General features: G+C 33.4%; 7 protein-coding genes, 1 long non-coding RNA gene and 2 pseudogenes across 19 annotated transcripts; 6 read left to right on the top strand and 4 right to left on the bottom strand.

The window, feature by feature from the left end:
* Positions 1 to 10,788: 10,788 nt before the first annotated feature.
* On the top strand, positions 10,789 to 14,260 carry LOC145961765 (uncharacterized). 2 transcript variants are annotated; one of them, XM_083082228.1, is made up of 3 exons: positions 10,789 to 11,116; positions 11,522 to 12,416; positions 14,234 to 14,260. In XM_083082228.1, exons 1-2 carry the CDS (start codon positions 10,942 to 10,944, stop codon positions 12,409 to 12,411), a joined length of 1,065 nt encoding a protein of 354 aa, XP_082938354.1. In that variant the 5' UTR covers positions 10,789 to 10,941; the 3' UTR covers positions 12,412 to 12,416; positions 14,234 to 14,260. The 2 variants fall into 2 exon arrangements, with proteins under 2 accessions (XP_082938354.1, XP_082938352.1); XM_083082226.1 differs by lacking the exon at positions 14,234 to 14,260 and having other exon boundaries at positions 10,790 to 11,116; positions 11,522 to 12,463.
* Positions 14,261 to 17,187: 2,927 nt separating this feature from the next.
* LOC145962225 (uncharacterized) lies at positions 17,188 to 19,060 on the bottom strand. The gene is made up of 2 exons (XM_083083192.1): positions 18,370 to 19,060; positions 17,188 to 18,263 (listed from the first exon to the last, which is right to left on the bottom strand). Exons 1-2 carry the CDS (start codon positions 19,058 to 19,060, stop codon positions 17,332 to 17,334), a joined length of 1,623 nt encoding a protein of 540 aa, XP_082939318.1. The 3' UTR covers positions 17,188 to 17,331.
* A 1,388-nt stretch (positions 19,061 to 20,448) lies between these two features.
* LOC145961452 (uncharacterized) lies at positions 20,449 to 28,918 on the top strand. 10 transcript variants are annotated; one of them, XM_083081646.1, is made up of 9 exons: positions 20,478 to 20,782; positions 21,970 to 22,043; positions 24,542 to 24,746; positions 24,834 to 25,055; positions 25,193 to 25,306; positions 25,380 to 25,469; positions 26,301 to 26,460; positions 27,797 to 27,914; positions 28,251 to 28,918. In XM_083081646.1, the coding sequence occupies exons 4-7, from the start codon at positions 25,040 to 25,042 to the stop codon at positions 26,306 to 26,308; spliced, it is 228 nt and encodes a 75-aa protein (XP_082937772.1). In that variant the 5' UTR covers positions 20,478 to 20,782; positions 21,970 to 22,043; positions 24,542 to 24,746; positions 24,834 to 25,039; the 3' UTR covers positions 26,309 to 26,460; positions 27,797 to 27,914; positions 28,251 to 28,918. The 10 variants fall into 10 exon arrangements, with proteins under 10 accessions (XP_082937764.1, XP_082937762.1, XP_082937763.1 ...); XM_083081645.1 differs by having other exon boundaries at positions 20,479 to 20,782; positions 24,533 to 24,746; XM_083081644.1 differs by having other exon boundaries at positions 20,481 to 20,782.
* Positions 28,919 to 34,992: 6,074 nt separating this feature from the next.
* LOC145962224 (testisin-like) lies at positions 34,993 to 57,767 on the bottom strand (annotated as a pseudogene).
* LOC145961338 (uncharacterized) lies at positions 45,505 to 49,385 on the bottom strand. Its single transcript, XR_014435619.1, has 4 exons — positions 49,244 to 49,385; positions 46,919 to 47,049; positions 46,264 to 46,398; positions 45,505 to 45,896 (listed from the first exon to the last, which is right to left on the bottom strand). It is a non-coding gene; the product is annotated as an uncharacterized LOC145961338 (long non-coding RNA).
* Positions 57,768 to 61,338: 3,571 nt separating the features above from the next.
* Positions 61,339 to 66,409, top strand: LOC145962223 (aminopeptidase N-like). Its single transcript, XM_083083190.1, has 7 exons — positions 61,339 to 61,393; positions 61,796 to 62,076; positions 63,393 to 63,583; positions 63,789 to 64,127; positions 64,214 to 64,283; positions 64,385 to 64,489; positions 66,266 to 66,409. The coding sequence occupies exons 1-7, from the start codon at positions 61,339 to 61,341 to the stop codon at positions 66,407 to 66,409; spliced, it is 1,185 nt and encodes a 394-aa protein (XP_082939316.1).
* A 6,427-nt stretch (positions 66,410 to 72,836) lies between these two features.
* On the top strand, positions 72,837 to 94,644 carry LOC145961439 (aminopeptidase N-like). 2 transcript variants are annotated; one of them, XM_083081601.1, is made up of 13 exons: positions 72,837 to 72,977; positions 73,109 to 73,589; positions 75,003 to 75,449; positions 76,021 to 76,201; positions 77,391 to 77,532; positions 85,046 to 85,127; positions 85,591 to 85,949; positions 87,735 to 88,015; positions 88,790 to 88,980; positions 89,186 to 89,524; positions 90,552 to 90,621; positions 90,728 to 90,796; positions 94,472 to 94,644. In XM_083081601.1, the coding sequence occupies exons 2-13, from the start codon at positions 73,129 to 73,131 to the stop codon at positions 94,616 to 94,618; spliced, it is 2,769 nt and encodes a 922-aa protein (XP_082937727.1). In that variant the 5' UTR covers positions 72,837 to 72,977; positions 73,109 to 73,128; the 3' UTR covers positions 94,619 to 94,644. The 2 variants fall into 2 exon arrangements, with proteins under 2 accessions (XP_082937727.1, XP_082937729.1); XM_083081603.1 differs by lacking the exon at positions 89,186 to 89,524.
* Positions 94,645 to 104,654: 10,010 nt separating this feature from the next.
* LOC145962160 (uncharacterized) lies at positions 104,655 to 105,961 on the bottom strand. The gene is made up of 3 exons (XM_083083077.1): positions 105,792 to 105,961; positions 105,556 to 105,710; positions 104,655 to 105,213 (listed from the first exon to the last, which is right to left on the bottom strand). The coding sequence occupies exons 1-3, from the start codon at positions 105,935 to 105,937 to the stop codon at positions 104,699 to 104,701; spliced, it is 816 nt and encodes a 271-aa protein (XP_082939203.1). The 5' UTR covers positions 105,938 to 105,961; the 3' UTR covers positions 104,655 to 104,698.
* A 1,016-nt stretch (positions 105,962 to 106,977) lies between these two features.
* Positions 106,978 to 119,140, top strand: LOC145962222 (uncharacterized; annotated as a pseudogene).
* Positions 119,141 to 138,384: 19,244 nt separating this feature from the next.
* LOC145962221 (uncharacterized) lies at positions 138,385 to 138,792 on the top strand. The gene has a single exon (XM_083083189.1). It carries the CDS (start codon positions 138,385 to 138,387, stop codon positions 138,790 to 138,792), a length of 408 nt encoding a protein of 135 aa, XP_082939315.1.
* Positions 138,793 to 144,179: the final 5,387 nt, after the last annotated feature.

The following is a 144,179-nucleotide window of genomic DNA, read 5'->3' as shown; positions in this document are numbered from 1 at the left end:
TGTGTGCTATGGTATTAGAAGTATATGTATGTATATACTAATGAATATATATATACATATATATACATATATGTAACTGAGTAGTCTTAATATACGTAATAATAACATGAGTATATAATATATCTAAAATAAGTATATTAGTATGTAAAATATAATATATATAGTAGTAAAAAAGTATATGTCAATATATATATATATATATATATAGTGGAGATATACTAATGATATAAATGTAGTTGGGTTTTCTAAAACCCCTTTTTTTGTTATTATACAGGGTGACCCATTTTAACTTAGGCAGCCAAATAACTCGAAAAATAAGCAAGATAGAGAAAAATGTTTTAGACAAAAGTTGTATGGTTTCGAGGGGGCCATAAGATGGTATCATTGGTTTGACCTTGAAGAGTCATTTGAAGGTCACGTGAAGGTCACTTCAATTTTTTTAAATGGAATACCCTATATATTTTCATACATTCTTGTAGCTTATTTCGAGAGCTTTCCAAAACACTATAATTAAGTACCTTTCCGTTAAGTACTTTTTGAGTTATGATGCTTGAAATAATTTCTTAATTTTACATAAACCGTAAAATATCTTGTAAAATATTCATTTTTCGATTATCTTACCTTAATACTTTTACGTACAAAATAATGAGAGGAATCAATTGGTGTAAAGAAAACACATAGTTGTTTTGAAGAAAAAATATGTAATTTGCAATTAACAATTCCATATTTTTTCTTAAAAACAACTATGTGTTTTCTTTACACCAATTGATTCCTCTCATTATTTTGTACATAAAACTATTAAGGTAAGGTAATCGAAAAATGAATATTTTACAAGATATTTTACGGTTTATGTAAAATTAAGAAATTATTTCAAGCCTCATAACTCAAAAAGTACTTAACGAAAATGTACTTAATTATAGTGTTTTGGAAAGCTCTCAAGATGAGCTACAAGAATGTACAAAAATATATAGGATGTTCCATTTAAAAAAATTGAAGTGACCTTCACGTGACCTTCAAATGACTCTTCAAGGTCAAACCAATGATACCATCTTATGGCCCCCTCGAAACCATACAACTTTTGTCTAAAACATTTTTCTCTATCTTGCTTATTTTTCGAGTTATTTGGCTGCCTAAGTTAAAATGGGTCACCCTGTATATCTATTTTATTTTTTTTGTTTTTTTGTTTTTTTTATTATATATATATATTTTTTTTTTTTATTGCGAGGAATACATCTCTTGTTATTTTAGTACTTAATTCTACGTGTCCTAGCTTAATTAACATATCTCTAAAGTTGTAGTTTCCTCCGTTATGTTCGCCCTGTATCGTCAGCTTGACGAGGGCCGCTCCCCTTCCTAAAGGAAGTATAATGTTGATCCAGCCGGTGTAACCTTCGGCTAGGAGCCGGCAAAGTTCTCGGGTTTTCTCTGGCCATATTGTCGAATTATCGGGTGATCCTGTGTAGGCGAGCCCACACGCAAAGGCTTGCTAAAGCAGGTCTCGAAATCTATCTTCCAGGTGATAGGTTTCGTGCATTGGTCGCCAGGTTGACCAACCGTGGTCGCCTAGACGTACTCTGACCATCCCCGACGCCTGGCTGATTTTCTCTATCCATCCTCGCCGCCAGCCGTTACCCTCTTTGACTACGACGTCCATTTCCAATTTTATGTCTTCCGGGAAGCATATCAGGAACTTGCTCCGTCTTGACATACGGAGGGCAAGTTCCTCTTCCAACTCCTGAAGGTCCTGGTCACCGTTTTTCAACCGGACCCAAAATAATAAGGGAGACACGACCCGGAGGATAAAAACCTCCAGTCGAGATCGTGTAAGGCTTCCCGTGTCAATGGCTGCTGGTTCCATTTTTCTATAAAAGAGGTTAATTTCTCTTATCATTTGTGACTTTTCCGCCGATTATCTATTTGAGTTTTACGGAAGATAACGTTGACAGAAGGCTGTAGAGAGGGGATAGAGGTTTGTAGCGGAATGCTTAAACCTTCATTCCCTGAGTTGTAGAGTATAGGTAGTGTTCTCTTTATCAGAAAGAGATGGATAGATACGGTCTGAGGATCCTTCAGTGTCAGCGGGGTGTTTATTCTTTTGTGGATTCTCGAGTGGAGCGGATAGTTTGTTTGTTGACGGTGGTTGCTTTAGTTTTAAGTGTAATAAGAGCTGAGTGAGAGAATCCCAGATGGCTCCAAGCAAATATATGGACCAACCATATACTGTATGCAAAGCGTAGCCATGAACTAGAGTATCTAATATCAATTTAAAAATTCTAACGGATAGATATATTCCCATTATTCCAGCGCTGATGTTTCCGAAAATTAAAAATCTATTCCAAAATTTTTCCCAGTAGAGACGGCGATTTTTTCTATTGCGTCTTTGTCTAAAAGATTGGTAATTGAACCTCCCTGTAAGGATGTAGGTCTTCCCATTATTCCCCTGGCGATGGTGTTAAGTACCGCGGGCCTCTCGGCAGGGAACATAATATGGTCTTTTAGATCTTCCAGATCGTTTTCGCTATATATGCCACTAGTGGCTAGCGAACCAGGGCTAACGTACTTCCAAGTAGGCTTGGTTAGAGGTTTCATAATGGCAGGGGGTACTGTATCTACTGGTTTAGGCATAAGTTTATACCATGAATCTCCCAGCAGGTACATTGCAGGTGCAAATGCGTTGCATGCAGTTTGTATCCCCTGACGCATGTATTACATGTGTCTGCGGTGTCAAAAAGAATGTTCGATTTCCCCTTAATACAGGAAGTTGATTGTAACAATATTCCGTTTGAGCAAGTCTCACCTCGACAGATACGCATTTTACTATGTGGATTACCTCACCGGCTAACAGTGCCATATATCCTGGTCCTTTCATTAAATAATATGCAAATATATCAGGCGATTGAGTTGCTATGGCTAAGGCGTTTTGCAATAATTGTTGCTCCAGATTACATTGTTGTAAAAGTATATTTCTATATAATTCACTTATTTGTGTACGTATATGTCTTTCTACATACACGAATTTGGAATTCATGTATGTAAAAATGTCAAGATTTGATACTTTTGATTGCTTTTTAAAGATTTCAATGCCAGGTGATGCTTCGAAAATTATTAATTTTGGATGTTCAGTACGAATTAGAGTATATCCACAAGTAATACAGGGCGATCCTGAAAAACGTTATGTCTTTAAAATGACGTATTCCTGACACCATTCTAAGACAATTTTTCCTTTACCAAAATTTGATTTGAAGCGTAGTTTTTGAATTATGAGCAAAAATAGTTAGTAAATCACGCGTCGGGTACAGAAGGCAGGCAGGAGCGGCGCGGCGTGCCGCGAGCGCGGGCGCAGCTGACCGCCCGACGGGTGATTATCACCGCATGAGTCGCTAACTATTTTATCTTATAACATAAAATTATGCTTTAAATAAAATTTTGGTAAAGAAGAAAATGTCTTAGAATTAGGTCAGAAATACGTGTTCCTTAAAATAACGTTATTATAATAATGAAAAGTTGTTCCGGATCGCCAGCCGTCCGACGTTGCAATCAGCTGATTGCTACACGCGATGTGTGTATGGCGGAGTGTGTGCGTAAGAGAGAGAGAGAGAGAGAGAGAGAGAGAGAGAGAGAAAGAGAGAGAGAGGGAGGGTAGGAGGGACAGACATTCATACACACGCACGCACTTTTTTTCTCGCTCTCTTTCTCTCTTTTACGCAACACTCATACACTCTCTCATTCAGTCTCTCACTCACACTCTCTCGGTCACTCACTCACTCACTCACCTGCTTACTCACTTGCTCACTCACCTTGTAGCAGCGTAGCGAATCTTCATGCTATGTATTGTTGTTATCTGCTGCACGATTATGATTGCTAGAGATGCGCGACACATCGAAATTTTTTCGATTATTAGTCTCACACTCGATTGACACAATACAGATTACACGATAACGAGTTTACTGTTTATTCACTCACTATTGATTTATCGATACCAAAAATTACTTTCAAAGAAACGCGAATGCAAACAGCACATGACTCGACGCGAAGCGACGGACCGCGGAGACTGCGCGACCACAAGAGTTATGTTGCGTTGATGAGAAACGCGACACGCGACATCTAACAAACGACTTGCGCGTGGCGCGTGATTGACGCGAGATAAGACGAACGATCGGCTAAAACCTTCGCATTGCGAATGCGGTAGAAAACATGAAACGTATAATAACATACTTAAAAAATTAATTATTTATTATAAATAATAACTATTTCTAATTATAATAAATAATTATTATTTTAAAAAGCATGTGTTGTACGTTATTACGTTTTCGAAATTATTGCATTCACGATGCGAAGATTTAAGTCAATCGCAAGAATAATGTAATTTTAATTACATTCGTCTTATCTCGCGTCAATCACGCGCCACGCGCAAGTCGTTTGTTAGATGTCGCGTTTCTGGCAACATAATTCTTGTGGTCGCGCAGTCTCCGCGGTCCGTCGCTTCGCGTCGAGTCATGTGCTGTTTGCATTCGCGTTTCTTTGAAAGTAATTTTTGGTATCGATAAATCAATAGTGAGTGAATAAACAGTAAACTCGTTATCGTGTAATCTGTATTGTGTCAATCGAGTGTGAGACTAATAATCGAAAAAATTTCGATGTGTCGCGCATCTCTAGCAATCATAACCGTGCAGCAGATAACAATACATAGCATGAAGATTCGCTACGCTGCTACAAGGTGAGTGAGCAAGTGAGTAAGCAGGTGAGTGAGTGAGTGAGTGACCGAGAGAGTGTGAGTGAGAGACTGAATAAGAGAGTGTATGAGTGTTGCGTAAAAGAGAGAAAGAGAGCGAGAAAAAAAGTGCATGCGTGTGTATGAATGTCTGTCCCTCCTACCCTCCCTCTCTCTCTCTTTCTCTCTCTCTCTCTCTCTCTCTCTCTCTCTCTCTCTCTCTTACGCACACACTCCGCCATACACACATCGCGTGTAGCAATCAGCTGATTGCAACGTCGGACGGCCGGCGATCCGGAACAACTTTTCATTATTAAAATAACGTTATTTTAAGGAACACGTATTTCTGACGTAATTCTAAGACATTTTCTTCTTTACCAAAATTTTATTTAAAGCATAATTTTATGTTATAAGATAAAATAGTTAGCGACTCATGCGGTGATAATCACCCGTCGGGCGGTCAGCTGCGCCCGCGCTCGCGGCACGCCGCGCCGCTCCTGCCTGCCTTCTGTACCCGACGCATGATTTACTAACTATTTTTGCTCATAATTCAAAAACTACGCTTCAAATCAAATTTTGGTAAAGGAAAAATTGTCTTAGAATGGTGTCAGGAATACGTCATTTTAAAGACATAACGTTTTTCAGGATCGCCCTGTATATTTCCCACGGCTGGTTAATGCGAATATAGTGTTTTGTGCTGTTAACGAATAAGCTACTTGTGATTGCTGATTCATGCTGTCAATTATCTTGTCAGCATATCCTTCATATAATACGCCATAGCTAGAAAATTTGCAAGTATCAGCAGGTACGGGATCCCAGAAGGTATCTCCTCCTTCTACAGGGTGACCCATTTTAACTTAGGCAGCCAAATAACTCGAAAAATAAGCAAGATAGAGAAAAATGTTTTAGACAAAAGTTGTATGGTTTCGAGGGGGCCATAAGATGGTATCATTGGTTTGACCTTGAAGAGTCATTTGAAGGTCACGTGAAGGTCACTTCAATTTTTTTAAATGGAACATCCTATATATTTTTGTACATTCTTGTAGCTCATCTCGAGAGCTTTCCAAAACACTATAATTAAGTACATTTTCGTTAAGTACTTTTTGAGTTATGAGGCTTGAAATAATTTCTTAATTTTACATAAACCGTAAAATATCTTGTAAAATATTCATTTTTCGATTACCTTACCTTAATAGTTTTATGTACAAAATAATGAGAGGAATCAATTGGTGTAAAGAAAACACATAGTTGTTTCGAAGAAAAAATATGTAATTTGCAATTAACAATTCCATATTTTTTCTTAAAAACAACTATGTGTTTTCTTTACACCAATTGATTCCTCTCATTATTTTGTACATAAAACTATTAAGGTAAGATAATCGAAAAATGAATATTTTACAAGATATTTTACGGTTTATGTAAAATTAAGAAATTATTTCAAGCATCATAACTCAAAAAGTACTTAACGGAAAGGTACTTAATTATAGTGTTTTGGAAAGCTCTCGAAATAAGCTACAAGAATGTACAAAAATATATAGGGTATTCCATTTAAAAAAATTGAAGTGACCTTCACGTGACCTTCAAATGACTCTTCAAGGTCAAACCAATGATACCATCTTATGGCCCCCTCGAAACCATACAACTTTTGTCTAAAACATTTTTCTCTATCTTGCTTATTTTTCGAGTTATTTGGCTGCCTAAGTTAAAATGGGTCACCCTGTATATCTAAACAACTTGTAGCGCTGAGTTCACACTCTACTCCAGATCTGAGGTGTACTTTATTAGTATTTATTTTTACGTCGACTATGTAATCTTGGAGAGTAATTTTAATACTGCCCAGTACAATGACGTCCGCCCATGTTCCATATGGGTCGGAATAAGCGCTTCCGGAGCACGATCCTTCCGAGTCGACATGACCGGCTAATATTATAGGACGTGTCAGGGTTTGATTTGATTTTAACCCAGTTATGTATGTTCCTGCCAATTCATAAGTTCCATAAGTGTGCATACGGCGGCATGCTTCACGAGTGGTTTCTTGTATGAACGAATATTTGCCGTTAAAGACATCCATGGTGTGAGAAAACATCCCGCATTTCTTAATTAATCGGTCGATTTCAATTTTACATTGTATTACTTTCACAGAGTCAAATTCGTTAATTTGAAGTAGTTGAATATAAATTCGGCTTGAATTGACGCTTTGCTGGGGAATATCACATTCTTCGATGTTTAGTAATGATAAGGTGGTGAGATTAGCAGACGCTGAACCACAATCGTAGCCTATTATTCCATGAGTGAATTGTAAGTTCACGAGTAAGAATGTTAACGTAGCTATTCCCCTGGGATCCATCTGCAAATTTTTCTTATATATATATATATATATATATATATATATATATATATATATATAACATAATTAACCTATCTATTTATCATTCATTTACGTAGATTAATTATTATATTTATTATTTAGTTACTACCTAACAAAAGGATATTACATGTATACGTATATGAGGTTTTATTATTACTATTATTATTAATATTATTATTATCACTATTGTTTATCCTCTTGATGGTTTGATGATTTATTAATAGGTTCAATATAAGAAATTCGCAACCGATTTGGATGTACTATTCGGCTGTTCTTTTTTATTTTTATCCTTACATTATTTTTATTTAAAATTTCTAAAACTTCATGAGGACCTGTGTAATGATCGCCGAATTTTCCCGGTTTCGGGCCCTTTAGTAAAAATACCTGATCTCCAGGTTTAAAGGTTTGAGGATTGATTTTTCTGTCATAATATTTCTTTGATCTATGCTTGGCGCTGATTACATTTTCTCTTGCATTCCCTTGAATGTTGTGTAGCTGTGTTACAAGGTTTATCAGTTATTCATCGTAATTCGCTAATCTATCTTCGGGTGCTGGAAGTTCACTTGAAGGAACTCTTGCTATTTTTCCAAATACTAACTCGTATGGAGTGTGTTTCGTAGCTTCGTGGACGTTTGTGTTATAATTAAACATTGCAAGTCCTATCCATCGGTCCCATTGCTTTTGTTCATTAGCATATTGTTTAAGATATTCTCCTAGTGCGTGATGTGACCTTTCCAAAGATCCGTTTGATTGTGGATGAAGGCGGTAGTACGGAATTTACGAATTTTAAATAATTTAGCTATTTTCTTCATTAAGTCGCTAATAAAATTTCTGCCTTGATCTGTTAATATAGCCTTGGGGGATCCAAGTACGCAAATAAAACGGTCTACGAATGCTTCTGCAATTGTTTCGGATGTCTGGTTTGGCAATGGTATTCCCATGCAAAATTTTGTTAATTGATTTTGCAATGTTAATATATATTCGTTGCCTCTCTCGGTCTTTGGTAAAGGACCAACGATATCCATTGCTACTTTATCGAAGGCAGATCCTGGAGTGTCAGTGATTATCATGGGCTGTTTAGTTTTTACTCGGACTAATTTCTTTAACTGACATTGTAAACATTGTTGTATATATTTTTGGACGTCTGATTTTAAATTTTCCCAATAATAATTATGTTTTATTCTATGGTATGTTTTAGTAACGCCACGATGTCCTCCTGCTGGTGGACAGTGCGTCTCGCCGATTATAACAGGGCGTAAATCTTTAGGAGGATATTTAATTAATCCATTACATATTATTATTTTAGTGGGTGTGTCGAGAAGTATTAATCGAAGCTGTATCTTAATATTATCCCACGGGACATTGTTAACATAATCAGTCTTTGCTATGCTGAGTGTTTCTAATTTCAATGTTTCAAGTAGATTTCATAAATCGTTTAATACTGTAACGATTTGGTTGAGAGTTACTGTAGGACCTTCTCGTTGTCCTTCGCTGACAGGCAGTGCCACGTGGTAATAGTTCTTATATTTTATGGCGTTAGCTTTACCCAAGGCAAGAGAATTTAGATGTGGTAATTCATTTCGCTCAAATAATTTTTTAGATCCAGAATCCAGAGGATTTCTCTCAGTATCAACAAAATATGCAATGTTGTCTTTTCGTAAAAATAGTAATTCACGTGAGTCGACAATATTACTCTTTAAGAATTTATCTCCGATTATAAAGGGTTTTATTTTCTTGGATTTTAGATTCTATTAATGTCATCTTCTTCCGTATCTTCTTCTTCCTTCCTTTCTTCTTTTGTGCTTAATTCATTTATTGTTTTATAATTTTTATCAGGAGGATCATTTCGTTCATTAATTTTTTCGGTATCAATTTTGAATTTAGCTGTCTGACTTCTTGTTAATATTCTGTTCTGTTTAGGAGGATCATGTATCAATGCTTTCTCTGTTAGCTGTGCCTCGACTGGTTCATTTAATTCTTCTAAAGTAAATGGAAGTAAGTCAGGATTATATTCCGTTATTATTTCTTCATTATCTTCGCTATCGGAGAGATGTAAATGAAAATAGTCGCTTTCTTCTTCTTCTTCGTCTTCTTCAAGTTCTTCTAACATTTCAGATATTACTTGAGCATCTTCGGGGTTGTCAGGGTTTAAGAGTTCTTTATTTCTTATAATTTTGCAATCAAATTCTTCAATATTTGCTGGATTCCTGGATAATGCATCTGCATTTACATTAGTTTTTCCTGCCTTGTATACTACTTCATAATCATATTCGGCCAATTTCAATCTCCATCTTAATATCCGCATATTTGGATCTTGAGCGTTTTTAAACTACATTAGTGGTTTATGATCTGTAACTAAAGTGAATTTTCTTCCGTACAAGTATGGTCGGAAATGCTTAACGCAATATACTATTGCAAGTGCTTCTTTTTCGTAGGTATCGTACTTTAATTCATTGTCCGTCAAAGTTCGTGAGGCATAAGCTATCGGTCTATCTTTGTTTACTTGTCCTTGTGATAGGATTCCTCCTACAGCTATGCCAGAAACATCAGTGGTTAAAATAAATGGTTTAGAAAAATCTGGGTATTGTAATACTGGTTCTTCGCACAATTTTTGTTTTAAAGTTTCGAATGACTCCTCTTGAGTGGCCGTCCACTCAAATCGTACATCATTCTTTAATAATAATGTTAATGGTTTCGCTAATTTAGAAAAGTTTGGTATAAATCTTCTATAATATCCGGCAAGTCCCAAAAATTGTTTAATATTTCTTGGCGTTTTCGGTCTTGGAAAGTGTTGTACTGCTTCTAATTTTTTCGGATCCGGTTTTACTCCATCTCTGCCGATTACATGTCCCAGATATGTTACTTCAGATTTCAGAAACTCACATTTATCAGGTTGTAATTTCAGGTTAACCTCACGAAGACGTTCAATTAATGCATTGTATTTCCTTTCATGTTCTTCCAATGAAGATGCGTAAATGACGATATCATCCATATAAACAAATAATTCTTCACCTTGTAATCCGGTCAACACTAAATCCATTAGGCGTTGAAAGGTCGCTGGAGCGTTTTTAAGACCGAAAGGCATTCGCTCGAATTCATAATGTCCAAAAGGCGTTGTAAATGCAGTTTTATGACTATCTACAAAATCCATTTTTATTTGGTGAAAACCGGATGCTAAGTCACATACTGAAAAATAACGAGCTCCTCCTAATTGATCCAATATATCGACGATATTCGGAAGAGGATATGCATCTCCTATAGTTTTTTCATTTAAAGCGCGAAAGTCTAAGACCATTCTCCACCGTTTATTACCCTTTGAATCTTCCTTTTTTGGCACAATCCATATAAGCGTATTGTAAGGTGATTGTGAGTGTTTCACAATGCCTCCTTCTAGTAATTCTTCTACCTGTCTATTTATTTCTTCTTTGTGTATTTGTGGGAAACGATACTGTCGGGTATTTATTGAATGGTCGTCTGTGGTCGGAATTTGATGTAGTAATACGTTTGTCGCAGTCAATTTTTCTCCAGGAATGTGAAATCGATCTTGACTATTCGTTATTAACTTTATTACGTTGTCTCTCTCTGTTCCATTTAGATGTTCTAATCGTAGAGATTCTATTATATTTACCGTCTCGTTCTCGATGATAGAGAAATAATAATGTAGTAGTACTGCTCCGCAGTGCTCAACTTCACAACATATTCAGAGTGTAATTTATTTAAATTTGGGCGTCGTTCCGCCCGTCCAGTCTAGGTGTCACTAGGCACCGTCTCGCCCTCTATATCCTCATATTGTTTTGTTGTGCGACGATTTCACGACGTATTATAGAGTGTTACAGTAAATAGTCAACGAAAACAGGCAATTATGTCAAATACAAGGAAGAGAAAACGCTCAAGATCTCATTCTCGAGATAAATATAAAAGAGAGCGAAGAACGGAAAGACAATTACAAGAAATGCAAGACCAGATCTCTAACCTAACCAATACGGTTAGACAGTTGGCGGAATCACAGTCTAAGAATGGAAAAGAAAATCCAGAGGGTATGTAAAATTGAAACAAACTCTTCTGTTCCACACGAACGTTGAGTTATCAAAAAACCATGCGGTTTTTTTTTTTGTAAAAGTGAAACAAACTCTTCTGTTCCATACGAACGTTGAGTTATCAAAGAATCACACGTTTTTTGATACTGAGCATTTGGTAAATAAGTTCAATAAGAACAAGAATTTACAAAAAACACACATTAAAGTGTTACTCAGTTTGGTATTTTATTTCACTTACTCCCTCATAAGATGGCAAAAATCCACACGATTTAGTCAGCAAGTAAAAAAAAAAAAAAAAAACACAAATAGTGCATAGTAGGATGCAAAATATGCACAAATAGTGCATAGTACAATACAGATGCTACTCCTTATCATTCTCCCATTAAAAGATGTTCGTTTTTTCAGATATGACAATAGAGACAAATACTAAAAAAGTTATTGTGCCTCCTAAAGATACATCTGTTCCCCTCGAAATAGTTGAGCCTGCAGTCGAAGTAGTCGAGGCTGCAGTTGACGCAGATCAAAAGGACATCAACAGAAATGAGATCCAAAAATTTCTGGGAATAGATCCTAGCGAATCTAAACAATTAAAGATAAATTTTAATGAGGAATTAAAAATCACATGGACAAGATGGATGAGAGATGGTCTTCCAGTGGAAAAGAAAAATCGTATTTTAGAAACGTACTCACGCAAAGAAGATTTTTATACAGAGGCTCCGAAGATAAATACAGATATTATACCAATTCTAACAGATATTGCCAAGAAAAGAGATCAACATTTTGCGGACACTCAAAATTGTGTCGGAACGGCAATATCAGCGTTGGGAGCGGCAATATCAATGATGTTGGATGAACCAGAAGATGATATAGATCAGGAAAAATTCTCCGATCACTTATGCCATGTAGGCCAACTCTTGGCAGAGATTTTCCACCAACACTCACTCGCGAGAAAATCCTTCATCACTTCCCTGTTAAATAAGTCACTCAAGCCAACACTGGATACAACAATCTCGGACGAGTGGTTGTATTCAGAAAAATTCAGGGATGTGGTTAAAGAAGCAAAAATTATTGAAAAAGCAGTAGTTGGCCTTAAACAATCGGAAAAAACTCATAAGACTCAATCAATCCCTCGTAACCAGGGAAACTGGAAATACCCACCTGCGAATTGGAAGCAGGTGGGAAATTACTACAGACGACCAATGTTCAAATTCAGACCGAGAAACCAGGGAACCAAACGGGAGTCTCAACGGAAACCGGCAGCGAAAACGACGAGCCGCTCATCGTCGAAGAAGTGATTAAAGTAAAAACTATAGCTGGTCATCTCCAATATTTTAGTAACGCGTGGAAAGAAATTATGGATGATAAATTTATTTTAAAGTGTATTAGAGGATACTCAATCAAGTTTAAGAATAATCCGACACAAGAGATAACTCCGAATGAACAGAAATGGTCAGCAAAACAGAGCGTAGAAATTAAAGTTGCACTGGCCCAACTAATAACAAAAAAGGTTATAGAAGTATGTGTAGAATCAGACGATCAATTCGTATCCCCTTTTTTCCTCGTTCCAAAACCAAATGGCGCTAATAGATTTATTATTAACTTAAAAGAACTGAATAAATTTATAGAGCCAATACATTTTAAGATGGAAGATATTCGTGTGGCTAGAGACTTAATTAGAAAGAATGATTTTATGTGCACTGTAGACTTGAAAGATGCGTATTATTTAATTCCGGTAAAAGAAAATAATAGAAAATTTCTGAGATTTCGTTTCGAAAAGAAATTGTACCAATTTAATTGCTTACCGTTTGGCTTATGTACAAGTCCATATATTTTCACAAAAATTATGAAACCTGTGATTAATTACCTGAGACGCGCAGGTATTTTATGTATTATTTACCTTGATGATTTTTTATTTATAGCGAATTCAATAGAGAAGTGTAGAAATAACGTTAAAAAAGCAGTGAAGCTGTTAGAACGACTAGGATTTATCATAAACTATAAAAAGAGTTCCTTAGTACCTAGTCAAAAAAGTAAATATCTAGGATTCATAATAAACTCAGTAGACTTTTGTCTAGAATTAGATAACAATAAAAAACAAAAAATTTTATCTCTGATAGAAAAATTCCAAGAAAATAAATGGTACAAAATTCGTGAAGTGGCACAATTGTTGGGCACATTAAATGCAGCCTGTCCGGCAATAGCGTATAGTGTCATGTATTGTAAAAGAATGGAAAGAGAAAAATTTCTAGCCTTGAAATTTAATGATAACAATTTTGAAAGAAAAATGCAAATAAAAAGTTCAATGGTTGAAGATCTCCAGTGGTGGAAAAGAAATATCCTAACGGGTTCTAACCCCATTAGAACCCAAAATTATTCGTTAGAAATTTTCTCAGACGCATCTCGGACTGGTTGGGGTTGTTATTGCAACAACATAAGCTCGCATGGTACATGGAACGAGGAAGAAAGAAAACATCATATCAATTTTTTGGAGCTATTGGCAGCATTTTTTGCACTAAAGTGTTTTGCTTCAGAAATTTCGAACAGAGAAATTTTGTTACGATTGGATAACACCACAGCGATCTGTTATATAAATAGAGCGGGCGGTATTCAGTTTCCACATCTAAGTAAGCTGGCGAGAAAAATCTGGCAATGGTGCGAGAACAAAAAATTGTGGGTTAAGGCCTCCTATATCGCATCCAAAGAAAACGTTGAAGCAGATGCAGCCTCTAGAGTCACAAATCTAGATACGGAATGGGAATTATCGGATAGATATTTCAAAAAAAAAGAAATTGTTAAAAACTTTGGAAGGCCTTCAGTCGACCTTTTCGCTTCCAGAATAAATAAAAAGTGTAAAAACTTTTACGCCAGATTCCCGGATCCAGATGCATCAGCAATAGATGCATTTACAGTTTGCTGGAAGAAAATAAATTTCTACGCGTTTCCCCCGTTTGCACTCATTTCACGTACTTTAAGGAAAATTATTCTCGATCAAGCTGAAGGGGTGGTTGTAGTACCATTGTGGCCAACACAACCGTGGTATCCTCTATACAAGTCCCTTCTTATTTCAAAATTGCTAGTATTTAAACCGAATAAACATCTTCTAATATCACCTTACAGGGACAAGACGCACCCCAGAGCTTCCCACCTTTCCCTGGTGGCAGGGAGATTATCACATATCAGCGTTATTAAGAAATGGCGTAAAAGAAGACTCTATAAATACCATGATTGCCTCAATCACTAACTCTACGTTGAAACAATACCAAAGTGCCTTAAAGATGTGGTGGGAGTTTGCCCATGTCAGAAAACTAGATATTTATAATGCCCCAACTCCGGATATATTAAGTTTTTTATCAAAAAGATTCAACGATGGGGCAAGTTATAGTGTAATAAATACAAGTAGATCGGCAATCTCACTTATCTCGTTAAGAGACATTTCTCAAGATGGTCTCATAACTCGTTTTTTGAAAGGAGTCTTTAAACAAAAGCCGACTAAACCAAGATACGCCAGCACTTGGGATACAGCCCCAGTATTAAACTACATTGAAAAATTTCCTCCAATGTCTAAATTAAAGATTAAAGATGCAGTTGAAAAACTAACAACCTTATTAGCATTATCAACGGCACACAGGCTTCAGACTCTAGCGTTAATCAATATTGAAAATATTTCAAAATCCTCTTCGGGAATTACAATAAAAATACCGGACCAAATTAAAACTTCAAGACCAGGGTCTTTTCAACCGGATTTATATCTACCTTTCTTTACGACAAAGCCTAGTTTATGCGTTGCATCTTGCGTGCTGGAGTATGTGGAAATCACAAAACACTTAAGAGATAGAAGTAACAAAAGGTTATTGATTTCGACAATTAAACCATATGGCCCAGCTAGTCCACAAACTATAGGACATTGGATAAAATCTTTGTTATCCAAAGCAGGTATTGATACGGAACAATTCTCAGCGTATAGCACCAGACATGCAGCGGTCTCGGCGGCATTTAATAAAGGAGTAGATATCGCAACTATTAGGCGAACAGCGGGCTGGTCAGCACAGTCTCAGACATTTATGAGATTTTACAATAGACCGATTCAATCATCCAATGATAGCTTTGCGCGCTCTGTATTATTATAAAAAAAAAAAAAAAAAAAAAAGGATCAGTAATAAAGATTGAGTTATTGAAGACGCTAAAAATCTACATTATTATTTCTCTATCATCGAGAACGAGACGGTAAATATAATGGAATGATCGAACGAGCCCGCCGAAGGCGGGTGAAGTTCGATCGAGATTATATTTACCGTCTCGTTCGAAGATGATCCAAGTCCCCCCCTCATGAACCCAGGTTATTAATACCCAGGATCATCATCAAAAAATATAACTCAAACTTTACTATAATGTATACAAAAAACAATATGAGGATATAGAGGGCGAGACGGTGCCTAGTGACACCTAGACTGGACGGGCGGAACGACGCCCAAATTTAAATAAATTACACTCTGAATATGTTGTGAAGTTGAGCACTGCGGAGCAGTACTACTACATTATTATTTCTCTATCATCTTCGAACGAGACGGTAAATATAATCTCGATCGAACTTCACCCGCCTTCGGCGGGCTCGTTCGATCATTCCATTATTTCAACGAATCGATCCTTCATTTTTCTTTCAGTGACCACCAAACACTTGGAACTTGCAGTATTAATTTGTTGATTTTCGTCATGTTTTGATTTACGTTTTCGCATAAATTTATCTATGATCTCTTGAGATTTGTTTAACAAAGACGTGGAAATTCTTGAAGACGGTCTGTGTCCTTTGAGACCTTTAATCTTTAATTTTTTATTTTTACGAGTCATCGTTTGAACTTTATTGAGGAGATTTTTTAGAGAAATTTCTAATTCATTATCATTATTTTTTGAAAACAATTCAAATTCCGGGAATTCGATATCAAAGGGGGATAAGGAATTGCTCCCCTTTTTAAAATAAGAAGGTGTCGAATTGTATAACGAGGTTTGGTAACTTCCCTCCTCACAATTGACGGAGCTAGGATTTTCTGTCGAGGTTTGGAAATTTCCCTCCGAAATCCTAGAGTTAATTTCCCCTGGAGAGGTCTGGTAATTTGCCTCTTCTAGGATTTTTGAATTTATTTCCCTGATTTTTTCTTCATGGTTATTTTTATTTTTGATTTTTTTTTTGTTTTCCTTTTGATTTAATATCTCTTCTTTATTTTCATTCAGTATTCCATCAATAGTAGGATTATGTTGATGGTTTTCATGTTCAAATTCCGCTCCATTTTTGCAATTTGCAGTTTCCTCTTCTTTCTTCTTTTTTATTTTTATTTTATTTTTATTCTTATTTTTGATTTTATTTTCTACTTGATTTTGTATTTCTTTATTAGTTTTGTTTTGAGATTCCTTGATGCTAACTTCATTTTTATTTTTATTTTTGACTTCAATTTCCATCTCGCCCTTGTAGTTGAGCTCCTCAGTCATTTTGTTAAATTCCTTATGTTTAATTTCTCCCTCTATACGGACTGATTTTTCTAAGTCGTTTCGGTCTTCCAATGTAGATTCATGGTCGTCAAGCACTTCATTTAACGGTCTCAAGCGCAAGATCGGAACTTGCACTTCCGTTTCTTCGTCTAGGGTGCTTACGATGTTTAAATACGCTTTTCCGGATGTATTTTCGACGATGGTGTCCCCTAGATAAATCCCGTGCGTTAATTCTAATCTGGGTATGTATCCTACCTTTATTTCTGGATTTTTTATCCTCACATAAAATAATGACTCAGATCGTGGAGCCACTACGATCATCTCCGGCGTAAAGAAAGGTATATTAATTTCAGATGCAATCAGGCATTCCTCCGCATAATCTATTTTCGAAAAAGTTTGTTTAAAAAATTCATTGCCTAATATTCCAGATTGCGGAATTGGGAAATCGTTAGATACAATATGAAAGATGACTGGTAGTTCAAAAAGAGTTAATACGATTTCACCGAGGGTGTAAACAGGATAATCGTTTATACCATTTAATTTTAATATATTTCTGTAATTAATATTAAGTCCCTCAGGTGCGAAATTTTCTTTGATAACATTAGGTCCAGATCCTGTATCTAACATAAGAGTTATGGAAGTCGGCATATCTTTAACGTTAACCCGGACAGTAGGCACTAGGCTTTGCTTGTTGAGATTTACTGTCACAGGCTATACATTTATGTTATTACTTCCTACTTGGCCACTTGAGATTGTGAAGGGTGTGAGGTCTGCCCGGCCCCCTGCTGCACACCCGACGTCGAGGGGCCCTTGTAGTTTCCCTGACTATTTTCCTTGCGACGGTTGTTACTCGCGATACGTAATTGACAATCATCGAGTAGATGACCTCTGTCTTTGCAATATCGACAGAATAAATCGTTCTTAGGCGCCGCTTGTTGATTAATTTTAGAACGACATTCTTTAGAGGTGTGTCCGAATTTGTCGCAAGTTTGACAAGTAATTCTCGGTTTATTTTCGAGGTTTCTCTCTTCATTTTGTTTTTTCCAGCAATTATTGGCGGAATGCCCTGGCTTATCACACCACTGGCAAATTACAGAGACTTTATTGGGTTGACTATTAGTATTTTGTCGACAGGTTTTTGCATTATGTCCTGGTTTTGAACATAATTGACAGGTGACAGCTTTTTCCTGTATTACGTTTATCGTTTGTCGAGCTTGAGGATCGCGAAACCGACATTTGTCAGCACTATGCCCTCGTTTTTTACAAATCTGACATATTAATATTTCCATGCCTAGATCAGATTTATGGTGATTTTGTAGTGAAAATTGAGAGAGTTTTCGACAATTGTTTGCTACATGCCCCTCTTTGAGGCAGATTTGGCACGTTTCCCGCAATCGATTAGTAGGTAATATTTTTGTTCTGTTTGAGTCATTGCTCTGTCCCTGTCGTAAATCTGTCATTACCCGCAGTTCTCTTTCTATCCTTAAGGCATCGGCGACCGTTTCTTGTACATCTAAATTCCTCGCTATTCTTTGTTCGATTTCGGGCTTAAGCCCCCTTATAAAACATTTACTCATGTCTTTTTCTAGCGATGACTTAGTAGCTTGGTCCGGCAATGTATTTCCAGAGAAAGATAGGGATGTATGTGGGAGGAGGTCGGACGTGTCTTTACGCCCATTTGATCAACGAGCGACAGAATCCATCCGTGGCAACGGCATTGACGCATATCCTGTGGAGAGAGCATTCACACATTTTTCAGCCTAAAAATAAACTATACGCCTCTAATATCTGTTTTCCTAAGATCTTGACGCGGTTAGCGTAAGTAACTACATCCTCGTCATTTTTCTGATAAATACATCCTAGTTCTCCTTGGAGTTGATAGACGGTTTTTACCGGCCCATAAATTCGTTTTAAATAGGCAGTTAGTTGCGATACTTTATCAAAATCTTGGTCTTGAATCGTTCTGCGTGCTTCACCTACTATTCGTGTTCTTAAAATTTTAGTAAACTGCGGTTCGGCTTCCTTAGGAAGCATTGATTTTGCTTCTTCGCAGCCTTCAATAAAATAGTTAAGCGGAATGTTGCTGTCATCGAAGAAGGGGACAGCGTCAACCGCATATTTCAGTGTGGCGAGAGGATTTTGTTGCGCCATGATTTTAGGGTTTTCAGGATAATTTTCAAAGTTATTACTATCAACTATTTTACTTATACTAGCGTTTGCGGCGGTAGATTCGGAATCGTTGGAAGACGGCTCAGGCAAATCGGCAATTAGGGTATTTTCAGTTAAATTGGAAGAATTTTCCTCAATAAATTGGACTTGTTTAGATGTCGCTTTAGGGGTAGATGTGTGTAAAGGAGTAGAAATAACTCGAGTGTTTTTTGATTTACTATATCGCTCTAATGCAGTTTTATAAAGATCTTCTATTTCGTCTTTATTGACTTTACTTCGAGTCCCGTCACTCATTCCGGTTTCCAAGATCGCACATTTCAATCCCGGACGAGCCTCCAAAATTTATCAGTATGTTACGTCCAGACCCTTAAAAGGTCGGGCCGTCTGGAAGGACGCAACCTACTTACCCGGTGACACACTTTTCGGGCGTGTGTATAGATCGGGTCCAGCGCACTGTCAGGGGCCTGGCACAGGTCAGTGACCAGAATGGTCCCTTTAACTCTGTGAGTGTCCTAGGCCGTTACGCTCGTCGGTTCCTTTTTGGTAAGAGAATCGAATCTCTTTTACTCGGGACGGGACCCTGTGCGATTTCGGACTTCAAGGAATGAGAACGGGTAGCAAAATTAAATGAAGATTTTATTATAAATTATCATTTATTCAATAATTAGTCGTTTGAGCGATATGAAATATGTTTACATAAAGATCCTTACTAAAAATACAAAATATAGTTGAAAATTTTATATGTGTGTTGTTTTGTATGTGTGAGGGAATTTCCGCGGGTGTTACATTGGTTCGGAGGACGTCAGCCAGGAATAAAAGTGGTAAATCTAATCTTAAGTATTAACCCTGGCTGGAGATTATTACAATTTTGTTTCTTTTAATTTAAAATTTGCTATCTAAACAGGTATATTATAGGTGGGGAAGAAAAAGGGGAGGGGGGAGCACAAAAGGTCAAGGATTTTCAAATTGGATAGTGGATGGAGGGAATTTCTTCCACAGGGCTTGTATAGGAACTCCTAATGGAAGGTGGGAGCCAGGGAGATGCCAAGCAATTATAGCATCGGGAGGGGCAATGGTAAGGTAGTGAAGGAACTCCTCGTGGTCAACAGGACTGGGGCCCACACGGAAAGTTCCTTCGGGAATGGGGAAATCGATGAGGGGAAACTGTGATAGGAAATAACTTAGAGGGTGAGGAGGGAGAGGTTCAGGAGTTTCAGGGGTGTCAGGATATTCCGACGGGGAATCGGGAGGGAAGTCGAAATCGGGGGAATCTTGTTCAAGGTCGGGAAGATCTCTCGCGAAATCTCCCAGAGCCTCGCTGAATTCAGAAAACTCCGAGGAGGTGGAAGGGGAAGGAGGGTCTCCAAATAGCACAGTACATCTTATGGACATTCATTTTACGTCCATTTTACGATCATATATCCATGGACATAAAACAGTTGTCCATTGTACGTCCATATAAGTACGTACATTGTCTAATAATAAATGTACATCCAGTGGACATCCATTTGAAATCCACTTTATATAATTAATTTATGGATATATACTATACGTCCAATGGATGTTCGTACATGGACTTGTTTTGGATTATTCATTTTTGTTCCAAAAAGGATGAAAATTTACAAATTCTTTATCGTAATTCATCTGTAATATTATAATAAATAATAAGTATTACATGATAATAAGTATTACATAAAATTCATTGTTTGCATTTGTGATCAAAAAATTAACACTAACAATTATTGTGTGTAATGCACGATTCATATTTAGTTCACGAGTTGCATAGCCAATGGTAAAAAAGAAAATAATATTACAAATGGCAGAGCCAATAATATCGATCGTCGTCACAGCGCGCGACACGCGCGACACGTTGATCGATGCTCGATTACCGCTATTTCCTGAAAGTGAACGTTTGGATTCCAATCGTGAGATTCAGTGAAGTATTATAATCAATCAGCCGTTTTAACGGCTACAAAATAGAGAGGATACGACTGTACGGATACAAGAATTAAAACTGTAAGTATATGTATAATTGTGTAGTACATGTGTTTTACACGTATTTGTAAAAATTATTTGGGCAATTTTATAACCTAAAAATTTGGTATTTTATTGATACATGTATTTCTTGTTATCAAACAAGAATAGAATACAATTAAGTGTACAGTACTATTTATTCATTTGCTTATCGTGATTATAATTTATTTTAAAACAAAGATGTAATTCTGCTTCGATAATATTGATTCTGTTTGAAATAAGTCATCATTGATGGAGAAATATTCACAATGTGCTGTTAGGGTAGATAATTTTATTGACATTTTTTGTTATAGTAATTATGACAAGCTAACAAAATGAATTATATATCTTATATATGTATGCATATTTTAGATTTCTGTGCTGAATCAAAATCATATACATATTCTCATCAGTAAAATATCATACTCTAACAACATATATAATATATTAATGTTATAATTTCCTACTCAACAAATGTAACTGTTATAAACAAGACACATTACATTGCAGTTACATATTATTGAATACGAAATTATAACATTATAATGTTATATGTTACTGTTATATTGTATTTTTATTGAGAATATGTAATTTTGATACAATATATGTAAAAATCTGAAAAATGCTTGATATATATCTAGTATATTATTGATTTTGTTAGCTTATAATTATTACTATTAACAAAAATGTCAATAAAAATGTTTAAAAATATAAATTAATTTCAAAAATGTGGCAGTGTTTAGCTTATGTGAATACATCTCAGCCAACGATGATTTTTGAATAGATTCAATATCAAAGCAGAACTATTTCATAATATATTTATAATATTTTTAAAAGAGATTATAATTACGATAAGCAAATAAATAAATACTGTACACTTAGGAATCTATTCTATATTTTAATGATATGTTGTTGTGTATCATTGCGCAGCTATTATATGATACACAAAATCTGTGCAATAATGCATAACAACATTGTTAAAAGTTACAGAATAGGCTCCTTAAACTCTATTCTTGCTTGATAAAAAATATGTATTGTCATATAAATAAAATATTAATTTAATTTATTGTTAGCACATAGACAAAATATGAAAGTTTAAAATACAAATGCATCATGAACACATTCTTATTTTCTATATTCTTTAGAATAAGTACTTTTAAATATAAATTAAGACATTTTTTATTTTATAGAGTTTTAATTCTGGAGCGCAAGACCACCAGGTTTTGGGAGATTGCACTAGAGACTGTTATACAGAAAATAAAAAGTAAGTATGCCTAAAATTTCTACTAAATATTACAGGCGCGCAAAAGCCTGTACAGATATTTCAATAAATTTAATTAAATCTGATGATTTTGCTCAATTTTTAAATAAAAATAATGATATTAATAAAGAATTTATTACAACACCATGCATTGATGGTCACATTGAATTGGATAATGATTTCACTATTGAGATTGATAACATAGATAATAATATAGATAACAATATAGGTAATATAGATAACAATATAGCAGATAATATAGATAACAATATAGATAACAATATAGATGATATAGAAAATTTTGACTCAGATAATGATGAATCTGATAACAACAATGATTCGAATAATGAAAATACTTTGAATAACGATGAATTAATTAGTAATAAAAATTTCAATAATACAGCTAATGAATCTTCGTTAGCATCTCAATTAGCTACTTGGGCTCTGAAAAATAAAATTACTCATATTGCTCTGAATGAATTATTAGGTATTTTAAAGTCAAAACATAATGATTTGCCTTCGGATGTTCGCGTATTAATGAAAACTCCTAGAAAAATAGCTTTAAAAATTGTTGAACCAGGACATTATTTTCATTTCGGTTTAAATAATTGCGTTCAGAAACTTTTTTCATTTATAACTTTAAAAAATTTACAACAAGTAGAAGTTTATATAAATATTGATGGCTTACCTCTTTTTAAAAGTTCAAATCAACAGTTGTGGCCAATATTATGCAGTTTAGTTGAAAATCGTTGTAAAGTAGGTATTGTAGGCATATATCACGGAGAAACAAAACCAAATGATGCAAATGTATTTCTAAAAGATTTTATCAATGAAGCTATCGATTTATCAACGCATGGTATAACAATAAATGAATCTAACTATCCTTTTAAAATTAAAGGTTTCATATGTGATACGCCTGCTAAGGCGTTTATTAAATTTACTAAAGGTCATACTGGTTATTATTCGTGTACAAAATGTCATATTGAGGGGGATTATATTAATGGTAGAGTTTGTTTTTCGAGTTTAAGAAAATTTCGTGATAGAACCGATTTTGAATTTAGATCAAAAACTCAAGAAGAACATCATGTAAATTTAAAAATTTCAGATCTTGAATTAATTAAAGATTTAAATATGATTAATGATTTTCCTGTAGAGCCAATGCATTTAATTGATCTGGGCGTTACAAGAACTTTAGTACATTTGTGGTGTTTTGGTAAACCACCAACAAAATTTTCTCATACACAAATTTCACAAATTTCTGATTTATTAATAAATCAAGTTAAAAATATTCCATTGGAATTCAATCGTAAACCGAGATCGTTACAAGAAAGTAGAAGGTGGAAGGCAACAGAATTCAGGCAATTTTTACTATACACAGGGCCTGTAGTTTTAAAATCTGTTCTCAGTCATGACATTTATCTCAATTTCATGTGTTTGAATGTTGCTGTAACTATTTTATCATCTCCTCATATTAAACATTTAGATTATGCTAATTCTCTTTTTAATTATTTTGTAAAATCTTTTATCATTTTGTATGGTAAAGACAATTGTACAATTAATATACATAATTTGTTACATGTATATGAGGATGTAAAAAAATTTGGTGTTTTACAAAATTACAGTGCCTACCCCTTCGAAAATCATATGCAAAAAATAAAAGGATATTTTCGTAAAAAAGATAAACCGTTACAACAAATAATAAATCGTATACATGAAGAAAACTTCGTGGAATTAAACAAAGAAAATAAATTGAATATCGAACCCGAATTATTAAATAAACATAATAATGGCCCTTTAGATCGAAATTTATATAGAAGTCAGTGGGAAAAAATAGTGTTTCCTAATTTTACTTTGAAAATAAAAGAACCAGATAATTGTTGTAGATTAAGCAATGGTGACATCATTTTAATTAAAAATATTGCTAGTATAGACAGTGAAAATGCAGTAATAATAGGAAATAAATATGAATCAATAACAGATTTTTATAATGAACTATGTAAATCTTCTGATTTAGGTATACATTTAGTGGAAAATATTAGTAAGAATCTCCAAAGGTGGAATATTAATGAAATATTGCATAAATGTGTCAGATTACAATTTAAAGATAAATTTGTTGCTTTTTCCTTTACTTCACTCTTTATGATCGGATTATGATTTTATTTTTACATATTAAAAAATTTTAATTTAATATTATTTAAGTAATGTCGATTGAATTTTATATTTTATATTTAAGTAATGTTAATTCTATTTATAATATTTTGTAATTAAAATTGACAAATTATTAATAAAAATATTAATATTAAATTATGAATATAAAATAATAAAAATATATTAATTATTCTTTTGTGAAATAAATTTTATTGATGGTATGATTCTACATTTATAATATTCGGAATTATTGTGATCTGGAATTATTGGGTCCATCCAGAAGTACGACCGCTCACTTCAAGGTCGTACTTCTGGATGCATCCAGTTATGTACAAATTGTTGAGAATGTGTAGAAAAATATGGCAAAAACGTGGACAATCGTCATTTTCACGGACGAGGATACCGTAGAAGCGGTTCCATCTAGTTGGTTAATTAACAATAAGTGTTATTGGCCATCGCTTCCATTTGATAAAATAACTGCAGCAATTAGAAATCACGAAGAACCAAAAACTTGTTGGCCCTCATATCCTGTTCGGATTCTAAGACATGGAACTTTCGGTAAATATATACTACTTATTATATTTTAATAAAAAAATTATTTATTGTATCTTGTTACGTTATATGTCACTTGTTATTTTGTTTCAGACAATTATTCAATAGCAAAAGAGAAATGTCGTAAAGCAGAATATTCTTCTGATATAAATTCTGATGTCAGCGGTAGATTAGCCGTGTCTAAAAGGTAAATCACAATAAAAACGTATGGCTCCTCATTTGAAGAGAGTAATTTATCGTCGTCAGACGATAATAACAATGACAACCAATTCGCCACTAAATTACCGACTCCTCCACGTATGAAACCAACAAACGGTTTGTATACATTTATCTATCTGATATATTAAAGAAATTTTATAAAAATTTTATAAATAAAATAAAACAGTAGCAATCAATTTATGAATTCAAAAATTTACATTTAAAGTTTGATCCTCAATTGTTTTTTTCTTCAGAAGACAATACTTTTATAAAAACCAAGCCGAAAAAAAAGAGCAATGATGAAGCTACTAATATTAGCACATTGTCAAATACTGAGAAATTTCGAAAGGGCACTTCAAAATCAAATGGTTTTCAAATTATTTTTATAATATATTTTCATAATAATTAACTGTGTCTAAAATATAAAATTATAATGTGTAGATTTTGATAATAACGAAGATTTGAATAGCAATGACCGGCTATTTATGAATGAATGCAAATGTTGTCCATTACATTTACAATACAATTGCGGTATGTATAGAGGATATCACTTAATTTGTACCCACTATTTACACAGTGATATTCCTCATGGAAAATCTTGTCAAAAATGTTCTGAACCATTTTTTTCTATAACATAATAAAGGAATAATTATTGAGTAAAATATAACCAAACAGCGCTGAGGTTTAGTTTAATGCGCGTCAATGAACCGCGGGTCTAATAGTGTGCGGCTCACTAACACACGCCAGGCTAAAGCTCGGCGCTATTTAACTATACTTTACTCAATAATTATTTCTTTATTGTTTTATAGAAAAAAAGGTTCAGAACTTTTTGACAAGGTTTTCCATGAGGAATATTACTATGTAAATAGTGGGCGCGAATTAAGTGACACCCGCCTGTATATTTAATCTACAGTTTATATATATTTTTTGTTAAACTTATTATCGAATTTACGTACTACGCGCGCGCATATGTTCAATAATTTATTAATAAATTCCATTTTTCTAAAGAAATATTTCAAAGAGATTATTCATCAACAAAATATACTAAAAGCAAATATGTGGCAATACACAGATGCACTCCAGGAATTAACTACATCTATTAATAATCTCGCTGCAAATAATAATGTGAATCAAGTACAAGAAGAAATCTCCTTTTTGCAAATGTTTGATTTTCCTGCACGAACTGAAGAAGATTTAGCTCGTGTTGAGGAATATCTAAATTTAGAAAAAAATTTTAACGTTGCGATAATTTTTTATAATATCTATTATTTTCAAATACATGCTATATTTTTTTACATTATATTACAATATTATTAGTTTAAAGTTTTAATTAATATATTATTCTTATTTTGAATTTTGCAGATGAATGAACTTTCAAAGATTGGTGGATATTCCATATATAATTTTATACAAAGAGCTTTACAGTTGGTAATAACAAATGATCTTGCAGCTACTTACAGCTGGTTAGGAAGGCGGGCAAAGAAAACATTTAATAAACTAAAAATAGCCGATTTAATAATTGGTAAATAGTTTATTAGATTATCTTTAACTTAACTTATTTAAAATCACTGTTTTAGATTGAAGATTATTGTTGAATCAATTGTAACTGACTTTTTTGTTAGTTATTTTCATTGTTGGTATTATAACTAAATATATTGTGTATTATTTGATATATACACTATAGCAGCGGTTCTTAACCTGGGGTTCGCGAACCTCTGGCGGTCCGCGATGTCCTCACAGGGGATCCGCAAAAGCTCGAAGAAATAGCGGAAAAAACACAAAGTTTACGAACTTATGTGTAATCCTCGTTGGAAAAGTAATGCAAAAACAATTACATGAAGTATATGAACCGTTTATCTCAGGCGTATATGTGCGTTTGGTCGAGCGGCACTTGGTTGCGCGCACACGGACGCATGACATAAGCCGTCCTTGATTGTGTGAGTCTGTGAGTCGCGTGTCATTTTTTTCTTGCATTACTCTTTCTGTATATGAGTAAATTTTAGCAGTAAAGACTAAAAGAAATACATGTAATAAAAATATTTTAATTCGGACAATTACAAAATAGAAAATAGGTAACATTTTTAAATGTCCTAATAATTTTAATTATTGCGTTTAGACAAATAATTGGTTTATGCTGTTTTTCAACTTTAAATTAAGGTAAATGCGGATTCTTCCAGATTTTTTTTTCTAAAATGAAAATTTCTGAAAATTTATTTTCAAGAAACTTAATTTTACATTACTTAATACTTGGGAGGCTGCATGAAAATAATGTGATAAGAAGGGGTCCGCATCGTAAAAAAGGTTAAGAACCGCTGTACTATAATATATATATATATCAAATTATACTTTGTATATTTAATTATATTTAGTTATAATATTTATAATTATATATGTAGTTATAACACTATTAAATTCCATTAGAGAGTTAATAATATATACAGAGTATATCATTTTTTTAATATACACAGCAAAATATCTCTTAAACAATATATTTTAGAGAAAAATATTTCAGACAAAAGTTGTAGGATTTCGAAGGAGAAAGAAGTTGTTAAGAAGGCGTTAATAATCTATTTACATAAAAAAACAAGATAATTTTATTAAAATAAAGACTTTCAAATAACTTAGAAACTCACCCTTTAGGAAAAAATTAATAGCACTAACTTTCTTCTTCGAAATTTTACAACTTTTGTCTGAAATATTTTTATACATTGTTCAAGAGATATTTGCTGTGTAAGTTAAAATGGAACATCTTGTATATCAAATTATACTTTGTATATTTAGATATATTTTGAACTTAGTGCAGAATTTTCTGCGCTTTTATAATTATTAAATATTTTTAATTTAAATTATTATATAAGTCCGTAGTGAACCGCGTGATTTCGATGATTCATTACTGAACAATTTCATCGACTCACTTCCTTTTTTTGACTTGCTGCTCATCAATGTCAAATAACCAAAACGAAATTTCATCAGTTGGTAAGAAATTAAAGAGTTTCTATGTATCATTAAAAGAAAAAGATTTTGTTTAATCTTTAAACACTGTTAGAAATATCACGTTTCTTACTAATGACTTATTTAAAAATTAAATTTGCATTAATTATAATAATATCAAGGAATAAAAATCATACTATGAGAGACTAGACTGATCAAAACGTCAAGATAATTATCAAATAAAATAAAAAAATAAATATTAAAAAATATATAATAAATAAATATAAATAAAAATATATAACAAATAAAACAAATAATTTAGATAAATATATTATCTATGTACAATTTTCTAATTGTTAATTTGTTTTTAACATATTACAGGTTCTACTAAAAAGAGTATTCCAAACTCCACCAATAAAGATTGCGAAGAAGCGATTCAAAAATGGTTAAGAAGAGCAAAGGAACGCAGCAATAATAAGAATAAAAACCAAGGAGAAAATAACAACAATTAATTTTTTAATTTAATTATTATTGTAATATTATTATTCTTTTCAATTTTTATATATTGCTGTTCTTTCCAATTTAATATTTTTTTCTTTTAGTTTATATACTTTATAGTTTACACACACACATACACGTATATATATTAGTTTATGCATTTAGTTTATAAATTTGTTTAGTTTATGAGTTTTAGTTTATAGATATTTTGATAATAAAATATTGTGATATGCAATATGTAAAACAATGTGATATATGATACTTGTAAAGTTGAAAGTATATATAAGTACCATTGTGATAAAATGTTGATATGCAAAATATATATGAATTAATACATGTGATAGTGTAAAACATATAAAGTGTAATAATGTTTATTGGCGGATATTGATTCGTTTTTTGAGGTAAAAGGGGAGAATAAATTATTGCATATAATAAAATGTAATAATAATTTTCACCTTTTTATCTCAGGAAACAGAGATCAGTGTTTGCCAGTGTACATACAGAATAACAATATAAATCAAAAATAAATATTCTTCCAGTTTTCTATACAATTATTATTAATTATTACCAATTATTTAATTATTTATGAATTATACATGCGTAATAATTGTCCGAAGTATGTCCAATTAAGATTCGAATTTCGTCCATAAAAGATCCAAAATTCATCCATTTGGTCCATAATTCGTTCATTTAAGATCCAAAATTTGTTCATTAGATCCATAGTTCGTCCATTTCAGGTCCATAGTTTGTCCATAGTTTGTCCAGTAAAGACGTCTTATGGATGTCCATTGGAGTTGCAAACGGACATACAATGGACGTCCTATAGACATCTACTGTATTCGATATGGACATCCAATGGATGTACACTATGTCCAGCATGTACGTTCGTCGTACGTACATAGGACGTACTTGTGCTTATTGGGTCTGAGTCGAGGGTGATGACAGGTATGGGAGGGGTACGCTCCCGGACAGGAGGTGAGGGGGAACGAGGGGGTTCGGGAGAAGGCAAAGGAGAGGGTTCGAATACAAGGGTTGATGAAGTAGCTGGAGAAGGAGAAAATTCTGGTGGGGTCGGGGTAGGAGATCTGGGGGGTGAACCAGACGACGGCGCGGGGCCTGGAACAGGTGTACCGAGGGAGGTCGAGGAATGCCCTGGGGACGAGATTGGAGAATAATTCGGAATACGGGTGAGGAAGAGGGGTTAGGTGTGTGTGTGTTAGTGTCGAGTTTATTACTTCTAACGGGCGCGTCAATATTATCTAAGGTATCGCCATTAATAGGTTTAGGTAAAGATTGAGCCTGTATCCGTCTGTTCAGCCGATTCCGCCACCGCAACGCTGCCCGCCGTTTACCGGTGGGAGGCACTAATAATAATTTTGACGCTGAATATCTTACTGATTTGATGTTAGATTAGCTATTATAAAATATATCACTGTTGTCATTGGGAAAAGATGGATAAGCCTTAGGCAAAATGATAATTCGTTCCGAAAGATTTTACTCTTAAGTTTAAATTGGTCATACAAATAAAGAGATAGTTAAGCAATAAATAGAAGGGAAATGAAATGAATTAACGTGACTCGAAAATGGTTTCAAATAAAGGTTTGAAATTTAGGAGAAATTCGGATTAGGATTTGTTAGCGAATCGCCTTGCGGAGATTCCCGGCGAACGGGGAATTGTTCGCGAATCGCCTTGCGGAGATTCCCGGCGAACGAGGAATTGTTCGCGAATCGCCTTGCGGAGATTCCCGGCGAACGAGGAATTGTTCGCGAATCGCCTTGCGGAGATTCCCGGCGAACGAGGAATGGTTCGCGAATCGCCTTGCGGAGATTCCCGGCGAACGAGGAATTGTTCGCGAATCGCCTTGCGGAGATTCCCGGCGAACGAGGGATTGTTCACGAATAGCCTTGCGGAGATTCCCGGCGAACGAGGAATTGTTCGCGAACCGCGTTGCGGAGATTCCCGGCGAACGGGTAATTGTTCGCGAATCGCCTTGCGGAGATTCCCGGCGAACGGGGAATTGTTCGCGAATCGCCTTGCGGAGATTCCCGGCGAACGAGAAATTATGATGGGTGGATTAAAAAGGGGAGTGGGACAAAGAAAAGTAAAAATGATTATTGACTAAAAATAAACTTATTTCTCAAAGCTGGATGTAGAATATTTCTTTCGTTTACCTATCGGTCTAGGATCATTCCCAACGACAACCAGTTACAAAGTTAACACGAGAGGGGGGGGACAATAAAATTAAATTAGACTTACTAATTATAGCGAGCGTTGAAATATGTAAACAAAATTCAGCTCGGCCGGACTTGGAGGCGCAAGTGTCCAATTGCTGGCAGCTGATGAGGAAGGGCTCGGTTGATCCGCAGTGTACCTCACTCACTTCACTTAATTTATTGTGAGATTTAGCCGCACGTGAACAGTTTGTTTAGAGATCGCACTTTTAGAATATATATATATTCTTTGTTTTTATTGTATGTGAACTGGAGAAAAGTATAACCGGCGAGAGAATCTTTCTAGTAAGACTGTGAGTAAAGACTCTGAACTTGCACTGAAGAGCTGGCGTGATATTTTTTAAAGAATGAACTGTGTACTATGAACTGTGACCTGAAGTGTGTCCGCGTCTTCGGCTCGCGAGTTTTAAAGATTTTACTCCTCCTCCCTTCTGGATGGTGGGGAATCTTTTTAGGCGAATGAAATGATTTTCTATTACTCCCTTCCTAAGGTCAAGGAGCTTGATTTTTTAAAAGGAGAGGGGTCTCTTAAGATTTTAATTGGTTAAGCCCTTTGGCTCGAGACTTAGCTCCATCCAGTAGAGAGTGGGAGTGAGCTGATTATCTTATCGCTTGATGATTTGGCGATTCGAAGAACGCTTGAGGGTGGCCTGTCGAACGAGCGCACGTGCACTATCAATTTCGAAAGGTTTTGTCTTACGTTTATTATTTGTCACTCTTCCGAGGACCAGATCTTTATTTTGAAAATTCTTTAGATAGAGAGGCTTGGAACATAAAGCCGTACCAATAGATACGGGACAGTTAGAATTTCTCATAACAACTTTTCATCATATAACTCGTAAATTTATTTAGAGTTTCGTTAACGCTATCTCGACTGGCCATTCTCAGTATTAGATTTGTTAAAGTTTAATGACGATACCCGCGGGTGAGGTTGCGTTCTTCTAAGTGCTATCTTTATTTTTAAGAAGAATCGCTTTGCATTCCGAATGCAAGTCGATCCTTGATTTCTTTCTTCCACGAAATCGTTTCGAGGAAAGAAAAAAATCGTGGAGTCCACCGGACGTAACACTGCACTAATGCAATAAGTTGGAAAGAGACAAACATACTTTCTTTCACTCTAACTAATTGCACTAGTGCAGCAGTGCAGCTAAAAAGAACAGGCCCATTATATCAAAGTATATTATCACATACATATGCTATACTAGGCATATATTATATAGGATATATAAATGACTAGATTAAATATAATCTTAAATAAGATTGAATTTTTTTATATCTCTCTTCTTATTAATTATTTTTTATCATATTTTATATAATTATTTCTTCTCACATTTCGTTTTTTTCAATCAATTGTGCAATATATCAATACAATTTTATGATTTTACCATATTATTAAGAATTTACAATATATACATACATATATATATATATATATATATATATATATATATATACAGGGTGAGCCATTTTAATTAACGCACGCAATTATTTCGGAAACAAAGCATTTTAAAGAAAAATGTTTCAGACAAAAGTTTTATGGTTTCGAGGGGGCCATAAGATGGTACCATTGGTTTGACCTTGAAGAGTCATTTGAAGGTCACGTGAAGGTCACTTCAATTTCTTTTAATGGAACACCCTATATATTTTTGCACATTCTAGTAGCTTATCTCGAGAGCTTTCCAAAACACTATAATTAAGTACCTTTTCGTTAAGTACTTTTTGAGTTATGAGGCTTGAAATAATTTTTTAATTTGCAATTAACAATTCCATATTTTTTTTTAAAAACAACTATGTGTTTTCTTTACACCAATTGATTCCTCTCATTATTTTGTACATAAAAGTATTAAGGTAAGATAATCGAAAAATGAATGTTTTACAAGATATTTTACGGTTTATGTAAAATTAAGAAATTATTTCAAGCCTCATAACTCAAAAAGTACTTAACGAAAAGGAACTTAATTATAGTGTTTTGGAAAGCTCTCGAGATAAGCTACTAGAATGTGCAAAAATATATTGGGTGTTCCATTAAAAAAAATTGAAGTGACCTTCACGTGACCTTCAAATGACTCTTCAAGGTCAAACCAATGATACCATCTTATGGCCCCCTCGAAACCATAAAACTTTTGTCTGAAACATTTTTCTCTAAAATGCTTTGTTTCCGAAATAATTGCGTGCGTTAATTAAAATGGCTCACCCTGTATACAGGGTGATTCTGAACAGACGTTTGTCTTTAAAAAGATAAATTGTCGAGTCTATTCTGAGACGATTTTCCCTTTACCAAAATTGTCTACGAGGCTTAGTTTTTAAATTATTAAATAAAATAGTTCGCGAATTACGGAACGAGTACAAGAGGTAGACAGGGACGGCGCAACTCACTGTCCGATACAGGCGATCATGTGGGGCGCGCGACGCGAACAGCTGATTGCTGCACACGATGAGTGTAACAATCAGTGTGTGTGTGTGTGTGTGTGTGTGTGTGGGGTGTATTTATGCACGCGTATCCACACATGCACCGTACTCTCTCTCTTTCTCTCTCTCTCTCTTTCTCCCTCTTTCTCTCTCACTCTCTCACTCACTCACTCACTCACTTATTCTTACCTTAATAATGAGATTCTTCATACTGCTGATAAATAGCAGTGCCCAGTGTGTTGCACGATAATAATCGTCGTCGACGAGACATCGTTTCTTCAACACGCAGTCTGACACAAATAAGCGAAGTTTTTTCTTTCATCACTTTCGACACTTTTACAAATTTATTCGCGCACTTAATCACTCACGATTGAACGATAAAAGGAGGAATTTACCAACGGTTACGGTACGAATTTAATAAACGGTTAACGCATTTAATTATTAATTACACACTCGATTAAAGAAACGCGTTAACAGAACGCGATACTCGATGCAAAGCGCGCGACGCGACGACCGACGACAAGCAGGTCAGGTTAGTACTAGCGCCTCTAGCGCTGCCAAACATAAACGTGTAGCATTACGCGCTAGTACTAACCTGACCTGCTTGTCGTCGGTCGTCGCGTCGCGCGCTTTGCATCAAGTATCGCGTTCTGTTAACGCGTTTCTTTAATCGAGTGTGTAATTAATAATTAAATGCGTTAACCGTTTATTAAATTCGTACCGTAACCGTTGGTAAATTCCTCCTTTTATCAATCGTGAGTGATTAAGTGCGCGAGTAAATTTGTAAAAGTGTCGAAAGTGATGAAAGAAAAAACTTCGCTTATTTGTGTCAGACTGCGTGTTGAAGAAACGACGTCTCGTCGACGACGATTATTATCGTGCAACACACTGGGCACTGCTATTTATCAGCAGTATGAAGAATCTCATTATTAAGGTAAGAATAAGTGAGTGAGTGAGTGAGTGAGAGAGTGAGAGAAAGAGGGAGAAAGAGAGAGAGAGAGAGAGAGAGAGTACGGTGCATGTGTGGATACGCGTGCATAAATACACCCCACACACACACACACACACACACACACTGATTGTTACACTCATCGTGTGCAGCAATCAGCTGATCGCGTCGCGCGCCCCACATGATCGCCTGTATCGGATGGTGAGTTGCGCCGTCCCTGTCTACCTCTTGTACTCGTTCCGTAATTCGCGAACTATTTTATTTAATAATTTAAAAACTAAGCCTCGTAGACAATTTTGGTAAAGGGAAAATCGTCTTAGAATAGACTCGACAATTTATCTTTTTAAAGACAAACGTCTGTTCAGAATCACCCTGTATATTCGATCAGAAGCAATTTATTTATTACTATATTAATTATGAAATACGTAAATAAATATTATATAAATAAAATATTTTCGTTCGCAATGATATTGTTACATAACAGGTCTTCAAAATAAACAGAGAGAGAGAGAGAGAGAGAGAGAGAGAGAGAGAGAGAGAATTATGATATATAAATACATCTCAGTTTCAGATAACTAATAACAATTATCATATTTGCTATCCAATTATACTAATAAATGTACAATAAATGTACAATATTTTATCAATATGACGGATTATTAATTACGTCATCACATATAACTACTCTTGAAATCAGGATTTCGTTTTTTATCACTAATAACAGATTAATTGTCTATCCTAATTGACTAGCACTATATAATTGTATACTTAATCGATTTGCTTCTATTTATATTACAATTATAACTAGACGCATATCTAAAAGATGTTTCGAAGACGTTTTAAAAACTTTCTTTTAAACATCTTTAAAATATCTTAATAGATTAATAGATAATATAAATTAAATAATTTAATATAAATTAAAATAGAGTTATAAGTTCTTAATAAAGTTATAAGTTTGGAATTATTAATTTTGTATTATGTGATATAAGGAAAAAATTATTAATTTGAGGTAATTATTTTAATCATCGACGCGAATCAAATTCGTTCTTATTAGACGAAATTGGGCATCGAGATGAAAGCTCATGTTTGTACTTTCCTCCATCATCGACCGGATTGTGTCTCTCGTGTAATCCAAGAAACATAGTCCGAAACTCTCGTATATATGCCAGGAAGTCGTGGTCTGCTGCAGCCTATACCGGTCGAGATCACCCCGATCACCATCAAGGGCCTGGCAGGACGACTTCCGACTATCAAGGGCCCGCCGCTGTCAGCCTGAAATAAAGTACAGGATGTGTGCAATGTCGTCTCCGCACATCCCGTAAGCTTCCGTGGTTAAACGACGCGATGCAAATTCCACTTGTTCTAATATGGACTCTAGGGTTACGAGAGTATCTATTACGTAACGTAAATTATCGTTGTACATATACGCGGATCATAAATTTCATCGCTGATGAAAATCATAAGATATTACAAGCATAATATTTATTGTTATATATTAAGTTTACTTCGTGTATTAATTCTTAGGCAATTAAGAAAGAAAAAAATTTTTGCTCAATAAATTAAGAATTTTTCTTCAATAATTAAGAAAGAAAACTATTTTTCCTCAATAAAAATTTTACGAGATATCAAGGGCAATTAATTTTTTTTAATTTTTAATTGTGAATTATTTTCCTTCTTTTTCACATAAAAAATTAAAATAGATTAATTGCTTTTGATGTTTCGCGAAACATTTTTATCGAGGAAAAATTGTTTTTAATCTTGACAGAAAATATGTCTTCTGCTCACTAAAATATTCCTTGTCGAGAATACGTTAGAATAATAGAATATGATTTTGTAATTCCATATTTTTTCTTTTATTTAAAAATGAAAATTTTGTAAAAATGAAAAATTAAGAAAAATGATTGTATATTATATAATCATATCTCGTTGCAAGTGTATTGAAATAATCTACATATAAATATTAGAGAAATATTTTTCGATGCATTCGGAAATATATTATAGGATCGTTATGATTCCGACCGCGCTATGTTCGATCTACTTCGAAATCAATTTTTATAATTGCCAGTCCTTTTCGCGCAAACGAGGTAAACAAGAAATCTAGCACATCTCAATTCCCATTGGAACCCTCAGCCATATTGTACTTTTCCCTCCTCGATATATTTCGAAGCAATATGTCCGTTCTCGATTGTTTTCCCGGGAATATCTTCGTCTGGGGGGAAATAGAAATTGCTGATAAGAATGTGACGGAGACACGGAGGAAACTTATCGGAGGAGACAAAAAGGGGGTTAATATTCTTATTTTTATCTTATTCTTATTTTTGCTCCGATTTGATAATGCTACGAATTCTCGTGGAAAGTGGTTTTCCTTCGTAGAAACTATTGTCTTAATTAATAACGTGAATTTAACATTCACAAGACAGGGGAAGTGTGTATTGTCCATTCCCCCGAGAGGAAATGTAACATAAAAAAAGGAAAAAAATAAAAATTGATTTTCAGATTATTATGATATGATTACATTGTAAATGACATTTCTTTCAATTCTTTCGAACATAAAGAAGAAAAGCATGATTTTTAGATAAGAGTTTGGTATGTGCATCTATATTTATCATTAATATTATTAAAATTTTTGTAATATTGAAACCATATAAGCGCAATTGACTCAAATTCAATTATAATATATAATTTATATATCGAGATTTACTAAACACTTTAGCTAAATATAAATATTATTAATTGTCTATAAAAAAGTTATTTTTCTCGCTACATGTGATAGGTAGGGGAGAGTGGGGCTTGTTGTTACACGGGTAGGTTGATACAGTGGCTTTTAAAAAAAAGTAATAGATGGCAGAGCAGTGAAGACTATTGGAGATCAACACGTTTGTTGTTATACAAGTTCTGACGGGTTTAGGTTAGTCTAGCTTAACGGACAAGTGCGTCACAAAGCTTTTTGTAAAATCAGCCTTGGCGATCTACAGGGTGGGCCATTTTAATCTATGCACTGAAATATCTCAAAATCCATAAGTTTAAGACAAAAATGTTTCAGACAAGAGTTGTATGGTTTTGAGGGGGACATAAAATGGTGCCATTAGTTTGACCTTGAAGAGTCACCTGAAGGTCACGTGAAGGTCACCTCCAACTTTTTAAATGGGACACCCTATATGCTTTTGCAGATTCTTGTAGCTTATCTCGAAAGCTTTTCAAAACACTATAATTAAGTTAGTTTCCATTAAGTACTTTTCGAGTTATGAGGCTTGAAATCATTTCTTAATTTTACATAAACCGTAAAATATCTTGTAAAATATTCATTTTTCGATTATCTTACCTTAATACTTTTATGCACAAAATAATGAGAGGAATCAATTGGTGTAAAGAAAACACATAGTTGTTTCGAAGAAAAAATATGTAATTGTTAATTGCAAATTACATATTTTTTCTTCGAAACAACTATGTGTTTTCTTTACATCAATTGATTCCTCTCATTATTTTGTGCATAAAAGTATTAAGGTAAGATAATCGAAAAATGAATATTTTACAAGATATTTTACGGTTTATGTAAAATTAAGAAATGATTTCAAGCCTCATAACTCGAAAAGTACTTAATGAAAACTAACTTAATTATAGTGTTTTGAAAAGCTTTCGAGATAAACTACAAGAATCTGCAAAAGCATATAGGGTGTCCCATTTAAAAAGTTGGAGGTGACCTTCACGTGACCTTCAGGTGACTCTTCAAGGTCAAACTAATGGCACCATTTTATGTCCCCCTCAAAACCATACAACTCTTGTCTGAAACATTTTTGTCTTAAACTTATGGATTTTGAGATATTTCAGTGCATAGATTAAAATGGCCCACCCTGTACATTTTCTCGGAAGATTTGATTGCTGTGCAACAAAATATATAAAAGGTTAGTGTTTAAAATGTATATGGTTACATTTTGTGATTATTATGAAGTAATTTGGTGATATATTTGATACAATAGAACTTTCTGTTTTTCTCAGATTCAATAACCTACTGAAGTGTCTAGAAGGGGCTAATTGTTACATTTTTGAAGGGGTAGATTGTTACACTGTAACAACTTACCCCATTAGAAAAACGCTGACGAAGCTATAATACAACGAGAATTAGGTAAATTTTAAAATAAACTATAGAGTAAAACTAAATTATCTGGGAATTATATATCCATTTCAGAGTTATCGGCTTGTGATTTGCGACAATGGACATATTATCAAATAAATTTTAAAATAATAATGATTAATATACATAAGAAAAGCTGATAAATTTAAAATATATAAAGCTGGCAAATCCGATTGTATCATTAAAAATAATAAGTAACTTAAAATTCTTCATTGTTTTAAGAAAAATAAAATCAATTGCATTTACTTTACATAAAATTTCTGAAATTTTGATTTGTACCTATTCTTTAAGTTGAAGGCAAACAACGAAGTGTTTTATGTTTGCGACAACTGCAACTCTGATTTTGATTAAAACGCAATTATTTTTTAAAAGATGTTGAAATTTTGATTTTTTTTTGGTATTTTCCTATTGCTTTAATAATTATATAACTGAAATACCAGGCAATATTTCTTGTTTTTTGTGTTGTAATTTGCTTACCATTTCGTAATTACTTACAATTTATCAAATTATTTTCACCTTCAATAAAAATGAGTTCTTTACTGACATTAATCCATTATCAGTAGTGATATTTAGACGACAGAAACACAAAGTATGAAAGGACAAAAGGAAATGTAACTCATTTCAATAAGTGATACAATAAAATCATTAATACAACGTTAATTTTCCTCTTTTTAACTCCTTTGACCAATGTAACAACTTATACCCCCCACTGTAACAACTATCCCTACTAGGGGGCATGTTGTTACAAAAAACATGCTTCCATATTTAATTATTTATCCCATATGTTAATATTTAGATAGGAATGAAAAAAAATTGGAACATTCTCCAATGTTGTACCAAATCAACGGTATAACTTTCAGAAAGTTAGGGTGCAAAATATTCGGTTTAAAAATTATTATTTGCAAATTGTAACGACTAGCCCCACTCTCCCCTATACTGTATACTTCATGTATAGCACGTCCTTTCATCATTAATATTAATATTAAACTTTTTAAACAAAGTTTTTTAAAAGTTTTTTTAATCAATTTGTCATGTTCTTTATTCACTTCGTCGCACGTAAATAATGAAGGCGATAATGTAGAAAACTCGATACGATACTTTCTGTCCTTTTATTAAACGTTATCGCTCTTTTTCCAATCCCTATCCCAATTTTGCATAAAGATCAGCCGACGTTAGAGATCCGCAGAGCGAGGCCGATGCAATTATATACGATCCAATTACCTGGGACCGGTATCATCCGGCATGCTCTGCTATCATGCCCGAGCAGCATTGTATGCGTATTACCACGGTATCGTGGGTATTTATTGAAATTCACGTCGCGCCCGTCCGACGAACCATGAATTCCGTGATCGGACGATCGACAAGCGGCGCCGATGCGAGCAACGATGCGCGAATGCACAAAAAATGCGAATGCACACGCGGACATTTTGCATCCGAGGATAAATCGGAAAATGCGATAGAAGTACCCTTTTACTTACCCAGCAAGAATCCCTCCCACCCTCCTCCCAGCCGGCGCACATCTGCTTTGATTCCACGCGGGTCGACTTGCCCTGACTCGCATACCATTCGCTACGCACAGTGTTTGCTACCACGCGAATCTCCATTTTCTACAACACGTCCGCTCTCTTGTCTGGAACATAATGGCAATCGTTTCGATATACGCGGCAACTCTCTTTCACGGACAAAAATCATCCGAGACGAGATTTCTTTTAAATCACTGACTTAAACTTGTTGACTTTGATTGAAATATAAACATTGAATGTCGTCAATAGTTGTTTAAATAAGGGTTTTTATGTCGATGATTTAATTAGATAACTTTCAGTTTTTTATAGAATAGAATGATAATAATAATAATAATAATAAATATACAGTAAATAAATCACTAAATTAAATCTGCTTAAATCATATTTTGATATATATATTCAGAAAAAAATTAATTAAGTACATACAAAATTTCTGTAATATTTTCTTTCATAATTGATACATTGATTGAAAATTAAAAACTTTTTTTCCTATAAATGATGCAATTTGATGATTTTTTTTTATGACTAAGATAACTTTGGCTACTTTATTGATTTCTATTCATATCTATAGGGTTCCGACGCTCGTAGAAACTTTGGTGATTATGGAAACTTTAGTGCGTGTTTCGTCGTTTCGATTATTATCGTGTTAAGATTTATCGAAACTTCAGGCTTACGAGGTATCTCAAGTATCTATGAACATCTTGAACAACACATCGAGAATATTCACAATCTAATATTCGTTACATTCTAGCAAGAATTTATTTACCATTCGTTACCAATTTTATGTTGCATGCATTAATCGCGTATAAATGTACAAAATGCTTACATATATTTTGAAGTATGCCAATTACTAATAATTGGCAGAAATCGAAAGCATTCGAGAGTACTTGAATATTGTTGACATTTGATTCTGATAGAAAATTCCGTTAAAAGGGTTACATTAAAACACTCATAAGTCAAACTTCCTTAATTCAGATAAGTCAGTAAAAGACAAGTGTATAACATAAAATGCAATTAAATTCATGAACACGTTTATACATTACTATATTTATTATATTATTTGTGACATAAAAATAATGAAATAAAATTCAGCTTGATTATTTTAATTTCCTTTTAATTTTGAAATATATGTTTAACAAATAAAATGTTTTAATTTCGTAGTCATTTTGACACAGCATTATATATCACAAAGCATGTTAAAAAATTCTTTTATCAAATAATGCGAGAAAAGTTGAAATTTCCATCACAATATAATTTTAAGCAAACATTATTATGACATCCTATTTGACGAGGCATCAAAGTCCGTTGGAATAATTGAAAGCCGATCCCAAGACTTTCGTAATCTTTCCGGTATCGAAAAGGAAACAATTATTTACTCACATCTGCTTTGATCTTCCCCGAGCCAGTCCCATCCGGCTACGATAGCTTCCATACCGCCGAAAGTGCTATATCCTGGTGTTCCTGTGGCCACAGGTAAACATGCGGGTTTCACGCTTTTCGACCAGCTGATCGGTCTAGCAAGTTCCAGCAGGGCAATATCGTCTACATACTTGCCGCATCTGTGACTAGGGTGCAATACTGCGTTTGTGACATGCTCTCGTGTCATGCGGCTGGCATTTCTGGAGCCCTTAAATTGTGCTCGCCTAACGTGACACGCAATTGTCCGGAATCTTGTTCGTGCCGCTGAAATTAAAGTGATGACGGATTTAATTTACGAATAATATGGCGATTTTCAGCTAGTATTTCATTATACATATTATTATAATTTTTATTGCCGTAATTAAACCATATTTTATATCATAATTTTAGTAAAATATCTAGATTTCTTTTTGTTCTTTCTCCAGAAAAAATATATGCAAAATGTAAAAAATATTAATTACATGATTAAAACAACATGGTATTATTCGTATTAAATAATACTATAAGATGTGCGAATAAAATCTATCCGTTTAATTCACGTTTTTATTTTTTGAGCGCAATGTAATAACGCAATTAAGTAATACGAAATATTTCATATAATCTATAGAATCATTGTTAATTGCTCGCAGTTATCAAAAATTGAATAAAAAAATTAAATGAGAAGATGAAAGAGTGCAGTGAGTAATTGGCAGCTGCGTAAAAATTCAAGCAAAAAATTCGAGAGACGTCTATCGTTCGTAAAATTTCGAAACATTTGACGCCACCTGCATGAATCTTTATTGTTTACATAACAAAAACAACAAATGAGAAACAAAATAATATGAATATCGATACTTGCGTCTTATTAATGCGAATGCGAAAACTCAAACGACGTTCCTGTCGCTTTTTTACTTGTTCAATTTGACAAATCCAATTCGACAATTCCAAATCACGTGTATGCATTTTGGAGGGACAAAAAGTTATCCGCCGTCGATTAATATCCCGGTATCATCCGCCCCCGTTCATGGCCCCTTCAATTGCGCCAATGAATTCCGACTCTCTTTCGCAGTTTCTTTCCCCGGAAAGTCGGTAATTATTTAACTGGGATTTTTGTGCCGCTTGAACGACGCGTCCGCGTCTCTGCAAAGCACTCTTGAATACCTGACCCTGCCGGAGTGGCTTCAGTTAATTAATCAGTTTACGGTGCCTCTGAATAATTAACAAAATTACGACACCCCCTCCATCAGGACTATCCGTTGTACCCGTTCCTTCTCCCTCCTCCGCCCAGCGTTCCTTCACTATGTTTCACGAGCACCCTACCGTTCCACTTTCGTCAAGCAACCCCTTCCTCCCTCGTCTTCTCTTCCTTAGAAGTTTATCGCGGAGCGTTTTCTAAGTTTCCAGGCCCTGTTTCGCCGCCGCTTCTTACAAAGCCGCTTTAATGGACCTTTCTATCGTCGTCGAATCCCCTCTATTGTCCCGCGACTCGCGGATTATACGGTTTACTTTCAATGCATCTCCTTCTCTTCCTGTCGCTGCGCCCTTCCAATTAAAATGCGCGACCGCTCAGACGTTGCACCGAGGAGCACAACGTTTGCAGCGACGTGATTTGTTTAGGCTAACCAACTTGGACGTAAATGTTCGCTTTATAAATTGATATTTTGTGTGTTAGCAAAAATCAATTTCAAATATATTACAAAATTGACAAAGATTGAGATCACATTATTATTAAAAGACGCGGTAATATCTCGATGTTAAGTAAATGCATAAAATTAGTGACAGATTGGCCTGTTTGAAAATTTTTTAAATGCACCATATATTTTTTATGTACATTCTTTTAACGAGATATTTTTTTACGTATATATTGTCTGTAAGTAATATTTCATAATTATTAATAGATGAAAGTTCATATCTTGTTGTTAGTGTTATAAATCGAATTGCATTTTGTCTCTTCTTTATATAAAATTCACCTATATAATGATGAACGCACGCAAATCCAAATGCAAAATGCAATCCGATTGACAACAAATGAGATATTAATATATGTTAATTAACTATTAAATATTTCACAATGTCTAAATACAGAGATGTATGAAATTATTTTACTTTAATCTCAGATCAATATATATATAATGAGATTAAATGAAACCAAACTTAATCCTAGTGTAATATGCATACATACATATGTATGTACATATCCACATATGAGCATTTAATTTAAAATTTATTATTAATTTTTTTAGTCCTTATATTTTGACGCGCACCTTTTTTCTACTTCTTCACAAAAGATAAGTAATGAAAAAGCAAAATTGTGTGATGTCGCTTTTCCACTTATTAAAATAAATTAAAACGAGGCTTAATTGCTCAGCGTACACTGTTTCAATTAAATTGCACATGTGCGTTCTCCTTTTATCGTACGCGGACAATGTTTGCTCTATCCGGATGTGCGACAGCGGATCTATCTTTTTTCTACATACCGATGGCCTCGTTAAAAATTAATTGGATGCTGAATCGGTAAATCGATTGGAATTAATTTCAGTCCGGCTCGTTAAATATCGTGTGGCTCTCCTGGCACCACTATATCGGTATCGGGACGCAGCCGTGAATTACACAACGTTGAACGGAGAATGACGTTAGCAATAAGGTACTGTTGAACATTAATTTACCGTGCGATATCGCCGAACGAGAAATATCGACTCTGCGTCGCTAGGCTGCCAGTTCTTGTATCACCATCCGGGTATAATTCATATCTGCTCGCATGATGATTAATCAACCATATTATTCATAGCACGCATTGTATTAATAATAATTGGTCGCCACGCCATCAGTTTGATAGAACAACGTGTGATAATTTGTTTAGGTTGTTCGCTAATTCAGCGAATTCTATTTTGTGTGCGTACAGCTAGTTTGAGTTATACCGAAGCTGTACGCACTATTTTGGATTGTCGAAATTTTCCCTGAATTAAGTTTTGCGACAAAGATGATTGTATGATGTAATAATATTATTTTTATTTATATCAAAAGAATTTTAAATTATAGCAAACACGGAAAAAAAAAATTTGCTGAAACAGCTAAAAAATTTAATAGCCCAGCAAATCTACAGCCGTAATATACGGACAACCAATCTTCTGTGTCACAGTAACCAAGTTTCAGAGCTGCCAAAAATTAATGATTATAACTGATAAAATAGGGTAATATAACATAGCAGATTTGTTAGTATAGCAAAGACGACTTTTTAGTTAATTCAATCCAAAATGGCTTTAAATTTCCAACAATGTATATTTGTTGAAGTAACATAGGTTTTTGCTGCTTTACTAAATAAAATTTGATATATTAACAATCTTCATTATAGCAAAGGATTAGTTGTTTTACCAATATAATATAAGCTGAAACAATAATACTTATTAAAAATTTTAATTTATTTCTATTTTTTAGTAAAATATAAGGAATAAAATATAATAAAATATTATATATATATATATATATATATATATATATATATATATAACATATATATATATAACATATATATAGTTATATATAATTATATATATTGTTGTTTTATCAATATAATATAGGCTAAAACAATAAAACTTATTAAAAATTTTAATTTATCTCTATTTTTGATTAAAATATAAGAAATAAGATATAATAAAATACTTCTCCAATAATACTACTAATCATTTATATATATATATATATATATATATATATATATATATATATATATATAAATGATTAGTAGTATTATTGGAGAAGTATTTTATTATATCTTATTTCTTATATTTTAATAAAAAATAGAGATAAATTAAAATTTTTAATAAGTCTTATTGTTTTAGCTTATATTATATTGGTAAAACAACTATATATATAATTATATATAACTATATATATGTTATTATGGTAATTAAAGTAAACATATAAATTAAACATAAATTATACATTTTGTATATTTGTTTTTATTTTTGTCTAAAAATTTAAGTAAGAAACAATTACAATCTTTTATTAGGACAATTACAAAAAATCTTAGACAATAGCATATAGTATTAAGTAAGAAACAATTACAATCTTTTATTAAGACAATTACAAATAATCTTAAACAATATCAATGAGCAGATTAAAAGAGCAAACTATTAAATATATCTATTTTGTCAAAACTATTAGACAATAATTATTTTATCATATAAGAGAAAATATTTTATTATTATTTTAACACATAATATAAATCATATGCAAAATATTGTAGTTCCAACATAAAACTAATAACAGAAGTCGATTTTTTGTTGTAAAAAATAACATTTAGGCTAAAACAGTATTTTGCATGTGATTTATATTGTATGTTAAAATAATAATAAAATATTTTCTCTTATATGATAAAATAATTATTGTCTAATTGTTTTGACAAAATAGTTACATCTAATAGTTTGCTCTTTTAATATATATATATATATATATATATATATATATATATATATATATATCCCCAATAAAAAATATATATTTAATAATATATCGAAATGTTCACATAAGAAACACGGTTCTTACAAAGAAAAATTCTCATATTCTTTAATTAAAGCTTTACTAACAGCACTAAATTTCTTATCATATTTTGTATTAATACCATAAATACCTTTTTGTAAAAAAAGATAAACTTGTTCACATTCCTTAGGATATTCAGCATGCAGGCTATGAATACATTTGAAAACTATATCTATAGCCTTTAATGCTGTTTTCACTTCATAGTGTATTGCATCAACAATGACAAAATTGCGTCTTTTATCAGTTTCTGATGAGCCTATAATGACAGCTTGTGGTTGCAATGTCAACTTAAAAGTATTTAACTTCTTTCTTCTTTCCTTTATTTTAATATTCAAGTCGCCATATGGCTAAAACAAAATTTTAAAAATCTGCTATAACAAAATATATATAAAAGACAAAATATGTATTATAAATAAAATATAACATGTTCGTGAATTATTTTATCATATAGATTTATTGAAAATGGTCCAAAAAAAAGGAGATCGAAATATTCAAGAAGATTTCTATACAATATAGTTGCGTCTATTTACTACGTTCAGCTCTTATTAACCTATTTCTTATTTGTGTATCTATATAAGTGTTTCTTTTTATTTAAAAATATTAAAAATAAGTATGTTAAAATATTATTAAATGAAAAAAAAAATTATAAAATTTAAACTAATAATTAATTAAAATTTTAATGTTATCAAAAGTTACAATATAAACTTTTCATACCTCAATTTCCCATAAAAATGCTTCTCGTCCTTCACATAATGATGGTCGCCAATTATTATTTTTTCCTTTTTCGACAATTGCAGTGTACAGGAAAGAGGGAAGATAGTTTTAACAAAAGCTGGATTGTTCTTTTTCCTATAAACAAGACAATGTTATAAATAATTTTAGAAACCTATTACATTGAAAATTATTAAGTTATAGTAAGTATGAACAAAATATGAAAAAATATATATATTAAAGAAATAATTAATTATAATTTTATGTTACAAATGTATGCATAAGTACGTATGTATATATGTAGGTATGTATGTATGTATGTATGTATTTATTATATACCTAGATTTGAATATGCTTTAAATTTAGATTCTATTTTTGATATGTTTTTTCCTATAAAACATGACAATTTAGCCCATTTCGCATACAATTTCATATATGCATCTGGATATAATTACAACTACAATAAAAAGAATTAAAATTATGCATACAATAAATCGAACAAAATTATTACTTGAAAAAAATTACTAATAAATTCATGATAATAATTATTCAATGATATTAAAATTTGTATATAAAATTTGTATAAAAAATTCGAATATTAAAGGGATATCAATTGACAAAAAAAAATAAAATAAAATTATATTTTTTATATTCTTACCAAAGTGTATCCCTGAGGTTCTTCTAAAGCAGAATAGAGTTTGATATAATCTTGAATGCTTTGATTACCGGATCGTAAAGATTTCAATCTTAGTTTAGATGTTTTCTCCCGTAATTGAGTTTGGGCTTTATCTGTAAAAAAATTTAACTTATTAATTTATATACATATATATATCTATAGACATACACATATAAGATATATTTTTAAAATAATATTATTTTAAATAATCAATATTTTTGCTGTTTATTTTTTAAAAGTTAAAAATTATTAATATGTATATTATTATTGTATACTTTTATTGTATACTTTATATCTATATTATTTTATTTTAGTGTATACTATTTTATTATTTTATTATATACTATACAGGGTGACCCATTTTAACTTAGGCAGCCAAATAACTCGAAAAATAAGCAAGATAGAGAAAAATGTTTTAGACAAAAGTTGTATGATTTCGAGGGGGCCATAAGATGGTATCATTGGTTTGACCTTGAAGAGTCATTTGAAGGTCACGTGAAGGTCACTTCAATTTTTTTAAATGGAATACCCTATATATTTTTGTACATTCTTGTAGCTTATTTCGAGAGCTTTCCAAAACACTATAATTAAGTACCTTTCCGTTAAGTACTTTTTGAGTTATGATGCTTGAAATAATTTCTTAATTTTACATAAACCGTAAAATATCTTGTAAAATATTCATTTTTCGATTATCTTACCTTAATACTTTTATGTACAAAATAATGAGAGGAATCAATTGGTGTAAAGAAAACACATAGTTGTTTTTAAGAAAAAATATGGAATTGTTAATTGCAAATTACATATTTTTTCTTCGAAACAACTATGTGTTTTCTTTACACCAATTGATTCCTCTCATTATTTTGTACATAAAACTATTAAGGTAAGGTAATCGAAAAATGAATATTTTACAAGATATTTTACGGTTTATGTAAAATTAAGAAATTATTTCAAGCCTCATAACTCAAAAAGTACTTAACGAAAATGTACTTAATTATAGTGTTTTGGAAAGCTCTCGAGATGAGCTACAAGAATGTACAAAAATATATAGAATGTTCTATTTAAAAAAATTGAAGTGACCTTCACGTGACCTTCAAATGACTCTTCAAGGTCAAACCAATGATACCATTTTATGGCCCCCTCGAAACCATACAACTTTTGTCTAAAACATTTTTCTCTATCTTGCTTATTTTTCGAGTTATTTAGCTGCCTAAGTTAAAATGGGTCACCCTGTATATATAATATAAAAACAATAACAAAAATATACACATAACATAAAAATTAACTCAATTAATGTAATAGAGTAAATTATAAATAATATAAAAATTCATAATTCTAGTCACAATTTGAACGATTCTAATTATTATAATTAAATTTTTACCTTGATTTTCCTTTTCGTTTTCTACAAATAATATATTCACTTCATTTTTAGGATAGGCCCAATCGTTGCTATCACATGTTATCGAAGCAACATTTAGAATTAATGGATCTTCAGTGTGAATATTTTGATTACTATCATCGATATTTTTTATATTATCTTTATTTGATTCATTTGAATTATCATTATTTCTATTTATGTTATATACAGGTTGCTCTTGTATTTTTTCAAAATCTTTAGCCTATTAAAATTATAAAAAAACATTTAATTTTTATATTTAAAAATATTTAAGTAAAATTAAAATTTATATTTAATTTCTCCACTTTCTTACTTCTTTTCTACTAAAAAAATTTTTCAATTTTTCCTGGATACAAATTTGTGCATCAATATTTTTGGTATTAATCTTTTTATATCGTCATTAGTCAGATATCCAAGAATGTCTATTGTAATATCATTTCCTGCACAGATTTTTAATACATTACTATATTAAAGATTAAAAGTATATTAAATATTAAAGCTTGAACCAATAGATAATAATGATAAATAAAAATCATAAAACATTAAGATTAAATATTAAGATTATCATAGCAAGAATTCCTTAACCTCTTCGGTACAAGCGTCGATTTTAATCGACGACCAACAATTGTACATATGTCAATAATATAATTTTTAATTTTTTCATTAAACTTTCAAAATTATTCCTTTTATTTATTTCAAAATTATTATTTTTATTTATTAAATAAATTATACACATTCATGCTTTATTATAAAACACGTGTTACAAAAATATCTCGTGCCAACACTTGCTACACTGCTACATTTGCTCTCGGCCAACAACTAATGGCTGACTACATAAGTAACTACGTAGCTGACGAGCACCGTATCGAAGAGATTAAAAGTATTATCTAAATAATGATTTCTTCCTTACTTACTCTCGAATTCCTTGATAATTTCTTCAGCGAAATTCCATTCTTCTAATAATGCTCGTATTGTTTTATCCATTTTTCCACAAAGTTATATACACTTGGCTGCACATCACCACGCACGAAACAAAAGACTTTCGCACTTAACGAAAGCGAAAATCGCATGTGAGCTCGGCGCTACTGACGCCAGTGTCGAGACGCTGCCTGCAGCGCACGCGCTTCCCGAGCTGCGAAAGAGACAGCAGATCATATGTCTGTGTTCTTCTACCCAAAGCTAGCCGAGCGCTGAGAGCATACACAGACACGGCTCTTTCTTTGTGTGCGCTGCGGGCAGCGTCTCGAAACTGGCATTACATGCTTGGCGCTTCCGAAAAAGTAGAAGAAGACAGATATACTGTTTTCTGTCTCCTTTTTATCAAGCTAGCAACGAAAGTGACGGTCGATCGTTTTTAATAATATAATAGTAATAAATTTTAAATAAAATTATAAATGTTATTCATACATAAAACGAACTTCTTTATAATATACTTATTAATAATGATTAAAGAAATTATCATTGAACATTAAAAGGCCTAATTACCATAAAAAGTAATTTTGCTAAAAAGACTAAAAGTAGATATTTTCAACTGTTTAATACTGTTATAACTGTTAGTAATAGTTAATAGTTTGTAACTGCAGTATTATGTCTTATTAAAATTATCGGATTATATTTTGTAAGTTCATATTAGTTTTTTATATTAACTAATTTGCATTACTAAAATGATACTAAAACTGAGTTTATTCTATGAATATGTTGACAATTGCTTTTAGATGTAATTTTCTTGCTACACTAACAAATCTGCTTAGTTTTAAATATTAAATTTATGCAGCAAAGTGTAGCTTTGCTAATTCAACAATTCCATTTTTTTCCGTGAACTGATTATTCACTGCATCAGTATTGAAATATTTAAGAAGATCAAAAAATAAATCATAATGAATTTTATTCTGTAATCTTTCCTTTACGATAACAAGAAGTCACGTGACCAAAAATTTAATCACTATAAATTTAAGTGAGTGTTAGGTATCATTGATACACGTTAGAAGTCAATTTGTTCTTGCATAAATGATACAAAAAGGAAAAAAAGAGAAAGTTACAAGGCAAAGGAGATAAGGGTTAAATAAAATGTGACAAAAATGGACAGTCACCTTCATTTTCATATTCCCTCGCCTCGCGTCTTGTTGCAACGGTTTCTGTGCGTTTTGCATGGCTGCTAGCAATTACTGAGTGGTCTGTAATCTACACGCAATCATGGTTTACAACGCCAAAGCTCGGCGCTGAATTCTCTCTGCAGTCGCTCGCTACCCCCGAGCGGCCCCTATATATCGCCCTCTCCATCCTGTTCCTCTGTAATCTGTCCAGTAACCGAAAGGGATACGCAATATCTGCACGTTTTGTTGTTCACCCAGCTATAGGGATCTGCTCGCCCGTTTAATTATATCTACACGAAAGGTGTCCTGCATATATCACTACGGCTGCGTAGTAAACTCATCTGCTATGCAGTAATAGTGATTGTTATCCATTTAATGCGCGACATAATCATACGTACTTATTATTGTATTCGCTCGCTCTGGCAAAGATAAATATCGTAAGATTTTTAACGATATAGTGTGATAGCATAATTCATAGAAAATAGAATTAAATTCACTACAATTGAAAAAATATAAATATACTATAACATATATGTATGTGAAAATGAAATATTCTTCATAATAAGAATAATTGTTATTTTGTTTAGATGCGCATGTGCTAAATAAAAAATTTTTCTTACTAATTACTTTCGATATTCTTATTTATGTATTTATTTTAGGCTAGATTATGTTGGAACAGTTTTTTGCAATGCCGCTCTTAAATTCGGGTGATTATAATCATCTGATATCTCAATATACTAATAATTTAATAACAATTGTAAAAAATAAAATCATTATTACGACGATGTGAATAAATACAATAGAATGCGATATCGTGAAAAATTGGAAAAATGCGTATTCCCGCAAACTGCGTGAGGAAAACTAAACTTTATATACAAAACAATCAACTTTACAGAAAACGTCATTTTGAAAAAAGATATATTATTTTTCAATATTATATAAAATATTTAAATTTCTCTAAAAAGAAAGCAGTTTGTGTTTTCACATTCATTAAATTTACTTTCAATTATTTATTTTATTATACTCAGTAACATAATCCATAAAATAAAAATTAAAAATCTATAATCGCATTACAGTCATTTGATAAGCTCATATTTAAATAAGATTTATAAAATTCATTTTGATCTATAAGTATCTATAAGTATTTTTATCATACAAGTATGTGCATATACTCCCCCCTCTCTCTCTCTTTCGCCATATTTTATTAGGAGAAATTTGTACTTATTGATTAATTAGCAATAGTATTCTCTAAACAAATCTATGAGAATATAGCTTTTGCTGTGAAAGTTTTTATTACAACTTGACATATTAATACAACAAAATTTGCATGCGGATACGCACAGTTGCATCTGTTATATTTGTATAACAGGGACGAACGCTCCTGCAGTGTAGTTTAAATTCTACAGTGACGTTTATGTATATAATTTTTGTATATGCACATTAAGTTCTACTTAAAATTTCTTTTCATGCATAGTTTTTTGTGCGTGCTTTTTCCGTTTCTGTTTTTTTTTAAAAGATTGATATTAACTTTTCTGATTTTTTAAAAAAATTGATATTAATTTTGCGAATAAAATAAAGTCGAATAAACTTTACAATAATAATATTAAACAAACAGTACTCAATGACAATATGTCAATATGTAGATAATAATAATAATCAACAATATTTGAGAGAAACTTATATTAATAACTATCATAATAATTATAGAAAAAAGTCTTGCTGAATTTTTACAATAAGAGTTTTATTTCAAATCTTGAAATTAATTTTCCTTCAATAAATATTTCGTAATATAAGTTTTCCTTAAGATCAAACATTCCCAGCAAACACAAAATATTGCAGCAATATTGCCGGCAATATTACAACATTGCAGCAATGTTGCTGCAATATTTTGTGTTGGGTGGGTTCAATTCCCTGAATAATATTCAATATGATCAAAGTACTATTAAAATTACGAAATTTAAAACAATACTGATATTTAATAAAATATTTTTGATAATATCAAACGCGCGGATTATACATATATTATTATTATTATTATTATTATTATTATTATTATTATTATTATTATTATTTTACATTGTTTATATTATTATTAAAATAAAATTATATATATATATATATATATATATATATATATATTTATATATATTATTTTATTTTATACATAAATAATCTAAAATAATAATAATAATAATCAGGTCTCATCACCTTTGCGGATGGAGGAGGGATTTAACAAGAATTAATATGCACGATGATATGAATTAATATATCTGATTAAAAGTTGTCACAAGAAATTGTAAGTTTCCGAACGACTGTTGAAATTAGAACTTACTTTGTAAAGGACTTAGCCTTTATAGTCTGTGTAGTCTCTGTTAATAAAGAGACGTCTCTTTTGAGAACTTGTTGGGAAAGTATAAGTAAAATTAAGAACATATTCTGTATTTTATTCTGCATTTATATCACACATACCCACACAGAAATACAGATGCACATATCCCACTAAACATGAAATATATATGCAATGTTTCAAAATGCTTCATATAGATTTCAAATGAGACGTTTCATGTCTATGTTTATAATATAATTCATAAGTGTCACAACTAAAATGTTTCATAGTCAGAAATATTTCAAATGAAATATCGCAGTTGATATGTATCTGAAATATTCCAAAATTATATTTCATGTATATTTACAAATGATGTAATTCATAAGTGTTACAATTGAAACATTTTATTTTTGCTTATTTCAGAAATATTTCAAATAAGATATTTCAATTGATACGTTTCGGAAATATTCCAAAATTATGTTTCATGTATATTTACAAATGATGTAATTCATAAGTGTTACAATTGAAACATTTTATTTTTGCTTATTTAAGAAATATTTCAAATAAGATATTTCAATTGCTACGTTTCGGAAATATTCCAAAATTATGTTTCATGTATATTTACATATGATGTAATTCATAAGTGTTACAATTGAAACATTTTATTTTTGCTTATTTCAGAAATATTTCAAATAAGATATTTCAATTGATACGTTTCGGAAATATTCCAAAATTATGTTTCATGTATCTTTACAAATGATATAACTCATGAGTGCTACAATTGAAACATTTTATTATGGCTTATCCCGGGAAAAAAAAGTCCATGTCTATTTATATAAAAAAAAGTAAAATTATATACAGTCTTATATAATTATATATAATATCACATATGATTTTATCAGAGCATACGTTTTTGTATATGCTTAGATATGATGTCCATCTCTGACCATTTCTGATCATAAAAAATGATATTAGATAACTCACGTCATTTTGTACAATCAGACATAGTCAGATATTGATATCATATCTAAGCATATATAAAACCAAAGCAAAGGTTAATTTCATGTATGCTTTGATATAAATCATATATGATATTATATATAATCATTTAATATTATATATGATTTTACCTTTTTTTATATAGACAAATATAATTTTTCCTAAAAATTATATCTTGCATTATATATTTAATTAATTAAAAGTCCTCTTTATAAATCCTCTTAATAAAGATTCTTAATAAATAAGAATATATTCTTAATGAATAAGAATATATTCTTAATTTGCGACTTCTACGCCGCAACTCGATTTTCGTGTGCGCGACATGTTTCTTCATTTGCCGCTACGCGGCGACACCACTCTTAATTTTTCTCGTATTCAATATTTATCATGAAATGTATATAAAGGACTTGTATTAACGTAAGATCTAAAGTATATTTTTTTCCCTTAGCAGTGATGCGAAAGAGAGGACGCGGCTCACACACAGGTTTTCTGTGTGCACGTTGAGCCGCATCCTCTTTCTGACATCACTGTTTATCAGTTTAATTTCAAACTGAATTTAAAATAATTTATTTAATAATCTGGATTCCTTGTTGGGATTCAGAATATTAAACAGATTATTTGAAATTAGGCGGAAAAAAACTTTTAGACCAATAATTAAATTTATTTGACTTCAACAAAATTTATTAAATCCAAAGAAATATTTTTTTCTGTATATTAAGAATATCTCTTTAGAAGATTTTCCTCTTAACTTAAGAGGATCCTCTTGGCGCCTATTTTAGTGGTATATATTCTAAAGATAAGTGGCATATTCTTAAGTTAAGAATACAATTTTTTCGGTGTACTCTTAGTGGTACTTAATTTTCAGATCTGATAATATTTATTCATATATGATATCATATATGACTATATTTGGCAAAACATAATTAGATATTGACAAAATCCATATATGGCCAATTTTATATGGACTTTTTTTTCCCGGGCATGATACCGCTATATATAAATTATTACAGAAATATAACATAGCAACATTTAAATATCATTTCTCAAGTATGTTTACGACACTATCTTGAAAAATGTTTTTGTAACATTTTTTAGGATAGTGTCGTAAACATTTTATATCAAGGTGTCTGAATGCGGACATTAACTGTTTATGCAATGTTTCTAAAACGTTTCTGCATGCATCTCCGGAACATTTCATGTTACAAAGTAATGTTTCCGAAAACTATCTGATATATTTCTTTGTATAATGGGATATGTCTTTCTGTTTCTTTCTCTAGTATTCACTCTATTTTTACATATATAACTTTAATTAATTAGAAAAAATATTATATCGTGATGTAACATATATTACTTACGAGCATAAACAATGCGCGGCGCTGAGTATAAATCTGGAATTCAGGATGGCACACCCACAAAAGTGTCCACCCTTTCTCGTTATGCTTACGAGCCATGGAAATTCACGTGGCGTTGCGTCCTGATCTCTGACAATTCTCGCCTCTCGTATCCCGCTTCTACCGCATGGAACATCTGCCACTAATATCAAATACGGATTTCCTCGTTAATGCTCGGTAACGATTAATTACCTCGGTGATCTCGTTGCAAGGTCTGGCGCAATATATAAAGCCATCAGTGTCGCATTGATCGATTGCGACATGATCTTAGGTGTCGATTTCTTTTTCTTTTTGTTGCGCGAACGAAACGAAGATGAGTATCGACACATTGAGAGTGTCTAGAGAGTCGCTAAATTGGATGACGTCCTGTATAATTTAATGATACTTTCAATGTTTCATCTTGTCAGTGTCGCTCTTTCTTTTTAACTTATTATAAAAACTAACTTATTTTAAATTTTTTACGAGATTAAGATATTGTTTCTTCTCATAGTAATATTTTTTCTGCCTTTTTTTGTATATTTTTATGCAAATTTTGTATATTTTTATGCAATTTACTACCATCCGCAAATTCCTACATTAGAAATGTATAAGAAGATTCTATGTTTCATAGCTTCTATCCTGTATTTTATTTATTATTTTATGCTTTATTTATTCTACATCTAATCGATGACAAACTGTTTGCAAGTTTATAAGATAAATTTAAAAAACTAGTAGAATCGCATTTGCTATTGGATACTGATAATATTGTCACATTATATTTTGATTATTCCGAGTTACCGTTTGTTCATGAAAGCATATTGACAGCTTATTGATCGTCTTTATCTCATTTGATGATTAATATTTGTGATATCGGCTTCAATAGATAAAGCGACTTGCGCGTATGATAGAAATCTTGACAGACAATTTAATGATGTTATAATGAATTTTAAAGATAGGTGTATAAATTTTAAACAAAATTTATTTAAGCAAAATTTATCGATAGTAAAATAACTTAATAGCGAAATTTTGTTGGAAATATTTTGTGAGAGTTAATATTTTTACGAAATAACAGCACATAATTTCAAAAATATCGGTTGCCGTTCTTAGAAAAATTTTAAAGAATTTGATTTATTTTTTATTTATTTCAATTCCTTTCGCTTACATTTAATCTATTGTTATTATCAAAGTATTTACTTATAAACTGCAGAATGAGAAGAGATTTATCAATATATTAAGATTAAAGAAATTTAAAAAAATATCAATTATATAAATATATATTTAAGAAGAAAAGACAACCATTTTTCAGTTTAAGATGCAAATAAATATTACGATAAGTGAATGTTACAATGTGATAGATGCAGTCAAAATGCAATGAAGATATATTCAGTTGCAATTGGCAATTATACATATATCGTTATCATTATCCAATAGCAATAATCATAAATTGTTATCATTATTAGTACGCAACAATTAATTAGTATGCACAATTAATTTGCACCAATTACACCAAATTGTAATTGACTCGATCGCTGTAGAAGGACGCAGAAGAGTCTTTATAATAGTGTTTATTATTAAATTTTTACTTTACACATATTGCTGTACATAAAAATCAATATAATTTTTGGATCATAATTAGTTACATATTAATTTTTTAATAATTGCTATATGTTCAAATTTCTATAAAAATATTTTAAAAATATTTTTTAAAAAGGTAATGAAAAGAATTTCTCTGATTTGCTAGAAAATTGAGAGATACATACCCTTATAACCGATTCAATCATATTCTTGGAAACGACTCAGTATATTTGAGGAGAAGCATCGTTTTGATAATAACGCATTATTAATTCTTTCTCATTTTTTCGAATAAACTCTCGTAGAAGTCAATGGGATTACGTTCTTAAAATCTGCCCCGGTGCAGCGCGATGGAGTCTGTTAACGGCGTTGCATTTAATTGAAACCCGAATCGCTGCGTTACCGGAATGTTAACCGATTCGAATGAATTCTCTCTGGTGGCGGCACGGCGTTGGCGTCGCGCGAATTTAATGCCCCGAGCAGATAGGGACAGATACGGCGGATCTGTCACTACAATCCCTGCGACACCCCCGCTCTGCGTCCCCGATTCCCTCACCCGCCCTTCTCCCTCTTAAAGCACCCTCCCCTCCGAATCAGCTCCCCCGCTCTCGTTTCACGCCCCGACTGATTAATTGGACCTCTACGGCGGCACCACCGCGTTTCCCATCCCCGTCGCTCTTCCACAATGGACGAGGAAAGGACGTCGAAGCGGCCAGGACGGCGGGAGGGCGAAGCAGGGGGCATAGAATTCGAAGTCGCCTCTACTCCGAAACGCGTAATAGATATGTCAAAACCAGCCCGGGGACGTGATCATGATAATACGAGTCGATGCCTCGGTTTGGTGGCTCCGGGATGAACGCGGAGCTGCCCCGTTTATCCTTCCTGCCTGGATCGGATTGTGCTCAGGGAGTGTCGAAAAAAGACCACTCTCTTTTCGCGTGTTTTCGGGAAAAACCTGACCGTGGCTATAAATCGGCGGTATCTTGGCAGCCGAAGTCGCAGTGCGCTTGTGTTGTATTGGCAATCTGGATTCTATGCGGATCTGTGAGGTCATATAATACGCGAGGAACATTGCCATGTTGGTCGATCACTTTTATAACTGATTGAGACGATTGAGAGGAAAATTTGAATGGTACACTATTTCTCTTAATTCCACAAATTTCACTCTGCTCAGTGACTTGTGCATTCTTCATAATATCCTTCTTCTATCTTGTATATCTTAGATATGAATGAGATTAAGTTGTACTCGATATTGATTTTCTGCCAACGATAAGATAAATCTGGAGGCTAACATGGACACCCGTCGAAACAATTTCATGCTCGATATCTCATCTGAAAAATTAATCGAGATAAAAGTTGCTTACTTGGAGATTATTCTCTGACTATATATCTAGCTTTTATTTGTATCAATTTGAATCGTTAGAAATATGAAATTTGTTATCGTATTATATATTGTAGTGCACGTGACATATTGTTAAGTGTATTTTACGAGCAGGTTTTTGCTTTTAATATTCCGAATTAAGAACAACGTAATTATACAATCTCACCGATAATTCGATATCTGTCCTATAAATCTCATAATTCGATATTGATCCTACAACAAGTTTATATGAATTTTTTGTTCATATATATATATATATTTCATAGAAGTCACCAACAAACTTTGATTAGATCATGAACACTTACTCAATTTTCATAAACACTTTATATATAAAATTAAATATAAATATATAATATTAAGTATACATATAAGCTATATTTATGTTGTTTTATGTATTTACATGCACATACACGCACACATAGTACTATTCAGAAATTATTTTCGCTATAATATGCGAATAACTAAAAACATATACAGGGTGTCATGGAGATTTTAGCCCATACGAAGCAAGGAGGTAGATTGGCTCAAATTAAGAAGGAAGGACTTGTACTGCTTTGTGATATTCGCAATAATTAACAAAAAATTAAATAAAGAATATCGGCCAATCTGCGTGAGTAGAAGCTCGCGGCGACGAGAGTCGTCCCACTGTAATCCTATACTAGGCGCGCGGCGAAGCGATGGGCGGATCGCTCTCCGAGACATGATGGTGGCGTGCGATATATCGCAATACCGCGCCGAAAAATGACCCGTCCTTTTAGTGGCGAGAAAATGATGCGCTATCATTTCCACACCACCTTGCGGTAGATAGCATGGTGCGCTTTTTTTATAGTGGTTTCCCCCATAGGCCTATTCCACTCTCAATTTAAATATTTGTGAAAATTGTTCAAAATTTTACTGTACGCTGAATGTATCGTAAATGTAAAAAATTGATGATGACAGTACCTTCACAAAAATTGATCCGTGGTTGAAAATCCCTCGATAAAATGTGTTGCACACGTTGGTAATGATACGGACGTAATCCATTACGTCGTATCATTACGTAAAGCGTGATGTACTGCGTATCGCGAAAAATCAAATTCGTGTGCCACATGACGCACGCTAGTTCCAGGATTTTCATAAAATGCTTCCAGAATCCTTTCTTCGTTTCGTACACGAAGACGCACTGCTGGACCGGTTATCCCGATATTATGCACGATACCCAGTTTCACATAATTATTGCACAACTCGTAAAACTGTACGTTCACTTGGCTCTCGTGCACGCCCGGAAAATCATTCCACGTAAATTACGGCCGCGCGATAACTATTTTCTCCCGCTAGCCCGTATATTCCTGCAGAATACACTTCATTTTCACTATTAATTTACTACGCGAACATAAGATTTTTATTAAAACCGTCTGAGCTCTCGCAGGCTGTTGCCAGAGTGCATACGCCAGCAGCACGCAACTACAGCTGAGCGGACATGCGAGTGTAAGCGTACGTGTGAGCTCGGCGCCTGCGCATTATGATTACACTCACATGTCCGCTCAGCTGTAGTTGCATGTAGTTGCTGCTAACGTATGCACTCTGGCAACAGCCTGCGAGAGCTGAGACAGTTTTAGTAAAAATCATGTGTCGCGTAGTAAATTAACAGTGAAAATGAAGTGTACTCTGCAGGAATATACGGATATGATTGTGGCATACGGGCTAGCGGGAGAAAATGCTTATCGCGCGGCCGCAATTTACGTGGAATGATTTCCCGGGCGTGCACGAAAATTAAGTGGACGTATAATATTACGTGTTGTGCAATAATTATGTGAAACTGGGTGTCGTGCATAATATCGGGATAACCGGTCCAGCAGTGCGTCTTCGTGTACGAGATGAAGAAAGGATTCTGGAAGCATTTTATGAAAATCCTGGAACTAGCGTACGTCATGTGGCACACGAATTTGGTTTTTCGCGATACGCAGTACATCATGCTTTACGTGTAACGGATTACGTCCGTATCATTACCAACGCGTGCAACATATTTTATCGAGGGATTTTCAACCACGGATCAATTTTTGTGAAGGTACTGTCATCATCAATTTTTTACATTTACGATATATTCAGCGTACAATAAAATTTTGAACAATTTTCACAAATATTTAAATTGAGAGTGGAATAGGCCTATGGGGGAAACCACTATAAAAGAAGCGCACCATGCTATCTACCGCAAGGTGGTGTGGAAATGATAGCGCATCATTTTCTCGCCACTAAAAGGACGGGTCATTTTTCGGCGCGGTATTGCGATATATCGCACGCCACCATCATGTCTCGGAGAGCGATCCGCCCATCGCTTCGCCGTGCGCCTAGTATAGGATTACAGTGGGACGACTCTCGTCGCCGCGCGCTTCTACTCACGCAGATTGGCCGATATTCTTTATTTAATTTTTCGTTAATTATTGCGAATATCACAAAGCAGTACAAGTCCTTTCTTCTTAATTTAAGCCAATCTACCTCCTTACTTCGTATGGGCTAAAATCTCCATTACACCTTGTATATATATATATATATATATATATATATATATATATATAATTATCACAATTTAAAATTGTTAATTATATTTTATGTTTAATTTAATTAAATATATAATTAATTACATAATTAATCTTATGATTTATAGTTTTTATATAAATATTTGATGCTACAGTTTAAATTATAATTTAAAAGAAATGGCCAAACTTGATTACTTTTAAAGATAAGTGTATATGTAAAATGAAAATATATCTTGAATGTTTAATGACATTGAAGGTAAAAAGTATTGGAAATGGTAATAATAAAGATAATAAAGTATGAAAGAAACGGTGTAAGTTTAAATAAAAATAAAATTAATTTAATTTAAATAAAAATAGTAATTATAGCAATATAGTGTATTACTTACTTGTCCTTTACATATATACGGATACTCTGCCAAAATATCTCTTCAGTAATCATATGTTGTAATATACGCAATACACTGGATACTATAATTATATAATATCTTTCGTTGTCACATCAATAAATTTTGCATAAATTTTATAACTTTATCAAGCCAACTTTTAACTATTTTGGTGAAGTTATGAAGAACCTTTCGTTCATTCAAATGTTTACAGACAATTTACTTATAAGGCAGCTAATTGAGTCTTCAACAAAACGAAAATATTTTCCTGTATTGAAAATAGTACGATATTATAATCAGCCTATCGGACTGATAAAAGTAACGATACAACATAGAAATTTACATAAGATAGTGAATAATGACATATCTATGTCGTATATTACGCAGTTGGGTGACTGGATAGTATTTAATAAACAACAAATAAGTAAGTTTACATTAAATTTATTACATTTGATAGTGTATATCATACATACACATTGGAGAAAAAGATTTACATTATTGAAAATATTATTTATTATATTATGTATTATGTATTATGTATTATGTACATTACATTTATTATACATTAAATATACATACATACATACGTACAATTATTAGAAATATTCAACTTTCATGCAAAATGATTTTATACCTAATATAATATACAATTTGCATTTCCATTTATGTTCACTTTATGATACATTTTTGATCTGTGTTAATGTATAAAAGTATAAGTACAAAAGTATAAACAGACACTTTTACTGATAAACCCTTTGAAAGAATTATATATATATATATATATATATATATATATATATATATACAATTTATTTATTTTCGGCAGGATATTATCGAGTCAATTACGATATCGAGAACTGGCGAAGAATTGCAAGTTATCTAAATTCTAAAAATTATATGAAAATACATGTTTTGAATCGTGCTCAAATTATCGATGACGCTTTCCACTTAATGATAACAAACCAACTTAATTCCACTGTATTCTGGAATATTACGAAATATCTATCACGAGAAACAGACTACGTGGCATGGTATCCTATGTTCAAAGCTTTGAAATATCTGTCCAATATCTTTCTATTTCAGGAACCAATATATTTTAATATCAAGGTAATAACACATATTATAAACAATGTCAATAATGATGCCTTAAACATACTAAAAACATATTACTTATTGCACATATTAATATTGTGTGCATTTATAACAATAATTATTAAGTGCTTTCAGAAAAAATACATACAATAAAATACATGTAGCTAAAAAAATTTGATTACGATTTTTAAATATATTTTGGATGAATGATAAGTATCTATTTCTATTCGAATAGAGTATATACTAATTATAAAAAGTTGGAGAGGAAAATAGAGAAAAATATGAAAATTGCAAGTTATCTAAATTCTAAAAATTATATGAAAATACATGTTTTGAATCGTGCTCAAATTATCGATGACGCTTTCCACTTAATGATAACAAACCAACTTAATTCCACTGTATTCTGGAATATTACGAAATATCTATCACGAGAAACAGACTACGTGGCATGGTATCCTATGTTCAAAGCTTTGAAATATCTGTCCAATATCTTTCTATTTCAGGAACCAATATATTTTAATATCAAGGTAATAACACATATTATAAACAATGTCAATAATGATGCCTTAAACATACTAAAAACATATTACTTATTGCACATATTAATATTGTGTGCATTTATAACAATAATTATTAAGTGCTTTCAGAAAAAATACATACAATAAAATACATGTAGCTAAAAAAATTTGATTACGATTTTTAAATATATTTTGGATGAATGATAAGTATCTATTTCTATTCGAATAGAGTATATACTAATTATAAAAAGTTGGAGAGGAAAATAGAGAAAAATATGAAAATTGTTACCATTTTTAATAAAAGCATGATATTCATAATGACGATTTAAATATCATTAATTTTTAGATAGAAAATTAGTAGGAAACATATATGTACATCAGTTATTTGTGTGTTTAATACACACACAAACAGTTAAAAAGTTATTAAATTATATTATACATATAATGTCTACATGTATGTCTATATGTCTACATGTATGTCTATATGTCAAAATATGTATTTTTGTATGTATATTTTAATATGGACATGTGTGCATGTGTTAAGCATGTGTGAATATGCACGCAAGTAAAATTCAAATTTGTGTAAATACGTATACAATATAAGTATAGCTATACATATAATAGATATCTTTATAAAAAGAAATTTAGAGCTGTTTACCAAGACAAAACGTTCTTAATATATAAAACCATGTAAAATACATTTGCGCAAGATGTCTTTCGGTATGGCAAAATATAATGCAAGAATCGAAAAATATAAAATTTATATCAAGTAACAATATAAATACATATAAATATATATATTTATATATTTAGGGGAAAATGCTAAACTTACTAAACGATTTGCTTGATAAACTTAAATACGATGAAGTTTCTAATGAACACGATCTTACAAGGAGTTTAAGAATGGAGGCTGCGAAATGGGCATGTAATCTTGGTGGTCGTATATGCATAGAAAAAGCCCAACGTAATTTGAATCGACATCTCGCTGATCCCGAAAAGAACACGTAATTTTTCCTGTATATTTTCGGTTATTTTTTAATTTAATTGTTTTGTAGATACATGTACAATGTTTATTACATTATTTGATCAAAATTTAACTTTATTAGATTATGTTATGAAATTATAATTTGTTAAATTATTTGACCAAAATGTAAGATTAATATGTGCAAAACTTTTATAGCAGAATATGTTTCTTGTTGAATCTCGTAGACTTTTGCCATGGTGGAAAGAATGGACATACTGTCAAGGTTTAAAAGTATTGCACTATTCTCTTAGCAATGAAGATTCTCCTTGGTGGGGAGTATATCGTCTGGGAAAAGAAAAATTTAAACCTAAACTTTTAAAATTTCTCACTTGTCCTGAGGATCCACAATTTATCAAAACCTATTTAAATCTAATAAAAAATGATAGTACAACATCGATTACGTTTTTAAGAGATTTTTCCGATCAAGATTATATTAATTATTTTCTTTTTACTATCGCGAAGCACGCAAGGAATCCTGTAGTACTCAGTTTCATATTACACAATCTTGAGAATATAAAACCTCAGTAATACAGTTTTCTCTCCGTAAATATATATCTATCATTCAACAATTTATGTGTGTATCAATAAATTTATTATTTTACTGTTATAGACAAGTCAGCGGGTATGCAATGTTTATTGTTATTATTAATCATGTGTATTCTACGAAACAACTTGGAAAGGTAAAAATTGCATGTTTATATATACGTAAAATAAATAACCACGATGTAACATAAATTTATTATTTAATGTTGTTGTTGAATATCAAAATAATTTATTTTAGATATACGATTTCCTAATAGATAAATTTATTAGTGCAACAGAAGTTGAATTAAATGAATGTAAGAAGTTATGGTTTTTTGTGAAAGAGAGAAATACGGACGTAAAAGTAAATTTTATGAATATTATACTAATATTCTACTTATATTCATACTTATTAATCGTTGATTTATTGTTTTCATATAGTATATATTAATATCACGGCATCTCTCCCAATATCTCTCCCAAAGTAACAAGCAAAAATTAATGTCATTTAACTTTTTTTATAAAATAAGCATATTTTTATTCTAATTTCCGAAAATATACTATTTCCAAAATATATAATTCTTAGTGAATGACAGAGTGGGAAAGAGTGATTGAGCAAGTGAAAGCGAAAGAGAAAGAGAATTTCTTTGCTTGGAAACTTTAGTGATTTTAATAAAAATCGATTTATATAAATTTTTAAAATTGAATTTATAAGCTTTAGATTTAAATCTTAATTAATCTAGATGTTTAGCTCTTAGTTAAATAAATTTAAATATTTTTCAATATGATTGAGAAAGTATTACGTAATGTGATTTACATACTTTAATATTACACGAGCCATTTGTTTATTAAAATAAAAATTTAACAAAGATGGATAAGTTAAGAAGAATTAACGCATTTGCTAGATATAACAATTATAATATTATAATATTATAATGTTATCTCTGTGACAGCTGCAGCTCATATAAATTTCTAATTTTATTTTTAAAATCTCTAATTCTAAATTTTGATTTTTATTTGTCGAAAGTTACTTGCAAAGTATTATTTATAAGCATTCCTTGCAAACAAAAGAGTTGTTAAGTAAAATATAGTGCACCACTATACACATAATATAATAGAGCACATAGTACAATAAAAGAATGATTTTATTCTCATTTCAGCAAATTTGTAATTTTCATAATCCATAATTATTATTTATTCCTATTATATTTAAGATTATTATTATTATTGTATGTATTATACAGGGTGACCCATTTAAGTTGATAATGCGAAATATCTCAAAAACGAAGCGTTGAAGAAAGAAATGTTTTAAACAAAAGTTAATTGACTTTAAGGGGGCCATAAGATGGTGTCATTGGTTTGACCTTGAAAAGTTGTTTGAAGGTCACGTGAAGGTCACCTTCAATTTTTTAAATAGAACCCCCAATTTTATATTACTTATTCTTGTAGCTTATCTCGAGAGCTTTCCAAAACACTATAATAAAGTATTTCTTCATTGAGTACTTTTCGAGTACATAGTTGTTTCGAAGAAAAAATATGTAATTTGCAATTAACAATTACATATTTTTTCTTAAAAATAACTATGTGTTTTTTTTACACCAATTGAGTCCTCTCCTTATTTTGTACATAAAAGTATTAAGGTAAAATAATCGAAAAATGAATATTTTACAAGATACATTTTACGGTTTATGTAAAATTAAGAAATGATTTCAAGCCTTATAACTTAAAAAGTACTCAATAAAGAAATACTTTATTATAGTGTTTTGGAAAGCTCTCGAGATAAGCTACAAGAATAAATAATAAAAAATAAGGGGTTCTATTTAAAAAATTGAAGGTGACCTTTTGTGACCTTCAAACAACTTTTCAAGGTCAAACCAATGACATCATCTTATGGCCCTCTTAAAGTCAATTAACTTTTGTTTAAAACATTTCTTTCTTCAACGCTTCGTTTTTGAGATATTTCGCATTATCAACTTAAATGGGACACCCTGTATATATGTATTAAATATATTAATATTATGTGTGTGTGTGTGTGTGTGTGTGTGTGTGTACACATACACGAGATAATGTTTAATATAATATTTATTAATAATTATTGGCTATTCACACTAATACTTAATACCGATATAATCTGTTTTAGACAAGCAAATTAATAGAATTAGCAGATAATTTCAGATGTATGCAGCAATATATTTCAAATATTGAAAGCAAGATACAAATGCGCTTTTTCGAAATCAAAAGTCAACAGAATTACTTTCAAAATTTTGTCAAATATCAACAATAACCGTTTAATAAAAGTAACAATTGTAACGCGAATACATCTATATATCTTTTTTACAAATAGCTTTTTATAATGCTTATAGTTTTCGATTTATTATTTATGCTTATGTGCGTTAATAATATATAATTAAATGCACGTGCATTTACAAGGATTCATTTTGGCCTGCAATTCACTGATGTTTCTATTTCCTTATTAACATGAAGTAATGCAAAGTGTAAATCATGTAATTATAATATATATAAATAATTATAATTAAATTATGTTATATTATATGAATAATTCTAATTATATTAAATGAGAAAGTATCTGCAATATATTTAACATTATATTATTAATGTACTAAAAATGTATTATCTAATTTATATTGTATTCTGATTTATTATTTAAATTGTATTTGATATGTTCTACATTTGTAACTTTATTTGTTAATATTTATTAATTTTATTATCTTGAATTAAATTTTTATTATAGATATAATATAGGTATAATAATGCATATTAATATTTAAATAACATAATTTTATATATATATATATATATATATATATATATATATATAACATATATAATATATATAATATATATAATAAATTGTTGTTATAAATTTAATATGTATTATTAATAATTTAAATATGTATTATTAATTGTTTGAAACTCATAATCTTTGTAAATTTCATATAATCTTTGATTTTTATAATAAATCACATGGCGCAATTTTCTTATACATCTACATGTCTATTTCTCTTTACTTCTTACATATTTAAAGAAATGTAACATATATACACTCACGCGCATTCGTGCGAATATTTATATCAATAATAATCAAAAAGAAGGCTATTTTAGTCCAAGCAAAGCGTAGGTAGTAATGCGTGACAAAAAAATTCAATAATTCTTTAAAAATTCTATAATTCTTGATATATTTATACACTCACGCACGCGCGCATGCACGCACTGATGCACACAAATTAATTTGCGCCTACTATACAGGGTGTAACTGAAAAAGCGCCCACGGAGCAAATAGCGTTATTCCTGATTAAAAATCGAGTTGAAAAGTCCTGAACCATTTTTTTCTATAATGCTTAATAAAGCGATAATTATTGAGTAAAGTTGCGCTAATAAGCACCGACCTTTAGACGGGCGCACGTCAGTGAGCCGCGCGCCTAGTAGTGTGCGTGAGCGCTCCGCCATTTCGGCGCTATGTTATGCCGCTATCGTGCAATATTCTTATGCGTTGTAATAATGTGAAAAACTTTAATTTGCATTAAAAATCATATTTCTTCCGTCAAAAGCGTTTCCTTAAAAAAAATTTCGACAAGGAGGCCAAAGGTCGGTGCTTATTGGCGCAACTTATACTCAATAATTACCGCTTTATTAAGCATTATAGAAAAAAATGGTTCAGGACTTTTCGACTCGATTTTTAATCAGGAATAACGCTATTTGCTCCGTGGGCGCTTTTTCAGTTACACCCTGTATAAGCAAATAGTGATATTTTTAAGTAAAAAATAAATTATATAATCATGAATCATTTTTTTCTATAATTTATATTACAATATTAGTTATAACAATAGAAATTATCAAATTTAATTCACTAGATGTCATATAAAAATCACAGCTTTCTATTAGAGTGATATATGTATATTCGTGAACCGCTAGTAGTGTATGTGGTTATATGCTATCCGATTTCAATTTGAGTTCAAATTACGGATGTTCGTTTAAAAAACGGCGTTAATTATAAATTTATTTAATAAATTTCTGTTTTCTGGAGCATCATAAAATATAAATAATTTACGACATTTAAATTATTTGTCATCAAGGAATATTATGTGTTTGTTTAGTTCTTCTCAATTTAAGTTTAGTTCTACGTCATATATCATGTAATAGTGTCATTTATATGGCAGTATTAAACCTAGATCAAAATTAAAGATAAAAAGTGATGACATGACGACTTAAGTGACAGAATGTTAGTACGTACTGTTGTACTAAAAAAATCTAGGAAATCATGTAGAGTAATACGTGTAAGAAATTATGCAATTTAAAATATTAAATATCTATTTAGAATACAAATAAAAAAATTGATTGTGCATAATAATTTTGCAATGAATTATTTTGGGTTTTATGTTTTATAAAAGATAAATAAGTGAAATGTTAGTTTTGTGTGCATGGCCATATCTTTTATCAATAACTTTTTAATAAACAATGAGCGACAGCAAATTTTTTGCTCGAGACTATGTTCTTGTAACAACATGCCAAAGTCAATAATTTATGCGGTTTGCCCCCTTATGCCAATATTTACCATTATTTATTTTCATCAAAATCATTATCCTAAGTATTCTTGTAAAGATATTAGCCGGCGCTTGTTGTTTATTAAAAAGTTGTTAGCAAAGAAAGTATGTGAAGGAAGTTATTTGCAAAGAAATAAATAGTATATTAATGTAATGAATCTCTCAGAAAATGATACATAAATGTTTAGAAATATCAAAATAATAATTTTCTAAGTTAATTATTTTTCAAAGTTATTGAAAGTGCACATAGTATACATACAGCTTAATATTTTTGTATTCTTTCATTTACTAATCTAAATTATTTCTTTGTAAGCATAGAATCGTAGTTTTGTCATTAAAAGAATTGGAAGATTTTATTTTTTGACAGAGTAGCATTGCTCGTTCATGAACATGTCATGGTCTATGAAGTCGTAAATGTTTGGTGTCACGAAATATTACAAGTCACTGACACCGCGAGGCCAAGCAAACAAAAGTTTAATTTGGTGCATTTGAGATATATATATATATATATATATATATATATATATATATCTATATATATATATATATATATATATATAGGTGAATCTTGAAATATATTATAAACCCAGACGGTTCCTAAAACGATTACCTCGTGTTTGTTTCCAAATGTGTGTGTATGGTTGTTCCATTCAAATGTACGAAATATCTCCTTGCACGTATATAATCGCATCGTTTGTAATATTAAACAAATACGGCGACAAATGTCAATGAAAAAAAGGAATGTCCGTAGAGATCAATTAGGCAGAGATCAATTAGGAAAATATAGAGCGGGACGTACTTGAATAATTAAAGGCGGAATTGATACATATCTTTTTTTGCCTTGCCATGATATTTGTAAACCTTAGCTTCCTCCTTTCGCGGCGAAAAGAAAAAGAATTCATCTGTCTGCTAAAGATAATGATGGAATAAAGATCCAAATGCGCGTGAATAATATAAGAATAGAGAACGAAGGAAAACACTCTTCTATAAGAACACTTTCCATATGATTAAATTCGAGAAATAAGCTCTGAAGAATTTGATGATCGTATATAAAACATTTAATAATTCCTTCCAAGAAATCTTATATTGAATGAAAGATGAATATTTTCTAAGCAAAATTATCTTATTAATTATTTCCTGTTTTCAAATTCTCTCTGTTCGAATATTGGAGTAAAGAGAAATAATGCGAAGCAAATTAGTAATGTAATTGGTTCTAATAAGTGTCATTATTTAAGCACGAACAATTGTGCTTAAAATACTTTTGATATTTTGTACATATACATCAGCTAAACAGCGTTTCTTCATATAAAAAGCTGTAACCTGTGGGCATACACTCGCAAATGTTTGCTCACGCAAATGTATGTGCGATCTATAAGCTGCGGAGACATGAAAGTGAGAATCCAGTATTACTCCATGTTCCAATAAACTTGATCCAGTCTTCGTCCCATGATCTGGCATATACAGGGTCTCCTAGACCACCCGTACACCCCTTTTCTTTAAAAAATTAAGCATTTTAGAGAAAAACGTTTTCGACAAAAATTATATGGTTTTGAGGGGAACATAAGATGGTGTCATTGGTTTGACCTTGGATGGCATCGTTAAGGTGAGGTCAAGGACACCTTTAATTTCTTAAATGGAACCACCTATTTTTTATTGCATATTCTTATAGCTTATGTCGAGAGCTTTCCAAAACACTATAATAAAGTATTTTTTCATCAAGTACTTTTCGAGTTATAAGGCTTGAAATAATTTCTTAATTTTACATAAACCATAAAATATCTAGTAAAATATTCATTTTTCGATTATCTTACCTTAATACTTTTATGTACAAAATAATGAGAGGAATCGATTGGTGTAAAGAAAACATAATTGTTTCGAAAAAAAAATGTAATTGTTAATTGCAAATTACATTTTTTTTTCGAAACAATTTTGTGTTTTCTTTACACCAATTGATTCCTCTCATTATTTTGTACATAAAAGTATTAAGGTAAGATAATCGAAAAATGAATATTTTACTAGATATTTTATGGTTTATGTAAAATTAAGAAATTATTTCAAGCCTTATAACTCGAAAAGTACTTGATGAAAAAATACTTTATTATAGTGTTTTGGAAAGCTCTCGACATAAGCTATAAGAATATGCAATAAAAAATAGGTGATTCCATTTAAGAAATTAAAGGTGTCCTTGACCTCACCTTAACGATGCCATCCAAGGTCAAACTAATGACACCATCTTATGTTCCCCTCAAAACCATACAATTTTTGTCGAAAACGTTTTTCTCTAAAATGCTTAGTTTTTGAAAGAAAAGGGATGTACGGGTGGTCTAGGACACCCTGTATAACGTTGCATACCTTTGCATCTCACCTCATCCTTCATCGAAGTCCACCTACGCAGCGGACTATCATATGAGTTACCTGCACTCAGCATAGATAACGTGACATATTCCTGTAGCTAGGTAACTAGATCAAGTTCGTTCCGGAAATAATATAATAGACACACGGAAGTCTTATTTCGTCACGGTCGCAATCGTGCTGAAAAGTTATGTAATATTTCCGCTACATTTATTGGGAGTTAATGATATTTATTTCTTTCAATTAGAATTTTTTGTTGGTATAATTTTATTAATAAAAAATTCTGATAAATATATTCATCTTCATATGCTCCCCACCACTAATGATTTTGATCTTGACATATGTTGTCAAAATTATATCCCTGAGTAATATGCAAAATAAAATGCGTTTTAATTTCTTTTTAATTATACTGGGTTTTAATTATACTGGGTAGGATTTTAATTGTCCTGCAATGATACTCGATGTGTTTGTATTACAAGGATTCTTCATGCATGATTACAAATTTTCTTATCGCTCTGCAAATCTGAGATATTTATATCGTACTATTAATTGTGCAAATGAGAGAAAGTTATTTTTTAATAAGTAGATTAATATATTTTGTTAATATTATAAAAACAAGCTGAATGTTGGATTTTTACTCTACTATAACTCCACAATAAATCTATGAAATTACATTTTAATATTTATTTATTTATTTCAACTTCTATTAAGTTTATTATTATATTAATAATATATTATCAATATATGAACATTAGTATTGCATTAATTACTACTTGCTAGTACACATAAATTAATATATGTATATTAATGTGTAATATATATGTGATTTAAGTGGGTAATAACATAATATAGATTATAATTTTAATATAATATGAAATTATTGTGAATGTTGTACATAATAAAATATTATATGTGTAATTAATATTATAAAATACTGTACATATAATTAATATTTAAATATATTTGTATATAAATATTAACAAATTAGTGCGTTATATTAATATATGTTAATATTTTAAATCCTATAAAAATTATTCTTTACGAATATGTTTTATTAATGTACTATTAATGTTTTTAATTTAATAATAAATTATATGGCATAATTCTTGGAGCACGCTATTTCTATAATATTTCTATTCCATATTGTGAATAAAAAATCCTTTTAATTTAAATTTAAAAATCTGCTTCATTATAAGAAAGACACGATTACTGATTTGATCGATTTGAGGGATTTCCTGTTGTTTTATTCATAAATCCACCAAGTAAATTTGAAAGAACTCATAATCAAAAATCTAAAAAATAATAATTATTCATTATATTCTCTTATATACGATACTGTAATATTATATTCTAGTGTGAATAAGTTACGTTTTTTCATTAACTTGTTCAAAGACAATTTACCGATACAATCTCGTAATAATATAGTTTATAAAATTTCATTTGAATGTATATTGTAAATTATAAAAATTCTTAAATTTTTGGTAAAGGAATATACTACTTTTAAATAGTATAGAAAAATTCAAATATATATATTTATAGATATTTTTGTATTCTACGCGACGGTGGTCTCTTTTGCTTTAGATCGGCGCGAAATAGACGGGCCTGCTTTCTTATGGCGCTCGGCCACTAGTAGCACGCATTTGGAGTGGGAAAAACGATACCGTGCTTTGCTATTACATACCGTTTCTCGATCAAAACGTCTGTTATCGACCTCAGAAGTTGTGTATTTACATGACACACATATTTATTACAATATCGCGAACCCCAAGTGTTGTTAGTCTTTGGAAGTTTCTCGAGATATTAAGAAGTCATAACTGTGCATATATATATGTTTCTTATTACACTAATGATAATGGATAAAACATTGATATATTGTGGCTAATTCTTATAAGGGGACATACATTTGCATACATTTTGTGATATATTTCAATATACAGAGTAAGTCGTTAAAAATTAAGTTTATTTCTATGTATTTGTCTTAATTCTTTCTTTTCCATTAAATCATGATAGAGACAATGCTTTGTTTAATTTGTCAGTTTGTACTTTCTAACAAAAATATATTTTTGTAGATATCTAAGAAAGTAGCATCATGTTTGTAAAACTGTTATTATATAGCAGTTTAACAATCATTGTACCGGTCTTTTCAATCGATTGCCAGATAAGTAAACTAAATGAAACAGTCACGCTCGTGCAATCATCCTATATAATACCGAATCAATATGATATCATTCTTACATCATTTATTGAAGATGATTTTTTTGTCGGCAAATGTAATATGAGTATTGAGATATTACAATCAAAGCGAAACATATACTTGCCTATAGATATAAAACGTGTTATCGACATAACGGTGATTAATGATCCAAAATATTTTCATGGAGAAATAATCCCTTATAAACTGGTAGATTGTTTGTACGATAATGAGAAGAACATTACCGAATATATATTCTTGGATAACTTTTTGCCGGATTATTACATCATACAATTAAACTATAATATAACTGATGATATAGGCCTAAAAAAGTTTTATAAAAGAAATGAAGGACAATGGTAAGTAACTGTTAAAATATTAAATATGTAGTAATTACAGGATGACACAATCCTGGTACAACATTCTATTTATTAAAAAATGTTTTCTAAGAAAAGACATTTATATAGGCATGTGCCTATCTGAAAAGTTTCCAATCCTAATTATATGTTTTTTAAGATCTTAGTAACAAATTTTGCAACTTATTACCATTATTATTAAAATGAATGTAAACTGCAAATAAAAATTTAATTAAATCAGCAATAATGCACGTCTTATACAACATTTTATCGTCAACTGTCGGACGAATTCAAATATTCCGGTAGTGTATTGAATTGTTTTCAAAATCTAAATAATATAATTCTGAAAGATTTATGTTTATGTTTTCATGGAACTTGCTTATTTGAAATTTAAAATTTTGGCAAATATTTCATTTTTACATTATTTGCTAATACCAAACTTTAGGAAATCATTATTAATATTTAATGAAGCCTATTACCGAGGCATTTATGATATAAAATTAATCTATAATATAGCTGACACAGATCAAAAAGTTTTTATAAAAGTTATAATAATTCGGAACGAAAACATTTCCAGACGCATGTATGAATTTTTGTATGAATTTTGTATGAATTATTTGTATGAAGTTTATATGAACTTTTTGGTCCATATATTTCATAGAAGAATTCACTAACAAAATTTGATTAGATCATGAACACTCACTCAATTTTCATAAGCATTTTATATATAAAAAATTAAATATAAATATATAAAATTAAATACATATATAAGATATATTTATGCTGTTTTACGTATTTAAACATGCACATACACGCACACATAGTACTATTTAGAAACTATTTTCGCTATAATATGTGAATAACTAAAAACATATATATGTGATTCATTTAACAAATTATCACTAAAATATGCAGTTTCTATAATATGTATAAAATTATGTATCGAATGGTTAGGTTATATATCAATGTCAATAATCACATTATATTAATTAAAATGAATTAAAAAAAGTTATTATTCTAATATTGTGTAATATTGAAATTTATTTTAATTTTATTGAAATTTATATATATATATATATATATATATATATATATATATATATATATAATTTTGGTACTGAAATATTAACTATTAAATATTAACTATTTATTTTGTACCTGCATATTCTAAAGTAAACATTTCATGACCATTACGTTTTACTAATGTCAAAATACTATCAAGATCATTATTAGATTACATAATGTTATATGAGATAAAGAACAAAATAGTAAGAAGGACTCTATGTTATAATTTTCTATATGTATTATTCTTATATATAAATTGCATCCGTATAACTTCTCTTTATTCAATTTTTAATATTTCTATGTAATTGTCGAAAATTTATTATCGTTAATTCATATTTCTAAATGTGATAGGTTGGTAACATATATTGATACTATTGGGATCCAACACATGATTCCAAGTTTGCCCGAATCTCTTTCCGTCTCGCCCGCCTATAATATTATTATAAAACATCATCAATATTATACAGTTTTATCAAATATGCCGATACAAAAAATGGAAATGAATAAAAACGTGACGATAATACATTTTCATACTACGTTTGTAAGGCCTAATTATTTTGTATTTCTGGCGGACCGGACTAATATATCTTTTATGCCTGGTCCAAGTAAAAGTAAGGTCAGAGTTGATATGTGGTGTAGAATGCACTGCGCATTTGCACACGAAATTGTTCAAAATATAACTCTATACTTGTTTGGTAAGTGGAAACGCCTGAATAAAACTTGGCAAATAAATCATATTGCAATTCCGGATTTTCCGGAAAACGAAAGCATCATAAATCTGGGCCTTGCTATTTATAGGTAATTATATAATTAAGAAATATTAATATATTTCGAGAAATGAAGAAAGGATAATAATTGTTGGTTCCTAAAATTATCTACATATCTTTTGTCTATTTTCAAAATATTACTTTAAAATATTTTTAAAAATAAGTAAAATTGTATGAGACAATGAGAGAAACATATCTAAATATTTATTATATCTTTAATCTATATCAATTTATACGATAAACAATATTAAAATATTATATATATATATATATTTTATAATCACAAAATTAAAATTATAAATTAAAAATTAAAAACATAAAATTAAATAATGTATTATATTTAAGTTTTCATATTCCTTATCGATCAAAATTTAAAAAACTTTATATATATATATATGTATATGTATATTGAAAGCATTACATATATATTAAGTAAGTATCGCATTATTTTGTGATGAATCACTTATATGCGCAGGCATTATACAACATTAATATATAATTAATATGTTAATTTATAGAATTATTTAATTATATTAAATTTGCAAGTACAACATATTTTCAACAATAATAAGCTTTTTATAAAACACTTTTTAAATTTTCAGAGAAGCAGATGTTACCTACATTGAGAATGTCGATTCTGTTGCGACTAAAATCAAAATTGCTAACTTCATAGCCCATAAAGTAGTACAGGAATGTCTTTATTATGAAAATACACTGTGGACGTTATCGTCTTGGCTAAATGAGGCTATTGTCGCATTTCTTGGATTATATGTCACCAATGAGGTGTGTTAATTTAAGCAAAACTTGCTCACTTGTAAACAATATGATAAATATATATTATATATATATAGTTACACAATATAACTTTTAAATTAAATATTTCTAGAATTATTTATAATATATCATATAGCAAAATTATCTAAATACACAATTTCCATATGTATACATATACTTAACTTTATAATAACTATATATATAATTTATGCAATCTGAATGATAATTTCTCTTTTATTTTATATAACAATTTAAAGATGTCCAACAAATGTAATATAATAGTGACTTTGACAAATAAAAGAAACATAAAAATGTAAGAACATTTTATATTATTTTATCTACGTTTGTGTTACTGACTTACTTAATAAGTTAGCAATTATAAAAAAATTATTACTTTTCTTTGTAAATATAGAATCTTCGCGTAATATTCTAATTCACAAAAAAAACTTATACACTATGATAAAGCTAAAATTATGAAGAATTTTTAAATTATATATGTATATATATCTTTATGTTTAACACAAATATATATATATATATATATATATATATATTTGTGTTAAACATAAAGATATATATACATATATAATTTAAAAATTCTTCATAATTTTAGCTTTATCATAGTGTATAAGTTTTTTTTGTGAATTAGAATATTACGCGAAGATTCTATATTTACAAAGAAAAGTAATAATTTTTTTATAATTGCTAATTTATTAAGTAAGTCAGTAACACAAACGTAGATAAAATAATATAAAATGTTCTTACATTTTTATGTTTCTTTTATTTGTCAAAGTCACTATTATATAACATTTGTTGGACATCTTTAAATTGTTATATAAAATAAAAGAGAAATTATCATTCAGATTGCATAAATTATATATATAGTTATTATAAAGTTAAGTATATGTATACATATGGAAATTGTGTATTTAGATAATTTTGCTATATGATATATTATAAATAATTCTAGAAATATTTAATTTAAAAGTTATATTGTGTAACTATTTTTATTATCATTATTAATATTATTTTTGAATTATTTATTCTATATTCAAAAGAGAAAGAGAGAGAGAGAGAGAGAGAAAGTATATAACAAATTTTTTTTAATAGACGTAGAAAGTAGTGGTCCTAGTGCATATTGCTACTATGTGTTAAATCTAATATTAACTAAAGCAAATATATTAAAATTATTTTACAGGTTCTCCCAAATGCCCGAGTAATAGATTTGTTTGTGGTACAATGTCAACAGGAATCCCTTCATTTCGATACTGAATATGATACATCACTTTATAATACATCATTCAACAGTGATTTCAAAAATCCCCTTTACCTTATTAAAGGTATGATAATATAATTAAAAATTGATTATGCGTAAATTTTTGAATATGAATGCTTGAAAAGTTAGGCAAAATAACAGCCAAAAAATTTAATTTTAATAGTAACTTTATTTTATGTATATATATACAGGATGTCCCATTTTAATTTGGACAGTAAGATATCTCAAAAACTAAGCCCAGCAAACAAAAATGTTTCAGACAAAAGTTGTATGGTTTCGAGGGGGCCATAAGACGGTATCATTGGTTTGACCTTGAAGAGTCATTTGAAGGTCAAGTGAAGGTCACTTCAATTTTTTTAAATAGAACACCCTATATATTTTTGCACATTCTTGTAGCTCATCTCGAGAGCTTTCCAAAACACTATAATTAAGTTAGTTTTCATTAAGTACTTTCCGAGTTATGAGGCTTGAAATAATTTCTTAATTTTACATAAACCGTAAAATATCTTGTAAAATATTCATTTTTCGATTATCTTACCTTAATACTTTTATGTAGAAAATAATGAGAGGAATCAATTGGTGTAAAGAAAACATATAATTGTTTCGAAAGAAAAAATGTAATTTGCAATTAACAATTACATTTTTTTGTTTCGAAACAATTATGTGTTTTCTTTACACCAATTGATTCCTCTCATTATTTTGTACATAAATGTATTAAGGTAAGGTAATCGAAAAATAAATATTTTATAAGATATTTTACGGTTTATGTAAAATTAAGAAATTATTTCAAGCCTCATAACTCGGAAAGTACTTAATGAAAACTAACTTAATTATAGTGTTTTGGAAAGCTCTCGAGATGAGCTACAAGAATGTGCAAAAATATGTAGGGTGTTTTATTTAAAAAAATTGATGTGACCTTCACTTGACCTTCAAATGACTCTTCAAGGTCAAACCAATGGTACCGTCTTATGGCCCCCTCGAAACCATACAACTTTTGTCTGAAACATTTTTGTTTGCTGGGCTTAGTTTTTGAGATATTTTACTGTCCAAATTAAAATGGGACATCCTGTATATATATATATATATATACACAAAATATTGAGGTGAGTAATTGAAAAATAAATATTTCATGAGATATTTTACAATTTAGATAAAATTGTCAACTTGTACAGGGTGCTTCAGAAGTAGTTGGCCAAACTTTAAGAGCATATTCCACTTATCGTAAGGATGAAAAAAAGTCATACTCATGGGAAACGCTTCCTTTCCAAGTAAACATTTTCTATTTACTTTACTTACAGACTTTAACAACATTTGAACTGCAAGAACATTTAATAAATGTAGGTCTGTAACAGCCTTTACATGTGTACCGATCTATCATCTGTTATTGATTTTTTCATATTAGGTGATATTGATGTTTACTGCTGAATTCATATTTTATTTTATTTTTTATTATGTACATCATACATTATGGTGATTAATTAATACTAACAAATTACACATAATATACAGAAAACGTTTAATTCTTTTTTAAATAAAAATTTAAATAATTGTTCAACTATTACATTTAAACGGAATTATACAATCTAATATTTTAACGTATTTGAAAAATGAGATACATTTCTTTTTAATCATTCATTCATTCATATCTTTATTCATCCCCTTGGGGATTGAAGGCGCTTTTTCGAGGAGCGTACCCGAACCTCTTACACACCTTTCGCAGCAAAAGAGTACAAAATCACGCAAACCAAAATAAACAGAAATAAACAGAAAGGAAATCACAAGAAAATATAATATAAAACAAAAATAACAGTAAAAATAAAGATAAAAATAAATACAATATAATACAATAAACCAAAGTGAAAATAAAGATAAAGGAAAACGGAGAAAAATAAAAATAAATCAAAATTAAACTAAAAATAAAAATAAAAATAAAAATAAAAATAACCACGAGCATCAACCAAGCACCTATGCTGTGATTCGCCGCGCAGGGAACACCGCCTGTTCAACAACCGCTCTCTTTTCTTACTACTAGCTTATAACTATCCTCGGCTTACGTCTGCCTCACATTCTATCTTACAAACTACCCTATCTAACCTAACCAAGAGAGAGAGAGATCTATCCCTAACTTTTCGACTTCCGATTCCACATACTCCGCATATTCTCCTTCACTCCACATACACCCCTCCATTCACCACACCCTCTCCTTCCACCTCTCCTACACACTTCCCCCTCTCCTTCTCTCTTTCACTCTCTATCTCCCTCATCCACCATTCCCCTTCCCCATCCTGACTCAAGATCTCTTCCATTCTTTCCCACCAATTCCCCTCTTTTCCTCCTCCTCTGCATTCTCCCAGTACATGTTCCCATGTCTCCTCACCCCCTCCACACCGCCTACACTTCCTTCTTTCTTCCGATTCCCAATATCTCGCTCCTCTCATCTCGTTATTCAACCTAAATCTTATCACCCTCCTCCATCTACTCTCCCCCCATCCCTTTTCCAGATATGCTGGTATTCCCTCTTCCTTCACCTCCCCATACCATCTATTGTACCTTGAATCTCTAATCCTTTCCCATCTTTCCTCCTTTTGCATCTCTCTGTCCCTCTGTTCCCACCCATCATATACTTCTTCTCCCCTCCCTCTTTTCTCCTCCATCCCTTTCACTTCTTTTCCCCTGTCCTCAAAAAATTTCCTCCTCTCCTCTTCCCACCCTGTCATTTCCCCTCCCTCTCGTATCTTCCTCTTTATTTCTTCAAAACATCTCCTCGCTAGGCCTCCGCCTCTCCCTTCTTCCAGTTTCTTTTCAAACCCTACTGCCCTTTTCCCTGTCCCTATCCTAAACTTCTCCTTCCCAGTCTCCTCCCTTACCATATACCCCGGTGTGCACCAATCCACCCCTAACGTCCACCTAATCCATCTTTCCTGCATTGCCTCCACCTCTTTCCATTCCCTCCACCCCCATATTTCTGCACCGAACTCCATTACCGTTCCTACCAACCTCTCACACAGCCAAATTCTTCTTTTCCAATCTCCCGTAAACCTCCTTTTACCTATCCCCCACACCTGTCTTATCACCGCCCCTGCCTTCCTTACCCTGTCTTTCACGTGCTCCTCCTGTCCTCCGTTCCTTTGCATCTTATATCCTAAATATGTGAATTCCTTCACCTCCTCTATCTCTTTCTCCTTCCATCTCCACTTTGCCGCCTTCCTCCTCCCTCCTCCTTTCCTAAACCTCATAACTTTCGTTTTCCCCACATTCACCTCTAACCTTTTCCTATCCATATACCCCTCTAATTTCCCTAACATGTGTGCCATCCCCTCTTCATTTTCTGACAACAGCACCATGTCATCCGCATATGCCAGACAATATATTTTTTCCTCTCCTAGTTTCACCCCACCCCATCCTCCCCTTCTCAACACCTCCTCCACATCCGCTAAAACTAGGTTGAATAAATACGGACTCATTGGACATCCCTGCCTCACTCCTCTTGCTGTCCAAAAATTCTCTCCTATTTTCTCTCCTACCTTCACTCTACTCCTTGTCTCCCTATACACCTCTTCTATCCTACTCCTTAATCCTTCCCTAACCCCTCTCCCCTTCATTGCTTCCATTAACACCTCCCTGTCCACCGAGTCAAACGCCGCCTTTAGATCCACAAACGTCGCAACCACCATTCCACCTTTCCGCTTTAACTGCCTATTCACCAAAAAATTCAAAACATAAATATTGTCTATTACACCCATCCACTTTCTAAAACCTGTCTGATTCTGTGGCACCATGTCTTTTTCCTCCATCTCTTCCTTCAACCTCTCTGTTAACACTCCCACATACACTTTGTACAGCGTTGGCATCAACGTTACCCCTCTATAGTCCTCTACCTTCACTCCTGCCCCCTTTTTCACTAAAGGAACAATTATTCCATCCTTCCACTGCTCCGGCCACCCTTCTCCCTTCCAGACTCTGTTACAGAAACCCCAGATCCACTCCTCTATCCTTTCTCCCCCACACTTCCTACCTCGTTTGGCACCCCATCCGCCCCCGCCGCCTTCCCCTTTTTCAACTTCTCCAAAACATACCTTACCTCACCTCTCCTCAGATCCTCTTCTCCATCCTCTGCCCTCCTTCCCTTCCCTCCTCTTAACACTCTACCTTCTACCCCTCCTAACAACTTCATAAAGTACTCTCTCCATTCTTTCCCTTCTATCCCCTCATTGATCTCCTTTCTCCTTTTTCTCTCCTTATTAACTATCCCCCATACCTTCCCTTCCGTCCTTACTTCCTGCGCCTCCTTAATCCATCTCTCGTTTTCCTCCCCTCTTTTCCTTTTACATAACAGCTTGTATTCCGCTCTCTCCTTCCTATACCTTTCCCCCTCCCCACCCCTCTTCCTCCACTCTCTTAATGTTCTCCTCACTTCTCTCCTTTTACCCTCACATTCTTCATCCCACCATCCTGCTCTTTTCCTCCTCCCACTTTCTCTTTCCCCCTCCTTCAATTTCTCTCCTATCTTCCCTATTTTCCTTTCCAACTCTTCATCAACGCCCTTGTCACCCATTAGTTCCCAGTCTACCTCCTCTCTTATTTTTTCCCCTCCTCTTATTGTCCATCTCCCACCCCTTCTTTCTTTACTTCCCCACTCTCTCTCCTTTGCCCTTCCTCCTTTCCTTTCCAAAAATACTACCAATGGATGATGATCCGACTCCACGCTGTCCCCCACTTCCATCCTCACCACCCTTTTCCTTATCTTTTTCTCCCCTACCACATAATCAATCACTGATTCTCCTCTTCCCCCCCGTATATGTAAATTCCCCCTCTTCGTCCCCTTCTACCGTTCCGTTCAGGATTCCCCATCCCCTCTTTTCTAGTCCCCCTATCAATTTCCTTCCTTCTTCATTGACCTTCCCATCTTTTGATTTTCTTACTATTCCTTTCTCCTCTCCCTCTTCTATACCTCCTCCCAACCTCCCCGTCCTCGCGTTAAAGTCACCCCCTATTATTGTCCATTTACTATCCTCTTGCTCCTCCAGCCATCCCTCCATCGCTTCTAGCTTTTCCTTCATATCTCCCTTCACATACACTCCTACTATCCTCCATCTTTCTTCGCCCACCCATGCCTCTACTGCCAACACCCCCTCCTCTTTTTCCTCTACTTCGATAACCGAGGCTACTCCCCCCTCCTCTTTTACTTCAATAATTATCCCCCCCATCGATCTTCCTTTTTTACTCCTTCTCTTCGCTAATTGTCTCTCCCACCTATAACCTTTTGGTAACATCCGCTTTACTCTGTCCCAACCTTTCCCATCAACCCAAGTTTCCACCATCACAACTACCTCCCATCTCTTAATTTCTTTCCAAAACCTTTCCTCCTTATTCCTTACCCCCGCTACATTCCAGAAGCCTACTCTCCACCCCTCTTTTCCTCTACCCACTTTCCTCCCTCCCTCACCTTTTCTTTCCCCCTCCCCCTATCCTTTTCCCTCTCTTTCTTCTTCGTTTTCCTTCCCCTTCCATCTCTATTCTCCCCCTCATATCCTATTCTTACATCTTCATCTCCCCATTCACTGCCTCTCCTTTCCCCTTATCCATTTCTTCTCCTCTTAACTCCCCCTTCCAGTTTCTAAGCCTCCCCTCCTCTTCGTCCCATCTCCACCAACACTCATTAATTCTGATTTTTCCGTACCCTGTCCATACTCTATTGCCTTTTTTCCTTTCTTCCTCCGCTATTTCCCCAATTCTCCATTTCATCCTTCTCTCACCCCATGTTAGATCATCTTCTATTCTGATCTTTTTCCCCTTTAGTTCCTTCTTTTTCTCCATCACCTGCCTCTTCTGCTCCCTGCTCCCTAGTCTTACCACTACCATTTCCCTCTCCCCGCCCTCCTTCCCCCTAATCCTCCTAATCCACTTAATCTCTACCTCCGCCCCTATTGCCTCAAACACTTTCATCACTCTCACCTCCAGATCTCCTGTTCCCCCCTCCAGTCTACGAATCACTATGTTGTTCCTCCTTTCCTCTCTTTCCTTTAGTTCTATCTTCCTACCAATTCCCTTCATCTTATCTACTGTCACTTCATCCAGGCCTACGCATTCTCTTATCCTCCCCACCCCCACTCCCTCTGCTATTTTCTCCCTTTCCCCCAATCTGGTTTCTAACTCTTTTATTTTTCTTTCCATGGTCTCAATTTTATGCCCTATCTCCTTCTTTTCCTCTCTCCACTCCTTATCCCTTTGTAATATCTCTAGCCTCAAATTCCTAAACTCCTCACAAAATCTCTCCATCATTTTTTCTCCCATCTCATTTATCATTTTACCTATTTCCTCCTTCTCCAACCACATCCCCTCTTCCCGCAATCTCTCCGACCTTCTACTCCTCCTAAACGTCCACTCATCTTCCTCCTTTTCCTCATCTCCTGACCCCTCCCTTTTCCTCTTCAAGACGTCCTCAATACATCCTGTACTACCTCTCCTTTCCTTGCCCAGCTCCTCTATCTTCTTTGGCCTTCCTACTTTTTTCTTTCCCTCTTCCCCTGCCGACCTTCTCTCCTCACCCTCTTTTAACTTTCCCTCTCTACTGTCGTTCTCCATCTCTTTTCCGTTCCTCACTATTCAAATCCTATTACTACCTAGAACTATCTTCCGCTATCCTACCTTGCTTCTTACAGACTCTATGGCCCGAGCGCGCTGTCCCCGCCGACAGCACCTTCCCTAGTGTCCTTCCTAGTAACTCTACACCTGCCTTCTACTCTCTGCACCCTTGTTCTACACTCCCGTCGCCACGTGCTACCCTAACTCCTAACCTCACTGCCTCTTTCCCTCTGTATTTTCTCTTCAACTTTCACTCCCCTTCCCTCCACTTTCTCCTTCGCCACTCCTCTCTTTCTTCCTCGCAGCTTACGCCACACTCTCAGATGCTCCTCTCACTCTAACCGCTACTCTCTCGCAATTCACTGACCGCACACTCTCATACCTGTCACTCACACACTCTCCGGAACCGGAAGCCCCACATTTCTTTTTAATCAAAGAAATATTTGTAGAAATTAATCTATTATTATTATAAAATAAAATAAAAAAATAAAATCAGCTGTGCAGTAAAAATCAGTATCACATGAAAAAATTAATTACAGATGACAGATCAGTACACATATAAATGTAGTTACGGATCTAAGCGCGCGAATTCTACACGATATCATTGACAAACTTTAATCGCTTATACCTCAAAAACTATTGTAGCCTCAATCTTGTTGTGTCTCAGAATTTTCGTCTCTGTCTTTGCTCAGGAATATGTTATTAAAATTTCAATTGCGAATTGTGAACACCCTGTATATATACATATAATTAATAATAATTTATTACATATATATACACGTAGTGTACATATATATAGTTTATTTTATTTACCAAATTAGATATATCTAGAAATAAACACTATAATAAAATCTTAAATATATTTAATATTTACATGTTAATATCTTTCTTTCTAAATATATTTAAATATATATACATATATATATATAATTGTAATTATTATTAACTTATAAGTATTATCTTATATTTTGATATAAATTATGTAAATGTAGGATCTGGCGTATTGCGTGTGTTTCAACATGTGTTTACTAAAGAAATATTTTGGGAGACTATCCGCATATATTTAAAGAATAAGTAAGTAATATATTGTACTACTATAATTACTGTATTATAGAAAACTAAATATGATGAATGATTGATTATATATCATAAAAATCTCAAATTTTATAGTTATTTTTATTTCAACTTACATCTTTCATACTTTATTATTAACCATACACAATTTCTTTTACCTTCAATGTCATTAAATATTTAAGATAAACTTTCAATTTACACATACACTTATCTTTTAAAAATAATCAAGTTAGGCTATTCCTATAGTTAAATTATAGCTTAAACTATAGCATATCAAATATTTATGGAAATTATAAATCATATGATTAATTACATAATTATTTATATAACTAATTAAATTAAATAAAAAGTATAATTAACGTAGCAATTTTATATATTATGGTAATATTGTGGTAATTGTACATGTTGCTTATACTTTTTGACACTTTAAGAAATAAATTTTGCACAAATTTTGTAACTTTAGCAAGCCTGCTGGCCATTTTGGTAAAGTTTTGAAGAACTTTTCGTCTCCACAAATATCTGTAAATAATTTAATACTTATATGGATGATAACTAATTGTTTGAAAGAAATATTATCACAAAAATATTATCCTGTATTGAAAATAACACGAGAATATAGTTCTCCTGTAGAACGGATACAGGTATCAATGCACAATTTAAATAAATTGGCGAATTATGAAATACCTGTAACGTATACTACACAGACGTATCATAATTTTACTGGTACTTTAAATAATACTTTATTGTCTTATTTTCTGACTTTTGGATTACGTTTGAAATTTAAAGAGGATGGCTGGATATTATTTAACATACAACAAACTGGTAAATATGTAACAAATTTATCACACTTTATAATGATTTTAACATAATGAAAATTTTATATTATTTTAATTATATATAATCTTCTAAATTATTTAAACATTTTTCACTTGTTATATATTTAAAACGATTGACTGTAAAATATAATAATAAGTATTCTGCTACTCTCTAAAAATAAATCAGTGTATTATAATTGAAAAACAGTAAATAGTCACTCATTATAGCAGTTATAAATAGAGCACTATAAATCACTATCATTTTACTGAAAGAATTAATAATTTTAACTGTCTCAATCAGTATCAATAATATTTTATTTATATTTATTATATTAAAAATTTTATTTCATTTATATTACTTATTTATATTACTTATTTATATTACTATTTATATTGTTTATATGCATGTTGAACTTGTTATATTAAGTAGATAATGAATGGATCATTTTCGTTTATTCGCCGGACGTTTTTTTGTGTCCGATTTATAAAATCGATTTAATATCTGAAGTTCCTCTGTTCAGATTGTATCAGAAATTAAATTGAAGTAATATTTTTAATTTTATCTGTCGCCCTTTGCAAACTTTAATTCTCATAACTAAAATTTAAATATGAAAGATATAGCACATCGCAGCGATAAACGAACGAACTAGCGATTACTGGTTTTACAGTGAAATTTCCTGATTTTACAGTGAATTTTGCTTCCACTGACCATAATCAGTGAGATATAAGATGAAGTAACGAAAAATAAACGTTTCCACTGAAGGGGAGGGGGACAGTGAAATACTCGCTGACTTGCTTCTCTTGTCAGTGAAATCTTATTTTACTTAAAATTAGTGATATTTTTACTGATTCACTTTTAGAGAGTACACTATCATTTGTAATAAAGAGAAATACTACTTTTGTATAACATTGAATAACAAAGTAATTTATTCTTACAAATGTATAGTAAATTTAATAATATATCTTCGGTGTTAAATTTAAATATGTAATTTTAGAATTTCATTAAATTTCTGCAATGCATTTAAATCTTCAAAAAAATTGTGTTTGTTTTGATATTGTATATTATTAGTCATGGATATTTTAATTAGTTTAACTACAACAAAAGCTTTCTTTTCATTTTACTTAAATAGCTTTTTTAAATGCACAATATAATTCTTTAAAGTAAGATATAATTTATATAGATGAATGTATATATAAAAATAAGAATTTTTTTATCTAATTAATAAATTTATTATTTGATAATTTAATCAACTTATTTATCATGTTACAAACTATTGCAGATCAATTTTATTATCAATTTTATTATTTTGGTCATACATACATTTTGTATTAAATAGCATTTCGTGCGTGCGTGCGTGCGTGCGTGCATGTGTGTGTAAATTTTAAGCTACATGATTTTAAACCATTTATAATCTATCGTAAAACACAAAATATAATTAATGATTATAAAAAAGTTTTTTTATTACAGTTTTAGATTATGTTTTTATGTGAATGTATAGATAATAACAAATAATATTGTATTATATAATGGAATTTGATCATTATTTACATAATTAAAAAATTCGTTTAAATTTATATACAATTTTTTGTACAATTATTATATATACTCAATTTTAGTGCAAAATATAATTTCATATATATAATATTTTACAATCTGTTTTTCCATTTATTTACAATTTTTGATACATTTTTTATCTGGGTTAATGTACAAAAGCACAGATACTTGCATATATATCCATATAAATCCATTTAGAAGAATTATAATCGTTATGTATTCATTTGTTATTGATAGGATATTATCGAGTCAATTACGATATCGAAAACTGGCAAAGAATTACAAGTTATCTAAATTCTAAAAATTATATGAAGATACATGTTTTGAACCGTGCCCAAATTATCGATGACGCTTTCCACTTAATGATAACAAACCAACTTAATTCCACTGTATTCTGGAGTATTACGAAATATCTATCACGAGAAACAGACTACGTGGCATGGTATCCTATGTTCAAAGCTTTGGAATATCTATCCAGTATCTTTCTATTTCGGGAAACAATATATTTTAATATCAAGGTAATAACATATATTAAACAATGTCAATAGTGATGTCTTAAACATACTAAAAACATATCACTTATTACACATATTAATATTGTGTGCATTTATAACAATAATTATTAAGTCCTTTCCAAAAAGATACATACAATAAAATACATGTAGCTAAAAAAAGTTAGATTAGGTATTTTAAATATATTTTGGATGAAAGATAAGTATATTTGTAAATTAATATTCGAATAGAGTATGTATACTAATTATAAGAAGTTGGAGAGGAAAAGGGAGAAAAATTTGAAAATTGTTATCATTTTTAATCACAGCATGATATTTATAATGACGATTTAAATATCATTTTGAGATACAAAATTGGTAGGGAACATATATATTAGTTATCTGTGTGTTTAATACACCAACAGTTAAAAAGTTGTTGCATTATATAATATTATACATATAATGTCCAAATGTATGTCTACATGTCTACAATATATGCATGTATGCACTTCTGTATGTTTATTTTATGATTTGGACATGTGTTAAGCATGTGTGAATGTGCACGTAAGAAAAATACAAATTTGTGTATAAATACGTATATAATAATAAGTATAGCTATATAATAGATATCTTTATAAAAAGAAATTCAGAGCCTTTTACTAACACAGAACGTTCTTTATATATAAAACCATGTAAAATATAATTGCGCAAGGTATCTTTCTATATAGCAAAATATAATGCAAGAATCGAAAAATATAAAATTTATATCAATTAACAATATATATGTACTTATATATTTAGATGGAAATGAGTAACTTATTATACGATTTGCTTGATAAACTTGGATACAATGAAGTTTCTAATGAACACGATCTTACAAAGAGTTTAAGACTGGAGGCTGCGAAATGGGCATGTAATCTTGGTGGTCGTATATGCATAGAAAAAGCCCAACGTAATTTGAATCGACATCTCGCTGATCCCGAAAAGAACACGTAATTTTTCCTGTATATTTTCGGTTATTTTTTAATTTAATTGTTTTGTAGATACATGTACAATGTTTATTACATTATTTGATCAAAATTTAACTTTATTAGATTATGTTATGTAATTATAATTTGTTAAACCGTTTGACCAAAATGCAAGAATAATTTGTGCAAAACTTTTATAACAGAATATGTTTTTTGTTGAATCTCATAGGCTTTTGCCATGGTGGAAAGAATGGACATACTGTCAAGGTTTAAAAGTATTGTACCATTCTCTTAGCAATGAAGATTCTCCTTGGTGGGGAGTATATCGTCTAGGAAAAGAAAAATTTAAACCTAAACTTTTAAAATTTCTCTCTTGCCCTGAGGATTCACAATTTATCAAAGACTATTTAAGTTTAATAAAAAATGATAGTGCAACATCGATTATGTTTTCGAAAGATTTTTCCGATCAAGATTATATTAATTATTTTCTTTTTACTATCGCGAAGCATGCAAGGAATTCTGCAGTACTCAATTTCATATTACACAATCTTGAGAATATAAAACCTAAGTAATACAGTTTTATCCGTAAATATATATATATATATTGAGACACCCTGTGTATATATATATATATATATATATATATATATATATATATATATACAGGGTGTCCCATTTTAATCGATCACCCCGAATAACTTTTAATTTTGATTGTAGAAAAAAACGTTTCAGACAAAAGTTATATGGTTTTAAGGAGGACATGAGACGGTGCCATTAGTTTGACCTTGAAGAGTCAGCTGAAAGTCACGTGAAGGTCACCTCCAACTTTTTAAATGGGACACCCTATATACTTTTGCACATTCTCTTAGCTCACCTCGAGAGCTTTCCAAAACACTATAATTAAGTTAGTTTTCATTAAGTACTTTCCGAGTTATGAGGCTTGAAATAATTTCTTAATTTTACATAAACTGTAAAATATCTTGTAAAATATTCATTTTTCGATTATCTTACCTTAATACTTTTATGTACAAAATAATAAAAGGAATCAATTGGTGTAAAGAAAACACATAGTTATTTTTAAGAAAAAAATTGTAATTGTTAATTGCAAATTACATTTTCTTTTCGAAACAATTATATGTTTTCTTTACACCAATTGATTCCTCTCATTATTTTCTACATAAAAGTATTAAGGTAAGATAATCGAAAAATGAATATTTTACAAGATATTTTACAGTTTATGTAAAATTAAGAAATTATTTCAAACCTCATAACTCGGAAAGTACTTAATGAAAACTAACTTAATTATAGTGTTTTGGAAAGCTCTCGAGATGAGCTATAAGAATATGCAAAAGCATATAGGGTATCCCATTTGAAAAGTTGGAGATGACTTTCACGTGACTTTCAGCTGACTCTTCAAGGTCAAACTAATGACACCGTCTCATGTCCCCCTTGAAACCATATAACTTTTGTCTGAAACGTTTTTTTCTACAAGCAATATTAAAAAAGATATCGATTAAAATAGGACACCTTGTATATATATATCTAACATTTAACAATTTATGTGTATCAATAAATTTATTATTTTACTGTTATAGACAAGTCAGCGAGCGTGCAACATTTACTGTAATTATTAATCATGTGCATTCTACGAATCAACTCGATGAGGTAAAAATTGCATGTGCTTATATATATGTAAAATAAATAACCATGATGTGACATCATTTTATCATTAAATATTGTTGTTTAATATCATCAAAATAATCTGTTTTAGATAAACTACTTCCTAACATTTTTTGAGAGGATAAAATGGTTGTCAGATATGGAAAAGAAAGCAAAAAAGGTAAATTTTATGAATACCATTATACCAATATATTGTTCGTTATTAATCGATGATATTTTTTGTTTTCATACAAAATATATTAATTTAGTCATAGTATCTCAAAGCGAGAAGCAGAAATTAATGTTATCTAATTTCTTTTAGAAAATAATCATATTTTTGTTTTTAATTTCCAAAAATATACTGTTTTTAAAATACGCTACTCAAAAAAAAAAAATAGAGAACACTTTTTGTACCCTAAAAATTGAGCTATTTTCCGCTGAAACTCGTCGAAAAATCATCATAGATAAAAAATTAGAAAAGCATTTTGAAGCGTAAAGTTTGAACTTGAACGCGCAGTTAGTGGTTTTAAAAAATTTTTTTATCTCTCTTATTCTGCGCTTTAAAATAGAACACACTGTTTAGTTCTTTAAAATTATGTATTTTTAACATGCTGCAATTTAATAAAAAAATTTTTCTCGAGAAATTCAACTCAAGTTCTATAAATTAATACGATTTTGAAAATAAACCAGCATTTTTTAGATATGATGTTGATATTCAGCGATATATTGTCGTACACAAAATATAAAGAAAGCATTTTGAAGCTTGAAATTTCAACTTTAACGCGCTCTCGTTTTTTTAATTTTTTATTTTCCCTGTTCTGTGCTTTAAAAAAAAACATCGTTTTATTCTTTAAAATTATGTATTTTTGACACTCTGCTGTTCGATAAAAAATACTGGTTTATTTTCAAAATTGTATTACTCGGTCAAAAAAATCGTAGGAAAATTAAAAAAAAAGCGTTTTGGTAAAAAGCGTTTCAGGAAAAATGTTGTAGTTTATGAAATTTTAGATGAATTTCTCGAAAAAAATTTTTTTATCAAGTTTCGGTGTGTTAAAAATATATAATTTTAGGATACTAAACAATGTGTTCCTTTTTAAAGCGCAGAATAAGAGAGATAAAAAATTTTTAAAAATCACCAACTGCACGTTAAAGTTGAAACTTCAGGCTTCAAAATGTTTTTTTAATTTTTTGATTACAATAATTTTTCCACGAATTTCAGTGTGAAAATAGTCAAATTTTTAGGGTAAAAAAGTGTTCCCTATTTTTTTTAAGTAGTGTATTATAATTTTTAGTGAATGAGAGAGTGAGAAAGAGCGTGCGAGTAAGCGAAAGCAAAAGAGAAAGAGAATTTCTGTACTTGGAAATTTTAGTGATCTTTATAAAAATGGATTTATATAAATTTTAATAGCAAAATTTATAGCTTTGAGATATTTAAATAACTCTTAGTTAAATAAATTTAAATATTTTTTCAATATGATTGAGAAGGTAATTAAGTAATGTGATTAGCATACTTCAATATTATCTATTTATTAAACTCAAAATTTAATAATAATAGATTATTATAATACAATGATATTTCCTTTGTGATAGTCATAACTCTTATAGATTTCTAATTTTATTTTTAAAATCGCTAATTCTAAATTCTGTAAATTTTTATTTGTCAAGAGTTACTTACAAAATATTATTTATAAACATTCCTTGCAGACAAAAGAATTGTTTAATAAAATATGTGCAAATAATGGTGCAACACTATGCACATAACATAATCGAACACATAGTATAACAGAAGTAGGATTTCATTTTCGTTTCAGCAACTTTGTCTCGATATTTTTTCGCCTACGCTTTTTTACAGGGATTATTTATTTTAATAAAAATCTTAAATTGAGATTTACTTCGTCATTTAGTATCGCATCGAGGAAAGAAATGTATTCCATGTACAACGATTTATTTTGAAAGAAATATTTTCTCTGAAACTGAAGCACTATCATCCGCATTTTCTCTTATTAGTTAAAAAAATTTAAATTTACATTTCATATTTAGAGCTTTACTAATTTCTTAAAATTCACTTTATTTGATTGCTGACAAATTTTTTACGAAGATACGTAACCTACATAAAAATCGACATTAATTGATTTAAAATGTTTACAAACTTATAAACTCGTTTTTTTTGGGGGGGGGGGGGAACTAAAATTTTGATTCTGAGAAGAGAATATAATCTTCATAATCTATAATTATTATTTATTCCAATTATATTTAATATTATTATTATAAATAAAATGTTTATAAAAAATATATATACAGGGTGGGACATCTAAAACAGGCCACCTGAATAACTCGGCTGCTTTCAGTGATAAAAAAAATGCTTCAGACCACATTTGCTTGGTTTTACGAGAACTATAACCTGAGATCAATGGTATTTTTGTAGGTGAAAGGGTGGAGGAGCTACGAAGGTCAACTTTGATTTTTTAAACGGAACTGCCCACTTTTTATTGCATATTCTTGTAGCTTGCCTCAAGAGCTTTCCAAAACACTATAATAAAGTATTTTTTCATTGAGTACTTTCCGAGTTATGAGGCTTGAAACCATTTCTTAATTTTACATAAACCGTAAAATATTTTGTAAAATATTCATTTTTCGATTATGTTGCCTTAATATTTTTATGTACAAAATAATGAGAGGAATCAATTAGTGTAAAAAAACACAGTTATTTTTAAGAAAAAATATATAATTGTTAATTGCAAATTACATATTTTTTCTTTGAAACAGGAGCGATGAGTGTGTAGGTGCGCGGCGAAGGCTTTTCCCCTCCCCAATCACCGCTTCGCCGCGCGCCACCATTATGTTACAGTGAGACTGCTTTCACCGCCACGCACTTCTAGCCACGCGCATTGGCCGATCTTTTTTAAATAATTTTTCATTAATTATTGCAAATATCGCAAAATAGTATAGGACCTTCCTTCTTAATTTGAGCTAATCTACCTTCACACTTCGGGACTGCGAAAACGTTTCTGACATCCTGTATATATGTATATATATATATATATATATATATATATATATATATATATATATATATATACATTTTATATATGTGTGTGTGTGTGTGTGTGTGTGTGTGTGTGTGTGTGTGTGTGTGTGTGTGTGTGTGTGTGTGTGTGTGTGTGTGTGTGTGTGTGTGTGTGTGTGTGTGTGTGTGTGTGTGTGTGTGTGTGTGTGTGTGTGTGTGTGTGTGTGTGTGTGTGTGTGTGTGTGTGTGTGTACGTACGTACGTACGTGTACGTGTGTACACACACACACACACACACACACACACACATTATAAAATGTATATACAGGGTGTCAGTGAAATTTTCGCCCTCGAAGTAAGGACGTAGATTGGCTCAAATTAAAAAGGAAGGACTTCTACTGTTTTGTGATATTCGCAATAATTAACGAAAAATTAAATAAAGAATATCAGCCAATCTGCGTGAGTAGAAGCGCGCGGCGAGGAGAGTCGTCCCATTGTAATCTTATACTAGGCGCGCGGCGAAGAGGTAGGCGGATCGCTTTCCGAGACATGATGGTGGCGTGCGATATATCGCAATACCGCGCCGAAAAATGACCCGTCCTTTCAGTGGCGAGAAAATAATGCGCTATCATTTCCACACTATCTTGCGGTAGATAGCATGGTGCGCTTTTTTTATAGTGGTTTCCCCCATAGGCCTATTCCACTCTCAATTTAATGTGATTAATTATATATATATATATATATATATATATATATATATATATATATATATACGAGATAATATTTAATATAGTATTTATTGATAATTGATAGTTGCTATTCACTAATAATTAATATCTATATAATCAGTTTCAGATAGGCGAATTGAATGGAATTAACAAAGAGTTCAGACGTATGAAGCAAGATATTTTAAATATTCGAAGCAAGATACAAACACGTGTTTTCGAAATCAAAAGTCAAAAGGATTACTTTCAGAATTTTGTAAAATATCAATAATGTCCGTTTAATGAAAGTAATAATTATGATGCGAATATATCTATATATCTTTCTTTAAAATAGCTATTTATAATGTTTATAGTTATCAATTTATTATTTATGCTTATGTGCATTAATAATATATAATTAAATGCATTTACACGGATTCATTTTACCTTGCAAATCGCTAATGTTTTTACTTTCTTATTAACATGAAGTAATGCAAAGTGTAAATTATATTCATAATTATAATATATAAATAATTATAATTAAATTATGTTATATTGTATGAATAATTGTAATTATATTAAATGAGAAAGTATCTGCAATATTTGACGTTATATTATTAATGTACTAAAAATGTATTATGTAATTTAAATTGCATTCTGATTTATTTTTTAAATTGTATTTGATTTGTTCTATATTTGTAACTTTATTTATTAATATTTATTAGGTAATTTTATTATCTTGAATCAAATTTATATTATAGGTATAACATAGGTACAATATTGCATATTATTAATATTTAAGTAACATCTAAAATTAAAAATTTATAGAACATATTACAATTCTATAATATTTATATATATAATAACAACTTTATATATACATATATAAATATATATATATAATATATGTAAAATAATTATATATATATATATATATATATATATATATAATAAATTGTTATTATACATTTAATATGTATTATTAATATTTTAAATATATATTATTAATTGTTTGAAACTCATGATCTTTGTAAATTTCATATAATCTTTGATTTTTATAATAAATCACGTGGCACAATTTTCTTATCTACATATTTATTTCTCTATACTTCTTCTTACATATATTTAGAGAAATATAACATATATACACTCGCGCGCATTCGTGCGAATATTTACACACGCACGCGCGCATGCACGCACTAGTGCACACAAATTATTTTGCGTCTACTACTGAGTAAATAGCGTTTCTTTTAATAAAAAGTAAATTATAATCATGAATTATTTTTTTCTGTAATTTATAACAATATAGAAATTTTCAAATTTAACCTTTATCGGACGCTAGCTACCGCAGCGTATTGTTGTCACGTCAGAGGTGACTTACCACCGTTAAGGGTTAATTTACTTGATGTCATATAAAAATCACTGCTTTTGTATTAGATTGATATATTAGATTAATATATGTATATTCGTGAATCGCTAGTAGTGTGTGTGACTATATACTATCCGATTTCAATCCGAGTTCAATTTACGGATGTTCGTTTAAAAAACGGCGTTAATTATACATTTATTTAATAAATTTCTCTTTTCTGAAGCATCATACAAATAATTCACAACATTTTAATTTATTTTTCACTAAGGAATATTGCGTTTCTTTAGTTCTCTTCGATTTAAGTTTAGTTCTATATCATATATCGTATAGGAGTGTCATTTATATGCTATTGACAGTATAGATCCTAATTCAAATCATCCTAGATCAAAATTAAAGAGAAAAAGAGGTAGCATGTCGGCTTAAGTGATAGATTGTTAGCATGTACTGTTGTACTAAAAAGATCTGGAAAATCATGTAGAGTAATACATAAGCAATTTATAAATTACTTATCATTTGTGTATGTATGTGTATGAGATGTATTATTTTTACATATTGCTTGTCCTTTTTATATTTTTTCTGTAGGATTCATTCTAAATAATTGTATGATGTAACGCACACATTAAACAAATATTTATGTTTTATTACTTAAGTATTTAAAATTATAATAATATATTTCTATAATATACTTATAATAAAATATTTTTGAAACATTATATGTATTGTCACGTCCAGCGACCCCTAGATCTAGCAGAAATTTTTCTTTTCTCACTATCTTTCATCCAATAGGCTACAAGCACAGACCAACATGAAACTAAGAGAGACACACTTATACGTATACCTAGGATAAAGGTGCCTATTATGAGATACCTTTTACATTTTCTTAATTATTTCCAAAATATATGCAATTAGGAAAATATTTATATACTGTTTTTAATCGTCATTTCATGTAGTTTTAGGAATTTTACTTCAATAAGTTATATCTCGTTCGAATTTTAATATACATAGGTTTGATTAAAGTAAATCAGTTTTTATATCAAAACCAAAAGGTCTCCTAATAAGAGATACTAGCTGATCCTAATATGAGATACTGTCTCATATTAGGTAAACTTAGTTTCATTTTTATTAACACCAAAAATAAAAGACATATAGATAAAAATAAATGTTTTTATTATTACCAGTCTTAATTTTAAACCTTTTACAGTGTTATATCTTCAGAACCAACAATAAAATTTAAAAAAATATAGCTTTAATTATATTATTTATTGGACTTATATTTATAAACTCTTGTATCAAAATGTCAAAAAATATGAAGGAAGGTACTTTACTTATACTTAAATCAAACAAAAAACTATCCTTAGAAAAGAAAAAGAAAATAAAAAACATCCTTAAATATTTAACTAAAGATCACATTTCAGTCGCATTAGGTAGGTAATCACAACTATCATTGAGTTTGTAACTTAGAAGCTGGGATTTCAGCTTTTTCGTTTTGATGGCGGCATCTAAAAACATAAAATAATCTCAAAATAATCAATTATCTACGTTACAAAAAAATGGTTCCTAATATGAGACATCTCATATTACGAGACCTTCGGTATCTCTTATTAAGAGCTTACCATTTGACCGAGATTCAACAAAAATCATTTTGTTTCACTTATAAAACACTATAATGTGCACTAGTATCATAAAATAGACTACATTAGCGACGAATTTATTAATATTTTACAACATTCAAAACAAATTTTATAAAAATTTAACGTACCTTGAATCTAGTGCGGAAAAATTTATGATTTTGCTTCCGCGACAAATCAGCGTGTCCTCGCCTGTTCGCTGTCGCTGGCCGGCGCACATTGATACACGATTGGACCTGTTTATCCGAGAAAGTAAGCGACGCAAGCACCACACTTTTCAAATGCACGGTGTCGTTCCTAAGATGCTTCTCATATTGGGAACCTATCTTATAATAGGCACCTTTACCCTATAATAATACACTTATACCTATAATGAGAGATGCGAATCTGAGAAAGAGGGACATATATGAATCATCTATACGTGCGAGATAGACTTATACGTAACACTTGAGAAAAACAAGGATCGATATAAGGAAGTCCTTTTAAACATACGTTTTCTTATTATACAAACTATAATATAAAAATAATGTAAAATGTGTCTAAAAAGATTAAGGAGAATCTATTTTTGTAAAAATCATGATAAATAACCAATATTTTAAATAATCAATTATTGTAAATCTTTGGAAAAGTCATTTATTGTAATTTATTATAACTACTGTAATGTATGTAGGACAGGACCTTGCAAGCGATGCATTGAATCAGTTAATACGTATTCCTAGAAAACTTTCTCTTGAAGACCACCCAAGGAGTTCGCAGAAAAAATACCTTTCATAGAATAAACCAAGGAATTTGTTCTTAAAACTCTGTCATAAATTACCTCTACCACTCAATTTCAAAAGTGTATAAAAACACTTCCAACAACGGAGAATCGTCATACTTATACTTATACTACTACTCATACTCATAGATTCATTCTAGACTTACTCACTCAGATTCTCACTTACGTCTGGCTCACTGTTTTTCGAAGTTTAAGTCTAGACTCGCGCTGTAAAACCCTAGATCAAATCAATTTAGAATAAAGAATTTAAAATTCAAACAAGAGTATACTTCTTTAATCATCATCAGTGAAGAAAACCCAACTTAAAGCAGTTAATTATCCTGGGGTTTTACCCTCTTAACCGCAAGAGGAACCCACAACTAATATACGTTCTGTAGAACTTATAAAAACTTGGTCCCTGCTTCGCGGGACCAGCTGATCGTTACCAGAACGTGACAGTATATATACAGGGTGACCCATTTTAACTTAGGCAGCCAAATAACTCGAAAAATAAGCAAGATAGAGAAAAATGTTTTAGACAAAAGTTGTATGATTTCGAGGGGGCCATAAGATGGTATCATTGGTTTGACCTTGAAGAGTCATTTGAAGGTCACGTGAAGGTCACTTCAATTTTTTTAAATGGAATATCCTATATATTTTTGTACATTCTTGTAGCTTATTTCGAGAGCTTTCCAAAACACTATAATTAAGTACCTTTCCGTTAAGTACTTTTTGAGTTATGATGCTTGAAATAATTTCTTAATTTTACATAAACCGTAAAATATCTTGTAAAATATTCATTTTTCGATTATCTTACCTTAATACTTTTATGTACAAAATAATGAGAGGAATCAATTGGTGTAAAGAAAACACATAGTTGTTTTTAAGAAAAAATATGGAATTGTTAATTGCAAATTACATATTTTTTCTTCGAAACAACTATGTGTTTTCTTTACACCAATTGATTCCTCTCATTATTTTGTACATAAAACTATTAAGGTAAGGTAATCGAAAAATGAATATTTTACAAGATATTTTACGGTTTATGTAAAATTAAGAAATTATTTCAAGCCTCATAACTCAAAAAGTACTTAACGAAAATGTACTTAATTATAGTGTTTTGGAAAGCTCTCGAGATGAGCTACAAGAATGTACAAAAATATATAGAATGTTCCATTTAAAAAAATTGAAGTGACCTTCACGTGACCTTCAAATGACTCTTCAAGGTCAAACCAATGATACCATCTTATGGCCCCCTCGAAACCATACAACTTTTGTCTAAAACATTTTTCTCTATCTTGCTTATTTTTCGAGTTATTTAGCTGCCTAAGTTAAAATGGGTCACCCTGTATATATGAGAATTAGAATTTTTTTATTATATGTTAGAAACATTGTATTCAACAAAAAACTTTACAGTAATTTTGCAACTTAAATGTCTATTTAGAAGACAAATAAAAAAAATTGATTGTGCGTAAAATTTGATTGTCTAATAATTTTGCAATCAATTATTTTGAATTTTATGTTTTATAAAAGATAGATAAGTGAAATGTTGGTTTTGTGTGTATGGCCATATCATTTATCAACAATTTTTTTAATAAACAATAAACAATAGGTCAAATTTTTTGCTCGAGATTGTTCTTCTAACAACATATGTCAAGGTCTTTGATATTTGCGGTGGTTTACCTTATGCGAATATATACTTTTATTTTCAGCAAGATTATATATTCTAAATAATATTGTAAAGATATTAGCTTGTTATTGATTATGATTATTGATTATGATATTAGCGCTTGTTGTTTATTAAAAAGTTATTAAAAAGTTATTAGCAAAGAAAGTATGTTAAGAAAGATATTTGCTGAGAAATGAATAGTATATTAATGTAATGAATCTTTCAGAAAATCCAAGAAATAAAAATTTAGAAATATCAAAATAATAATTTTTTAAGGTAATTATTTTCAAGATTATTGAAAGTGCACATAGTATACACACAGCTTAATATTTTTGTTTTTTTGCTTACTAATCTAAATTATTTCTTCGTAAGCATAGAATCGTAGTTTTGTCATTAAAAAAATTTATTTCTTTTTAATATTTTATTTTTTGACATTGCTCGTTCATGAACATGGCATTGTCTATGAGGTCATAAACGTTAGGTGTCACGAAATACTAGAAGTCACTGACACCGCGAGGCCAAGCAAACAAAGGTGTTATGCCGGGACTGGATGCGGAGTGACAGAATGAACCAATGAAAAACCTCGGGACCGTCGAGTATTTATTTATTAAAAAGTTAAGTTTTTATTATAAAAAATAGTTTATTTCTCATGTAATATTTCAGAATACTGTTTAATTACACAAGTTTCGGATCTTCTCCTTCAGCCTCTTCCTTAATTCCGTTAGATTTTAAGCACTAACAGATTTTCTTTTATTAATTCTTTTATTAATTGACGCGCTAAGTAGCGACTGACCTGATATTTTGTATGTATAATTCAGCGTTTATCATTTTGTATGTATAAAAAAGTGTTTCTTTATACATATAAAGAACCTTATGGGCATACACGCATCGCAAATGTTTGCTCGCGCAAATGTATGTGTGATATATATGTAGGCTGCGGAGACATGAAACTGAGAATCCGGTATTACTCCATGTTCCAATAAACTTGATTCAGTCTTCGTTCGATCAGGCAAAGCCTGCTCTGGCCCCCCTGGCTACGCCCCTGCCGCTAGCACGCATTTGGAATGAGGAAAACGGTGCCGTGCTTTGCTATGACATACTGTTTCTCGATCAAAACGTCTGTTAACGACCTCAGAAGTTGTGTGTTTGACATGACATGCATATTTATTACAACATCGCGTACCCCAAGTGTTGTTAGTCTTTGAAAGTTTCTCGAGATATTAAGAAATCATAACTGTGCATATATATTTTTCTTATTACACTGATGATAATGGATAAAACATTGATTTATCGTGGCTAATTCTTATAAGAGGACATACATTGGCATACATTTTGTGATATATTTCAATATACAGAGTAAGTCGTTAAAAATTAAGTTTATTTCTATGTATTTGTCTTAATTTTTTCTTTTCCATTAAATCATGATGGAAACAGTGCTGTGTTTAATTTGTCAGTTTGTATTTTCTAACAAAAATATATTTTTACAGATATCTAAGAAAGTAGCGTCGTGTTTGTAAAACTATTATTATGTAGCAGTTTAACAATTATTGTATCGGTCTTTTCAATCGACTACCAGATAACTAAACTATTCAAAGAAGACACATACATGCAATCCTATATAATACCGAAAAAATGTGATATCGTTCTTACATCATATGTTAAAGAGGATACTTTTGTCGGCAACTGTAGCAGGGTTGGGAAGTAACTCGTTACTTGTAACAAAGTTACAGTTATAGTTACTTTTTTTCGGTAACTAGTAACTAATTTAATAATTACTTTAATAGTTACTTTATATATATTTTAATTCTCTCTGCAAATTGTATTAGGTCGCCTTGCGCTTGCGCATAAACGCTTTTATCGATACTTTACGATCCAATGCGCATGCTTTCAATTGTTCCCGACACACGACACAACCTACGTCTTCAATCTGGCATCACTGCTTACTATCTCGTCTCAGGAATTGATTTATGATTAACATTCTTGACGAAGTGTATCATGTGTTTTTCATGAGTTTCCGTGAAATTATCCGTTGAAATATCGTAATTAGTATTTAACTGCGAGCTGCACGTGTTTTGGCAAGTGAATATCTTTGCAATAGGAACATCTCTGCCTGATTCTAAAGGGATAATGCCGGGTCTACAATGAGTCGGTAGTTGGTAGTCGGAAGTCGTAAGTCATAAGTCTTAACCTAAATCGGTGACTCTACTAATTTTTCGTATCTACAATGAGTCGCTAATCGTAAATCGAGTCGCTCGGCTCGACTAATAGGAAGCGTGCATATGCACGATATGCGCGATACCTATGCGTACATATACGCGGAACATAACCGTCGTGACTGTGGTGAAATTTGATAAAATTTGTGATTATTATCATTATTCTGTTAATGTGTGAGAAAATGGATGATGAAGATTTGATTACAGTTTTTGCGCTAATGCAAATGGTATTATTGTCCTTGATACAAACATATCACGTCTTGAAGACACGCAATGGTCGAAGGTTAGTTACTCTTTATTTTATTTATTTTTTTTATTTATTTGTTTCTTTTTATATGAAAACAATGATTTATCTAGCTATTGAACATTGAACTAGGTGACTAAATATTCTTTATTTACATGATACTAGATGGTGGCGTAGACCTGTGAATAAATTATTTGTCCAGCAAGGGGATTTCATGAACTTGTTTCATGAATTAAAAGAAACAGATCATGAAGAATTTTATAATTACGTGAGAATGACTCCTGCACAATTTGACTGGCTGCTAGAAAGGGTTGATCCCCTTTTGAAAAAGAAGAGTATGCGACGACCTTTTCCACCAGAACTTCGTCTTGCCCTCACTTTGGGGTAAATTGATTAATATTTATATTTTTATTATTTTATTATTTTTGTATTTTTATTTTTATTGTTTTTATTTTATTATTTTTATTTATTTCAATGTTTTAGATATCTTGGTCATGCCGATAGTGTGTGGCAAAAAAATGGAGCTTTCGTATTGGACGGTCAACTGTCTACAATATAATCCCGCAGACCTGTGCTGCAATATGGACAGCAATGCAACCCATATATTTACCAATAATGCGAAGGAATGATTGGCAACAAGTTGCACAAGGATTTCTGCATTGATGGAATTTCCCCAACTGCTTGGGAGCAGTTGATGGGAAGCACATTCGAATTCAAGCTCCCCCAAGAACAGGATCACAATATTTTAATTATAAAAAATTCTTTTCAATTGTGCTTATGGCAGCCTGCGACGCAAATTATAAATTTACATGGGTGGATGTAGGTGATTATGGTATGTGTTATTGAGATATTATGTGAAATTAAGAGGCCTTTTTTTAGGCTTCAAAACAATAATACCCCCTTAAATCTATGATAACCCTTTTAGACCTATGATGCTTGCGTGCATTAAATGTAAACTATTAATTTTTTCAGGTGGCATTTCTGATGGTGGAATATGGGCAAACTCTGATTTTGGTCGTAGTCTGGAGAGAGAACTAGTTGATTTGCCTTTGCCTCAACATTGGCCTGGAATGGTGCAACTAATGCCCTTTACATTTGTCGGCGATGCTGCATTTCCTCTTAGAACGTTCATGATGAGACCTTATGCAAAACCCAAACGACGGAGAAATCAGGGACAGCAGGAAGAAGAGAAAATGAATGGAGATTGTAATAGAGATATTGTTGGGGGTCTAGGACTGCGAGAACAAATCTTCAATTATCGACTCTCGAGGGCTAGAAGAGTCATAGAGAATGCCTTCGGCATTCTTGTTTCAAAGTGGACAATTTTGAAAGGCAGCATTGCCTGCAGTCTGAAGACCTGCGAAGCAATCGTATTGGCCTTAGAGTGCTCCATAACTTTCTTCTGTCCTCTGAAGAAGAGTTGCCAATGCAACAGCAACGATACAATGTTAGAGGATTGGCTGACCAGGAAGGGCCAAATGGTGAACTATTTCATGGCGCATGGCGTCAAGAAGTGCCTGATATAAATATATTCCAACGTATTGGGAGGATGGGTGGCAACAATGCAGCTGTTGATGCCGTCAGACTTAGAAATAACTTAAGAGATTACTTTGTCAGTGAAGTTGGTGAAATTGAATGCCAATATGAAATTGCTATTCAAAATAATCCTATTATGAGAGGACCATTGTAGAATTTATAATTGTCATAGAATTATATATTACATATTATTATAAGGATTATATTATGTTTTATATAGTCAGGATTAAAATAATTTCATTTTTAATCACAGTGCATATATAAAAATTAATAATAAACAGGAATGTGTTTACACACACACACACACACACACACACATACATGTTGTTTTTTGCAGTATATCTATGTATACGAAAACATTTCTATTTATTATTTTTTATATATGCACTGTGATTAAAAATTAAATTACTTTAATTCTGAACTTATTTTTTTTATGTTTTTATGTTTATATAATAAATTAAGTATCATAATTTATTTTCTATGTACAATAATTGTTAGAACAAATCTATTAATAAATAATATATTTTACATTAATGTAATGAAAAAAAATGTGTGAATAAAAGAAGTTTTTCTCTATTTATTTAGAGCAATTATTTATTAAATTATACATTGAAAAAAATATTCTTATACATTGAAAAAATATTATATATATATATATATATATATATATATATATATATATATACACACACACACACACACACACGCACATATATCTTTATAATAGGCATAAATCTATAATTAGTATCACTAATTTTTTAACAAAATTTAATTCAGGTCGATATAAAAGTATGTGCCTAACTGTACATAAGTAACAATACATAAACTTATAAAACAAAATTTAACTAATTTAAAAGCTTCGAAAACAAAAAATAATTTTTTACGTTACGTTCAGTACAGTAGTTTCTTGAACACATTAATGTTACGCATATAAAAACAATAAACATAAAGAAATATTATTCAGCAAAGTCTTTAATTATTTGAAGAATTTTAACTAAACATATCCTTCTCTTCGCTTGTGGAATATCTTTCACTACATAAGCAATTGTTACAGACATTGATGTAAGCTCATTATCTTCAGGAACTGTTTTATTTTGTCGATTTGAGACAACAGTTTCAACAGTAGAAATCATCCTATCGATCATTTTTGAACTCTCTCCCAGGAAATGATCTGTGGCGATCTTCTTTCGTTTACAGAAAGTGTCACTTGGAGGTACAACAACTTCGTTTTTCGCTTCGGACTTAAATTTACGCACAATAGATGTGCCACAAGATCCTGATCCTGATTCTGATGATGATCCTTTTGAATTCATCGCCAAGATGGATAGAGAGAAGGGCGCGAATTGTTCTTGATTTAAATTTTTTTCAAAAGTTTCATTTGTAGATATTGGCGATGATGTTGGCGACACAGTACATAATGGCGATTTTATGAGCATTGACGACAGAGAAGAAAAGCAGCTGTCATCAGTATCTGCAAAATGATACATATTGAAATAATATTAGATTTTTTTTCTTTTTTAGCTAAACTGGTTGCACTAGTTCAAAATTTATCTTTTTCCATCCATATTGAAAAAAAAGATAAACTCTGAACCGATGTAGCCAGTTCAGCTAAAAAGAACAAATGAATTGTAACAATCAAGGCATTGATTGTGTAATTTTTTCCTAAGAGCAAAAATGTGAAAAGTTTTACGTAAATTCAATGAATAAAATTGTGGAATTAAAGTAAAAATTTCACGTTTTCGTTCCCAGGAAAAAATAACATAATCAATGCCTTTAAATATATTCGGCACATCCAATGACACCTGAGACTTACTTGCAATGCTCATAGAATCTGTAGAATCTGTAAGATCAGGGTTCCAAGCAGAATCAGTTGGAATTATGATAGATTCAGAATCAGCTACATTAGCTGATGCAGAAATGGATGAGGGTATATGCATTGAGATAGAAGTCTTCATGTTTGAACGAGTCCTGCATTGCGAGAAAGTTAGGTACACTTATTAGATGATTTTGTACTATATCTAAGAAAAGATGTTCGTTGTTTTAACTTACATTCGAGGCTTGTAATGAGGAATAAGAAAGTTCATTTCCCCATAATACACAAAATCTACTCCCTCATTTTCATTTGGGCCCTCCCTTGCATCAGAACCAGATGGAATATACTCCATCCGCTTGCGATGGGCTCGCATCGGAAACATTGTACGTAGACTATCCCAACGTTTCTGCACAGCTTCACCTATAGTAAATTGAATTAGTTATGCTGGAAACATGAATTTTAATAAAAAATTAAGCAATATAAATTACTAACCTGTTTTCTGTTTGGTTAGAGCAGCACCCACTTGTTCCCAACAATGTTTTTTTGTCTACATTTTTGTACGCTTTTATATCTTTTACGTACAGACAAGGATTTGCCTGCACAATTTTAATTATCTCTAGATCTTCTTCGATATTCATTTTCACAATTACATTTGGGACGCAACACAGCAGAAGACACGTAACCGCACACCACACACATGCCATGCCTCGCTTGGAACTTGGAACATATGAAGCGTTTGATTGGTCAGTCGTAAGCAAATCGGTAGTCGGTGTCGTAGAAGTTGGCTGTTGGCCAACTCCACCGACTCACCGATTACGACTCACCGATCACCCGATCCGACTCACTTCCGGCTCACCGATTGAGCCTTAAGACTACCGACTACCGAGTACCGACTCATTGTAGACCCGGCATAAGATATATGGTAAGTAAGTGTTGCATTTCGTCTTTCACCAGATTTTTCGCGATTATTTGCACGACTTTAGGATATTATTTCTTCAAAATTTTATTTAATTTTAATTTATTTTATTATGTTTGGATCTTATCGCGTGTGTAATGCTTTATGGATACGCGTATCTCTCATAACGAATCTGACTCTGATATATATTTATGTATAATTAGAAAGCCTTAGAGCGAAGCGTGGCACAGTAGATAGCGCACTAGTCTACAAAGCCAAAGGTCCCGGGTTCGATTTTCGATAGAACCGAAAAATTGTATACGCTCGCTCCTCTCTTGGAAGGCACTGGCAAACCACCGAGAAATCTTGCCAAGAGAATCTCTCTATTTTTCAGCCGTTCGGAATCGGCATTAAACTGTAGATCCCATATACGTGTGATAATCTGGTGCGCAACACACGTATATGAAAGAGAGAGATCACTATGTTCGGACACTAACAAAAGGACTATGAAGAAGAATTAGAAAGCAATGGAGACATCTCAATCTTCAGAGAAGAATTATAAAATGCCATGCATATGCAGAAGTATTTGAATTACAGCAAAAACTTCTGAAAAACGAGAAAAACTGGGCATTTTTGTGCAAAATTTGCAAGAAAATTATTCATGCAAGTAAAACTTCAACTTCAAATTTAAGAAAACATTAATACATTAATACATTTTTATTAAAAAATATTTTTAATAAAATTTTATTTTTTTAATAATTATTTTTGGTACTTATGGTTTATTATATTCTTATCAAATTCAGTTGTTTATATAATTGTTATTCTTAAAAAAGTAGTCTCAAAAAATAAATATGAATTGAAAATTATAATGAATAATAATAAATAATAAATAATAAGCAAATAATAATCTGTTTAATGTTGATTTCGTAAAGACTTGTATACTCAAATCTTTCTTTTATTTAAATTAATTAATCGAAACTGTATAAATTATATACAATATAAATATACAATATAAATACAATATAAATTATATACAATATAAATATGGATATAGTCCATAAATTTCTTATGTTAAAATAAAATTAAAAGAATAATTTATTTCATAAAAAATTTTTACATAAAAATTAATATTAAATAAATAGTTAAATAAATAAATATTAAATAAATTATAATATTGTAACGACACCACAGTGCCGTACTAATTAAACGGACGGGCCGACCAACCGTCCGGGCACTTTCGGCGCCTTTGGGCGCTCCCCTTTCCGCCAGTGGGCGATCCCACTCCGACCAACCGCCCCACTTCACTGCCACGGAGCGCGAGTGGGGATCCCGGCGAGCGGTATATAAGTCGGCCGGAGCGATACTTCGCTACCTTTTCCCAGCCGACCTCTGACTGTCTACCAGCCTCCGGGTACAACCGAGGACCTCCTGAACCGCTTCCCAGTGAGCAATCTTTGACCGTTCCTGTCGACGGAGACGGGCGCAACCTCTCCGCAGCCAGGTTATCACCGGCGTTCGACGCTCCCGACCGTTCCTGCCGACGGAGACGGGCGCAACCTCTCCGCACCTCTTCAAAGTTAGCCCCCCCCACTTTAATTATTACAAATTTTTTTTTCACTAATGGTTTGGTGATTGATTGGTAATATTTGGTATAATATTCAAAACTTTTGGTAATCCACCGTTTTTTCAGAAAATCAGAAACAAATTTTTAATCTTCTTTTAGCCCCCCCACTTTGACTATTGGGCATTTTTTTTTCATCAATCGTTTTGTGATTGATTGCTAGTGTTTGGTATCGCATTCAAAACATTTGGTAGTCTCCCGTTTTTTTAGAAAATCGTAAACAAATTTTTAATCTTCTCTTAGCCCCCCCACTTTGACTATTGAGAATTTTTTTTTACCAATCGTTTGGTGATTGATTAGTAATGTTTGGTAACGCATTGAAAATATATAGCTTATAATTATAATTAATATATGGCGTTTTCGAATGGTCGAGTTTAATCCGATGCGGGATAGTTTACTAAACGTCATTGACCAATCACAGCCATTCTTCTGAAAAATGTAAGTATACATTCTTTAGAAGAATGGCTGTGTTTGGTCAATGACGTCTAGTAAAGTACTCGGGTCGGATCAAACCCGGCCATTCGAAAACGTCAATAGTTTGAATTTTACGTACACAGCAATTTGTTCTTAAATCTTATAATAAATAAAATACGAACTCGTGCACCTCTAATTGCATCTGAGGTAATTATTCAGTTTAGCTACCTCACCTCAAATATCAATAAATTTAGGGTCAATCGACGCGTTTTTGCATAAAATTAAAGAATCTATAAAAAAAAGCGTCGCTCTGCACCGCGAACCGAAATATTCACGATTAAAGTTCACTACTATTTAGGTTAGGATATCTGTCATACCGACACACACACACACACACACACACACACACACACACACACACACACACACACACACGGGGGTGCAAGGGGGGCCTTCGGCCCCCCTCCCGCACCCACCCCGTCTCCCTCGCTTCGCGTGGAAAGTTGCAAAGTGGAACCTTGCTTCGCGTGGAAAGTTGCACCCTACCGTAGGCACCGCTACCGGCGGGGTGGGTGCAGGAGGGTAGAACTTTCCACGCGAAACGAGATTCCACTTTGCAACTTTCCACGCGAAGCGAGGGGGACGGGGTGGGTGCGGGAGGGGGGCCGAAGACCCCCTTGCACTCCCCCCCGTGTGTGTGTGTGTGTGTGTGTCGGTATGACAGATATCCTAACCTAAATAGTAGTGAACTTTAATCGTGAATATTTTGGTTCGCGGTGCAGAGCGACACTTTTTTTTGATAGATTCTTTAATTTTATGCAAAAACGCGTCGATTGACCCTAAATTTATTGATATTTGAGGTGAGGTAGCTAAACTGAATAATTACCGCATCTCATTCTGATATCTGCGACTAGTTGTACGTTGTTGAAAATTTTATTTGTGATCTTTTTTCAAAACATCGCTCTGTATGTTTATACATTAAAGCCGTAATCACACTGCGAGTTGCGAGCTTGCGGTTAAAATTGACCAATCAGAGCCGACAAATTGTGTTGTTTTGATTGGTCAATTCCAACCGCAACCAAGCTCGCAACTCGCAGTGTGATTACGGCTTTAAGATATCAGAATCAGATGCAATTAGAGGTGCACGAGTTCGTATTTTATTTATTATAAGATTGAAGAACAAATTGCTGTGTACGTAAAATTTAAACTGTTGACGTTTTCGAATGGCCGGGTTTGATCCGATCCGAGTACTTTACTAGACATCATTGACCAATCACAGTCATTCTTCTGAAGAATGTATAGTTACATTTTTCAGAAGAATGGCTGTGATTGATCAATGACGTCCAGTAAAGTACTCGGATCGGATTAAACCCGGCCATTCGAAAACGCCATATATTAATTATAATTATAAGCTATATATTTTCAATGCGTTACCAAACATTACTAATCAATCACCAAACGATTGGTAAAAAAAAAATTCTCAATATTCAAAGTGGGGGGGCTAAGAGAAGATTAAAAATTTGTTTACGATTTTCTAAAAAAACGGGAGACTACCAAATGTTTTGAATGCGATACTAAACACTAGCAATCAATCACAAAACGATTGGTGAAAAAAAAATGCCCAATAGTCAAAGTGGGGAGGCTAAAAGAAGATTAAAAATTTGTTTCTGATTTTCTGAAAAAACGGTGGATTACCAAAAGTTTTGAATATTATACCAAATATTACCAATCAATCACCAAACGATTAGTGAAAAAAAAATTTGTAATAATTAAAGTGGGGGGGCTAACTTTGAGGAGGTCCTCTCCGCAGCCAGGTTATCACCGGCGATCGACGCTCCCGACCGTTCTTGCCGACGGAGACGGGCGCAACCTCTCCGCAGCCAGGTTATCACCGGCGTTCGACCGACGGAGACGGGCACAACCTCTCCGCTGCCAGGGCATCATCGGCATGCGATAGCATTAAGCCTTAGCTAGTAGATCCGCGTGCATCATCTGTTAGTTTGTAAGATATTCTGTTAAGCTAAGTCTTAGTTATAAGTTCTACTCATTTGTTAACAAGTTTTGAATAAACGCTGATTAAACCACAATACGAGTTTCGCAAGTTTGGCTCTCCCTCCTACTCCCGGATCCTGGGAACCGGCGAGCCAGTCCGTGGCGTTCGGGATAGGCGAATCGTTACAATATTATTATAAATTATAATAAAATTAAATAATTAGAAAATTATATTTTTAATTTTTAATTTTGAACTTTTTATTTTTTTAATTTTTAATTTTAAATTTTTAAGAAACAATACATAATTATATGACATTCAACTTTGAATAAAAAATGTACAAAAAAGTAGGTATCAAAAGTATGACTTAGCTTGATTACATTAACGGTTTTTTCAATTTAGAAATTGTCTAAATTACAATTTGTTTTATTTTTTTAAATTTATAGACTGAGAAAAATATGCAAAATTCTCTTTTTTAATGGAAACAAATGTTAACACAATATTAGCTTTACAAATTTTAACTTTTCTTATGAGATTTTTCGTAAATGCTTTTTACTTTTCAAAGAAATTTTTATTATGTTATTATTTCTGTACTTATTATGAAATTATTTTATATACATGTTTCAAATATCAAGACTATTATATTGATATGTTATTTCTATCTTTCTCTCCTTTTCTCTTTCTTTCTCCATTTGTTGTGTATATATATGAAATTAATAGATAAAATAAAATTAATAGGCAAAACGTTCACATCTATTGGAAAACATAGATAAGGCAAAACTGAAATTATCAAATAAACGTCCAAGTGAAGATCCTCAGAATAATATTACAAACAAATGTCAAATATTGGAGAGATGGGGCTCTGGGAGCACAGCAGTTACTCAAAAAGCATTAGATAAAGCGATACTACGCTTTATTATTGAAGATATTCAACCTCTTTCCATTGTAGACAGTCCAGCATTCATTAATTTGCTTAGAATTGGACTTCCTTTACATATTCGTATAATGTGTAGAAAAACATTAAGAGACAAAGTTTGTGAAACATACCATAAAATGAAAGCTGCTCTGGAAAAAAAATTGACAGAAATTGAACTAATTGCGACAACAGCAGATTTGTGGAGCAAAGCAAAAAGGTTAGTAATATTATTTTATATTTTTATATTCTATATTTTATATTTTTATATTTTCGTTGAATTGTATTTTTATATTTTATAAATTAAAATCTAAATTTGTAGGAGTTATTTAGGAATTCATTGGGTGAATCCTGTAACTTTCGAAAGAGAATCGGCTGCATTGGCTTGCCGTAGGATAAAAGGCAAACATACATACGATGTTTTAGCTCGAGCAATTAATTCAGTCTTCCTCGAATATCATATTCAAAATAAAGTGTGCTGTAACCGACAATGTGTGCAATTACCGACAATGGAACCAATTTTGTTAAAGCTTTTCGGTAAGAGTTTGTTTTAAGAAAAATATATTTAGTATATTATTTAAATTCTTTTACATGTGCAAACGAATACAGTATTTTTTAGCTCACATACATTTCTTTTTATCATGTAATACAAATAATTATATAATAATAATTATTTGTGCAAATTATATACAATATAAATATGGATATAATAATTTGTATTATATATATATATATATAATATAAATAATATTTTTTAGGAATTTTGAAAAAGATGAAGATGAAACATCTAATGCTGTAGAATTTCACGATATAAATAATCTATTAATTACAAACGATATAGAAGACACGGATGCAGAAAATTCGCTTACCCTTCCGCCACATCATAGATGTGCGAGACACACTTTAAATCTTGTCGCGGTAAAAGATTCCGAGAAAGCTATAGATAGTGATATTTTGTACAAAAAACTATATAGATTGACATTTGCCAAATTAATCAAATTATGGAATTAGCATAATCAATCTACACAAATATCTGACAAAATAAAGGAAAAACCAGGTAAAAGAAAGAAAATTACCAGGTAAAAGATTTCTTGTATTAGGTAGTAAATATGAAATTTATTTGATCTTAGATTTCATGATAGCATAACGATTTTAGTACCTAGAAAGTATATTTGTAATATTTATATACAAGTCACTTGGTGACTTATATATAAATATCTCAGATATTATTCTCTCGACATAATAATAAAAAGCATTGACAACTGTCAGCAATGCTATAATCAAATAAGTTGCATATTTATTATTTTTCAATATTAATCACGTTAATCAAAATATTCACTTTCATTTCTCATTATATTTTCATTCAACTCTGCATATAAGTATATATATAATAAGTATTTTTTTTATAAATAATTTATTAAATAATTATTAAATAATTTTATTAAGTAATAATTTTCTATATTTTTTTCATCTTTTTCTATTTTGATAGATGGAACTCTACTTATGATTCTGTATTGCAATTAGTAACTCTTTTAAGAAATGATCCCGAAAAAAATTAATCAATGCCTCGATTATTGTAATTTGCAAAGACTGACTGAAAATGAAATTAAATTCCTAGAAGAATACTGTCAGGCATACCTCTAAATAAATTACAATATGTATTAATATGTAATTGTAATATATATATATATATATATATATATATATATATATGTAGGTTTACGGATTTAATTTCAGATCGGGAGAAGAATGTCTAAAATGAGATGATTTTATATACAGATTCAGATAACTTTTATTTCTACTCAGATAACACGTACTTTTGCCTTCGCGGAATTCGGCGCTCTCCCTGGAAACTCGCGAGAGACGATCTTATAGCCTCGCTATGTCCCGCGCGGGCCAATCAGGAAGCGACACATCGAGTGTTCGAAATCCCACGTTTAACTGTCGCACGATAAAAACAAGGGCAAGAACTGCCTCAAAACAAATACGAGCTCAAGACAATGGACCTACAGACAATAGAGATACAATAAACTCCGGCCGCGACCGGTTCGTCAACACGCCCGAGAAATAATCTAACTTACAAAGTAATTCGAAACGAAAACGAAAAATTCTCGATTCCTACATTCGGCCATCCTACACTAATATCTGTCCTCAGATATTCTCAGCTTCGTCGTCGGTTGTTATTTCATCTTCTTCATTTATCCAACGCTTCATGTATTCGGCCGCGGTGGATGTCTCATAAGGCCCTTCATGTGCGTCCACCTTCTCGACGATGTAGCGGTCATTCCGCAATACCTTTTTAACTCGATACGGGCCGAAATACTTGTGCGCGAACTTCAACCCAGGATTAGCCTGCGTTCTTTTGATCGCAACCAGGTCGCCTATTGTGTAAGACGTAGCCGGCTTCCTTCGTTTGTTAAATCCCCGATGATTCTCCCGCTGTATCTGCCGGATAACTTCCTTAGCTTGTCTCCTTATTTCATCGCGATTCTCTTCGAACATGGAAATTAGCTCCTTCTCCACCAATTCTCGGATGGAGACGTCGTCTCTCATTTTGATATCCGTCCCGAACAGTAACCTGAAGGGCGTCGTCCCAATGCTCCTATGTTGCGTGGCATTTAAATATTTTTGCGCTATATTCAAATGTTTATACCACTCTTCTGGTCGGGGGGCGGACAACTTTGTCACTAGCGGAATTAACGTCCGGTTGACCCGCTCGACTTGCCCGTTGGCCCTGGGCATTCCCGTCGTGGTGAGGACATGTTGAATTCCCTCCGCCTTGCAATATTCCTGAAAATCGTTGGAGGTGAATGCGGACCCGCGGTCCGATATAAGCCTCCTCGGATTCCCAAAAACATGCGACTGTCTTGTCAAGCACGCCAACACCTCCGCTGCGTTCACCGTCTTAACAGCGTAAAGCCAGACAAACTTCGAAAACGCATCTATTACCGCCAGTATGTATCGATACTGTTTCCGCGTCGAAGGGAGCGGTCCCAGGTGATCGAGATGGAACGTGTCCAAGGGAGCCTCTCCCTTCTCGATGGGATGCAACATTCCCTCCCTCTTACCATACTTTCTTTCGGCTAGAATACACGACACGCAGTTCCGAACGACTTTTCCGACTCTCGCTTTCAAGTCTGGTATCCAGTAATCTTTCGCGACGATACGCTCAGTTTTACCCGCCGATATATGACCTTTATCGTGCACGTATCGGATAACTTGCGTGTGCATCGGTCGGGGAATCACCATCCGCTCCTCGTCGCTAGTTAATTTATATAAAATTCCTGCTCGCATTACAAAATTATCAGTCTTTCTCGCCTCAACCAGCTCAATAATTTCTCGCAAACTAACGTCTTCGCGCTGAGCTTTCCGAATTCGCGTTACTATATTATCTTCGCACTCATTCCACATACACGCAGGCAACGGATTTCGGCTCAGCGCGTCCACGTGCGTCATCGCTTTCCCGGGGCGGTGCTCGATCGTATAATTAAATTCTTCCAACTGCAGAGCCCACCTCGCCACGCGCATGCATAAATCTTTCTTGCTCATCGTAAGGCTGAACGCTTTACAGTCTGTCAATATCCTAAAAGGAATGCCTATTAAATACACGCGAAACTTTCTCAAGGCTTTTAATGACTGCGAGCACCTCGAGCTCATAGCTGCTATACTTTTCTTCAGCACTAGTCGTACGACCGCTAGCATAATAAACGGGACGTAACAAATTATTATTATCATATTGCAACAAAATAGCGCCGTAACCGTATTTTGACGCATCGATGTGGAGCTCGGTGGTCGTATTTATTTGATATATTTTAAGGACGGGATTGTTTACCAGAGCGGCCTTTAGTCCGTCAAACGCGTTCCTCTCTTCCTTCTCGAATCGGAAAACAGCATTTTTTCTTAATAGGTTCGTCAAGGGTCGCGCAATCGACGAATAACTACAAATAAATTTACGGAAGTAACCGGATAGCCCTAACCTAACCTAAAAAACTCTGAACCTGCTTCACATTCTTCGGCTCCGGAAATCTCGTGACCGCGTCCGTTTTTGTCGCCGACGGCCGTATGCTACCCGATTCTATTTCGTGCCCTAAGAACTCGACTTTACTTTTTAAAAATTGACATTTCTTCCAATTTATTGCTAATCCCGATTCACTCGCCCTGTCGAATATCCGTTTAAGTTTCTCCAAGCCCTCTTCGCAATCTCCCGACGGCACGATCAAGTCGTCCATGTACGTCAGTACTGTCCCGTCGCTAATAAAGTCTCGGAATGTCGCGTTAATGAATCTCTGGAAAACGGCTGGTGAATTACATGAGCCAAACGGCATTTTAAGGAACTCGTATTGCCCGTCAGGCGTAATAAATGCCATATATTTTCTACTGTCCCCGTCCACCTCAACGTGAAAAAACCCGTTTTCCAGATCTAAGGTCGTAAATATTCTCGCGTTCTGCAATCGATCCAGCTGATCGTCGATCAGCGGCAGGGGATAACGGTCCTTTATTATTTTCAGATTTAAACGTCGGTAATCTACGCACAATCTATACGTGTCGTTCTTTTTCTTCACGAGCACCACGGGGCTCGCATACTCCGATAACGACGGCCGCACCACACCCTCGCGCATCCAATCGCCTATCTGTGTTTTTATTATTTGCTTCTCCCGCTCGGAACATCTCCGCGCTCGCTGGTACACAGGCTCATCGTCCTTAAGAACTAATCGCATTTTTACATCCACACCGCATGTTTTATTTGGCGTATAATTTCGTATCATATTCTCCAACGCGTCTTTATTTTTATCGTCAAGTACAGTGTCAAATTTATTCGCTTCATACTTATAGTCGATCTGAAACACTTCCGGCAATTTTGACAATCCCGAATCCGAACTTGGCCTCAAAATTAGCGCCTCATCCTTTATTAAAATTTCTACGGTTCTTAGAAAATCGGCTCCAATAATTAGATCATATCGCATGAGCCCATCGGAAACTACCCGTATTTTCATCAAATACACACTATCGTCTATATGAACGTCGGCCTCGAACTCGCCTAATGTCTCTACCGTCCGAGCCTATACCGCGGAAATAGATTTTGTTCTCTTTCAACGGAACGTTCAGTCGACTATGGCAATCCGCACGCATCAAGCACATATCGCTTCCGGTATCTACCATCGCCCGGATATTACAACCGCCGATACGCACGTCTTTATAATAATTTTTATCGCAGAGTTCGCTCACCGCACAACTTTCTTTAGCGCTCGCTTTTCCGGTGCACCTCGCCGCTACGTGCCCGCGCTCGCCGCACCGAAAACACTTCGCTCCACTTTCTTTTGTCGGACAGTTCGCACTGATGTGATTTTGTCCGCCACAATTGTAGCACCGTCGTGGTTTCTGCGCCTCGCCGTCGCCTCTCCGCTGCCTCGCTCCTCCCTGAGATCTCGCGTCGCCGTCCGGTTGTCCCATCGGGGCGGCCGTGCCATCTTTCTGCCTCCTCGGCCCGAGGGTCACCTTCTCGAATGCCCGCAACAAGGATGCCGTCGTCTCAAATCCCTGGATCCGCGCTTGGTTTTGCAGATTCAGATCCGTGATTCCGTCAACAACGTAATCAACGAGATCGCTTTCCTCGACCGGCACCCTATTCGCCAGAATTACCTTATCATGGAGGTACGCGCCGAAGGCCTCGCCTTTCCTCCAAATTCGTCCCTCAAATTCTTTTCTGCGCGCCACTTTATTCGGGCGGTGGTCGAACATGCCCTTCATTTCAGCTAAAAGATCGTCTGCTGACATCTCGATGTGTTCAGGTTTCGAACGAAACCACTCGGCCGCCTTTCCTTTGAGGCGCGAACCTATTAGTATCTTAACCATCTCATCTCGCAACCTATAGGTAGTCGCGAGGAGACGCACCTGCCTCTCCCAGACGCTCCAGGAGTCGTTGGCCCCGCCGAAATGCGACAACAATTCGGCAATTGCTGTTATGCTGACTCGCGCCGTCGCTCCCATCGTCTCCGTCCATCTCTCACTCTCTTGGCCACGCTCGGTCTCTCGCTCTCTCTCTCTCGCCCGAAGAAGCTCGGTCTCCCGTCGCGCCAACGCGAGCTCTCGCTATAGGAGTTCTCTCTCTCTCCTGAGCATGTCCATCTCCCGCCGCGCTATCTCCGTCTCACTCACGCCAGTTGCCACGGATGCATCTTGTTCCTCATCGTGCAACAGATTATTCTGCACATCGCTTTCCGGCCCGCCGAGCCAATCGCCCGCAGGATCCGCTTCCAATAATCGGCTAATCAATTCATTTTTCGCTCCGGTCGTACTTAGCCCTAAAGTCCTTAGCTTCTCCTTAAGCGCCGGGACCGTTAAACTGGAGGCAATCTTTGTAGGACTCATTACCTCTCGTCGACTCACTCAGTGTCAACCTTGCCTTCCACTCTATTGCACTCAGCACTCTCAGGCAACGCTATCGCACTCGGTACCACTGCAGCTCGCTATTGTCTCTCACAGTTCAATCCCGGCTGAGCCCCCAAAAATTTGTAGGTTTACGGATTTAATTTCAGATCGGGAGAAGAATGTCTTTAAAATGAGATGATTTTATATACAGATTCAGATAACTTTTATTTCTACTCAGATAACACGTACTTTTGCCTTCGCGGAATTCGGCGCTCTCCCTGGAAACTCGCGAGAGACGATCTTATAGCCTCGCTATGCCCCGCGCGGGCCAATCAGGAAGCGACACATCGAGTGTTCGAAATCCCACGTTTAACTGTCGCACGATAAAAACAAGGGCAAGAACTGCCTCAAAACAAATACGAGCTCAAAACAATGGACCTACAGACAATAGAGATACAATAAACTCCGGCCGCGACCGGTTCGTCAACACGCCCGAGAAATAATCTAACATACAAAGTAATTCGAAACGAAAACGAAATTAAACGAAAAATTCTCGATTCCTACATATATATATATATATATATATATATATATATATATATATGTAGAGGTCGTAATATGTATATGTTTAATAAAATGTATCTTTTCCTCATTTTGTTTGATTTAGGTAATGAAACCTTTAGCGCAAGCCTTAGATATATTGCAAAGCGAGACAGGAATGTACATGGGATACTTATTACCGGTCTTGAAAACTTTAAGAGAAAAATTAGAAAAATTCAATAAAAATGGATTTACATATTGCCAATCACTAATCGCAGCTATACAACAAGGTTTAAATAAAAGGTAATTTGCTAAAATTAATTTGTTATTTTTTAAATAAAGAATAATATTTATTCATTGATTCTGAACATATATAATTCTAGATTTTCCGCATTATTTGAAAAAGAAGAGCTTATTATTGCAAGTTGTTTGCACCCTAAATTCAAATTAAATTGGATAAATGGAGAAAAAAGGAAACTCGCTAAAAATTATTTAGAAGATTTATTAGGAATCCGTTCTACTGAGAGTTCCCCTAATCTTAGTGAGAAACTCGACGATCGCGATGACTTTTTTGCTTTTGATCAGCAAGTAAAAAAAGTTGAATCCACACAAGAAGAATTGTATCGATTTTTAAAATCGGATAACTGCAGTATTAATACGTTAAATGATTACACTGCAATTAAAAAACTTTTTATTAAATATAATACGGCACTTCCGAGTAGTGCATCCGTTGAACGAATATTTAATGTTGGTGGTTCCGTAATAACACCACAAAGAGGACATCTTCACGATGACATAATTGAATACCAAATCCTTTTGAAAATAAATAAAAATTTTTATTAATCAAAATTTTAAACATTAAATCATTTAACATACTAATACTTAGTATTTCATGTATTAATCATCATGATATGTTTCTTATTATTTCATGTATCTTATAAATATTAAGAAAAAATATAGTAATAAATATTATTCGATGTATATATACATATATATATAATAAAAAATATAGTAAAAATATAGTAAAAAAGTAAAGATTAATTATATATATCTACACATAATGTTTACCTTAAAATAATAATATTATAAGAGCGAGATGCAATAAAATTATATTTTTTTTTACGTTAAATAAAAGTTTTTGTTTATATTTAGCTATTTTTGAATTAAAATAAAATGTACTTTTCTTCCTTTAAAGTGAATGTCATTCTAAAATTCTCTATAATTTGCAAGAATTAAATTAATACCTTATAAGATTGTCATTAAATTTTTATTACTGCGTGCAGATTTGATATTTTTATTTTTATTGGAAAAAAGTAACTGCAAAGTAACGACTCGTTACTTTTTGAGTAACTGTAACTGTAACGCGTTACTTTTCAAAATTAGTAACTTGTAACTGTAACTAGTTACATTTTTTAGTAAAGAAATTGTAACTGTAACTAAATACTTTTATAAAGTAACTTTCCCAACTCTGATATACAGGGTGATTCTAAATAACTTTATGCTTTTGCAAAAACATAATCTTGACCGAATTCTAAGACGATTTTTCCTTTGGCAAAATTTCGTTTGTAGCTTAGTTTTTTAATTATTAAAGGAAGTAGTTAACGTATGACGGGTCGAATACAAGAGGCAGGCAAGGGTGGCGCGATTCACTGTCAGACGCGGGTGCTTACGCGGGGCGCCTGCTGCGATCAGCTGGTCGCTATACACATACAGACATACATGCGAACACATACATTCTCTCTCTGTCTGTCTGTCTGTCTCTCTCTCTCTCTCTCTCTCTCTCTCTCTCTCTCTCTCTCTCTCTCTCTCTCTCTCTCTCTCTCTCTCTCTCTCATTCGCTCACTCACCTGTATTTTTTTTTTACGAGAGAGGGGAAAATGCATTTTACGCATACCCACCGGTCGATCCAGTGAGTTATGTGGGACTCGAGTACCAAGTCGAATTACCAACTCGGTACTCCCTACCCACTAAAAACCCCTCTCTTTTCACGAATTTCCTTTGACACACATTCCCTCTGACTTCCCGAGATCTGTTTTCACATAACGTCAAAAAATAGTTATTATTACCTTGTTCGATGACTTTTGATGTATTGCTGTAATTGCTTGAAGGAGAAATGAATTTTCCGATAGATTGTACGTTCTCAAATTTAACGTAGATATCACGTTGCAAAAGACAAGAAATCCACACTAAATTATTAACTGAAAGTTTTTCTTCTTTCATGAACTGTATTCTTTTATAAACGTTAACGTAATCACATTTATTTACTCACTCGATGAGACGAGAAATTTACTAATGACTCTATCACTAATCATTATTAATCACTGTCGAATAATAACTGTTGGCGATTAAAAATCACTCGATGAAAGAAACACGCACGGACACGTTACTACACGACGCGACGACGCGACAATGCGACGATAATTACTCGGCGACTGCAAGCAGTTTTTTGTCATGGTAGGTTGCGGTAGGTTATAGTACTACTGGCGCTATCGAACGCGATCATGTGTTCGATTGAAGAATGCGGTAAACATAATAAACATTTAACATATTAATATTATTATTATCATGAATGTGTGTGATATCCATACATCGTATGATATCTATTTAAAAATAATTAGATTAAATAAGTGTTTTTAAAATATTTATTACTTTTACTATTATCATATAAAATATTAATATTAAATATTTATTTAAGACAATAGTAAAAGTAATAAATATTTTAAAAACACTTATTTAATCTAATTAATTTTTAAATAGATATCATACGATGTATGGATATCACACACATTCATGATAATAATAATATTAATATGTTAAATGTTTATTATGTTTACCGCATTCTTCAATCGAACACATGATCGCGTTCGATAGCGTAGTACCTTAACCTGTAGTACCTTAACCAGTAGTACCTTAACCTACCGCAACCTACCATGACAAAAAACTGCTTGCAGTCGCCGAGTAATTATCGTCGCATTGTCGCGTCGTCAAATCGTGTAGTAACGTGTCCGCGCGTGTTTCTTTCATCGAGTGATTTTTAATCGCCAACAGTTATTATTCGACAGATTAATAGTGATTAGTGATAGAGTCATTAGTAAATTTCTCGTCTCATCGAGTGAGTAAATAAATGTGATTACGTTAAAGTTTATAAAAGAATACAGTTCATGAAAGAAGAAAAACTTTCAGTTAATAATTTAGTGTGGATTTCTTGTCTTTTGCAACGTGATATCTACGTTAAATTTGAGAACGTACGATCTATCGGAAAATTCATTTCTCCTTCAAGCAATTACAGCAATACATCAAAAGTCATCGAACAAGGTAATAATAACTATTTTTTGACGTTATGTGAAAACAGATCTCGGGAAGTCAGAGGGACAGTGTGTCAAAGGAAATTCGTGAAAAGAGAGGGTTTTTTAGTGGGTAGGGAGTACCGAGTTGGTAATTCGACTTGGTACTCGAGTCCCACATAACTCAGTGGATCGACCGGTGGGTATGCATAAAATGCATTTTCCCCTCTCTCGTAAAAAAAAAAAAAAAAAAATACAGATGAGTGAGCGAATGAAAGAGAGAGAGAGAGACAGACAGACAGACAGACAGAGAGAGAATGTATGTGTTCGCATGTGTGTCTGTATGTGTATAGCGACCAGCTGATCGCAGCAGGCGCCCCGCGTAAGCACCCGCGTCTGACAGTGAATCGCGCCACCCTTGCCTGCCTCTTGTATTCGACCCGTCATACGTTAACTACTTCCTTTAATAATTCAAAAACTAAGCTTCGGACGAAATTTTGCCAAAGGAAAAATCGTCTTAGAATTCAGTCAAGATTATGTTTTTGCAAAAGCATAAAGTTATTTAGAATCACCCTGTATACAGGGTGACCCATTTTAACTTAGGCAGCCAAATAACTCGAAAAATAAGCAAGATAGAGAAAAATGTTTTAGACAAAAGTTGTATGGTTTCGAGGGGGCCATAAGATGGTATCATTGGTTTGACCTTGAAGAGTCATTTGAAGGTCACGTGAAGGTCACTTCAATTTTTTTAAATGGAATACCCTATATATTTTTGTACATTCTTGTAGCTTATTTCGAGAGCTTTCCAAAACACTATAATTAAGTACCTTTCCGTTAAGTACTTTTTGAGTTATGATGCTTGAAATAATTTCTTAATTTTACATAAACCGTAAAATATCTTGTAAAATATTCATTTTTCGATTATCTTACCTTAATACTTTTATGTACAAAATAATGAGAGGAATCAATTGGTGTAAAGAAAACACATAGTTGTTTTTAAGAAAAAATATGGAATTGTTAATTGCAAATTACATATTTTTTCTTCGAAACAACTATGTGTTTTCTTTACACCAATTGATTCCTCTCATTATTTTGTACATAAAAGTATTAAGGTAAGATAATCGAAAAATGAATATTTTACAAGATATTTTACGGTTTATGTAAAATTAAGAAATTATTTCAAGCATCATAACTCAAAAAGTACTTAACGGAAAGGTACTTAATTATAGTGTTTTGGAAAGCTCTCGAGATGAGCTACAAGAATGTACAAAAATATATAGAATGTTCCATTTAAAAAAATTGAAGTGACCTTCACGTGACCTTCAAATGACTCTTCAAGGTCAAACCAATGATACCATCTTATGGCCCCCTCGAAACCATACAACTTTTGTCTAAAACATTTTTCTCTATCTTGCTTATTTTTCGAGTTATTTGGCTGCCTAAGTTAAAATGGGTCACCCTGTATACAGGGTGTCCTAGACCACCCGTACACCCCTTTTCTTTCAAAAACTAAGCATTTTAGAGAAAAATGTTTCAGACAAAAGTTGTTTGGTTTCGAGGGGGCCATAAGATGGTACCATTGGTTTGACCTTGAAGAGTCATTTGAAGGTCACGTGAAGGTCACTTCATTTTTTTTAAATGGAATAACCTATATATTTTTGCACATTCTTGTAGCTCATCTCGAGAGCTTTCCAAAATACTATAATTAAGTTAGTTTTCATTAAGTACTTTCCGAGTTATGAGGCTTGAAATAATTTCTTAATTTTACGTAAATCATAAAATATCTTGTAAAATATTCATTTTTCGATTATCTTACCTTAATACTTTTATGTACAAAATAATGAGAGGAATCAATTGGTGTAAAGAAAACACATAGTTGTTTCGAAGAAAAAATATGTAATTTGTAATTAACAATTACATATTTTTTCTTAAAAATAACTGTGTTTCTTTTACACCAATTGATTCCTCTTATTATTTTGTACATAAAAGTATTAAGGTAAGATAATCGAAAAATGAATATTTTACAATGGTCACATTAAAACCAAATGTAAATAAGCCTAATTAAACGATTGTCGTCTACAATAATTAACCCTAAATTTTTCCTTGTGTAAGTAATACAGCTAACAGTATTTTCAACATAACTCCTGAAATAAGCATTTCCGCACCTATGTCCATATAGCATTTTTTCATCCTTCAGGTGTGAGGAATATCTCCTTAAATTTTTGACATACCTTTTTAGAACACCCTGTATATCATTTATACAGGGTGTCCCACTTAACTTGAGACATCGAAGTAACTCGAAACCATGGCGGTTTCGGTGAGAATGTTTTAAACAAAAAGTTATATGGGTTTAAGCGGGCCATAAGATGGTGTCATTTACCTTGAAAAGTCATTTGAAGGTCACGTGAAGGTTCTCCAACTTTTTAAATGGGACACCCTATATACTTTTGCATATTCTTATAGCTTCCCTCGAGAGCTTTCCAAAACACTATAATAAAGTATTTCTTCAATGAGTACTTTTCGAGTTATGAGGCTTGAAATAATTTCTTAATTTTACATAAACCATAAAATATCTAGTAAAATATTCATTTACCTATATTCATCATTCGATTACCTTACCTTAACACTTTTATGTATAAAATAATGAGAGGAATCAATTGGAGTAAAGAAAACATACAGTTGTTTTTAAGAAAAAATATGGAATTGTTAATTGCAAATTACATATTTTTTCTTCAAAACAACTATGTGTTTTTTTTACACCAATTGATTCCTCTCATTATTTTGTACATAAAAGTGTTAAGGTAAGGTAATCGAAAAATGAATATTTTACTAGATATTTTATGGTTTATGTAAAATTAAGAAATTATTTCAAGCCTCATAACTCGAAAAGTACTCAATGAAGAAATACTTTATTATAGTGTTTTGGAAAGCTCTCGAGGGAAGCTATAAGAATATGCAAAAGTATATAGGGTGTCCCATTTAAAAAGTTGGAGAACCTTCACGTGACCTTCAAATGACTTTTCAAGGTAAAACCAATGACACCATCTTATGGCCCGCTTAAACCCATATAACTTTTTGTTTAAAACATTCTCACCGAAACCGCCATGGTTTCGAGTTACTTCGATGTTTCAAGTTAAGTGGGACACTCTGTATATTAGATTTATATATATCATTTATATTCAGATCATATTATATATTGCTTGCCATTTTCTCGATAACGATTCTCTCTCTCTCTCTCTCTCTCTCTCTCTCTCTCTCTCATTGTAAATTATCTAAATTATTTAAGCTTTTAAGTTATATTAGTATAACATATATATAAAATATTCTGGATTATCTTATTTTAATATACTTAAAATATTTATAATAAAATACTCTCGTATTAATTAATACTTTTATATAGATAGTAATATTTCATAAAGTGCTTCACAATAATATATTATTAAAATATTTTGTACATAAAGGGTTCCATAATGAATGAATTGTTTAATAAATAATCAATTTTAATCAATAAATTAAAATACTTCTATAATTTAATATTCTGCGCGTGTGTATTTTATAGCACATAAAATATTTCGGCAACGAATTATCAATAAAATCATGACATTGGCAACGTAAACAGTAGCGCGTTGTTTATACATACAGTTTTGCTATCATTTGTTCGGTGATATTCAAGCAATAAGTAATGATACGAAACGTTTCGTATATTAATTAATTGTTTAATAAATAATTATTTCATTAATCTATAAATTTAAAAACTTCTACAATTTAATATTTTGCGTGTATAAGAGTATACGTTAAAGTACGTAAAACGTTTCAGCATCAAATTATCTAAATAACATCATATTTTACGTTGACTGTATAAACAGTAACGCGCTAATATTTATATCTTACGGTTTTGCTATTATTCACACGATGACACTTGAGTAAAATAGTGATGCAAAATGATGTATATTATTGAATTTCTTTTTTAACGCGATCGCGAATATTTTCGCGAGTGAATTCAAATGAATGAAAGTACCACGAGGAACAGCAAAGTACCGGTAAAGAGTAAAAACGATTTTCATTATGAAAAATTATTTCTTATCGGTTCTTATAAGATTAATTCGCGGTGTCTAGTTCGGTGTTCTGTTAAAAATTCGGGATTTTTATTGTAAGATTGGAACTAATCCTAGGTTTTCCTGGTAACCTGGTTTTTCTGAAAACAATGATTTCGATAATAATTCAACGACGAACGAAACATACGCCCCGTGTAATTTATTCATTTAATCAAGAATCGTAATGATAGGGGGAGGGGGGGAGTTTAAAATAATAAATCATTGTTTCGTTGCGATCTTTACGAACAATAATTATTTCTTTAATGATATTTAGAATCAAATATATTTTGCCATAATGCGCTTTATCGCTCTTTTTCTTTAAGATTTAAATATAATTTAAATTGAAGACGCGCAATAAAACAATCGAATTGTAAATCCAAATAATTAACATTACGAAAGGCTCCTAATTTAAACATTAATCGTTTAATAAGTAAAATCGTTAATTAATCTTATAAATTAAAATAATTTAATATTTCGCAAATACATACATATCATAGTATATAAAATATTTTGACAACGAATTATCATTAACACGGTATTCGACTTTGGCAGTATAAACAGTAACGAGCTATTGTTTATGTAGTACAAACCCTTGCTATCATACGTATGGCGACACTCAACGAAATAGTAATGCGAAACATTTTGTATAATTATTAAATTCTTTTTCTAAACGTGATCGCAAGTAGTTAGTACTAGACCGGTTCTAACGTAGGGATCTCAGGGGTGGTGAGGGGCGAGGGGATCTCAGCGGCGCGGAGGAATGACGTCACGCAGGATGGAGGGGGATGACGTCACGCGGGTTCTAACTCAGGTCCTATCAGGGATGACGTCACGTGGGACGGAGGGGATTTCCGTGGCGCGGGGGCTGCGGGGCGGGGGACGCACGTATAAACAAAAATGGCGGTATTCCTTTGAAGAAGATTTTGGGTCTCTCTCTATCCCTCCCACTCTCTCGCTCTCTCTCTCTTTCTCTCTTTATCCCTTTATCTTTCTATCCCTCTCTCTCCTCCTCTCTATCCCTCTATCCCTCTATCTATCTCTTTATCCCTTTTATCTCTCTTTCTCTCTGTCATCTGTGTATTATCGCAAGTATACAATATTAGTCATAAACTTATATTTTGAGATATTTCGGGGTCCGACGTTTTCGAGCAATCTGTGAATCATAGCGAGATAACAACACATTTTCAACCCTAGGTTCAGTTACAAAAAAATTTTTTCTTTTGTGCTCCCAACAATCTCTGAATATCCCTCTCTCTTTCTTTCTTTATCCCTTTTATTTCTATCTCTCTCTGTCATCTCTGTATTATCGCAAGTATATAATATTACCAGTTAATAAACAATATAAATAGAAGTATTCTTTGAAGGATTGGGTGGATGGAAATGCGTGCGAAGAAATTACGTCATGATTTAGACTTAAAACTCTTTATTTATGTTTTATATATTTATGTTATAGTTCTTACGTACTATGGACTAAAAACTAAAGCTGCCAGTTCGCAATCGACGAGTTGATGCTTGTTGAAAGCATCACTCGCGCGTATTACATTTGATATTTCTTTCGGATTTATTACAGTGGACACGATATTGGAGAATTGCGTAAATTTGACATCAACTGTTTGGATAATTTTATCCAATCGATCAAAAGTTACATCTATGCATTGATCGAGATCGAACATACGATGTAACGTCGATTCGACCATCATCAAGCATACGTTTGAAGATTCGAGACTTATGAGTTTGACATCGTTAATCGTACGAACTCTCACTGTTAGCGATCCAACGCTTATGAAATTGTAGTCATCTTTAGAATCGTTCCGAAGTAAATTTTGAATATTGCGACGTTGCTCGTAGAGTCCCTTCCACGTTTCGAGAGATAATATCAGTTCCTTTCCTCGATGATCTCCTATGACAATCTCCACGTAACTCGGTGGACCCACGTTGATACCAATTTCGAGGAATTTGAATTCCGTAGCTGTCAATGCGTATCGTCTACCTAGTATACGAACCGCACGACGCTCCAACGAAATGCTACAGAAAAATTAAAATTAAATAATAGTAATAATACAATTTGTAAAAATCGAAAAATAGAAAAAAGTTAAACGAAACTTATTCGTCACATTTGTTCTCAAACGATGAAGTTTTATTACGACTCGGCACGTAATTATTCACGCGTCTTCCGATGCCGCTGCTGCTGTTTCTTTCGACGTAGTACTTTTCTCTGGGAGTTATGAAAAGTGAACCACGAGAGCGGTGTTAACGCGACACTGATCGTATAAGAAATAACCGAATATACATAACGCTCATCTTCCAAAAGTATAATGTGGTGGGGGGATCAATGCTTCTAACGCTCTGAAATTTAGGAGAAGGGGAGACGGCGCTCAGATAAAAATTCTTAGAAACGCAAGGAAAGAATTAGGGAGGGGAAATAAGAGATAAAACATATTAATGTTTACATTTTTTTTTATTTTTCTTACAATTCTTTCTGGCGTTGCGACCACCAGTTAAATATTTTGAATACATTTTGTAATGCGCAATTCTTAACATGTTTTCCACATCGCATACTATTGGTAATATCTAATTTATTTAGAGAATCAACATCTTTATAGTCTGCATCCAAGATTTCAATAATATAGCCGATTCCCACATCGCCTAGTATATCGGTCAGCCATTTTCGCTTTTCAAGTCCTTTAACGTACACGACAGATGATTCTTTTTCGTGTATCGTACCAACGACTGCTGTTGTAATTACACGCTGAGCCAAGTCATATGGAACGTTTCCGTCTTCCCGTCTTGTAATCCGTGATGATTTCTAATCACCCATAAAACTTGACGTTGCTCAGATTTTGTTAGCACGCTCCACGGTACAGGACTTGCGAAAAAATAATGCGAGAGAACATATCCCTTCCTCAGGACTGCCGCTTCTTTCACGAAGAATAGTTTGTCGATGATAAATCCTTGCAGATCCACAAACGTTGGTATAGACATGACGATCTCTCTCTCTCTCTCTCTCTCTCTCTCTCTCTCTCTCTCTCTCTCTCTCTCTCTCTCTCTCTCTCTCTCTCTCTCTCTCTCTCTCTCTCTCTCTCTCTCTCTCTCTCTCTCTCTCTCTCTCTCTCTCTCTCCCCGATGCATCAGTCGAGAGGAATGGCAAACTCTAAAATCATCTCGCAGCTTTGATTTATATCCTCCTCCCCTCTCTCTTGTGTCAATGTTATCGCTTAGGTGATTTTGCGTACAACGTTGGTCAACGGATTGTACTGGATCACACGATCGTGTATGATGAGACAGTACGCAGTGGTATTCGCCGGCACGTTCTCCTTACATTCGAATTCCAATCTCACATCCACAGTTGCGCTCTTGACCGATTCGTTTTGTCGAGAACAATCGATAATCACGAACGGACCTTGACGTTGAAACATATAGACGGAGAGACTCGGCTCGAGATACTCGTATCCGTAATAGTTCTTGCAGAAGCGCGCGTACGTGTCGTACAGAATGGCACATCTGCCTTTAACGAAATCCAGATTCATATCGTCGTACGGATAACATTACGAATTCAGATAGAGTTTCACGTTGATTAATTGGCAGTTGTCAAATTGAGTCGCATTCTTAGACAAGGCATTCTTCCGGTCTGTTTGCAGAGCGAAGATAACGTATCGTGGTTTCTCCAGTTGAGTCGCGGTCTTAATGGCCCACGAATGCTTGGTTGTAAGCTGCAATAGCGGATACTCGTACAGATCCCACGAGCAAAAACCCATGCTGAGATATCGTCCGCTTTCCAGAGCACGCAGCATCGACAGTTTTTCGATCTCGCCCAACAGCACGTGAGGCATTCGCCATTGTATCTTGAATATGCTCATCACAGGCTCCAGCGTTGAAGAATTTCCAAACACAATTATTATCGTTGCGCGATCGTATTAAGATCAATTCGTGACGAGCTAATCACCACTCGTTTATAATCCTCGCAAAATCCCAATAACATGTGGAGCGGTACGCAAAAATTGAAATGTCCATTCGCATAGGTCGACGGATCCCAGCCGGCGTTTTTCATAATCACGTTTCTATCGGATGATACCGTTACATAGTTTTTGAGCGTAGTAGTTATTCCTACGTTTCTATTGCGATCAATCTCAACGCCATCGAGTTCGTATCGAATCTCATCGAACATGAATGCGACGCAATTATTTGCCAGTACCACATCAGTTTCTCCTTCAGCTGTTGCTCTGTTTTTCGTTAGTTGTCCCTCGATGTATAGGAAACTCTCGTACGGCAGATCCTGTTGTTGTATGGGTATTCTTATCTCATCACTGTGTCCGAACGTTGTATTGGCGAACGGGTTGTACGTGTGAGTCTCGATCTTGACGATACGATTGTCAAAGATCGGTTCATCACCGATGTTGAGAATGTCGGTCATCGTTCAGCTGTTTCGCACCGCAAATCCCAAAGATTGTAAAAACGCAACGTTCGATGCGCTGAGTTTCTTTTTCTTGGATGATTTGATATTAGCGAACGTCGACGTTGTTGTTGTTGTTGTTGTTGTTGTTGTTGTTGTTGGTGGTGGTGTTGCTGGTCTCGTAAAGATTGCGTTATCTCTCACGTCTTTCGATCCGTTCAATACGAGCATCTCATACGTCGCATACGTACGTGCAATCTTACGGTGATCTGTTCTCCTCGAAAATCGAGCAATCGTCCGTTCTGGTCGACAACGCGTAACGTTAAATCCGTAATGCTCCGCGCGATGATCGGCAGGTAAATGATCTGGGCAGGCGTTTCCGATATCTTATATCCCGGTGGTACCCTCGGTGAAAATTCATGTATCGAATGAACGAGTATGCCGTTGTTGTACGCACCCGCGGTCACGTTACACTCTATACGGATAATATTCACGTTGAGAATGTTAATCGGCATGTTTGATTCGTACCATTTTCGCGGCTCGAGAATACGATTCGAGAATCCTAGCAGCGATCCAATGTTGTCGGGTTTGGTAAAGTTTATTCTGTAGGCACATTTGATCTCGCTCCTCATTGTATTGTAATTAGCGCGGAGCACTATCGGATATTCACCATCTTCATAGTCACCGCCGTCAATGTGTTTCTTATCGCGATGTTTCCGTGAAATTGCTTGTTTCAAAAATTCATGTATATTTTGCAACTCATACGATCCCTCGGGAATCGTAATTTCCTCGTCGTCTTTGCCAAAGTAAAATTTATTATTCGAGGAATTCACATTCGGTATCGTGTGATAAGTCTCAAAATCCGTTAGACCGAGCTCGTATTCGCCGTCGCTCAAATCTACGGTGGGAAAGAAGTTTGCCGTGAGAACGCTACTCTTCCCAGTCAATATGAACGTCATAGACATGTCGACGAAACTGTTTAACGAATACTGAGTTAAATAGCGCAATATCTGTCTTTAAATTCACATGCATCGACCGTTCGAAGAAACTGCAAGCACAATTGTCCGCAGATACTCTGATCGTAAGTTTGAACAGGTGTGTAATTGTACTGTATCTTCATTACGTTTCCGAGATATCGCACCAATTCATTCGGTGGTCGAAGATTGCCGAAACTGTCGAAATATATAGCGCGATTCCCCCTCTTTGCATACGCTACCCAATGAGTACCTGGTCCTTCGACGCTATCCAAATTTACGATGCCGCTCTCGTTTTGATATATATCACCGATCGGTAACGAGTTGCGCATGAAAACTCTAAAATATGGAATGTGCATACGTTTTGCCAGTTGTAGCAATTGTATGTGGGTAGTTGCGCCCTGCGGCATTTTTAGCGTCTCTTTGACGTTCTTTTTTTTTTTTCTCGTTGAGGCTCCTCGTCCGTATTTGTAAGGAGCGAGATATAATCCGTGACCTTCCATGGCGCGATTGTGACGTAGCATCTCTTGCAACTGACGTTGCGCGGCTTTTCCGTCGTTCACCACTTTCGCTACACCAGCCGCTCCACCTATCAGGGATCCGAACGCACCCAACATTGGTAGAATCGGCAATACACCGCCGCATTTCGCTACCGGAAGTATCCGTTTCTTCACCGTTTTTTTCTTCGTCTTCGTCTTCAGACCCATACCGAGCTTCGTCTTGGCTTTCATCGCTGCCCAGACAGTTGTGGCGGCGGCTCTCTCACCGAGAGTCGAATCTTTCGCAACGATGCGATTCCGCGCTTTCTCAGCGAGTATCCTATCCGCCGCGTGTTTCTCGGTGAGATCGTTGCTCCGAGAGTATGCTATATCGTGTTCGCGACATGCCGCGTCCAATGGATTTATACCTCGATCGCCTCTGACTAATCGCTTTTGCAACCGCGTGCCTGGTCCGCAAAACTGATAGCCGGGAATATGGAATTCGATCGGAAGTGCGTTTATCGTGTGATTTAATAGGCCTCTACCTATTTTCGTTGACATTCGCCGCAATTCTTTATCAACGGCGCCGGACCGTCGATGTGCGTTTCCTGCCACGGCTGATTGTAATGTTCGTAACAGCGACGATACGTCTGAACCTCCGGATCCGCTTTTATGTGTTCCGGAAGTTTGTTCCACACGTAGTGGACGTACTCACTGCACGTTCTCAATAGAACTGCTTTCGGCACAAATTGTAGCTGTTCGACGTTGAAATCGCGAATATCGGAAGGATTTGTTAGCAGGATGAACATTTTTTCTCTACTGAGCGACTCGTGATTTCGCGCACCTATAAATAGGCAGGCGTTCGATCCAATCAGCAGTGTTGAAAAAATGAGATTCGTACGACAACCTTTGACGATATGCGTGACAAATTGCGACGACAAGTATGGATTCCTAGTGATAGATAAGGACAGCTCATTTACGAACGGGCGATACAGAAAAGGATTTAACGTGTTCGCGATACCGCAAAACGATTAGTCGCTGCCGACACACTCTGTCGACATGGCTGAAAGCGATAATATTCGCGAGCGTGAAAAGATTGCGAGGGAGATTGAGAAAACGAGCGAATCGATCCGCAAGAAACATCGCGCTTTGAAGACCGGTAAGATCGACGACGATATCGCGGTCAAGACCCATTTTAGGCCTATTATCGAGCCACTACAAAAAATCGTCGACAACTCTAGCTTAATCGCGGTGAAAAACGAGCCGGAGAGTAACGTTGACGCTATAATTAAAACGTTACCCATCAAGCGGTACAAGGAGGAAGAGGAAGAGGAGGAGGAGGAGGAGGAGGAGGATACGACACCGAAAAAGAGACAACGATTGAAGGCGAATCGTTTATCGACATCGCATACATCGGATGAACCGCTGATAACCTCCACACCGTCCGCGACAACGAGAATCGTACAACCCACGATACCCGAATCACTCGCAATCGAAAACCACGTTTTCGAAACTACGAGCAACCCGCTCGAATCACCATCTGTTCGAAACATGTTACAAACGTTGGAAGGTCAAAAAATGTTACGAGAGCACTTCGGGCCACTGGCACAAAAGTACATGGGCGCTCACCTTAGTGGCGACAAAAAAACCAGATCGATTACGTGTACGGTGTCTATTTCGACAAGAATGAAATGTGGCTCGGTAACAAACGATTCGACATCGGCGCAGATGACTCTATAATCATAGACAAAGTGAGGTACATTGATACACCTGGATTATACGAGTTGATCTTCAAGAGAATTCCCGATGATGACATATACACTGAGGACGATATGCAAAAATATAAGAGCATATTAATGGCGACGAGTGCGCATAAACGTCAATATGATGCGCAAGGTCAATTAAAGAGTAACAGGGGATACAAGTATAAACACATAATTGCACCGTTGATGTCGATCGAATCGAAAAAGAAAAAATGCGGTACGGGAGTATTCATGCCTCGCGCGATGACGCTAACCGACAATAAGATCGATTACGTGCACTGGGACGATCCCAACGAGCTAGTGGATCGTCTACGATTGCTCGACGCTTCGCGCCGAGCTGGCCATAACGCTCACGACAACGAGATCCTGTCGATCATCGATGAACTGCGCGAAGTTGGTCTTATTATAAATTAAACGGTGTCTCGACAAAACTGATTAGTCGATCGACGTCACTCGCATCGAGAAAAAAATGCCCATCAACAAATTTGGATTATTCGAACGGAGAAATGAAGCAATTAGAACAAGCGATCATTGGGGTAAATCGGTGACAAGTTACTTGCGTCAAAACACTCTGTGTCGCGTCGCTACGTACTATGACGCGAGGTCGCGCAAGATTCGCCGTGTAGCGCAACCTGAGGCTGATACCGATGCAGTCAACAAACTGTACGTGGAACAATGCGTTAAAACGTTGAAGAATCAGCAGAAAGAATCAGACGAGAAGTTGACTGCGTTCGAGAGGGACGTGTGAGCTTTGCAGACTGCGATAAACGAGCTTCGGCGTGCGATTGACACTAATTCAGAAACGGCTATCAACCTGTAATGAGCGGCTGTAGTGAACGGTTTAGAAGCGGTTATTGTACAATTATTAAACATCTGCAAAGGTTTATCGAACGGGTTGGGAACGGCTATCGAACAGCTATGAACGGCTATCGAACGGCTATCAAACGGCTATCGAACAGCTACGAACAGCTACGAACGGCTATCGAACGGCTATCGAACGGGCCAGGAACGTCTAGCAACGAATGATAAAACGCACGGTGATACTCGAGGCACACATCGTTTGATCGACGAATCGAAACAACGATGGATCGGCGATCGGGAATAACCGAGGAAGCGAAGAAACAACATAGTTTAGAGAAACAGCAGTTGGTGAACGAATTTCACGCGCCGGCGAGAAAAAATTTTCCCCGAAGACACGTCATAGTGCGGGGATACGATGACCTGTGGCAAGCTGACATTGTCGCAAGGCTACCAGATTGCACACGCTGCGTCCAGCGGCGGCACGATTTGTATCCCCACCACTTTCGCACACTAAGGCATAAGCTCTCATCCGTGTACGCTCGACATTCGGTCATTTTCGGTTTACAGAGGAAGACGGATAGATTAGCTTCTATCCCCTTCTCTCCTGAGAGGTCTAGTGTATCTTACCTATTTCTCTGAATGCAATAGCTATGTGATCCTCGAAATCTCGGGCTGGCGAGTTGGCGATGCAAGTTGCATTGTTGCAAGTATCGCAGCGATACTTATTATCACACATGATATTTCCCTATTGATTTCTTTTTTATAAAAGTTTATATGTTGTTTAAAAAAGAGAATATAACATATACAAAAACAAATTTTACATATTTTTATCTAAATTTTTATCTAACATATTTTTATCTCAATTTTTATCTAAATTTTTCCACTCGGCCAATATGTACGCTTTTTTATTAAAAAAAATTTCTTTAAAAAAATAATTGTAATAAAATATTTAAATTTATTTTAATAGAATTGTATTTTTTATTATTATTTTGTATTAATGTATGACGTACATCTTGTTGCTCAACGCGAGAAGGTGATGGTCTCTTCCGTTAAAAAGGAAATGTAAAAAATTTAATAAATGAATAATAATAAAAATAAAATTAAAATAAAATAATAAAATAATGATAAATAATAAATAAAAATAAAAAATAAAATTATAATAAAATAATAAAATATAATCAATTTTCTAATTGATAAAAGGTCAAAATATTATTTCACATTTCCTTACATACATACATACATATATATATATATATACATATATATATATATATATATATATACAGGGTGACCCATTTTAACTTAGGCAGCCAAATAACTCGAAAAATAAGCACACTACGAAAAAATGTTTACAATCAAAATTTTGTCATTTCGAGGGGGACGTACAATGACGTTAAAATGAGCCCCCCCACCCCTCCCCCTGGGCGGTGAGGGGGGGCAAGTTTGAAATCTTAAATGGGAACCCCTATTTTTTATTGCATATTCGGAATCTTTGGCTAAAAACACATACAATTTGTCTGAAACATTTTTCTCGATTCATGATAGATGGCGCTGTAATCGACGAAATTCAATTTCTTCGATTTCTCTTACTGAGAACCCATGCTTACGATTCTGCAATAAATTAACAATAAAAATACCACGTTTTCATTGTTAATACTCGAAATTAGTCTTAAAACAAACTTCTCATTATTTTTTATTACTCATTAATTACTTCTCAAGAAACTGCTTTTAGCGTAACCCAGGAACAACGTCGTGGACGTAGCAGTTTTCTGTTCCCTTCGGGGTGCTTGATTAACGTGAGTCCCCTCGCCTCTCACAATTCGGGGTGCTTGAACGTGTGGTAACCCAGCCAGTGAAGGCAAGGTCGTGTGGTGATCCAGCCAGTGAAGGCAAGGTCGTGTGGTGACCCAACCAGTTAAGGCAAGGTCAAGTAGTGACCCAGCCAGTGAAGGCAAGGTCGTGTGGTGACCCAACCAGTTAAGGCAAGGTCAAGTAGTGACCCAGCCAGTGAAGGCAAGGTCGTGTGGTGACCCAACCAGTTAAGGCAAGGTCAAGTAGTGACCCAGCCAGTGAAGGCAAGGTCGTGTGGTGACCCAACCAGTTAAGGCAAGGTCAAGTAGTGACCCAGCCAGTGAAGGCAAGGTCGTGTGGTGACCCAACCAGTTAAGGCAAGGTCAAGTAGTGACCCAGCCAGTGAAGGCAAGGTCGTGTGGTGACCCAACCAGTTAAGACAAGATTGCATTGTTATCAGCTCTCTCCGCATGGAGGAGATGCTCAAAGTGTGCACCATTATTTTCTAAGGATAACAGTAATCGACAGCGAAAGTTACGTTGTACATTTTCTAGCATTAAAGGAGTTATAGCTTCACAAGCTCTTCTTATTCTTTCCATCATATTCAATCTTGTCGTTGGAGCTTTACTATACACTGCATCTTTAACGTATCCCCATAAAAAGAAATCAAGGGGGTTCAAATCCGGTGATCTCGGAGGCCACAGAACTGGTCCACCCCGCCCTATCCACCGATTTGGGAACCTTTGATTCAAAAACATCCGTACAATACGAGCATAATGAGCAGGAGCACCATCTTGTTGATACCATAAATTTAGTCTAACTGCAAGGGGAACATTCTCTAGGTATGCTGGCAAATCATTTTCGAGGAATTCTAAATACATTGGACTATTAATTGGACGTTCAAAAAAATGAGGTCCAATGACTTGGCCATTGCAAATGCCTACCCATACATATAAACTCCAACGATGTTGATTAAGCACCTCACGATACCAATGTGGATTTTCTGGTGACCAATAGTGGCAATTATGCCTATTGAGACTACCATTGCTGATGAATGTTGCTTCATCACTGAAACAAACATTACTAAAAAAATCTGGATTCTGATCTAACATCTCAAGAGCCCATCTACAAAATTGTACTCTGAGTACGTAGTCGGCCTCACTTAATTCCTGTACCAGAGTAATATGATACGGATGGTAATTGACTGATCGTAACAATCTATGTGCCGTAGTTTGAGGGATTCCCAGTTCTCGTTCTATTTGACGGGTACTAATATGGGGATTTTGATGAACCATAGCCAAAACTGCGAGCAATCTAGGGTCATTATTATTATGAAGTCTATTCCTTCGCCTTTCGCGATGAAGTGGATTATTACGAGATCTCCTTTCAATGTTTATAATTTGTTGATCAGTAGGATGGCGGCGATTTGGGAATCGCTCCGCATAAGTACGGGCAGTAAGTCTGTAATTTCTACCACATTCGCCAAAGGTTATAAGAATATCGACTACTTCTGTAGGCGTATAATTTGCCATTTTACCAGAATTTTATCAGAGTACAAATGTTAAAAAAATACATAAACACTTGTGACTTTGGCACTAAATGGACAAAATTTTGGAGGGATACTTAGAGGAACTCCATCAGATGGAAAGTCCAAAATGTCTCGGTACTTTGGACCATTCAAGTTGCCTAAAGGGCAGGTTACGCTAAAAGCAGTTTCTTGAGAAGTAATTAATGAGTAATAAAAAATAATGAGAAGTTTGTTTTAAGACTAATTTCGAGTATTAACAATGAAAACGTGGTATTTTTATTGTTAATTTATTGCAGAATCGTAAGCATGGGTTCTCAGTAAGAGAAATCGAAGAAATTGAATTTCGTCGATTACAGCGCCATCTATCATGAATCGAGAAAAATGTTTCAGACAAATTGTATGTGTTTTTAGCCAAAGATTCCGAATATGCAATAAAAAATAGGGGTTCCCATTTAAGATTTCAAACTTGCCCCCCCTCACCGCCCAGGGGGAGGGGTGGGGGGGCTCATTTTAACGTCATTGTACGTCCCCCTCGAAATGACAAAATTTTGATTCTAAACATTTTTTCGTAGTGTGCTTATTTTTCGAGTTATTTGGCTGCCTAAGTTAAAATGGGTCACCTTGTATATTTGCTTTTATAATAGATGTTAGCTTTATGAAAGATAGGGGAGGGGCTCTGCCCTGTACCCCCTATCCGCCAGCACTCATACTACAAACATATAAATATTTACAATTATGAAACGCAATAAAATAACTGATTATATATTTTTCAACTGAGCGCTGTGCAACTGAGCGGTGTGCAACTGAACGGTATCCAAATGAATTTTCTTCTGTATTCAAAAGCTACTGTCCAAAATTATTGTGTCCAAATGCACTGTGTCCAATTGAACCATGTGCAAAGCTTCGTGTCTATTTGCACCGTGTCTATTTGGATTGTGTCCAATTGTACTGTGTCCAAGTGAAGGCCACTCTAAGGGGCACCCATGTGCTCCAAAGATTTGATGGTCAGCCGAGGCAGTACACCCGTGCTACATGGCCTGCAGCGGAGGCTGGCGATCAGGATCACACGGGGGTATAGGACCACCTCCTACGAGGCGGCCCTAGCGGTGTGTGTCGGGATCCATTCCATGAGACCTGCTGGCGGAAATGTACGCTCTCTATACGAGTGGCGTACCGTTCTCCGCCAATGGGGTGTTATACCAACACCGCAAGCGGCAGAAGTTGCTAGGCACCAGGCCCGGCAGCTAGCAATATTAAAATGGAAGGCGAGACTGGCTAATGCCGGCCTCCGAGTTGTCGGGGCCATCCGCCCGGTCTTGAAGGACTGGATGGATCGGCGGCATGGTGGAGTATCTCTTAGTACAGGTGCTCACCGGGCATGGCTCCTTTAGTGAGTACCTGCACGAGAAGGCAAAGTACGAAATAAAAACAAAATGTTACCATTGTGCGAAGGTGAGGGACACGTTCAGAACATCCTGGAGGTATGTCCTGGGATGTGCAGCGCCGTGTTCTCGGACAAATCGTCGGTGATGATCTTTCGCTCCCGGCCGCGGTCAAGGCCCAGGTTGGGAGCGAGAATGTCTGGGGCGCCATGGTCTTCTTCTGCGAGGACGTAATCTCGCGAAAGGAGGTCACGTCATGGTGGTGCGTGAGGACGAACCGTTTTCCGCTCCCATCCGCAGCAGGAAGTAAAGCGCTAGGAGTATGTCCGGTTACACTAATGCACTCCTGCAGGGGAATTTACGCTCGCACTTCTTCCAGTGGCGAGTCGAGAAGAGTTAAATAACTCTCGGTTAGGGACTGCGAGTGACATTCTGCTTCAGACGTTCTCATACATACTGTCCAACCCCGGAGGAGCGACGAGATAGCGCGGCCGCGTCTAGTCGCCATACTTGTTCAGGAAATGGGGTGGTTTAATACCCCAACAAGGGACAGGGAATACTCTATTTACACATGAGAGGGATCTTGCGTGCTTCGCGGCCGAATGCGCAAGCGATTCCGTGGCCCACCATAATCGTGCACGATAGAGGTAAACATGGAGTTATAGCGGAGAGTCGAGAGGACTTTCGTAGTCCTGCATAAACCCCGCTATACTCTAGGACATTTCCCCATGTAAAAAAAAGATATCAATTTACTAGAACTGTTCAGGCTCTGGTGCATTGATATTAGACGTGAACTTAGACGTGACTGGATGCTACGATCTCCCTAATTTTAGAATATTATGAGTCGAAAGCATTTAGCTGACATTATTGGAACACTACCGAGTATTCTGTTACGTCCAAGGGACTTCACGTCTCTTTTCTTTCCCATAATTGGCGCACACGTGCATGACTTCCAAAAAATCGTTAATGTCAGTTAAATTGGAATAGGATTCTCAGTAAGTGCTCCAAAAACGACAGCCAGATATTAACGGGCTATAAAATCATAAAGAGTAGCATCCGGTCACAGTCAAGGCGCCAGCCAGTCAGCCGAATTTGATATTTTCCTATCACTTGAAAACTCATAAAATCTAAAGAAGCTATAGAAAATAAAAGAAACTATTCATGAAAACGCAAGTGACCGGATGTCGCGACGCGACACACGTACCCATCTTAACTTCAAGGGGGTAGTAAAAGTCATCCCTTGTCTTTAGCAGACGCATCCTGCAAGACATAAATTACTACCACCTCCGATACTGAGAATCCTAGGTCTCCCCGTTTTGGAAGATGCTCTCCTATTCGCGAACGAATGTAATAAAATTCCGATTTGTTACATTTGTTCTAAACGCTCATAAGAGGGGGCAGGGAAGAGACGATGGAAATCTAATGAGAGTTTCTATTCGTTAACTTCCCTAGCTCCTCACTCTAGGAGAGGGTCCAAAAACGATATATAAGCGCGAACTTCGAACAAATCAGCATTCTCAAGTATTTTTCATTCTTAAGTCTTGATTAATCAATTATTCAGTTAATCGGCTATTCATTCAGTATCTCAGCATTCTTTGCATTACTAAATCACTATTCTCGAAAATCTCGGGATTAATTGTATTAAAAAAAACAGTCAGTAACCCCATCGAGTCTGTGCGTGTTTGCTAAATAACAGTGCAAGTATCCTGTCATTCTCGACGCCAAGAGGCCCAGCAACAGACACCACCAGCTAGCTCTAACCGCAATCGCGTTCTCTGAAACAAATAGTAAGTCTTTTCTTTTATTTACGCACTTCCTCCGTTTTCTTCTCTTTACTTATTATAGTCGCTTCCCTAGTGGAACCCGCTTCGAGGAAATCCACTGAAGCCAAAGCAAAGCGACTCCGATACCGTCGCAATCGCCGAACCCGCAGACTACTGGCTCGGGCTGTGGCTGACCCTTCTTTTACATTAGATTTAAACGAAATAAATACGAATCTTCCTATCACTCGAATCTTCTTGAGTAACATCCAAGAAGATACGCGAGACTCCTCATATCTGTCCCCTCAAACCTCTCCTCCCAATTACTCCCCGTATCTGTCTCCTGGAACCCTTGCTCCTAGTTACTCTCCCGTGTACGACACGGAACCCGACCATCCGCCCGAATTTCCGCCATTGTCGTCCTTTCCTTCTTCACCCCACGAACCAGCTCCCGATTCTCATCTCTTTTCTCCTCCCGCTCTTCGTCCCCCTATTTTCTTCTGGATCGATCTTAGCGATCGAACTGTCGCAACAATTCTCTCCTTAACCTACCCTGAATACACAGATCCCATTCCTCCAGGTTATTTCACCTTGGGACCTGGCCCCATACACATTCCCAGCACTAAGGCTTTTCTCCGCACCGCTCCTCCCGATATTTCCATCCCCTGTTTCACCCCTTTTACCGATAAGCCCATAGCCTTCCCCATAGAATACTTGCGGGAAAGGTATCCTCCTGATTTTGATTAGATCCTCTTCGTCTCGCATACACACACACACACTCACGTACATACACATACTCATTTAATATTGATACAGAATCATGTACTAGACCGTATCGATTTATGATAAAAAATTTTATATAACCTTTCTTTATAATGTATAATAAATTCATTTAAATTTATTCTTCCGCGTTCAACTTAATCGATCCATCATCTCTCCCACGCTCCTGAATCGCAATTGGTCCCGTCCAGGGTAAAAAGGATTAAATTCCTTTACCAAAAAGGGGACCGTCGAGCGGTCATTTGGACCAGAAATAGCGTAAGATCGGCCCTTGCTATCGTTGGATCCCTCGCAAGCTCGCTCGACCCGAGATATCTGCCCTTAAAGCACCTGTTCTCGGGACACAAGTGTCACGTCCTTCCTTCGGCCCATCATTCCTCGGGCATGGACGTAACAATACTGTTGCGATTGACGTTTATAATTCCTAAAGACTCCTTGCGCGTGTGCCTGTGTCATGGGAAAGCAAAGAATCGTGTCCCCTGGTCGTAACACATTTACATGATTATCTATCTATTTTATTTCCGTAATAATTACGAATCGTAATATCTCCCTCCTCACTTCTGCCCCTATCTCTCTCTTTATCTCGATCTCACCCATTTAATCTTACAGTTTATTACCTTAAAGAAAATACGTACATAAAGAAATAAATTGAACAAGTTAGATTACACATAAATATGTATGTTTATTTTAGTAATTAAGTAAAAGGCAATATATATAATCAAGGTTAAGAAGAACAATATCATAAATTACATTTGTCTACATCATCTAAGAACAACATGATAAATTACATTTGTCTACATCGACTATATTTGTCGTATTTTTGTTCTCACGAACGATTTAATCGAATACTTGATTACATTTTACCATTATATTCTTATATTACGTGTTCGTCCCGCATTTTTCCATTTTCCGTTAAAAACGGCATACATTGGTGTTTGGCAATATATCCGCTCCGTATTGTTTTGATTTTTTCCGATTAAATCGAAGAGAAGCATTCTCTTCCTCGACTTAACCGCAGCATACCTTCTTAGTCTTGACTTGTTCATCCGTCGCAGTCTTCTTCGATTTTCGTATTCCGATATGCGTCTCCAGCTGCGACTGACCATCGCAGCGTACTGAAGAGATCTGCTGTCTAACATCGCCATTATGATGTTTGATATTTCCAGTGACAGTGCATATATGAAATCAATTTTACTTTCGTAGCATACGCCGAAAGTAAAATCGAAGCTTAACATCTTTTTTAACAGTTTCCCCAATGTTTCCATATTTTCTCTATCTTTAACTAATTCTCCAAACATGCTTGCTTTATATACATTTCGAAAGTGGTTTTTCAGTGCGAGTAAGTTTTCTGCCACGGAGCCTTCTAGCGGCACGGATGCGCATTAATTGAACAATCGTATATTAAGTGCGCGCGTACGTCACTTATAACGTGATAAAGAATTTCCATTTTACATAACAAAAAATCTAACTAAAAATATTTAAAAACAGATACAAGATCGATACAATTAGGGACAAGTGCAATAAAGTATGTATTATTTATTTGTAAATGAAACTATAAGAGAATTAAGATTTCTTTAATTTCTAGTATGTTTCTGATATAGTATAAAAAAGGTTCTACGTAAAATAAAATCGCATAAATAGTCTTTAGATCCAATTTATGAAAACTTGGCGTGTCTGGGTCGTTTATTTCACAAACAAAACATATCTAGAGAAAAAATGTATAACTTTAGGCATTATGAAATTGAATGTTTAGTTGATTATGTTTGATTAAGACGTAAAAATAATACCAGAAGAGAGGCAATTTAGAAAGCATAAGGAAAATTGACCAGAAATAACTTGACCCACTCTATTTAGTTGTTGATTTCAGCATTGAATTCAGCAGCAATCGAGCGAAGGCTTAGCAAACAGCTCTGTGGGCTGTTGTAAAGACTGGGCGATGCGGCGGAGATGGGGCCTCTGCAGAAGAATAGATTTCACCCCGTTCCGTGTCACACTTAAATTAAATTGTCAGTCGAGCAAAAATCGCGAAGACCAGAATAATCAAGTATATCTTGACAACGTATTGAGAATAATAGTGTTGTGTCCCGTGAAAAATTTTCGTTTCTATTTTTCGGTTTACGATTTGCGTAAAATTTCGAAAGAATCCAACAAATAGAAACTCCCCCGTTAGAATTTCAGTCTTTTCTACCTCACCTTGTGGATATTTAGGAAAGATGTAACAAATCAGAATTTTATTAGATTCGTCCGCGAAAAGAAGAAAGCGTCTTCCAAAAGGGAGGTAGGATTCTCAGAATGGATGACCATTTGTTCTAATAAAATTCATGCCTTTTATTATGTGCTCGACATATTTGTTAAAAACAATGGGTTGACTTTTTTTTACCATCCCCTTGTGCCTGCGATAAACTGTATGTCGCGACGATCAGGCATCGATACATCCAGTCACCTTCCGGAGAGCGCCTTCTTCTTCATACATGTTACAGTTCTTTAGATTCTGAGAAGTTGATTCCGTGATGGTTAGGTATCAATTTATTATAACTGTTCAGGCTCTGGTGCATTGACATTAGACGTGACTGGATGCTACGATCTCTCTAATTTTAGAATATTATGAGTCGAAAGTATTTAGCTGACATTTTTGGGACACTACCGAGTATTCTGTTGCGATTTTATTGACGTTAATAATTCCTAATGATTCCTTGCGCGTGTGCCTGTGTCATGGGAAAGCAAAGAATCGTGTCCCCTGGTCGTAATACATTTACATGATTATCTATCTATTTTATTTCCGTAATAATTACGAATCGTAATATCTCCCTCCTCACCTCTGCCCCTATCTCTCTCTTTATCTCGATCTCACCCATT

This window comes from Camponotus vicinus, unplaced genomic scaffold, assembly GCF_025532165.1.
Source record: "Camponotus vicinus isolate PSW18456_S1 unplaced genomic scaffold, iyCamVici1.0 SCAF_11, whole genome shotgun sequence".
NCBI lineage: Eukaryota > Metazoa > Arthropoda > Insecta > Hymenoptera > Formicidae > Camponotus > Camponotus vicinus.
This window is presented reverse-complemented; position numbering and strand designations above follow the sequence as displayed.

Excerpts from the sequence above, each read along its gene's own strand:
- LOC145961765 (XM_083082228.1), top strand. The coding sequence starts at position 10,942 with ATGTCAAATACAAGGAAGAGAAAACGCTCAAGATCTCATTCTCGAGAT. Across the intron at positions 11,117-11,521 it reads TGGAAAAGAAAATCCAGAGG|ATATGACAATAGAGACAAAT; the intron begins GTATGTAAAATT and ends TCGTTTTTTCAG.
- LOC145962225 (XM_083083192.1), bottom strand. The coding sequence starts at position 19,060 with ATGAGTGACGGGACTCGAAGTAAAGTCAATAAAGACGAAATAGAAGAT. Across the intron at positions 18,264-18,369 it reads ACAGATATTAGAGGCGTATA|ACACGTCCGACCTCCTCCCA; the intron begins GTTTATTTTTAG and ends ATGGGCGTAAAG.
- LOC145961452 (XM_083081639.1), top strand. The coding sequence starts at position 22,050 with ATGCCTAAAATTTCTACTAAATATTACAGGCGCGCAAAAGCCTGTACA.
- LOC145962223 (XM_083083190.1), top strand. The coding sequence starts at position 61,339 with ATGTCGTATATTACGCAGTTGGGTGACTGGATAGTATTTAATAAACAA. Across the intron at positions 61,394-61,795 it reads ATTTAATAAACAACAAATAA|GATATTATCGAGTCAATTAC; the intron begins GTAAGTTTACAT and ends TATTTTCGGCAG. Across the intron at positions 64,284-64,384 it reads CTACGAAACAACTTGGAAAG|ATATACGATTTCCTAATAGA; the intron begins GTAAAAATTGCA and ends AATTTATTTTAG.
- LOC145961439 (XM_083081601.1), top strand. The coding sequence starts at position 73,129 with ATGTTTGTAAAACTGTTATTATATAGCAGTTTAACAATCATTGTACCG. Across the intron at positions 73,590-75,002 it reads AAAAGAAATGAAGGACAATG|GTTGGTAACATATATTGATA; the intron begins GTAAGTAACTGT and ends TAAATGTGATAG. Across the intron at positions 76,202-77,390 it reads GATTATATGTCACCAATGAG|GTTCTCCCAAATGCCCGAGT; the intron begins GTGTGTTAATTT and ends ATTATTTTACAG.
- LOC145962160 (XM_083083077.1), bottom strand. The coding sequence starts at position 105,937 with ATGTTTCCGATGCGAGCCCATCGCAAGCGGATGGAGTATATTCCATCT. Across the intron at positions 105,711-105,791 it reads CCTCATTACAAGCCTCGAAT|GACTCGTTCAAACATGAAGA; the intron begins GTAAGTTAAAAC and ends CTCGCAATGCAG. Across the intron at positions 105,214-105,555 it reads AGATTCTATGAGCATTGCAA|ATACTGATGACAGCTGCTTT; the intron begins GTAAGTCTCAGG and ends ATCATTTTGCAG.
- LOC145962221 (XM_083083189.1), top strand. The coding sequence starts at position 138,385 with ATGTGCTCCAAAGATTTGATGGTCAGCCGAGGCAGTACACCCGTGCTA.